Genomic DNA, 131,225 nt, shown 5'->3' with positions numbered 1-131,225 from the left:
ACTAGGACTCTTACAGCCGAACTAACTAAAGGGCGATTACTTTGCAATATGGCATATTGGTATTAAAGTGGAAAATGTGAATTAATGCTAACTATTTCATCTAAACTGGAAGCGAATTGCAAATAATACCCTGGTTACAAATGTCTAACGACATGGTTAGCTAGCAAGGCTAGCCATCTTAGCTGGCCTGTGATGACTGCATCTGTAATTATCAGTAGAGATTACAATATGGGTAAGTAGGCAAATACTCCTTTCATTGCAAAAGTCCGAACATGTCTGACTACGAAAAGTAGTCAATTAAATTAGGCAACAGCTAGCTAAACGAACGCTAGTTACTAGACAAGTTAGCTTGCAAGCTATCTTAGCTATCTCGTATTCAAGCTCTCGCGGTGTCAGCGCCGCTGTCAGTGTCGCATAGGGAGCCTGCGCTCCGAAATATGCTCCTGTAATAATATAGCAAAGATCCTATGCACAATATAGAATTTCATGATCAACTAGGCAGATCAGTCCTGTAAAATATGCTACATGGTATAAGCTGGCCAAGTGACTGCACAATCGAAAAGCTATGGCAGGGTCCAAGAAAAAAAGAAGCCACAATGAATAGGAAACGAGGATAACGCTCGGACCAGCTTCCTAGGAAGCTGCTGTACATTCAGAAAGGATATGACTAACGCTTGTATATAAAATCAACTACAGCATATGCGTAATAACTATATCTTTGAAAATATTAGTTTGGTGATGACATCTAGCTTTACTAAAACAACGTCAAATGATTGAATACTGCACTGATTTACCTGTAGGCGCGCTCTCCTCGCACTGTATTTTTTCTGTAAGGAATGATGTTGGTTCCATTGTCCTGAATGATGTCGTTATTATTCTCTCCATTTGGGGACAGTGCTTGAGTGGGACCTGGCATTGGGTCTATAAAATGCTGAACAGATTTTCCTGTTCGCTGCAGATGAGAAAATGAAAAACGCAACTCGCTGTGCCGCACCTCGACTTGCTCTTGGACTGCTTATTCTAGGCGAGTCTCTCTCAAGCTCTACGGCGACGTCACAGCGCGGCCAGCAGATACTACAGTCACGTGACTATGGGAGTGGCGATTTCAATCTGGCTCCCCAAAAATCTAAATAAATAAATAAAAGATCCCTCTAAACGCCTAGTAAATGGCTATTCTGACCATATTATTTTCGATTACAGGACTCAAACTTCACTGTACCTCTTAGCTCAGACAATCAAGTCTTTCTTATTACAGGCTTATGGGAGCGCTAGGTGTAAATTTATTTAACCTTTCTTTGGGCCCTCTTGTATCCTGGGAATAAGATTCAAACTCTTCTTCCAGATCATCCAGGCCTGACAGGTATTTCTGACAGACACACAGTGATGTCACCTTATTTTGGTAAACCTTATTTTGGTATCCAGGTAATCATGATGTCCATCAAAGGGACCAGATATTCATACTGTGACCTATTTTTTTCCACTCTCAATGAACATTTACATTATTCATGTTATTTAGGAGGCAACATATATCCAGTATTATTAAGTCAAGTGACTGGAATAGACTTTGTGCCTTTACCTTTCTGTTAACAGTAGCTTCCTCACTTGAATCAGACTGTAGCCCACCTTCTTGTGTCCCAGATACCTTCATCATTATTTAATTCAGCTTCACGATGATCAAATGCATGTATAGGATTTTTGGGTAAAATTCTATTGGCCTGCCATCATTTTGCTACTTTTGTTTCTTGACAAAATCACTCTTGTGTTTTTTCATCAAGCACTGCCAGCCACAGTGCTTTCCACAGTGCAGGTGGAGCTACAGAAATTCTGTATAGTACTTCTCAAACAAACAAAAGGCATGTACCATTTCCCCTCACAAAATGTAGTTTGTTATTTGCATTTGCAGTCAGTTTAAATGAGAAAGCAGAGCAATAAAGGGCAAATGTGCTTTCTCCAGCTATATATACAGTACCGCTCGCTTGGTATACAGTAACACTTTTTTAGGCTATCATTACTCCCCAGATATTGCATGGTTTGACGAATTAAGCATCTTTATGCAAAAACTAACCTAGGAAGAGGTCTGTAAGAATCCTAACATTATTCATAACATTATTTCAGTGATAATGTCGTCACTGAAATAAGATTTGGATGATGCTCATCTAAAAAGACACACCAATAACAGTAACTTTATACTGGAAATATTGGGCCTAAATAATTAGGCTTTATTTCATGTCTGGTATAATAATCTCTTTACTACAGCATGTGACACCAAAAAAAATTACATTTGCCATTGTACCCCTTTACAAGCCCAATACTGCAAAAATGAACCCCGCAGCTTCAATGACAATTAATATTCAGTACTGCTAGATGTACACACAGATGTAGAACTAAGAATCTTAAATAGTAATGTCAATACAATACTAGGGAAAATTAAACAATACTGCATTATAGATGTTACTAGGGCAGCAGTGCATAACTCCAGTCCTGGAGTACCATCACAGTAAAGTTTTGCACAGAATGAAGAAACTTCATTCAGACATGTCAAGTATGCAAATTTTGGTATTTGTTAACTGTTATTACACAATATCCAAAATAGAATTGAATTTTAAACAATATCCAAAATGAGACAATTATTGCATTTTATCATTGTATTTTAACCGTTTACAAAGACAAATCAAAATACCAAGTATCAGCTATTACAGGATGGTCAAAACACATGCTATCAGTTATTGTATAGTGAACTGCAGCTTGTAGGTTGAATTATAGCTCTTCTAGAGTGTGGTATGATTATACCATGCTGATCTTCACACACTGAATTTGGTCTCCTGTTTTAGCTCTAATACTCAAGCATCATTAGCTTCCAGTTTCTATAATGCAATAAACAGCAAGGAAGTCAACTTAATATAAATATTTAGCTAAGAGTGCAATTAATTATATAAATGATGGAAGAGTTGATTTTGTCAAATTCAAAAGCTAATAGCTATTTACTCAACATTTTTATTACCAGTTTATTTATGGTTAAGGGAAGGACAAGCCACTAGTTGGTACACAATAGACCTTTTCAAAGTCTGTTAACAGAGATTATGCCGTGTGTGTGTTTGCAAAGGATGTGCCATTGATCCACAGTGTTGATCCCAATTCTTTAACAGCTAATTCAGTTAACAAAAGATATAATTCATATATATTCAATAATATTGTATGTATGTGCCTCAAAACATTATATTTTTATCCTTGCAGAATGATGATGCAGGCATTTGGACTTAACATTTTTCAAAAATAAAAGTCTTGAAATAATTTTGGAATCTACTCTAGCTATGTTCCTATCACAGACTGTGTATACAGTCCTGGGTCCCTATGCAAATCAATTTACTCATGTTACAACAGCCATCTTATACCATCTGTTCCCCAGTGTCTAGTTATTGATCAGGCACATTAGTGAACATCTTATTTGGAGACCTGACTATTTTGACCTTGTCCTAAACCGGGTGTAGTCAGTACCCTTTTCATCTTTTGGGTTGTGTGCATGCACCTAGAGTAGATTTATCCAAGATATAACTCAAATTTAAATTACAGTATACTAGGACGACAGTTGATGTTTCCTTAGTTTGGAGTTAACTTTATAGTTGGCATATTTCCATTAGCATCTAACTGTAAACATTAGCCTTGACTATACTTTGTGTAAGGTTAATGAACAATGTTACCCATAGGTATTTAGCAGTTAAGCTCTTAGTATATGTGCTAAGATGTGTACCAATGCTTATTTAGAGCCACACGAGTGACCTTTAGGCACATAGTTTCCATTTAGTGTGTTATGTTTCTCAGTCTAGGTTTCACAATCAAATGAGTATCTTGACCACTGAACTAATGGCAATTTCGACAAATAGTCCTCCCAGTCTGCTATTTTGCAGGTATCTGGAAGATTTTCTTCATATAACTAATAAGATCCGGATTATTAAACTGATTAATGTAGGAACATAAGAGTAGATTCCGCCATTATTGCGAGACCTTTATTTTGAAGGACCTTATTACGTCTAAATCCCTGCGTATATACATCATAATTGTGTAAGGATAAACGTGTAATACTGCTTTGACATACATACATAAAATACATTATTATATTTTATTAAATGATTAATTGAAATGGGATCACCACTGCGGATCAATGGCACAAATGTCCACTTCCGTTACCAAAATGCGTGCGCATCTTCTCGGTGACGGTGATCCTTAAATCGTTTACATAAATAGCACTGAAAAGTAGCGACATTTAAGTGATCAGCGGGTTGTACTGAAAAGATTGACCACGTGTTGATTTGTATAAGTGTTATGGAAGTCCCTTTTCTACTATTACATACAGTGTTACAAAGTTCCTATTACGTAGCCTAATGTTGACCTTTTTTGAACAACGGCGCTATCAGTAACGTTTATGACAATTCGGTTAATCTGTAACGTTTTCCCTGCTCTGCATTTTGTAGTTAAACAGCATTAAATGTCCTTATTCATACCCTGGAGCCACCCACATTCAACATTAATCTGTATCATGTTGCCTACAAATACGATATAATAGTACCCCAATAAGATAATCGTACCACGTCAATGATTTCAGAATTAGACGCAAACACTGCCCATTAGCTAGCTAAGAAAGCTAACTAGCCAGCCAACTCACTATAAAATCCAACTGACAAGGGGTAATCAAAATCAGTACGTTAGAGTTACTTGGAGAATAACGCCAGACAAAACCGTCGACAGTAAATGATGCAAGACATTCTTTTATTGGCAAATGGACATAACGTGGTGACATTTTAATCTCGCTAATGCAGTTAAGCAGTTAGTGCTTCCCTAGCATAGCCAACAAGCTAGCTTTCTCTGCACAGATTTCCGAGCTTTAAAACCAAACATCGATGACTTTTCAAACAGCCCAACTCCGTGGGGTAGCTACAACGGGCTCCGCCACGCAGAAACCACATCGCCATGCCAGTTAGTTACATACACCTTGATAACACCTCGACTCACCCGTAAACTCAACTCCGAACTCGACTGCTCGAATGTGCTTTCACTTACTCACTCCCTCTCATTGTGTCGGAGATGACGCCCAATGACACGGTTCCTTTGAGTGCAGTTGATTTGAGAAGAATCAACAATGTTACAGCGGATCGGTTTGGACATGATGTACGAATTCATTGTAACAAGTGCGCTTTATTTTAAGAATAAATTTGAAAAATTGTAATTTCGATAAATTATGATAAATTCAAACACCACTTGACAATTTAACCTAAATTATGATAGCACTCAATGTTTTTTATGGACCACGCCTTAAAATTAATTAACATTTTATTGGATGTAATAGCCTAATACACTATTGCCGCGAATAAAATAATTACGTCCAGCTGCAGTACTAGCATTCCCCGCAAGTAATACACTTTACTGACAAAAGTATTCGCTCGTCTGCATTCACACACATATGAACTTGAGTGATATCCCAGTCTTAATCCATAGGGTTTAATATGATGTCGGCCCGCCCTTTGCAGCTATAACAGTTTCAACTCTTCTGGGAAGACTTTCCACAAGGTTTAGGAGTGTGTTTATGGGAATTTTTGAAATTCTTCCAGAAGCGTATTTGTGAGGGCAGACACTGATGTTGGACGAGAAGGCCTGGCTCGTAGTCTCCGCTCTAATTAATCCCAAAGGTGTTCTGTCGGGTTGAGGTCAGGACTCTGTGCAGGCCAGTCAAGTTCTTCCACATCAAACTCGCTCATCCATGTCTTTATGGACCTTGAGTTGTGCACTGGTGCGCAGTCATGTTTGAACAGTAAGGAGCCATCCCCATACTGTTCCCACAAAGTTGGGATCATGAAATTGTCCAAAATCACTTATGCTGAAGCATTAACAGTTCCTTTCACTCGAATTAAGGGGCTGAGCCCAACTCCTGAAAGACAACCATACATCATAATCCCCCTTCACCAAACTTTACACTTAGGTCAGTGCAGTCAGACATTGTCCCGTTCTCCTAGCAACCACCAAACTCAGACTTGTCCATCAGATTGCCAGACAAAGAAGCGTGATTTATCACTCCAGAGAACACGTCTCCACTGCTCTAGAGTCCAGTGCCGGCGTGCTTTACACCAATGCATCCGACGCTTTGCTTGGTCATATAAGGCTTGGATGCAGCCACTCAGCCATGGAAACCCTTTCCATGAAGCTCTCTAGGCACTGTTCTTGAGCTAATCTGAAGGCCACATGAAGTTTGGAGGTCTGTAGCAATTGACTCTGCAGAAAGTTTGTGACCTCTGCGCACTATGCGCCTCAGCATCCACTGATCCCACTCTGTCATTTTACATGGCTCTGTCACTGTCGTTTCCAATCGCTTCCACTTTGTTATAATACCACTGACAGTTGACTGTGGAATATTTAGTGGCGAGGAAATTTCATGACTGGACTTACTGCACAGGCAGCATCCTATCACAGTACCGTGCTGGAATTCACTGAGCTCCTGAGAGCAACACATTCCTTCACAAATGTTTAGCAGTCTGCATACCTAGGTGCTTGGTTTTATACACCTGTGGCCATGGAAGTGATTGGAACAGCTGAATTCAATGATTTGGATGGGTGAGTGAATACCTTTGGCAATATAGTGTACTTTAAAACATGTAGGTCATAAATTTGAAAGGGAACAAAATATATTTTTTTCTATTTGCTGTATCAGCTGTATGTGTAGATCAGCCGCTGGCATGTCAATAGTTGCTTAGTAGCCCATTTCACTGTTTTTCAGTGGTTGTGAGAATTTGGGTAAGGAAATCCATTATCATATCTGAAGCCCCAGCCTGGGATGGTTGCCATATAGCTACCAGTGTTCTTGCCTTCTGCTTTGTGTAGAGTTTCTGTCACCTAACACAACTGAAAAACTGTGTTTGCTAACAACTGATTTAAAAAAACAAAAAACAAACAAAAAAAACAACACAAGATAAATATTGAACCTTTTTTAGGTGCATTCTGGTTATTGTAAAGCTACTCATGTTGATGTACTGCTCTGTTTTTTGGTCCTACATTTTAACTAAAAGCTCTGCTCTACCTATTGCCTTATCATAAAGTTTATGGTTGGGGTTGAGGTCAGCATTACACTTATGTAATGTGAGATTAAGTGAGATTCTACAGAAACTTTACAAGGGCTACATATCCAATTTGCTTGACTAGAGCTGTCATGTAAAGAAATCTGCAGTCCAGCTGTTCAGCTCCAAAAAGGCATTTAAGTGTGAATCTGCATTACCCGTTTTGTAAATGAACACAGGCTGATTGTTTGGCTGGATTTATGGACACAACCATTGCTGCATGCAGCAGGTTCATAATACAATTATTTTATTTTATTTTATTTTTTGATGGGGTGGGCACAGCTTAGCACTGAACATGAGAACACTGATGGTAAGAAGCAGGACCTTGCTGCTCTGCTTTCTTGTGGCTTGGCAGTAATGAGGCTTCTGACAGTATAATCTCACACTAATTAGCATTGTAAAGAAGAATACATGAAGCAGGTGAACCACCTTGGTTCCACTTTAGAAATACCAATTTAATTGAACTTGAATCATCAGAAATTGCATCAGGGAGAAAAGCCAGTAGCCTAACAATAAAATGCCTGCTCCACACATGCACGGTTATCAACGAGCTCACTCTGCTCTGGTGCCAGGCAACACCAGCAACAAATGCATGATAATAGATATTGGCAACCCAAATTCCAAGGTATAAAGGAAAAGCACCACTTTCAGCTTGCAAGGGTTTAATTGTAGCCTTCAACCACTTAGCCTCCATTATGCAGCTCTATGTTTACTGCTAATAATCCATGATCTGAAACATGGCTCCACTGGCCTCATTACTCAAGTGGTGAGAGGAAATGCTTATAACTGAGTGGCTAAGACAAGGGAAATAAAGGAGTCCATTTCTCTGGCCACCCAGTGACAAGGTGCTTCGCATGACCTGTAAAGAACTTTCAGTAAAACTTTGTTGACTGAAAGTGGATGGAGGGATGGCTAGAGAAATAAGTGTTGACTAAGAAAGCAACCTTGCTAACATAGCTGCAAAGTTTATCTTAGACAATGTATAGTATAATGTATGGTTTATTGTTCAGGGAATGGCTGGGAAAGGTGTAAAGGAACGCTGAAGTTTAGGTTCAAGATTCTAAGGCAGTAAACTATGTAGATGGGCGAGGCCCAAAGGCTAGAGGTGCCCTTGCTCACCATCAACAATGGAATGAACTATTGAACTTTGAACTTTTTTTTTTACATCGAAAGCCAACAAGATAAAGCACATAAATCACCAAATATGGCCAGTCACAGAATTAAATGTAAAGGTTTCCTAAACTGGGCAAGTGTACCACCTGCATCTTGCTTTTTCAGCTAAAGAATTCAATATCCGCTTATGTGCAGTTCATGGTTTGACAAGAGGAAGATTTTTCAGATAAGCTTTTAAAATAGCATGCTGTAATAGGGGAGATGTAACTTTGGGAAAGTACAAGGAGTGGGTGACGAAGATATTGCAATGTCACCAAACATTCTTTTGAGTGTCGTAACTACATCATGCCTGCATCATCAGTACATACAGAACAATTTGGAGATGAACACACTTAAGACTGTAGATGATGGTGGACATTAGGAGACACCCCATGACACTGCTCCCCCTCACAATATCCAACAGCCCTATGTCAACTGTGGAGTCCTTCAAGTTTCTGGGAACTAATATCGCCTAAGACCTGAAGTGGGAGACCAACATCAACTCCATCCTCAATAAGGCACAGCAGAGGATGTACTTCCTACGACAACTGAGGAAGTATGGTCTACCACAGGAGCTAGTGGGCCAGTTCTACACCACAGACATTGAATCAGTCCTGTACAAATCCATGGTCTGGTTCAGAGCAGCTACTAAACAGGAAAGGAACAGACTGCATTGAACAGTAAGGACAGGACAGTAACAGACTGCAGTGAACAGTAAGAACCGCAAAGAAAAAGATCTGTGCTCCCTTGCTCTACCTCCAGAACTTGTACTCTGCTAGAACCAGGAAACAGTCAGGGAAAATCATTGCAGGTGCCTCACACACATGACCTCTTTCAACTCCACTGCTCCAGAAAGAGCACCCTGTATACTAAAACTTCTAGACAAAGGAGCAGTTTCTTCCCTCATGCTACCATCCTCATAAATAGCTGACTGGTTCCATCTGCTGTGCCATAGCTCCTCTTGTTTTCTCTGACAGCCATAACATGTTGCTTCAGAACTACAATAATGTATTGTATAATAAACTCAATTCTGAACAATGACTCAGTGCATGTTTCATAAATTAAAAAAAAAAATTATATTGCCCTTCAGAAGTATAGCATAAACAGGCTTGAACAGAATACATTCTTAAACATATATTATTCTTATTCATATGCTTTAATAGTATATAAACATTGAACAATGTACTAGTATTTTTAAAGTTGTGTGTTCTGTGAATTTTAGTTATGAGCTCTTGAGCCATGCATATGCTTACAAATTTGACATTTGACAAAACAAAATCTGTAATCACTGTATTTTTTTGTTTATTTTAATTACAAAGTGATCTGTTGCTAGTGCATTGTGTCTTCTCTAACTTAACAACCCTCAGAAAAACTAAATATCATAATAGAAATGATGTATTGTAAAATGACTATATATATAACATCATTGTTATATATATATATATATATATATATATATATATATATATATATATATATATATATATATATATATATATATATATATATATATATAAAATCACCTATATATATATATATATATACCTATCCCTAAAAGCAGGCTTGTGAATTTCAGTAAGATTTATGTAAGGAACACAAACATAAAAAGCTAACTAGCAAAACATTCCTTGAAGTCATAACACCAATACAAAGTAATCACTTTAATTTGATTTACACCATGCAAAATGGTACAAACCACTTCAAAATGTTTGATCTACCATGTTTCACAAAAGTGTGAATATTCCACTGGATTTCCAAGGAGTGGAATACGATATTAACAAGTGCTGCACCATAAAAGTGCTATCTGTCAGTAGCATCTGTAGTGAGGCACCCAAACCATCTTATTCTATTTGGTGACATTGCCATAATATTTCTACTGCTTACACAAATGGCATTTTGGTGAACAAATCCCTCCTCTGAGCACAAATACAGAAAACAAAAAATGTATAAAACAAACTTATTCATTAAGTAAGATTTGCACACAGATGTAACTGCAAAAATAACAGAAATTCTTGAGTTAATCTTGTACAAATTCTATGAAAACAGACCTTTCTTAACAGTAAAGTTAACCAAGCTATTACTGTACCAGTGGAATCTGAATAGTCTCACATATTATCTTAATTGTGTTAGCATCCAGTGTCTGAGAGGGAAATGCCATATGGTTCCCACTGTTGCACACAAATCATTAAGTGACTCCTCATGTCCTGTGTATATGGGGTATTGTTATGCTATAGGTCCCTTTCAGATGATAGAAATGCAGAGAATATATAGATTTTTATAACTGACACTAATAAATGTGTTAAGTTATTGCACATGTTTAAAAGCATCTGCTTTCATATCATTTACATGCCTTTTACTCAAATATTTGTAGTCTCTATATTTTAATACTTTTGTTTTCTCTTTTTAATTTAGTAGAAAATAGCTTCAGCAAATGGCAATGTGGTGCTGAAATCCCAAAACATTTTAAATTAAGCGAGTAAAATAATTACACACAAACTTGTGTTCCAGTGTAAAATGGCATGGCAAACCAGTGTTTCAAAGATGTAAAGTACACCATCCCATAATTATGTGCAACATTATTTTAAATTAGAAAATCAATACAATTTTTGAATGATAACCTGATTAAATAAGGCAGTGTAGTTTTGGGGATTTCCATGTCAAATACTACAATAAAATCTCAAACCAAAGTCAAACAGCTTGACATTTTCAACGTTCAATAAAGGCTGGTGAATAAGTTTGGCCTTAATTGAGGAGTGACATATTACTTATTTGTATAGACAGCAGCTTTGTTTGACCTTATTTGCCCATCTCTGGATATTTTGGATATAAAGTACTTTTAGTAGTGCACACATTCACAAAAAGTAAAGAAAATAATGCTCAAATCTTTTTGGATTTTATGGCACTGGTGGTGTTTTAGATTCTTCATACTCTCAGTCCATTCACAGTATCAAAAATGGATGTGACTATATTTACAGAAGTGTTGTCATTGTTTGTGTGCAGACATGTGAAGCGTCATCCCGTTGGGTATGCTGGGTAAAACTTCATTTCCCCTGCCTGCAGGAGAGAAACAACCTCTCTTAAAATCATATTTTAGTTTCCTAGGCTGCACTCTGCCAAAAACCAGGAGAAACATCATAATCTTAATTTTTTCTTATCAAAAATCAATGTGAATATCCACGATAAATCGCCCATTTAGTTTTGTGTCACTGACCATGATGATAGAGCTATTGTTGTGAAGTCACCTGGACAAAAGGAACAAGAATCATAATCAGCAATTTGTTAAGTCATCATAAAGTATCACAGAGTATGTTGATTTCTATGCCATAATTCCATAAAAATAAAGCCACCTGCTTTATTAGAGAAACCAACTCTGCATCTATGTTCACTGGTCACTTTATTAGGTATTCCAATCTTATAGGTGCATATTATATATATATATGAGAAAGGGTAGATGTACATTTACAAAGCATATATTACAGATGGTAGCACATACATAGCTATGCACAGTTTGCATCCCTTTACTCTGTTCATTATTGGTCAATGTCTGATCACTACTCCATTACTGACTGGTTAGCATACACAAACAGTTCATAACAATGTATGCTCTAGGGGTGTAATGGCACACAGAGGTCACAGTTTGGTTCAAGCCACAGTTTGGACATCACGGTTTAGTAAAAACTGGGAATAAAACCCCCAAAATACATAAGTCTAGGGAGCCTGTAGCGTATTAAGCAGTAAAATGTAATGCCAACCTGATGAAATGCCAACTGCTCACTTATGTTTTTGGCCCTGTCTGCTTCTTGCATGTAGATGCAAGAGATAAGGAGTTGAAACTTTTGGGCAAGATTCCTAACACTACATTTATCTGCTACCTCTATGTAGCATGATCAAAATTGTAAATTGCTCTGGATAAGAACATCTGCCAAATGTGCAATTGTAAATTACTGGCACATTTGGGTGAGGCCATTGAATATGGGTTAGCATGTTCAGGTGTTCCTGCACACATACCCTACAACGCTGACATACCATGCTCGTCCACTACTCAGTTCTCAGGGAACCTGAAAGTTTTCCCACATAGCTGATTTGAATAAGTAAGCAGGTTTTCTAGTTCCTGTGTGTCACAATGTTACTGATTCTGTCAGTCACCAATGAACTTGAACAAAGCTTAGTATAGCATGTTGCTAAGTTACATCTTAAAGATTACATGTATCGTTACACCCCTAGTATGCTCAATTTGTACACCTACAAGATACAAGATTGTATCAAGATTGTAAATAAACATTTCTAATAAATTCAATGATGTGTATATGTTAAACTGCAAACTTTATGATATCACCTTTTCTTTTTCAATTATTTACTTGAGCAAAAATAAACAGAAGAAAATAGTAGTGGAAAAAGCTAGAGCATCACTGATTCTGATTTGCATCTGTTGTACCAGAACATGAAGGCCCACCTATGCACTATTCTAAAACCTCCTCTGAACATCCAGGAAACTCCTGGCACAGGTGAGCAGTAACACATTCTGATTTCAGAGTCCCTCAGACAGAAATCAACAGTAAGGAAGGACTGAAAAGAAAGGCCCTAGACCTCTACCAGTGTATGTTCCAATATATTTACCAGTGCATGTTAATACAAGAACTAATAAAATAAGTTATCCCACTCACTGACTGAAAAGTGCCCAAGGAAATTCTATGAATTTTATGTTAATCCTACAGAAGCTTGAGGTCTCTGAACCAGTTTGTAAAAGACTCTAAAACAAAGCTATTTTTATCTGACCACTTTTTTGTGAAGGGGGCAATACCAAGTGTTAAAGGCCAGAAAATTATATTTCTGTTTGAGTGAAATAAGGCAGAGATATCCACATGCCCAAATGTCTTAAAATATAAAAGTTATCAAAAATAATTACATACGTTCACATTCCTCTGGTAAAAGTTGCTTGCAGGCAAATATCAAGAATCTCTCTCTCACACACACACACACACACACACACACACACACACACACACACACACACACACACACACACACACACACACACACACACAAGACCCAATCACCTCCAAATCACAAATCAAGCACCCTAACCACTGAGCCACCACTGCCCTCATATCATCACTGCATTTGAGTCAGTTCAACTGATGAAGCTCACCCTGTACATTTCCCTAATGTTTATTTGAAATATTGACTTTGATCTACATGGTATAATTCACTGAATGAATTCTGCTGTGGCAGTTCCAAAAGATAGGGGTATTCAATACAATGTAATGCAGGGAAAACATACTGTATTTCTGTGTATGACAGTAAAGACTCTTACCACCATATGGACTGCCTCCTAACTGTGTGTGTGTACATGCACCTTGTGCAACTGTTCCACACAGTTGTTTTTTTCTTCTCTTAATACAAGTGTGCATGAGTGTTTTGTGAATTTTTGTATGTGTGTGTGTTTGGTATTTACCATGGAGACCTTCTGCTGTTGCTGTTTGCTCCTCCATCCTCAGCTCTCTCTCCAGCTGCTGTTCCAGCTCACTCTCATAGCTTCTCTCTCCTTCAGCTTGCATATCAACCAGCCTGCCACCCATGGTTCCCCAAGCAAAGTTTCATGTTAAATACGACAATAACCAAATCACCTCATTTAGATTTTCAAGGTGTAAACCACTGTTTTATCAATTTGGGAAATTGAAGATTTGTTACTAAATTAATACATTCAAATAATTTATTTCCATCTAATCACTTGTGTGTTTTCTGTGTTTAAAATTTGTTTTACTAATCAGAATCTCCCCATAACATGTGATTCCTAACACAATTCTAGTTGTACACTGTTAGGGAATTTGTTGACACCTACTGGTGTTAGCCTGCTAATGCTATTGCAGTTGTTCTCCATTCCAGTCTTGGGGACCCAGCACTCATCTGATTCAGTTTATGACATTCTCAACTGAAGAGCTCAATCAAGTGTCTTAGAGAAAACACACAAATTTATAGAGTGGGAGACCCATGACTATTACTGACTATGGGACCCATGATTATGGGATTAGAACCCCTGGTTTTAATACCAATTTAATACTAGCTATTCTAGTAGAAGCTCTCCCTGTCTGGAATTCAGAAACGTGCACTGGACAGACAAAATCAGATAACTTCAGAATTGGCAGAGCATACCTTTCATAATGCCTATTTCCCCAAGACCTAAGACTAAAGTTTTTCAAACCAAATATTATTGATAATAATTCTGCTGATGAGGTGCAGGTATCTCAGAAATGCATGCAAAATGCAGCAAAGTGGATAATATTGTAGGACTATGCTGGTTACAATAAGTCTGATTTTAAACTAAGCAATTCCTTTTTGAAATAAAAGATGAATTTAGATGTACATTATGGAACTCAAGGTCTGATACTACTGCTCCTTTGCTCTGCATTGCTGCGCCTTCTAAATGCCAAACATATGCAGCAGACATTCTTAACCCAGTGTTCAGGGACTCATACATCCCAGGAGTTTGATCTATTTAATCTCCAACACACCCCAGCGAGGGAAGCAGTGACTGCACAGCTCCTGAACATCTCATGCTTGTGTGAGTCTGTTTACCGTGGCTGAGAGTTGCTGAGCTGGGCAGATAAGCTTCCCGCAGGGGTTGATGGGATGAATTCGTCTTCTGCATCAGTATTGCTGTCACTGTCACTTCCTGCTTCTGGAAAGAAGACGTGAAAACCAGATGCCAAATTCAGTTCAGAAATGTTCACAAACACCATCATTATATGTTCTTTCTCTACAGATCACTGGAGAAATATGAAGTGAAACGCAATCAGAGTAGGTGGTTTTGTGTTTTGTAATTCACTTAGTATTGCCATTAAAGTGTAATTCAAACCCTAATCAGATATTGCTTATTTAACAACAGCTGCAAATACCTTGCTGTGTGTGTAGGATGTGTAGATTTCTTCTCATCATTGCAGTTCCCAGAGACCCCTGAGCAATTTAAAAGACATTTTACCTGTCTGGAGCTCTCTGACCAGCAAGGACATGGTGTTAGTAATGGAGTCTGCAGCCACGAGCAAGTCGTTCCTCAAGTTCCGTCTGGAGCCTAAAACACAAGGACAGAATCAAACATTTCATGACAGCTGCATGTCTACAGTTGTTACTTAAGTGACACTCTCACTAATCTCATGATGTGATGTTCCCCTGGTACAGTTTCTCCAGTAGAATTTAGATGGGTCATATAGACTTCATAGAGATCCAGGACTTTATTTAACCAACAAGTAGCTGTTGAACCATTGAGTAAAACCAGTGTTGGAGAATTAACAATTCACATGTAGCATGATATCGTATCTGTTTTCAGTATCTTTATTAAAGTACTTATATTTTAGCTCTACTATATTTTAAAGTAAAATAAACATCCCACTCTACTCAGCCTTACTTTAACAATAATTTATAGATGTGTGCTACTTTTCTGAAAGGGAATTCTCTGTGAAAAACCCTGTGGCAGAGTGCAGTGCCAGTTACTCTGGGTGAAGGCCTTCTGCACGTCTCCTCCCAGGTCCATCAGTGAGTCCTGAGGCATCTTACTGGCTGTGGTGTTGCCGGCTGTTGATTGAACAGGGAGGGGGGTGGAGCTGCTCACTGAGTTACTTGGGTAGGAGTTAGGGGAGGGACCAGGGCCCTGGTTCTGCAAATACATCAAACATGTGAAGAAGAAGAAGAAGAAGAAGAAGAAGAAGAAGAAGAAAAAGAATATATATATATATATATATATATATAAATCCATGATGCTTAGCCCTTGTATATCCTGCTCAGCAAGCATAACATAGTAAACCAACAAAACTCCTGATTCAATCATGAATATGGCTGAGTCAATCAGCTAAGTAAACATTTCCTCAACAATAATACAATCAACGTTCTCATTTCAGTGATTAACATACTCTGATCACGTAACAGAATATCTGCTGCTAGTGAAATGTGAAAGCCCTCAGTCTAATCAAGAAGGAGGGGATGCTATACCTTACTGTTCGCTGAACAATCAAGCAATTTATCAATCCTGCTAGTTTAAATGATTTACAATGTCACAGACTGCTCCTCCCCCCATAGTCATGTGGTACGGCCCGCCGCATGCAGGGGGATTCACAAATTTACTGTGTCTGTTTTTGTAACCACGCCCCCCGGGATTGCACACACACATGTAGAGGGTTTCATATTAATGTCTTGTGTGTCTATTTAACCCCCTGTCCGTGTGTGCTCCCTTTGTTGGTTATTGTCGCTACCAAGGTCTCTATTTGAGTCTCTAATGTGAACTGTAGCTGTAGCCTGTAATGTCTATTTGTTTTCACCATTTCATGTTTATGTGTAGATTGTCAATGTTAAATGTTAATAATGTTCACCTTTGTAATTGTATGTGAGTGCCACTTGTGTTGTCTGTGTTATATGTCAATAAATGTCATGCATGAACGAGGAAGTCTGTACGTCCTGCCCTGTGCCCTGCGGCAATCGGGCCACAAATGTTACACAAACTCTCTAAGGGTCAGTGCCATTATGACTCACAGATCCCTGTGATATAAAACTAAATCAGAGACAGAGAACACATTTATCAGGAGGCCTTTTCAGAGACAAGACTGTATAGAGCCTTATATATAACTGTATATAAAATTAAACATAGTTTGTGGTTTCATGTCATTAAACAACTGTAACCCCACAAAGGAAACCACAAATATGAAGCATTAATGTGAAAAGGTGCAAATAGTCCATGTATTCACACTGACGTTTAACGTATTCCAGGATCTCAGTAATTTTTCAGTGCAATTCTTAGGGGACATTTATTAAACAGTAAATGCAGAACAGAAATAGTTTCGCAATCAGCAGAGGCATCATAAACCTTCCCCCTTCAGCTCTTCCTCCTGTGAACCAGATTAGACTATTATGGTTGTTGGTATATCCAAAGCATACCTTTCACCAATTACACTCTGGGAAATACCCAGAATGCTTCCTTCTTAAACATATAGGACATTTATAAGGACACATTTAGAGTTTATTTAGTTTTAGGTGATGGACTCATGTCTGCCAGTGCAAAAATGAGCAACTGAAGTACTTGATTTCAACTGCATGAATTTACTGAAGTAAAGAAATATTTACCAAAATGACACTAGTTTATCATGGCTTATATTTGAGTGTGTGCGCGTGAAGGTGTCTTTACCTTTAAAAGTAGCATGAGCTGCTCCAACTGCACCATCAGTTCTCTGCGACTCCCCTGAAGAGCCGACATCCTCTGTTCTAACTCTTCTTTTCTTTGTCTAAGGAGTGGGTTGGGTTAGCGGGTGGTTAGAGACTCAGAATGATGAAAGTGATCACAGAAGAATCAGACCACTGTAAGACCTTGCATAAAGCACATATTCTTAAAGGGAAATAAAGAATAGAGCATTTGACAACTTGTGTGTGCTGCCTCTCCATATAGTGACCAGTAAGTTTAGGAGGAGCAATAATGTAATTAGAAACGAAAGTGAGGGGCTGTGTCCAGAACCATATTAGGGTCCAAATGTGTGATTCCAGGCTCTAATGGACCAATTCAGGCTATTTCTATTCTAGGGACGACATTTCTAGGGACGACATTCTCACTGGTTTATGACTGTCCCTGTCATTGTTACTAGCAAAATTCTTTATTCACACAGCCCTGTAGGCTATAACTGAACATTATTGATGATTTTATAAACAGAAGGTTTGAAGGATTAGCGTCTAATCTATAGTGAATTAGCAGATTGATTTGCTTGTGTCATTATAGCCTGTGAGTATGAAGGAAAGCCTGTGAACCAAGCACACAGTTCCAAGTTGTAAATATTATTTACAAACTAGTAAGTGAACTAGTTGTGTTGAGCAGGGTTGCCTATGTGTATGAGACCTGTGTTGAGTGGGGCTGCCTGTGTGTATGTAAGATGTGTTAAGCAGGGCTGCCTGTGTGCATCTGAGATGTGCTGAGCTTGTCTGCTCATGTATGTCTGAACTGTGTTGAGCAGGGCTGCCTGTGTGTACCTGAGATGTCGGAGCTCTGCAAGTAGAGTGGGGTTTTGATGCACTTTGTCATTTGGAGGCTGACACGCTTCATCATGCTGCTGTCTCAAGCGCTGAATCTCTTTTAGGATCTCTCTGTGAACAAAAAACACAAGCACAGCACTGAGCACAGTGTCCAGCTTCTGTGAACACAGCACACATACATACCACAACAAACATAGTGCCCATCAATCTACATAAACCATATAACCATAAAAACATATATGTCTTGACATATGGAGTTAACAGCAATAGATGAAGTTTTGACCTCATAGGTCAAGTGACCTCTTTAAATGTTACAAGATGTTGTCATCCTTTTACTTACTTGTTCCTGTTTTCCAGTTCAGCAATCAATTGCCTATGTTGTTTGTTCGTGTCCAGGCAGAGAGACAGGTCACCTGACATTCTGGCTTGCTGCACCAGAGGCAAATTTAAGAAACTGAGTATTGATATTAGCAGTTTTGTTCACATTTCAGATATGCAAAGTATACATGTTAATAAACCAAAAGATTTATTATTCAGGAAACCGAAGGTGCAGTCAAAAGGAAACCTTTGATGACTACTTCCTAGGGCTTTTCTTTTTCTTTCCACTATGAACATTAGAACATTTCCACCAGGAACATTAGGTAATGTGTTCATCTTTGTAAGCATGAATATGATTGACTGTCTTACCGCCGATGCTCCATCAGCAGCCAATCGGGAAGCATAGCGAGTGATAAGAGTGTGTTCTTCATCCTGGTTATGGCTGCTGCTTTCCAGCCAACTGCTAATCAAGAGGGAGAGAGGAAGTTCATCTTCACCAGATTTTTTCAATAAGTTCTCCAAAAATCATTAGGCATCTTACTTTGTAATCAGCATTTCATAAGATGTGCAGAATTATGATTAAAAGCAAACAGTGCATAAAGGATATATACGTATACATTAGGCTCATGATATTTAAAAAAATGATATTAATACATTATAAAATTGCATTAGCGTAAGAAATAAAATTGTCAGCACCAGCTCAGAGCTTTCTGTTATAATTATCACTACTGAAGCAGCTATGAGTGTAATTTCTACTTCAGCATCTCAGGTTTAACTTTCAGTTCATAAATAACAATTATTATATGACACACATGTTATACTTGCATTAAAATCTAAAACTGCAATATAATTAAATAAAACTGCACTTAATTGGTATTAGTTTCTTAAATTTTTTCAAACACACCACATTTGCAGGTTTACACAGAAATCTTTTGAAAAGCAGCTTATTTAATGATAAATTTAACATCAAGAAGAACCTTAGAATTCTAACAACTATTGCTAGTTGCTATTGCTATTATTATTACTTGGTGTTATTATTAACATCAATCACTACAAAAGCACACAGAAAATTCCAAACTCTAAGTACAAAATGACACTGCCCTGTCTGTAAGAAACTGAACTGTTTAGCTTTGTAATCCCTCACATTACATTTAAAATGAAAATGTCCAATATACAATGTCCATGTTAATTTTAAATTTCAGAAGGCCATAAACAATTGCAAAACTGGCCACTTGTTCCATGGCAAGCTGTATGTAGTTGCATCATTAATTAATGCACATGGCTAGAGTTGATCTTAGAGTTCGACTCTGTTACTATCGCCTGAACATGAGGATCACATGTCACCATCCAATTCATTACAGACAGAGGTATCTATGATATTTTCCCAATACTGCAAGGTAAAAGCTTTGCTTGTGTGCTGTGTTCATTCATCATTGCTTATTTATGTTTAAAACATGAAAGGAATTTCTAGTACTACACTATCAGGGACATAAAAAATGCATTTGGCTGTGCTAAATATTTCCAACACATAGAAATGTAATAAAACCTAAAATGGATAACACCAGACCAGAAACATTATGGGGATAATACATGTAACATCGGTTATTACAACAACATCCAAAAACTAGTTATGCAGTCAAAACAATATGAATTAACAGCTATGGTATATTTCATAAGTATTTTAAATGAGTTTTCTATTTGCAACTCCTGAAGGCATACGGCACAATAACATTATATTTCTAGCCGTCAGCTGGAAACAGATGCATCACAGAAACAGATACATAACAGATGAAGGCCAGTAATGTTTTGACCATCTTGCAGTGACAGTGGCAGTTACTTTTTTTTGTTACTTAATTTTTGGATTATTTTAGTTGTCAAGTGCGTTAGTGGAAACTATGTCTTAGATTTTCCCAGATTTCAGCAATTTTATAATTCCCTTATGATTCTAGTATTCTTAGTGAATGCTTTTATGACACATATTTAGGATTCATAAATTAAACAATGAATACATTTATGGTGTGTGATATGTGTGTGAGGGCATTCTGTACAACTTATTTACTGTATGAGCCAACACAAGAGCTGCATGTGTCAGCCCATAAGTTATTGAAGCTTCATACACTATAGCGCCATTCATTTCTCCATCATGATTTCTCTTTACCTTTTCACTGGGGTTACATATCAGTGATCATGACAGCTAAAATGATCAAGTCACTTGACAATTTATGTAGTCTTTTTTGGTAGAGTATGAATGGATGTCCTAAGCTTCAGTTTTCTCTCTGAATAGACTGTGCAGTCACAGCTTGTAGCTACCACGTCACTCACATATATTGCAAAGGACAACTCTGGAGTTTCTTCTTTATCAATCAGGTAGAAGCTAGAAACTGCATAAAAGTTTCTCCTTTCTCAATCAACAAGAAGTTAAGACAGCAATTCTCTTCCTTAAGATTATATTTATAAAATAACAGCAGGTGGTCAGTGTTGCTATACTTATTATTAGACACATGGCCAGTTTTAAATAATAGTAGAAACAACATTTAAATTATGAACGTAATTAAGTTCAAGATTAAATGCTCATGACCAAATCAGTACTGGTAACTGAACCCCCAGGTACCAAACGTTAGGTTCATTTATTTGAGTACGAAAGCTACACCCATGATACGATCAAATTAATGCCCAGTTTAGGAAATCAGATTATTCTTTGAAAACAAAGAAAACACATTCTCAAAAGTTTTACCAAAACATCAATTTGTACCATCTCTGAATCAAGGATGTCAAACTAGCTATATATGAAGTCATGAAGCTGATGTTTGTTCTCATTCTAGGTCACATCTCCTGCAACAAATCCTGATAATTGATACTTCAAATTATTGAAGAAGAGTCAACATTTGCTACTTCAAATAATTGCTAGTTATTATATTAGTGCCAATATCTGATGCTCCATGCTAATTGATAAAGCTGATCTGAAGACACATAGGTTTACCAAAGGCAAGCTTATAAAATATAGTAAAGAATGAATGAGTTCAAATTCCAGTGTTAATGTTAGCTGAAAGATCAATATATCCAGGTAAGAGTATACTAAAACAAGATTCAGTTAAGATCAATATTAGTCAAAATACCAGAGAAGGAAGCAATGAATGTAGTTAATATTATTTATGCAGTTAATATAATTAGGGCAAACTATAAAGTCTGAGTGAAGTCTTCTGACTCTATTAAAATGCAAACTTTGCCTATAAGGAAGATGCAAAACCCATTAATAAACTGGCTAAAATAGTCACCATTCCACATCCAATATTTTTATTTATTTATTTTTTACTTAAAACTGGTAAATTTCAGTGTTCCATACAAATATGAATAGAAACATGTCAGCAAAATGTCTGAAATTTTCAAACATCTTTTGGGATTTGTGTTTACAACAGCGGCCATTTGACTTAAAAGATTTAATGTTTAGATGGTGAGATGGTGACTACAGATGTCTACGATAGTAAAAAGAGTAAAAACCACCAGTGCAACTGCATCATTGCATGTCACACTAACCAGGACCACTTCTGTTGGAGGAGATTCACATAGAGCCCAATAAGAACATGTTCATCTGCAAGCCTGTCCGCAATATCGAGACTGTACTGAACCCTGAAAACAGTGGTTCACAAACATCCGTTACACATAATCAAACACACAATACATCACACACATTCACAAACACACAAGTCACACACAAACATGGCATGCATATTCACAAACACAAATTACAACACAGACACAATCACAAACATGCATTAAATCACAAACATATTTCAGTTTCACTAAAATAAGTCACTGAAAAATAAACATTGATAAAGTACTTGAAATATCCAAAACTTCTATTCAAATATCCAAAAACTATTACACAATGTACTCATCCAAATGTATTTTTAGTATAATTTTGCTATTGTTAAATAACAAGTAGCAGTGCAGCATCTGTTACTCACAGTAAACAATGAGAATTATTGTTATAGAGAATAGTTGAGAATAGTTTTAGCATAGGACACAGCTGCAATCAGCACATAGGGATGACACCACACAGACCTTTAAATCCTTAAATGGAGTGATTCTCTACAGGACAACAAACAGAGATGTTCTTCGTTGCCTCTTGGCTGCTTACTTCATGCATGCTTTTTGAGATTCATGGAAACAGACCGACTTACCCTTTTCCTTTCAAAAGGTCTGGGGCAGTCCTAGCCAGGGGTTTTCTGCGATTAATATTGTCGTTTGCATCTCTGTTTACACCAGTGAAAGAGTGGAATCAAAACGGAGTCCAAGAATCTCACCCACATCCTCACTCACTCAGTTAAGGACTTTGAAGTTCTGGTACAGCTTATGTAACTATCTATGGTAGCTAAAAGCTTTGATTCAATTCTGGGGCAGCTAACCTAATGCTATTTTCTAACTAGGGAAAGGAATGATATTAAGTTTTATTAGCATTATTTTATTATTTATTGAGGTAATGCAGACCAGTGCTTCTATCCTGCCCCTGGACTTTCCTATAAAGCTCCAATGCATTGGAATAACTTTCCTGTCAGTGTTTGAGACTTAGACACAATCTCTACATTTAAGGCTAATCTGAAAACCTATTTGCATAGTCAGGCATTTTATTTAAAACCTCATCACAGGTAAAGGTTCAGATCTAGGGGTCGATGATTATTGAGAAATATGGTATACTGGGATATTACATGCAGTCAGGTCACCTCTTTTTTGACACTTAAGTTTGTTTACTGAGAGCAGCACAGTGCTGATGTTCCAGGGAGCCCTCATGTCTGTGGTTCCTTCTGGCTCTATCCTTTTAGCTGTGTTGTCATAGCTGGATCTGCAGGACATTAGAATTCCTTGCACATTATAGATCCCAAATGTACACTATTTGAACAAGCCTAAAAACTTATTCTCTCTTTCTGCATGAGGTACATTTATTCCTGGTGTCATATTGTTGCTGAGCCTCAACCCGTCTCAGTTGCTGTGGCTCCTCCCACCGCCCCCTGATGTCCCCTGCTATGGCTTACCCTACCTTAGGCCACTTCTCTATGGCCCTGGGCATACATTTCCTTTGCTAGATGGTTTTCAGACACACCTACACTCATTTCCAGTGCTTATTTGTTTTCATTACTTATTTTGTTCTTTATTGTTTATATTGTGGTGTCTGGGTGACTACTGGTTTGTCTACTCATTTTGTATTTGTCCTGTCTTATATTTATTATTGTTTATTTAATGTTTATTTAATGACATTTTTGCACTATATTGGACTGTTTGCACTTGTGTAGCATGTTGTCTGTTGCACTGTTGTTTTGTGTTGCACCATGGTACATTGGAACATTGTCTCGTTTTTGTTGTGTACTTGTATATAGCTGAAATGACAATAAAACGTCTTTGAACCTTTGACAGAGGAAGGTGAACTCTCATTTTAGCTTGCACAAACATCCCCATTTTAACCTTATGAAGGGCTTGTTAATTAGCTGATGAGTTGAGTCATGAGGGTTGAGAGCAGAAAGAACTGAATCACGATAGCAGGGAAGTCCAGGAGCAGGAGTAGGAACCACCCATTAAAAAAAGCTGGAAAATCCAGGGTAAGTTTACTGAACCTTCATTGTAACGTGTTAGAAGTGGCTCTTTAATCAGTGTGTGCTGGAGAAGGCTACACTCACACTCTGCTGGAAGAAGGGATGCTGGGTATGGGCATGGAGTGTGACAGCACATACTCATTCCCACTAGTCACTGGCCTTGGGGGCCTGCAGGAGCAACACGTCATACTGTTAGAGCATCTACAATGAAGTCACAAAAAAGGAGGTGTGTTGTGCATGTGTGTTTTAGCATACATCAGTATATGCAGGAGAAGCAGAACAAGTGTGTTAGTGGGAGAAGAAACAGGTCTGAACCGGATATTCTCTGTATGTATATAGGGGAAATGGGTCTGAACTGTGTGTTCTCTGAATGTATATCAGCTTTCAAGAAGTTGCAGCTGAAATGTCACAGCTTTATGTAAATTAAAGCTGTTAATATGATAACATATGGTCAACTTACCAGGTGTCCCTATTTTGAAGCAAAAAGACAAAGCAACAAAATATTAGCAATGCATGCAAATGTCATACTATAGACTAGACTTTCCCTTTAGGAAACGTTGTTACTGTTGCATCAAAATCTTTGCATGAATAAATTTAACTTCAGCCCCCCCCAAAATTCCATAACCACTATATCCCCAAAATCTTGAAATGCACAATATATCATCAGAGAGCAATAATTTTATTATAATTTAAACATAATAGTGAAAGAAAAAAAATGGATGATAGTCCATGTATCATAGGTGAGGTAGTAAACAGGAATGTGCCATGACACTGGTGAGGTTTAAACACAATGATTTAAACACACACAGATAAAGAGATGGGTTATCTTTGACATATAGGCAAAGGTGTGGGGTTGACTTACACTACATGAGCAAGATTTAGAGGTTTCTCTGGAACATCAGGGAACATATGGTGGAGTGGCTCGTGGCTTGAAGCACAGCTCAGAGACTTACTCAGGGCATTTGACAACTTCTTAGCAGGAGATTTCTGAAGAACGAAAACATGATCGATGCAAATGATACAGATGGTTTATCTTGAAAGGTGATTTATGATTTATCTCTAGTGCTGCATATCTGTTGCTAGCTGCTGATTTGTCTTGAAAATGGCACCAAATCTGGTGCTGAAAGCATAAAAAATAAACAAAGATAAAGCAAGGTGCTGACATTTTGAGGTCTTATTAAGTAATTTAATTATAAAATTAAGGCCATTGCCACTATCCCGCATGCCTTAGTCCTACAGTGCTATGCCTCAACAGAACAATTCTTAAAGGACCTCTTCATTGTCCTTAAAATCTATATTGCTGTACAATAGGTAATAATTATTATAAATAATAATTCAAAATTAATTTGAGTGATCATCATTTGTTAAATCGACTCATTTTTAAAGCCATTATAAATAAAGCATATAAGCAGGTTGTGCTTTACTCTATAGCCACTGGGGGGGGTATTCTATAGCCACAGCTCACCCCCCCCTCACACACACACACAGACAATCAAAACCACACTCTTACCCATGATGTGTATTCCTTCATCTGGTGTTGGTTGCTATGGGAGCCAGATGCATGGCCCTTCCAAAAGCAGTCCTGACAGAGTTGGTAATTATGACATTGTTGGCAGCGGTAACGAAATCCCATCATGCTTTGGCTGTGGCACCACGAGCACTCAACTGGGTGGAAGACTAAAAGACAGAAAACATTAGGGACCCACCATTTATATGGCTCTATGCTTTTTTAACCAGTCCATTTGTGTAAATTTGTTTCCCAGTCCTTGTGTCTTTCCTAGTCACAATACAACACCATGGATCTAGGATGGTACATTTCTTTTCTATGACATACAAGGAGAATTTCAGAAGATGGATTGTCAGTGACCCCTACCATTATCTCCCTGCCGCTTGTGAGTATGACCAAGCACCATATCACACATGGCACCTTTAGGAACTGATTTGAGATGCAGCGAATCTCTCAACTTTTTAGCAATGTCATGAGGAGCCAGTCAAAAAAAAGAGGTGGAGAATTCAGTATACTAATACTAATACTATAGTAATACATTATATTATCAGCCTATGACAACCTGAATCTTTTCAGGTTTTCGATATTGTACTGAACGGTAGTCAAAAATACACCTTACCATTTTCCACATTAGCCAGGCGATGCAGGAGTGTCAACCAGACGAGACACTGTGGGGGTGGATCGGACATGAGCACATCCAGGAAGACGTTTAGGTAAACCTGCTTCTGGAAAATAGCCAGCAATACAACAGTCACAGCCAGACATATGCACGAGTGGTCTTCATTTCTATGCTCACAAATACAAACATGCTGATAATCACATTTCTAGTAAGATGTTTGGCATTTGTGACAGTGTGTTTGGTAAAACCAAGCTCAAACTGTGGTGTAGCTGCATCTTTCCCCAACTAGTCATGTTTATTTTAAAGCTCAGGAAGTTATTTACTTTTAGCACACACACAAAACTGGATAATGAAGATTGTTGATTCTCTGTCCTTGTGCTAGACTACCACTGCTGTTAATGGCTTGACTATGAGCATGTTCACTAAACCAGGGGTGTTACAAGTAGGGGAAACACACCATGCATTGCACAGATACTCCAGGACTGGGAAGCAGAGTTGTATATAACACTAAGTGTAAATAATTTGATTCTGATAACAAAATAATAGAAGAGCATTCATTATTCTCTGAATCTATTCTTGACAGTGAAGTACAGCCTGCAGCAAAGCCCTAGAAATCTGTCAATTGCAATAAAATTCCATTACTGAAATGACACAGAGCTGGTTAAATATAGAAAGTAAAACTGTACCTACTTGTTGTGCAAAGCAAGTCCTGGCAGTCTGTTCAGTGTAGCCAAAAGATGGTCCTTCAAAAACAGTGGCTGGTAATTTGAGGACCTCCTTCAAAAACTGGTCAAACTGTGAATAAATCATCAGGCCTGTAGGGTCGGCAATCTGAGAAAAAATATCTGAACAACAACAACAACAACAACAAAAGAATGTAAATGTAATGAGTCCTGTTTTGCAAAATCATCACGTTAAATGAGAGAGAGTGCGTGTTCTGTGTAATACTCGCTCTACCATTTATAGCTGATCTGATCTTATGAAGATTTAGGAAACTCTGAAATGTACTTAGAAAGAATGCACAAAAGCATGTGTTAAAACTAATGGACCATTGGTTTATTGTCAATATTCTGACTTTATAGTACAGAATGCAAATTGATTTTATGCCCAACATCTTTATGAAGTTAGCCTGAACACATCTTGTATAAGAAAAAAACTGCTTAAAATTTCAGACCTAGGTTTACATGAGACTCATTTTAACAATAAAATTTTGTTATTGTTACGTTGCATATTTGTAGACAGAGGAGCAGCAATTTGAGTTCATTTAAACAACCAAAAAAAAAGAAAAAGAAAAAAAAAATGTACTGTAGCTGTAGCTTTATCACATTCAGTGCTTAGCATTCTGATAAAATTATATGGCCATTTGATAATGTGATGACTAACTTGTTTTCCAAAACACACATAGGACACAATTATAGTATCACCTAAATGTAGTATTTTTTGCACCCTCCCAATATAAAATCACTAGTCTTCCACTCCTATATTTTAAACAGGCTGCAGAACAGAGTAAGGGATCTGAGGTACTTCTTCCATGTGGCATATCTACAGATTCCTTCAGTACTTGGTCCCAGCTATAGCACTTTCCATTTCAGCTCCTCCCCCCCCCCCCCCACACGTTTTAAGCATTCCCCAGAGCCATAGTTATGTTGATGCTATCTATAATAGGAAAATATAGGCTAATATAAGAAACAACATGCTGATATAGTAGTACAATGTTATGTTGATTTTGCAACTAGTGGCACAAATAGTAGCACGCTAGAAGGAAAGCCATTGCAGAAACTGAGGACTTTTGACATCAGTGGGATTCAAACCCACACCGTCGAATATACTAGAGCCTTATAGCAGAAACTTACAGCATTCAGCAGTAATGAGTGATAGGGTAATGTGCTAAGGTGTTAGCTAATGGTGCTATGCAGCCTACAACACATATTACAAAAAACAAAGCTATGTGCCTTAATATTTAACATTTTTTTTATAGCAGATAAAGTATGAAGTTTACACAATTAATACCAAGCCAATATGGAAAACTGTACTAGCCAGTACTCACCATAGACCTATAGAACTTAAGACAGTATCAGTGTGGGAACTGTGTCACAAAAAAGAGAAAAATCCATGCAACTGCATGTGGAGTATCGCAGAGGCTCAAGCCTACATCAAAGTAGGACTAATCTCTTTCCTGCATGACCATCTCTCTCTTTATTCCACACACAGTCAGATACACCACTTCTTCAGCTGTTGGAAACTATGGACCTGATATATAGTTACTCATGGTCTTTTGCTTTAATTTCATTTGTTCATTCTGTCATTTGTGCATTATGCTCGTCATGTTTGCTATAAATTTCATTTATACAAATTGAAAAGACGAGTCCATGGATGACCTTTTAAATACGAAAGGGTAAATTAAATGGAAAAAATCCCAAACCACATTCCTATGAAACCCTCTCTTAATAAAGAATGTTTGGTAACACTTTTAGCAAAAGGTCCTAGTAAATATAAATACAAATCATTATCTAAATGTTTGGTAATGATTGTAAAGAATTATAAAATTGTCATTAATAAATTATATTTGTATTATTAAAACATTTACAGTAAATTGTCTGGCACAAAATAGAGCTCATATAGCAAAGCTATTGATACAAGTGGTGCAGTATGATTTTCTTACATGTTAACAGAAACTAAAATAAAGCTAAAGCACGAAGCTTAATTAGAAAGCAATTTTAAAGCAAATATGTAAATAAGAAGTATAAATGTTCCAATTCAAACTACAGTATTTATTAAATCATACAAATCAATTATATAATTATTACAATTAATTAACAAATTATTAGATAATGATTAAATAGCTATTTATTAGGCCCTGTTTTTTAAAGTAGTGTTCACCTGGTTGGGAACAAGGACATTTTTTTATCATCACTGCTGAGCATGGCAATAATTGTGAAGAGCAATGTAATGTTCTGATGATGAAACGTATTTTTGCAAAATTGTGCATCAGCAAACCAACACAGGTGCTAGAGATATAAGAATACTAAGTTATAAAAGAGAGTCACAAAGTTAAAATACCAGCTATGACTCCAGTAAGCCACTATACAAGGTCAAGGTCCTGTTTATTTAATAACTTAAAATGACTTTCATGAAAATGATTCTGTGACCTTGTCAAATTATGATAAAAAGAACACATTTAGCAACTTAACTTATCATCAATCAAGATTACAATGGCTCAGTCCAAAGGTAAAATTCAAGGTGGAGCTTACATCTTAATTTGTCCAAAATCTTTCCCCCACATATTGTAGCAAGGGCCATCTTCATGACAAATACTGAAATGTTCCCTAGACCCTCCCTGAAAGAAAAAGTACATTTAAGATTTTGCACTAACAAACATGCACTTTCAGAGAAGCTTTAGGTACAGGTGACACATTTAGTCCTTTATTCAATATCCACTAGTTCTGGGGTACCTTTGAGGCTGAGAGTCTAATTTTAGCACAGCTCCTAAACATTGTGCAGAACTGAATCAGAAATCTGAGAGAGAGACACCCACCCTCTCTCGGTTGGCCCCCTAATCCCTATACTCCCCACCACTCCACATGCATTTACACATTCCTGCAAAGCCAGCAGACTGCAGGAGTGTTGCTAGAGGAGCAGCGGGGGTATGGAGAAGCCCTGCTGCTGAATCAGCATGGCCACATGTCTGTCATACTCCACTGCCACTTTAGCATCACACAGTCCTTTCAATCATGACAAAAAGAACATCAAAAATGGGATTGAAATGGCATACCATTTCTAAAAGCCAAAGTTAAACTGGTAGACTACAGATCACGTGTTGAGACCTATGGATGCATATAAATGTTACATTTTATTGGGTATTGGTGTTTGGTTTAGCATGTTCATGTAACTAATGATTAACAAGTTGGTGGTGTCAACACTTTTCTGCTGACAGCCATCCCAGTGCCATTATACTACTTTCCTTTTCATCATAATGAGGAGCTGGCAGTAATGACAATCCACCCTTTGTTTGGGGAAAGGAAGTGGAACCTAATGCCAAATGACCCTTGCAGCAAAGTTGGAATTGGAAAAGGAGCAGCTTGGCTAAGCCGTCCCTATCCATAAGTCAGAAGAAGCTCTCACGGGTCATATGCAGCCAGCAGGAAGTTGAGCAGCAGCAAGACAGACTGTTCCACGTCGACCTGGTGCGTGGTGGGCATGCGCTTGTTCAGCTGGTGGAAGATGGTGGACAATATTGTTTCAAGTCGTGACACTGTGGGCTCAGTGTTGAGCTCCATGGTGTTGAGTCCATTTTCACGAAATGCTTCGATGATATTCCAAATATCCACCAAGTGCACTATGATCAGAAAACATGGGACAGTTCTTACAATGATTATGTAAAGGAAGCAAATATCAGAACTGGTAGTTATTAAGAGGTGGGCAGTATGGCAAAAACATAAAAATATAATGATACATGAAACTTTCACAATTCATGATGTGTATTGCATTATTTAAGGCAGTGGTAGCTCAGTGATTAAGGTACTTGGCTAGTTATCAGAAGGTTTCCAGTTCCACCATTGCCTAGAGGCCACTGTTGGGCCCCTATGCAAGGCCCTTAACCCTCAGTTGCTCAAGATGTATTCGCTCATAAATTCGGTCACTTTGGATAAAAGAGTCAGGTAAATGTAATGTAAATTTAGCTTTTCTAGATTTGATAATTAACTGGACACCCACAAAACAGGAGTACAGTAGATCATAAAAAAGACCGTGAGTGCAATGTTTAGATCTATTTTTACAAAATAAGCCATTTATAAAATAAATAGATATAAATATATAAAATAAATATATCCATATATATCCAAGCAGTTACTATGCATAGTTACTATGCAGTTTTAATTGTGTCACCACTCTTGATAATTTCTTTTATGAAACAAGCTGTTGGTGTTAGAAGTACTAGAAGTATCAAACACTAGAATTATTGATGTATTTTCATAATGACATTATCATATTGCTCACCCCTAGAAGTTCTCATATGTACTTCAAATTATAGTTATCCTGTGTTCAGGGTCAGATGAATCTAGGCTTTCTTTCTGCTAGAGTGATTGGCAAATACCAATTTTTGGGCAGGGGACTACAGGGGACTATCTATGTGAAACTGTTGACTATCAAGGATAGCCTTACAAAAACAAGTGTGATAAACTATTTGTGTTTCTAAAAATGGGAATTGGTCTTTCTTGTAAGGCTTAACCCTTGAGAAATTTTCTTTTATCTTTTTGGGTTTCTTTTTTATACCTACTTAAGTTGACATGGTACCTGACAATTTGTTTAGCTTTCAAATGTATCTCTTTAGCAGGATTTAAGGGTGTAAGAGTATACTTCTATATCAGTTTATTCCTTAGGCTATGCAGTTTTTGTCAAGTAATTCATTTCACACCTTTTTCTGCAGCATTTGTCCATAATTGTCATTTGCATCAGCTCGTATGCTTTGCATCAGCTCGAGTTTATTGTTATATAACCATGGAGCTAAACCCTTTTCCCTTACAGTTTTTAAGTTTATGTTTACATGCTCATGTTTTGTGAGACGCAAGCAGCACTTAGCAGTGGAAATTTAAAACCCATTGCAATGGTGGTAGCAATAGGAGTTTCACTTATGTATTTATTTATTTATTTACTTATTTTATTTTAAATCAGTTGCTTGTCAAAACAGCAAACATCACAGCCTGTCTTTTAATTTTATCTGAAGACCTGGCCAGTCATGCTCTAATAGGAACAGAAAACATTGATCTAGTTTGGCTGTCTTATTAAATCACCAGATGGATGGATATTGTTTTGTTTTCCATGAACAAGAAACTGGGCACACATATTTCCATCACACACTGGCTCTCAGTGTCAGGCAAAATTTTAATCTTCCATCTTTCGCAAACTTGCTGGTACTGATTAGTAGTTGATTGGCTGATCCATCTGTCATTGTGTTAGTTTCAGCCAATCAAAAAGTATTAAATACAAATGATGTTTTCCTTGTTAAAAATAATATTAGTTAATTTAGCTGTCAGCCAAAAGATGTAAACATGACAACATACACAATATACTGGATAGTGTATAATACAATATTAAAATTATCATTCAGCATATTGGCACTGGATTATAACAGAAGTGGAAGTGTTTGCTACTAGTTAGCAAACTGACAGCTGAAAATTGCACCTCAATTATGAAGCTTGTGTTGACAAAACACAGGTCGTATCACTGCACTGTCTTGATCAGTCTTGTAATCATATCTGGGTTTGTGCTACTCTTACTCACGATTGCACCTCTTCTGAATGAATCTGAGCTTGCAAGCTGTTCTGTAGGTGGACAACCTGATAGAATCCAACTCCAGGTTGCCTATGGATCAAAATGACATGTTCTTACTGTGTCGTATACCACGAATCTCTCTATTAAACTTTACATTTGCTGACAACTATCAAAACCTAAAAAATTAATTTTGCCAGCATTAATAATAGATGTCTTCTAAGTATCATTACCATGCTGCTTTTAGAATCAGTGGAAATATTGATGGTAACAGATTCACACTGAGACACTTACGCATCTCTACAAACAGTTGTCTTTTGTCCACCATAGTGCTGTTGCCTGGGTCTTCAATCATTCTGCCAAAAAGACAAAAGAATACATTAACTCAGACAAGAGACATTGTGCTACCCTGTGGCCTTGAGTGAGAGAAACTGACACAAAGAATTTAAGAATTTGTCTTTAACATCACTTCAGATGCTCTTTATAAGCACCAGCACACCAGTTAATCCAGTGGTCAAAACATGTTAAATATCTTTTTCCCCATAAGCCTTAATTGCACATCAGAAAAGGCTAAGACACTTCTGAATTACAGAATAGTGCTACACATTGAGAGCAAGATCAATAAAAAAGCAGGATAAATAAAATAAATAACCATTATTAAGAATAGTTAATGCATGGGAACTAGTGCATTACTTTTAAATACACACTCATAGGGACAATATTCGCCACTGGGAAGCACGAGAGAGACTGCCACATGCACAAGGCTGATCACCATGGTATGCTTAAGCCACGGCTGACTGCACACTGTCCCATGCAATCTAACACTGCCCACCTGATCATGTGATCCACTGCTATGGCAACAGAGAACCCAACCATCCCTGTCCCAAAAGGAGGAGCAATAGCTCTTCCCCCTTTGAGGTTCTTTGAGAAGAAGAGGGAAGGTCACTGTATCTTGTGTGCCATTTGAGTGTGCTGTGTAGTCTGTTTTGATGTGGTGCACACAACCATTTTCTTTTATTATGTTTTCACACACCCCCATTTCAGCTGCAGCATGTAACAATATAATCACTATACGATGTGCTCATATCATACAACTCTAGACTCTAGTGGAACTCCAGGGTCATGTTGCCAAGTGTATGAGGTGTGTCAGAACTTCATTTAGAGAACACAGAAGTATGCTAAAAATAGCCCTGACTTAAAGCTGTCCTACCAGCCTAAAAGAACACATAAAATATAGAAGTCATTATTATTCTAAAACACAACAGCTTTCACTCAGTACACACATATCTGACTGGAAATAATATATTGATTCCAGTGTGATTCCAGTGAGAACTTTACTAGTACAGCCCATTTTTGCTGTCGTCACTTGTCATTGTTATGGCAGGATCAGAGATCAGAGGTCTCTTTCACAGCAGTAAGGTAAACATTTCTCCCTGTTTTATTAGCATTTATATTTGATGGAGATATTTGGAAATTCAGCTACTTGACTTCAATCTGGATATATTTACATAATCTTTAAGGCATTGCTACACTGATCCCATTTACGGTTTCAGAAAGTTTGCCAACTTTTTACTGCACAGCATGGCTTAACATGGCAATCAGCTAATTTACCAAGGCATAGTACCCACAAACAATGGATGAACCATAAGATAAACTTGCAGTTGAGTTGAACAAACCTTTTATGCTGAAAAAAGTTAGTTTAAGTGTAAAACCTGGAGTTAAGTGTTACAAACAAACTCCAGCACAAATAAAAAAGCATTCAGCTTTATGGAAAAATAATGGCAAGTTTGAATTCTCTGATTCATAACTGAGGCAGTCTGTTCCAAATGTTGCCATCACCTGCCAGTACATGGATTAAATGATCAGAAGAAAACAGCGCTTTGATCTAGCAATCTCAGACTGAACTCTTCCAAACCCATTCATCACATCAGTGCTCAGCCTGAAACGCACAATTTAGAGACTGTGCTGCTCCGAATTCAAGAGCACAGCAACACTAGCCAACAACTGATATCCCCATAAACCACATATTGACCAGAAAAGGACCCAATAAAATATTCTACATTACTGAATGTAAATAAGACTGAATATCTAAACTCAAAGCACACAAGTCACTGAACTAAATAAATGAAAGAAGTTAATAGACAAACTGAAGAGTCATGATAGACACAACAGGTATGCAACTGCTGTTCTCAAGTGCACAAATGCTGTAGGCATTTGTGACATTAAGACATACCTGTTGGAGAGCACCATGGTCCAAATCTCTCTCTCTGACCACATATACCATGTGTCACCACCATACCATGTAATGTTGCTCCTGCTGAAGACACCCTCTTGCTCCTCAATAGGCTCAAGAGGGCAACAGTGATTGTGTGGGCGGCTCACTGAAATTAGAAACGGTCTGCAATGCCTCTATCTTTAACTTCACATCAGCGAGACTCACATTCTTGTTCACCTCAGACCAAGCTCGCTTAGCTCCAGCTGTAGTCACTACGTTCCATGGAGCCTCTCTCTTTAGACAAGCATAATATATGAAGCTAATGAAATAACGAGGTTACAGTGGCATGCCTGGCTAAGGATCATTGTAATTTATGGCCTGTAATGTTACATTGCTAAGGCATAGTAATTACCCATATTGCACGTAGTTGCTCTCTCTTCAGAGATTTTCCCACTCTAAACCATGATCTGGTTTAGAAAGAGTAAGACACACAGGTAATGACTTCCATTATTAAAATCCTTACACCATTTAGAACAGCACTTAATGCAGTGTCCAACAGCAATTTATGCAGTATATATTATAGGTCTAATATATGCGTTATTTGGCTCATGGTGGGATTCTAAGAAGACGACTCCTTTGCAAACCACAGTTATTCATGACATCCATATAAAGTAATTACCACAGAGCTACCTGTCCGATCAGTTCAACAAACCAAGTCAAACATCTTATCTTTGTTGCTGGCTAGTGGTCTTTGCATTTAGATTTCAATAGAGAACTATGGAGTGAAGCATCGTCCAACCACACTCTTTAGCTTTTTAGAAAATACAAAATACATAAAAAAAATAAAATCATAAATGGAATGCAAAAATCACTTTTAGATTTTTTAGTTAACATCAAATACCTTTCAGTCTGTATAGCACTTTTGCTTAAGCAGTCCATATAGTACCTGCATTATTCAGTCTGTTTAGGACCTGAGCTTGTTCAGTCTGTGTAGCACCTGCTACGATGCAGAAGTGTTTTGGTGCGTTACATTTCTGTTATAATGGTGCCAGAATTTTATGAAATTCTACAATATAAGTGTACCTTAATCCATGTTTGCTCAACCAGACAGGTCAGCTGTTGTTAGTGTTGTTCAATTTGCAATAAAATTTAAATTTATCAGAACAGAACTCTGATTTAATTAATCCAGTTGGTTCCTCAGCATGAATCACGTTTTTACTAATGATTGTGTCTTGTATGCAGTAACCAATAAAAAGTAGGAATCAGGCCGATTTTAAAAACATTATTTAATTAAGTTCACGCAAATGGTTATGATAACTGCTTGATTCACTTTGCAAACTATCTGATGAGTTGACTGATGACTACATGTTAAGGACTAATCAAATGAGTCTTGGCGACGTTTTTTCATATACTATTTCAGTACATTTAAATAATTGGTTTTTACTCTCTACGCATGGTTAATTGCAATTGACAATTGCCGAAGATGCATTTCCCGCTGTGAAATGTACGGCGAGATCAACTACGCCAATTAAGCACGTTTCAGTGAAAACCACAGCAGTAATGGAGGGCATGTAACAACCACAAAACATGTTTACATACAAAACAATGTAATACAAATTAAATTGACAACAAAATCTGACTAGCACAACAGATTCTAAAGCCCTGATTTGTTATCTTCTGTCAACCTCAGAGGGTATTTTAAGCATCTTTTGTCACACGGACATGGCAGTAATCCCCTATGTAAAAGTAAAGCTGTAAAATGTTGTACAGGCATTTCGGTGAAGGAGAGTTTGCTGTGAGCTAGCACAGTCCTAGCACAACTATAATCCAGTTTGCAGTGCACTTGCTACTCACCATGCTTCCTTCCAAGGTATCGCGGAAACTGTTTTATAGCCAAATACGTTAGTGACACCAAAAGCCCATAATCAAAATGACCATGCATATCATTAATGCTAAACTAAGGTATCATGATTCCCAGCATTTTGCAGCTGCAGTGTGAACTGGGACCGAATTCAGTTTCCAGACGGGTTTTCCTTTGCGCGCTCGCGCGCGCTCTCTCTCTCTCTCTCTCTCTCTCTCTCTCTCTCTCTCTCTCTCTCTCTCTCTCTCTCTCTCTCTCGCTCTCTCTCAATGACGTAATGCGGAATCTCTCTCTAGTAGGCTATGCCCTAACGTTGCTTATATAAAAAAAAACCCGCATTTAGGCGATATTTCATACGTGATTTATTAATCGTCCACAATGTTTTCTAAAATATTAATAATTACTACGGAGCTATTATGTGTTTTCTAAAAGTCGGCAACTGGCCATTTCACAAGTACTTAAACTGTTCTGCGCAACATTCTAGCACCTTTATTCAAAGATAAAATTGTGCAGACTACCTGAATAATATTTTCTTTATATAAAGCACCCATATAAAAGTTAGGTGGGAGAGTTTTGTTCCACTTTTCCGCACTTCCTGTATTGTAGCTACAGAAAGCAGATCTCCAGCAGTGAACGTTGGTTTGCATGCTTGTTGCTTAGGAACCGTTTTAGGGTAGACACAAAAATGATATGATGCGCGATAAGCATCTGTCAGATATAGCTGGACAGTTAATGGTAGCTTGCAACGTTAATTGTTAGTCATCTGCTGCTTTGGCCTTGGACATAACCAGGTAAGTTAGCTAAATAGCCAGGTCGCTAATGCTAGTGTAGCTATGCGTCGTCATTCAAACTTAAGTTACGTTCTGATAAGTTGCAATTTATCAGAATATTAATTAATTACAGTTAACTAGCTAGCTTCCTACCGATCAGCCACAGCATTAACAACCACTGACAGGAGAAGTGAATAACATCGATTATCTCGTTACAATGACACCTGTCAAGTGGTGGGATATATTATATATAGGCAGCAAATGACCAGTTAGTTCTTGAAGTGTTGGAAGAAGGAAAATGGGAAAGTGTAAGATCTGAGTAGCTCTGGCAAGGAGTAAATTGGGATGGCTAAATGACTGGATCAGAGTATCTACAAAATTACTTGTGGAGTGTTCACAGTTACCAGGGGTTAGCTAGTACCTTTCAAAAGTGGTCCAAGGAACTGGTGGCAGCGTCATGGGCACCCAAGGCTCACTGATGCATGTAAGGAGTGAAGGCTAGCCAGTCTGTCTACTACAGTGCCTACAAAGGGCATGTGAGCATCACTGGACCGTGGAGTAATGGAAGAAGGTGGTCTGGACTGATGAATCACATTTTCTTTTACATGAATGGGCGGGGTCCATGTGCATCACTTACCTGGGGAACAGATGGCACCAGGATGCTCTATGTGAATGAGGCAAGGCAGTGTGATTGCTCTGGCAGTGTTCTGGGAAACCTTGGGTCCTGGAATTAATTTGCAGGATATGTGTCACCTTCCTAAACATTACATACAAATACATACTCTTACTGAGTAATGATTCTGAGGTAAACTGATGTCACTTTTAACAGCATGATGTAATTTGTATCTGTTATATGTTAATTATGCTGAATATTTACAAGAAGAATACTAACTCTTACTACTAACACTAAGTAGGTCTATTTTCAAAAATGTGTTGTTTGTCATCTTTTCCAAGGTACTACAGAAAAAAAACCTGTGAAAACCTAACCCAACTAAAGTTTCTTATTTTCCCAGATTCATCTTGTTCAATGCCTGACATTGAGCTACTACAAAGTCCCTCCAGGGAAGTTGGAGACAGTTTACAAGGTGCGCAGTATTTCATAAAAAGGCAGTGGTGTTATAGTTTTGTAAATATTGGACTACTATTCAAATTAGTAAAGGTGTCCCCACTCTCAAGTTAAGACTTTGTATTACTGCTGTCCAGGTCTGCACAGTATAGTTGTACTGAAAATTCTTTGGTTTGCTGTTCAGACCAGCGAGAGCTACAGAGAGTCTACGTCAGTCACAGCTTTGAACTGGAAAACACTCCAGTGCCATGTGTGAAGAAAGCAAAGAGCCATATTCAAGAGCTAAAGAACAAACTGGGGAGCTGGTGCCAGCAGGTAGTTGAGAATAAACACCTAGAGACTAGACAGAAAGATGACAAGTTAATATTAGAGCCAGTAGAAGTAGTACCATATTAGAGCTACATACATATCAATGGTCGAGAGTCCCAGTATTTCCACATTTCTGTATATTACAAAATATGATTCTAAATCATAACATGAATACTTTATACAGTATAGCCCAGACAATCGTTTAGAGTGACAGCATGTAAAATATATACTTTTATAAGCATTACACTTCTGGAGTTTTGAAGATCCATTTTTAAACACTGCTCCCTTTAGAACATAATTTTCAAGAGATTGCTCATCAAAAAATATGCTGTACATAATGACAACCTTACACCAAATGTAGTAGATGAGCAAAGATATTTGCTGCCCAAATTTTTTAAACTTTAAAAGGCCTTATATTATTGTTTCTGATTTTGTCTGTCATACTCTTATTTAATATGAACAAAAGGACAGACAAAATTCCAGATTTTTAATGATTGGTGCTGATGTGTTTAGGTATGCAGCATACTTTTGTCCCAAATTTAAGAATATTCCATGCTGGAAAAAGTTATATATGTATTATATATGTATGTGTTAACTGACTCCTTGAGGGTGGTTTGGTGTGAGTTGTCTGACTTTCCGATAGGGGGATCTGACAACTTAGCTCTTTGTAGCACAAGTTTGAAAGATTTCTAAAAACAAAAACAAAACAAAAAAAAAAACAATATTTTGATTCTGAATGATAGATGTCTGTGCAAATTTCACATTGGCCCAGTCTGACTAGTCCAAGAGAAGGCAGACAGAATGACAGAAGCCTGAGTGTTTTTAGCACCACAAAAATGAGTGACGGTATCAAGATATTTTAGACTTGAATTAGCATGACTTAACTCAGCATTTGGAGATGGACAGAATCATGACCTAAAATATATTCAGTGTCTCTTAGCTGAACACTTTTGATGGAAAATGAGGTGCTTCTGTTTTAGGGAATTGATAATCAGGAAGATCATTCTGGGGGGGGAAATCAAAATGGTGTCATCTGGCGGTAAGAATCATACTCATGCTATCATAACTTAAATTACATCAGTATGGTACAGTAATTATTTATTTGTACTGTTTATTGGTTTAATTTATGATTATTCCCTAGATTTGATTCCACCAACTATACAGTCCCTGTAACATCTACTGAATTGTGTATTGAAGGCAGGGGTCTTTGTCTTCTGCGTAATTATGGTATGTTTTTTGTTTTCTTTGATAAATACTCTCAAAATACAAACAAATCCCAAATATCTAGACATGTTATTCTGTCCCTTTCTCTATAGAAAACGAGACACTGGACCTTTTCTGGAAAGGTATAGCTGGCATGGATGGAGTCCTCCTGGAGGTGCTGTCTCTTGTTGAACGGCTGGAGTCAGGGAGGCAGGAGGCCAGGGAGGTTCTGCGAGATGAATGGCAAAGGGCCCAGAGGCTGAGGATGAAACAGGATTCTCTCTCTCTATGGAAACAACAGCAGTTCCCAGCAGCAGTGCAGCTAGGTCAGTGAGAGTGGTGCTGAATACTATATTATTCCTAATGCAGATGTTTGTTAGGCAGTTCTGTAACCTAAAAGCATCATTAGGGGTACAGAAATTTGCTTTTTAATTATAGTCTATGCACATGAGTGAAATTATTGGCTTTACCATAAATAATATCTGTCAACTTGACTATTATGATGCAAAGGGGAATAGACGTTTGCTGATTATTAAGTCTTACTGTAGTGTTCGCACCAGCCTAAGTTGTGGCTCTTCCCCAGAATATGAGGTCTGCACTGGGGACATTGCCGAGCTCAAGTGGCATCTTAAACTGTGCCAAGAAAAAAGGCAACGAGCGAGAAGCAGCCTAAACCACGTGGAGGTGCAAAACCGCCAGCTGGATGATGATATTGATTTCCTGCAGAAACATGGGCCGCTCATGAAGGAGAAGCTACAGCTAGAGAGTGAAGTCATGAAACAGATCAAATCGGCCCAAGCCCAGGTGAGAACAGCCATGCTTTGTTCGGGCCTTTTATGCTTATCATTTACTTTAAAAGACTGGGGGGGGGGTAACTGTTATTTTAGAAACAAATTGTGCTATATAGAACCATTTCTGATGATTGCAGAGCCCACCTTGGAAAAGGGTTTCAAACACATCTTTAAAAAATTACCAAATTAAATTTTAAATGTTAATGTGCTATATGGTTCCCTGAAGGATTCCACCTGATCTCTGTGGAACCTTTTTCTGTTCCATTCCCACAGATCACATATGGTTCTTTGTTTTATTACAGAAAGATCTGTATTTTTTAATATTGTTTTTCCTCAGTATTTTGGAAAGAGAGTCAGTAATGGTCATATGTGTTAAGACTAGACAGAAATCCTTAGAAGCTCTGTTTAAAGAGTTGTGGTGTATACCCCCCCCCCCCCACCATCAACAATGCTAACGAAGCGCTCTAGATGGATTGTCTGTGTTCCCTAAATTCCATCAGCATGTAGACTTTGCAACAAGAGGGGTGAACATGGATATTGTTTGCACAAACATCCACAAGGCATTCTGAGTAGAGCCCTGCCCCCACCTTGGACACTCAGACCACAACTCTGTTATACTAATACCAGCATACAGACTGCCTATCTGAAACAGGTGAAAAGCTGGCCAGCAGGAGCCATCCATGCTCTTCAGGACTGTTTTGAGCACACCGCCTTGGGCATATTTAGGGAAGCTGCAAATGACAGCGATTCCATAAACTCGGAGGTGTATACAGCATCAGTGAGTGTCTACATCAGCAAGTACAATGATAATGTTACTGTCTCTAAAACCATTGCCACACCCCCTAACCAGAAGCTGTGTATGACTGCTGAGGCGGATATGCTGCTGAAGACATGATAAAGCCTTCAGAGCAGGTGACAAAGTGGCCCTGAGAACAGCAAGGGACAAATTATCCCAGGCTGTCAGGAATGCGAAGTGCACACATGCTCAGAGAATCTATGGACACTTCCAAGACTCATAAGGCACATGAAGCATGCGGCAGGGCATTCAGCCCATCACCAATTACAGGGCACCTGTGCCAAAGAAGTCTTCAGGGTCCTCCCTCAATGAGTACCGTCTTGTCACGCTCACACCCATCATCATGACGTGCTTCACACCTATCATCATGTGCTTGTCATGAGGCATTTCACGATGCAGCTGTCCCCCTCAATGTAGCCCCTTCTTATAGTGCCCCAAGCGTTTAACACATGATGCAATTGCCCCCCGCCCTTCTTCTGGCCCTGGTCCATTTGGACCAAAAGGACTGCTGTTCATAGACTTCAGTTCAGCATTTAACACAATTCAGCATCTGATTGAAAAGCTAAGACCACTGAGCCTGAACACCTCCCTCTGTAACTGGATCCTGAACTTTCTGTTGCATCACTTCCTGGTTTGGGAACTGCTCTGACTCGGACCACAAGACCCTGCAGAGAATATTGATGGCAGCCAAGTACATCATTGGGGTCTCTCTACACACCATCATCATGTACATTTACAACATACACTGCATCTGAGCCCACACACCCCTTATGCAAGCTCTTCTCTCTCCTACTTTCATGGAAGAGGTACTGAAGCATTCAGACCTTTATAGGCAGACTCTGTAGTAGTTTCTTCCCCCATGCCATCAGACTCCTCAACTCCCAGAAACTGACAACAAATATTTAACAAATACTGTATTCCTTTGTGTTCTTAAATTAGAGTACTAGCTGTTACCTCAATGACTGCTGTAAGCATTAAAATATCACAGTGTGGTGATCCATTGCACATCCACCCAACTGGTGTCATGCACTGGTCAGTGTTACAGATATGTTATCTGTATTTCACAATTATTGTTTACACCTATGCTACATTTATAGTGTTTAACTTACAATTATGACTAAATACAACTTGAACAACTGAGGGTTAAGGGCCTTGCTCAGTAGCAACCTGTTGGTGGTGGGGCTTGAACTGACATCCTTCTAATTACTTGTCAAGTACCATAACCATTGAACTACCACTGCCCCTATGTTTTCCATTTCTGTTGAACCATGGCCCTGGTGGAATATTATTTCGCTTCAGTTTACCTGTCTATAGCTGAAATGACAATAAAAGCTTCTTAACTCTAACAAAATAGCTTACTATTTTAAAAACAAATGAATGTTGTTAGAAACAAAACCAGGTTTAATTTAGCCTATGATCAAATAATGTCATTAAGTCATCAGGGCACAGGGAAGGAAATGGATAGAAAATTATTATACTGTACATTATTTCTGTAAAAGATAATAATAATAATAATAATAATAATAATAATAATAATAATAATAATAAAATGTTATGATAATAGAAATTTAATAAAAGTTAAAGTTAATAATAGAAATTCTGGAATCCTGCCTGTAGTCCCCATAAAGCATTCTCTTTATACTTGCAGGCATGACTTCTATGACCTGTAGGCCATACAAATTGAATTGTATGTTTTGATTGATTTCATTTAGGTCAATGACACTTTCTCCAATCTGTCCCATGATCTGAGAAAATCCCAGGAGGAATTGGAAAATGAGGAATTGAAGGCAAATAAAGAAAGAGAAGTGATGTCTGTGGAGCTCAAAGATGTCCAAAATCATCTTAAAGATCGACTGTAAGTCAGTAACAACCAATATTGTTTGAGGATTTTTACAGATGTGCCATTTTCTAAATGTCCCCTAAGTTTTCTTCCCTTACTTAAAGCCTTTACGCAATGTTAAGAAACAAGAAAACAGAAAAGTATAGAACTAATCACAGATCTGTGCAAAGATGACAACCTTTGCAGTGATGTTATATAACACCAGTATATCATCAGATTTCACTTTGAACATACAGTACTTCTTGTATTGCATCAGTTGAGGCAGTGGGGGTCACTAAAATGCCAGACTCTAAATACAATCCCAAATCCCAGCTCTGTCCTCAGTCTCACTGAAACTTGCACAAATTTCCCTCGGGATGAATAGAGTATTTCTTATTATTCTTATTCTTAACACCACCAAGATATCCTATACTTGTGCAGTTAGTTTTCATCAGCTTTTAATAAAGTTATAGCTAACACTGGCAATGTCGAAAAAGACATTGGGCCTATTCTTAAGTAGTTCCTTAAGTAGTTCCCCTATTCTTAAGTAGTTCCTAGTACTATAGGTCAGCAAATGATCATTCTTTGGTGAACTATGAGTAGTGATTACAAACTATGTCAGATAAAGTATGTAGGCTTACAGCCTTTTTTGTTGGTAGTGTGAAATCATTCTTATTATTCAGTCATAAGTACATAAAAAAAAATATTTGAAAAAATATTTGAAAAATCATCTCCACAGTATTACACAGGGACACAGCATCAAAACCATTTTCTTTTCATGGCTTCAGTCACAGAAGTACAATATACAGCATAGAAAAATGTTTTTCTTTTCACCCGTCATAGCTATTGTATGTGCACTTGCCAGCTCGCCACAAAGAAACAATAGGAAACCTTTAGTCTCATTTGAATAAATGAATACAATTGGCATTTAATTATACAGATTTGCTTATATAAATTTCATAATAGGTCATTTCCAGGTAAAGGTGGGACACACAAGATATAATTGGTTTACTGTTTAACAGTTTAGTTTTACAGGTAGGCAGGCTAGTTTCTTCGACTATTTCCACTGTTTACTGTCTCAAATATACATGAAAGCAGCCTCTAACAGTATTACCATGGCTGGGACTGATTGTCAGATTGCTAATTCGGAGAATACTTTATGATGAAAGCTTATTACTGAATGAAACACACACACAAAAATATGATTAGTGAAATTTCTCTGACTTATCAAAAAGAATGTAAAATGTTATAAATACATTAACAATGCCAATGACTACCTGAGTTTCTCTGAAAATCATTTTGTTACTCTTACATAAATATCATAAATATAATCATGATCACATTAGTAATATGATAATACATTTAAAGTGCCTTTCCTGTGATTTCAGTACAGAATTCCAGCATCTGAAGTCTTACTGGGATTTTTGCTGTTTCGAAGTGCGTAAGACAGAGGAGAATATTGCATTAAAAGATACACAACTTAACACCATGATCCAGCAGATTCAGCTTCTAGAAACACAGGAGATCAAAATAAACACCACTGTGAGTTACTCTGAACATGGTGACAAGTTTACTGGTGAGCGGTGACAACGAGGCCTGACTGAATATTTTTATTAATAATAACATATTAATTATTAACAATAATGTATTATTAATATTTCTCAAAAGATTGCTTCTCGGGTGTTTGATTCTCTCTCCTACTTCCTTAATATAAAACAGTGAAATTCTATAAAGAAATTATATTCCCATTGTCTTCCTGGTACTGCTGATAAGTCTGTTTCCTTAAAGGTTGTGGAACTAAGGGCAAAGCTAGATGATCAGGAGAAAAAATTGAGGGAGAAACATGATGAAATTACAAGCCTTCAAAAACAGATCCAAGCAACTGTAAGTACTTATATTTAACATAAATTGCTAAAATTATTATTGCTTATTGGTGATTTTTTATAATAATTTCATTGTGCTGAAAAAGCATGTTAAGAGTGTCATTCCACATGTCCTCTGGAGGGCAGGAAAGGTCCATGATTTCCTTTGGTCACTGTGCCATAGTGTTCAAAAAACACCACCACCATTTTGTTCTAACAGTAGTCTCATGCGTAAAAACTTTGTATGGGAGTGCACATTACACAGAGCATTGAAATATCCAAGTAGTGTTCAAACTGGAATGAAATGGTACTCCTCCATAAATAACTTCTGTGTGAACAGTAGAAAGAAAAATAAGATGGTCTTTGCTAGATTGAGGTGTAGAATTGGAACATCATGGCAATAACAGCCAAAAACATCTTAAAAATATATTTTCTATTATGCAGATATCATCTCATCACCTTATGATTCTGGGTGAAATTAGCTCTTTTTTTCTGTTCAATATTTCTATAAAACGTGTTTATTTCTGGAAGATTGTGGCTTGGTATCCATTTATGGACAAATAATCTACATTGTAATTAATCAATTATGAAAAATGTGAAAACAACTCAATTTAATGTCTAAACATTAAATTCATCAGTCTAAAAATACACTCCTATTAATTGTGAGCATGAACTTAATTTATAAATCAAAGTCTGGAATGAAATGCTGCAAATACAATACATAAACTAGCTAAAAAAGAAAGAAAGGAAGGAAGGAGGGAAAAATAAAGAAAGATTCTGTTTCTGAAAGCTGGTGCTTGTAAGTTTTCTAACATTGTATTTATGAATAGCTTAAGAAGGAAGAGAATGACCAAGCATCAGTAGTCCTAAATCATTTGAACCTATAGAGGCATTGCTTCATTATACTGCTGCTTGTTACCCTGCTTTGTTTATAATTGTGCATACATTATAACAAATCTGTCACTATTACACAATGACAAATGCATGTACAAAACTGTAAATGCCTGATGTGTCACTTTCTCAGAGAGGCAAAAGAGAAGCGAAGGTTTTAGAGTATGAGGATATCTGCCGTGGAAAGCGGCAGGAGCTTCAGCATCTGCATGGTCAAAACAAAGACCATGGGATGGACATTGAGGCCTACAATAAAAAGATCAGCCAAAGGTTTGAACGCTTACATCTGATATGTTGCAACCCAAAGCACTGTTGTACCCATTACTTAATTATGGATGTTGTCTCACTGCATTATGCTTATGTGTTTTGGGAGTCATGTCCAGAGTCCAGGTGGGCTGGTTTTACCACAAGTGTAAAACACATTCACAAAGATGTGTTTATTATGTTAAATATTTTTTGCCATCTCTCTTTCTGATGGGAATTGTCAGCTGATTTGCTAAAATCCTAAATGCTTCATAAGAGAAATCATGCCAAACTAAAACTGATCACCCCTACAACTTGAGCAACTGAGGGTTAAGTCAATGGCAGCATTTCTTTGTAGTAAATACATTGGAAGTAGAAAAACAATCTGTCGGTCCTAATGTAAAGACTTCTTATTGTCAAGCAACGAAACATTTGTAGGCTGTAGTTATGATGCAAAAACTACAGAGCAGTGTTGCCACTCTTCAAAAGTGAGGGTGCCAGCAGCTTTCTGCTGGAATTGTGATAGCTTTTTGAGAAGGCTACTTTTTACAGTCAGTTTACATTGATTATATTGCATTAACCTTGGACAATGAAAAATTCTCCAGACATTATTTTGATTTGCAATACCTCAAAATTTTAACTTAGGTTTTTACATTTAAACAAAAAATGATGACATTTGACAGTGTTCATGGGACTATTTGCCTTGTTTCACTCTTTGTAGCAAGCAGGCAGTAAAGCAGCTGCAGGGAGAGCATAAGCAGATCTTAGAAAAGATCAGTCAAAATGAGGAGCAGAGAGACCAGGCCGAGAGAGAGCTCACCCTGCAGGCTGCCCTGTGTGCCACTACCAGGGCCAGTCTGGAGGACCTGGAGCATCAATCCTTCATGCAGGAGCAGAGAATGAGGGTGAGAAAAACCTCATTCTAGATGCCTTATCATGCTATTTTACTGTAGGCCAGTGTCCCTTAAAAGCTGTAGATGGAAAAGACATTGTAGACTACTACTCTTTGTGAGAAGCCACGTGCACTCAGTTAAAAGCCAATCAATGAGACTGCATAATCCTAGGAATTAAGCTAGGAATCTCACCAACAAATTTCTGTCATTTCTGGTTCCCAGGAGCTATTGAAGCTAGTTGAATTGTCCTTGTTTTCCACTATTATTAAAGCTGAATGATTACATATCTAAATGGGAGCATTTCCTATCCCAGGAACAAGAAGTTGACAGACAACATTAAAACAACTTTTAACACATTCTTTGTTTGCAAATATTAGTTATTGCTTTGAGAGCATATCAAATGAAAGAGAATGAAGTCTTTCACCATCTATGTGATGAAGAGGGCTTGTCAAAGACAACAATTACATGCAAGATAACAACAGCTTATTAATTGTTATGTTATGGATATGTATAGTTATTAGACAGCAATTTACATGTATTGGCAGATTAAATGAAATACAGGAAAATGTGAATTTCTGGGAAATGGTGGTTAAATAGCTTTATGAGTGACAGAAAGGCCTTGCCTTTTGGCTGCTTGTGTCAAGGGTTCCTTGGTCTCTGACCAGTATGTTTATGGGGCCAGATGAGCACCAATTTTGCCAACCGAGAAGCTTAATTATTTAAAATTTTTATGGTGGAAAAAATGTGGAACAGGAGAAATTTTGGCACTGGCACCAGCATCATTTTGTTGGAAAAGTGCTATAATTTTTTATGACCACATCACAGAAAGCTTTTGTCTGTATTTTTGTAGTTATTCAAGGTATATAGAAGAAAACCCAAAGCTGTGCTAGAAGGATTCTTCTTTGTGTTATTCTGTAATAAGCATTTTTTTGTTTGGCACAAACAAGATGCCCCAACCAACAATTAAAAAAGCTAAGTAAAAGTCTGGCTGTTAACTGTTGGGATTTTTGGTATAGAAATAAGGTAAATAGTGTAGGTAGTTGCTTAACTGGTGGCAGACATAGACCCCACTTTGAATTAGTAGGTGAATTTCTTATTCAGTTTTTCTATGTCTTCAAGCAATAATTATTGGCCAATTGAAGAGCAGCCCTCTTGTGCTATGTGACTATAGTTTAAGAGTAATGACTAAATGAAAAACTTTGTCTTGAACATAAAGCTACCAGCTGGTTTTAATAATCAGATCATTTTTGTTTGCTTGTCAGAAAGAGACAGAAAAACTGAAGATGGAGCTAATGAATGAGATGAAAGTGGTGTTAGTGCTCGAGGTAAGATCTCAAAAATATCACAGTATGATGGTACAGATGCTTGTCTTTTGAATGTCAAGTCTTAGTTAAGGTTAAATCAGTGATCTACCAATATGCAGTCCAATAATCTATAATAATATAACCTAGAAATACAACTTTCCCTTCAAGCACATTGTAACGTGTGGTGGCCCGAGTGCCATAGGGCAAGGGGCAGGACGCACAGACTCCACCGACTGGGACGAACATTTATTAAAATAAACGACAGTGGCACTCACGCATTACCAATGATACACATGAACATGAAACGATTGACGCTAAACAAACACGATACACAGGAATACATTTAACATAAACACGTTACATTCAGACATTACACCGACAATGACCAACAACGCCGCACACCCTGACTTGAGTTTAAATACACACAGACAAAACGAAGTACAGGTGTGTCTAGGCGTGGCCACAAATGAAAGTCCTCCCACTGCATGTGGCTGGCCAAACCATGTGCCTTGCAGGAGGCGAGCGTTCCGTGACACTCATGCTTTAAGATCTATTCAATTCTTATAGTGTTTTTGATTTTTTAATCTTATTAATAGACAGTTTCATATTAATCATATTAATAGACAATTTAATATCTGTCAAACATTGTACAATACTGTTAAAAAGAAATTAATAAATGATGGCATACCTAGCACACAAGTTGCAGATTTTTGCAAATGAGTCAATGTAGTTAATGAACTTTTAAATCTGAATAACCCTGTATGTCTCATTAGGCGATTTGTGATTACGCTTGGTGCATGCCAGGAGTAACAGGGCCTAAAAATTCGAGATGTCCCTTTCTGCAGTATCTAAAGTGTTCTCCTCAACATATGAGGTTTTCATCAATTCTTTAAAGCCTAGGTTCTCAGATGACAGATGATGCCAGTCCATGTGAAAGCTCATCAAAGCTTATCTGTACATGTATTATAGTAGCTATAGTTTTGTAATGCTGTCTATTTTTGTGATTTACACAAAGTAATATTTATACATATTCAACAACACCACTACAATAAACAAACAAACAAATAATAGCACTTAAAACACATGTCTTGCAAACCAAAAATGAATGCTTATATTTTTATTTTAAAATATAATTTTTATAATTAAAAATGTCCTCTCTAACAACCATATTTGTGGTAATTTGGTTATTTTGATTTCACAAAGAGGAATATTTGCTGTTAGCTGCAGTTAATTTTCTGTGACAAAAGCAGAAAGTTTTTTCTAACCCTTTTACTAGAGAACATTTGCTTTTAATTACATGTTTTCTGTGATATACTTTTATTATTTACATCTAATCTTCACCTAAAATTCAGGGTAATATAGCCTCAATAACGGAAGAATTCAATCTGGCAAAGGCTGACTGTGAGAGAGTAGAAAATGAGCTCGTAAAAGAATATGAGGATACCTGTTCTACAGCTGGCCGGCTGGAGATAGAGATGGTTGAACTAAGAGAAATACACACAGCAAAATATAAGGTAAGCATTTCCCTGGAATAGTATTTAAGCTCTGCAGTTTTTTGTTCCTATTTTACTACTTTAAGGAAAATCATTACATCCGGTATAAATGAACAAGGCCATCTATTGAAAAGGAAAAGGTGAAGATATTAGTTTATAGATGTATGTATAGCAGGTCACTGTACATACTGGGAACATAAATGTTGAAACAATATTGGGCCAATACTGTGTCTCAGGCCACCCAAAGTTTTATAAGCTATTTATTTGGCCAGTACCTGAATATTTAAATGTGAAAACCTCTCTAGCAAATTAATTCTACTCAAGACCAATTGAATAGTTCAGCCAAATACTTTGATTACAAGGTGCACCATTGAGGCAGCCTTCACATATGGAATGTTCCAGCTAGACTGACTGATCATATTCATGCTCATCTGTAACAGTAGCACAGAAATGTGCCTCCCCTCCATAACAGAGTTCAGATGGAGTTAGCAATCTCCTGAAGGGATAGGATTAGCACTAACTTGGCAAAACAGGAGCTTCGTTGAAGGCACAAAAATAAACTTGAAGAAAATATGAACCCCTAATTTAATAGTATTCTTAAGGATTATACATTAAAAACTTTTTTTTCTCAGTTGCACAATATAAATACAAATTAATAAAATAAAACATTATTTCAGACAAAGTAAAATACAAATTGCGTGATAGGTAGACTTTTTTGTCTTCTCAAGCACCAAAATGTATTCTATGTGTGTAGGTCTATAAAATATTAGTTACAGATGATCACAGATTGGATTACATTGGTTTACGTTGGATTATATTGGATCAATAAATAATCACAATCTATAAATAATATAATTACCTGGCAAAGGAAGGTGTTTTTCACTGTGGACATGCACTAATTTACATGTGCACATGTGAAATCTTATACAGAGGCATTAGTGACTTATGACTAAATCACAGTAAGGCTCGTCAGTCTAATAGTCTTTCAGAACCTTCTCAACCTCCAAGCCTGCATTGCATTTTATGCAGGTAAGCTCAGTTGCCTCATTATTCATGGAACAAATGTTACAACCAATAGAGTATCTCATAAGCCCCTCACCATGACAAGGTACAGTGATATCACACTAGTTATGTAGTCACTGGGTCATTATTTGAATCAGAAGAACCAGGCCCCTATGAGGGCACACTGAAAGTGTAGGGTATTCAGGTAACTACTGCACATATAGCATATATGATCAGTATGGCTCCAGTGCAGCCACAGCCCAGACTGAATGGCCTTTTAGTGACTGGTCAAAGATGCCTTTCAAGAAAAGTAGATAACCATTGAATGAAGGAATGCAGTTAGGGAGTCTTTGTTTTGGAGGCGGCTTGTTTATGGCTTCTGACTCATACTGCTACACAGTTTCAGTGATAAAGTGTAAGACTGTCAATATGTTGATGGAAAAGGCCATGTCTGTGTCAGTCCTGGAGTAAAAAAAAACATAGTATTAGATGAACTGTTCTTAACTCCACTGGATTGTTATATTGATATGGAAGCCTCAAACCACTGTCTTCCTGCACCAAATGGCAGCCTGCCAGGCATGCATGCATTCCCCCCATTTCCCTGCATGAGGGCACAAAGCCCAGTAGAGTGGCAGATGTTAGAAAGGCCCAATGCCTCCTAGGGTGCAACACTGCTGCACCCCTGTGGGTAGTTGACACAAGTGTGAGCTTGTGGTGAGAGGCGCAGTTGCTGTGTTCAAAATGATGCCATCTGAAGTCCTTTGAAGAGTAATGATGGTATAAATCCAATATCCTAAATTTTCAATGCTATAGTGGAGTCAAAAAGGCATTTTATCAGTGGTTGGATCCTAGACGTTCTATAGCAGCCCAGCTATAGAACTTCATTTGGATCATCCATGGCTTTGGTTTGCTCAAATGGTATAATTAACATTTTGCAGACACATAACATATTGTTCTCTTAGAGCTTTACAGAGATTACCCACAGATTTAAAGGTAATTATACACATCCCTAGTGCTGTTGAGTATCTCCCAATCTGACATCTTGTAATATTTACATTCTTAGACAGACAATTGTTAGACAGTCTTATCCAGCGCAGTCATTCACATTTATCAGTATGGCAGAATGTGTGCTCCATGTGAAACAGTCCCATGATGTTGTTGTTACTAGCACCTTGCTCTACAAGCTACAGGAGAAAAAAAAGACTTGGTGTAAGTGCTGGAGATTGAACCCAGGACCACATACATGCAAACAATGCACTCTACTGTGCTACATTCCCTCCCTTTAACCACACTAATATAGTTGTTTAACAGTTAACCATTAACACAAAATGTACATGGTGACTACTTTCAGACTTTCAAAATACCCAAACTCAACAGTTATACATTTATTTATATATGTTTTCCTGCTAAAATCCAAACCTTCCCAGCTCTCACTACTTCAGTGCTGCCTGATCCTGCTGTGGCTCCTCCTTTATATACCTGCTTGAGCTACAGTCACATTACAAGCCATGTTGTTCAAATTCTTTGCTCAGATCAGATTTGCCTATCTTGACGGTTCACATTTATGATTACGACCTGTGACCTAAAAGTGACGCATGCACACATTGATGTGTTTTTGTCTCCTGCATCAAAAAAAACAAAAAATTGCATATTTGTGAAATGACTTATGGTATTAAAATGGGCAAAATGAACACACTAGTAGCTAATGTAGCCTGTGTAACATTTTCTCCAGAGGATAGCAAACAGTTCATAAGATGTACATCATCAGATCTAATCTAAGCTGGAAAAGAGTCTGTATTGAAATCAATGTTTCGTTGATGCCACAAGAGCAAACTGATTTATGTATCTCAGCCTATTCAGCCTACAGCAATTTAGCCCAGCCTACTTACGTTGCAGTTCTCAGGCATGCTTCAGCTCTGAGTGCTTTTTGAATGAGGCACAATACAGGGCAACCAATCAGAACAGTGCTCATTTGTCTTATATCCATCTTAAAGGTGCAGTAACAAACAGCCTTTTTAATTCTAAACAGGATAAAAAGAGATTGAAAAATGGTTGTGTAAAAATGAACTATGTTTTTGAAACATAAAGCCACACAAGTGTTGTAAGTGGAAAATATAAAAGAAAAATCTAGGATATGGACTCTTTTAATGAAACTCTAACATCACATTCCTGTGGAATGTCTGTCATGATTTGTAAACAGCCTTGTGAATGGGCAGTCGCCACACGAATGACTAACCTGTCCTGTGCTCATACTGTTCTTCTTACCTGCCATGTTCGCAAATGTTCTCTCTAGTGCCCCTAATAATACACATTTTACACTTATTTTTTAATGCTTTTTTCTCTGTCTGGTCCAAGTCCTTCTGTTTTAGTTCCACTTGTAGGGGATTCAAATACAGGAGGTGTAACGTCTGTGACGTTGGCGGCTCAGAGGAAGCGAGAGGAGGGGTTGCGAAAAGTGCTCTTTATTCTCCATCAGGCTTTCGGCGGTGGACGCACTTAACAAAATACGAAACAGAAACAATAATCTTCTTTTAATGGAAACGCAGAGATTCCTCTTGACTGAAGTGTCGTAGGACCAGTAATGTGCAGCCCCGTCTCCTGGGATCTGTGGGTTTAAATAAAGGCAGAAGTAATTGGGGAACAGGTGAACGTAATCAGTATTCCAGAGATTATGAGTGGGGCAGGTTAGAGGTTTGGTCCTTAGCAGGAATGGGCATGTCCCTCCTGCTAGCTCGCCGACCAACCGTAACAGGAGTTCAAGAGTTCAAGTTCAAGAGTTCAAGAGGTTTTTATTGTCATTTCAGCTATATACATGTACACAACAAAAACGAGACAATGTTTTTATGTTGCACCATGGTGCAACATAAAACAACAGTGCAACAGACAACATGCTACACAAGTGCAAAAGGATGGGTTTTGTAGTGTAGTTTAAAATTCTAAAGGAGTGTTACTAATAATCATGTTAAGAAAGTATATTAGGTGAACCAGTAGATATACTAGTAACAAGCAAATAAATAAGCAACTAGTGGAACAATGAACATATAAACTAGAATAAGCCCACCAAACTGGTCAGGAAAGCTATCCTAACTGTGACCCTGACAGACAGGGATATTATAGCATCACATTTCTGCTAATATATAGGATATATGACCTCTCTTGTCAATTGTGTGATCCCTAGAAATGTCCTTATGGTATCAGGGAAAAGAGCATACAGGAACATTGTTGCAGTTGTTGTCATTTTAGCTTTAGAAACTTTTTTTTTTAGGTGTGTCTTTTTGAGTGTTCCTATTTGTGTTTGTTGACAACACTGATTTATGTATTTAGAGAGAGAGAGAGCGAGAGAGAGAGAGATTATCATAACATGCACACACACGCATATATATATATATATATATATATATATATATATATATATATATATATATATATATATATGTATGTATATATAATTATAAGTGTACATCTTAGTTGTATATGCAGACCTTTTTAAACAATACTTGAGATTGTTATTGTTGTAGATTGTTATGCTTTTAAATGCTTATCCTTCTATTTATTTTATTTATACTTTTTTAGACAACTGAGAACTTGAAATGGAAATTGAATGACATACTAAATAAACACAAAAGGCTGTCTGATGAACTTAAGCAGCAGAAGAGTGTCTGTCTCGACCATCTGGATTCAGCTAATGTATTTATATAACTCTTTCTTTAAGTGTTTTAACTTTTGATATTGTTTCACCTCGAAATACATATTTGCTTGATCTTAATGAAGGACTTTGTCTGCAGAAAGCCCATAGTGCAGTCTCAGTGAGGTATGACCAGGTAACCAGCAGGATCGAGGAGCTTATTCGGAAGTCTGAAGAGTACCGGAAAGTATCAGTGACCATGGAGCACATCGTTGCCACCATGCCACGTGTTATTGAAGAACTACAGTAAGTCAAGCCATTTTGAAAGAGCCACAGTACAACACAGAAAGAAAAACAGGGTTGTTTCTACACCATCTGGAGGCGGCTGCTTTGTCTGAGTATCATTGTGAAATTAATTGTTACCCTTGTGCAAGCTATAAAAGATGTTGAAAGAGCTACTATGTAGAGACTATGTAAAAAAACAAACAAACAAAAAAAAAACCTGTAGTATGACTAAGCAGTATTTGAATACAATAGGAAACTATTCAGTGGAAGAAAAAAGGGCCCTATCTCCATTGTTTAATATGAAGACTTCACAAATGGTGAAACTAAGTGTTGAAAGTTTAAATAAAAGCAAAGTGGAAGAGCACAGGACCAAATAATTAGACATTAATTTATGGAATACTTAGCAAATTTGTTTACTGTGTGTTCCATATTGTTGTTGTAAATGAGAATGTGTTCTAATTAATTAATTTGGTTTAATGAAGATAATGAATGAATATAGTATTACGATATACAGTATCTCCATAAATAACATAAGCAAATTATGATCTCATCTGTCTTTCTTGCTGGTGGAACAAACACTTTTGTAGATTTCAGCTCTGTGATTAGATACAGTGGCACAGTAGATGGAGGATTAACACCTGAACGATTAAAGGTTCCTCACATAGAGTTCACAGAATCAATTTTGAGTTGACTACAGAGTAGACAAGATTTTTGTTGAAGATGATCTGTTGATATTATATAATATATAGGTTGTTGATGTGACTTCACACAGTTTGCCACAGGCTATTGCGTGCTGTACATTTCTACTAGACTGGGTGTGCATGTGTCATGGTCATATGTCAGAAACTCAATTACTAAGTGATCAGCTAAAATAGTTTTTCTGAGGAATTTTTCTGTTTGACTGTTCTGAGATCTGTAAACGTTAAACGTTTTAACATGGTCCGTCTGTATTAACCAATCAGAAAATGGGAGATGTCTCTAGAAAGAGGTTATCCTGTCAGTTACATGACATTCTAAGTATCCATGTCTTTGTACTGAGAGGCTTTAGAGAAAGTTTTGGAAGGAGATGAGATTGAAGAAAGTTTCAAAGGCTTAAAAAATCCATTTATAGCCGACGTGAAAATGAGTATCATAAAACTGGAAGATCTCACCTTCTTTATTAAAACATATGATGGGAGCAATTACTTTAACAATATTATCTTCCCATTACACTGACTGACAGGAAAGTTTTGGTTTTGTTATCCTCTGGTGTAGGGAAGGGGCATGCGTAACACTGGGGGTGGGGTGAGGAGGATGTTCTTGAGTTGAGGGGAGGGGATAACAGGTTTGAAAATAATACAAAAAAAAAAAAAATGACCTCCACTTGGCCTCTTGCAATGAGTACCCAGAAATCTGCGCTGCACCACAAAATTATTTCACTCCCTTTCTTGGATCTGTGAGTGTGCTGGAAGCTATGTGTACAGCTACTCACAATAATATCCTAGTTTTTACAGTCCCCAGATTCTATAAACTAGGATATATTCTTATATAGTACTGTTACACTGAGAGGCTTAATACATCACACTAAATGTTTAAATATTAAATATCACACTTGTGTATGGAGAGCTGGCAAATAACCCTTGTTTTGTGAAAATTGTTGTCAGTTAAACATCAAAGAAAAGCTTTAGATATGTCAAAGAATAGAGTAGAACTGCAAATTGCTCTTTACAAAATAGAGAGAAAGAGGGGAAGTGTACATTTATTGCACATGCCATGACATTGTGGCCATGTAAAATTCAAAATTAAACTAGAAAAATACAGAGTAAAACACAAGTGCTGCACACAGAGGTTCTTTTGAATTGATGTGAGATGTTATTTACCTATCTTTAACTGGCTTAACTTAGCTAAAGTGAGAAAGCTAACCCTGTTTTCTAATGGTGGTTGTACCATACACCCATGGGTATTTTTCAGAAACGTGTGTGACGTGGTAGAATATAAGCACAGTGCAGCTGGCTTAGTCATGGGCAGCCTGCAGAGGGAAATGGTGGCCTGCAGGACCAGGACAGTTCATGCAAAGGAGTCTCACTCTACATTCCTCTCCCAGCGGGACACTACCATGCAGGATCTGCAGGTTAGAAAACATACTCCTCTCTCAGCGGGACGCTATCATGCAGTACTTGCAGGTTAGAAGACACTCTCCTCTCCCAATGGTATACTACCGTGCAGGACCTGCAGTTTAGAAAATTACATTTTCTCTACCTTCCTGCTTCATTGTAAAGGAGACAACACGCAGAACCTGCTGTACCCTGTAACTGACAGACTGAAAGAAGCCACGTTAGCACAGTGGTTTTCTGTGAAGTCTCCACTAGCATTCAGGGGTTCGCCACCTTAGCACCTTTTTTTGTGTGTGTGTGTGAGGTGTGTTATGCCATGTAGCACTTTACTTTGTAAATATTAATGCATGAGGCCAGTCATGGATGAAGCCTAATTTTGGGTTAAATTGAAGTACCAGTTATGGGTTATGAATGAAAATCTTTTAGTCTAGGCATGTTTTCTGACCAGGAAACTGTTCTTTACAGGTTTTAGCTTCTTTTTTTTTAAGTACCAGTGGTAAAGCTTAGGTTTTATCTGGGGTCTTTTGACAAGTTCAAAGGACATGGTGAACAGGTGTTTGTTAGTTAGATTTTAACTTGTATTTATTAAAAAACATCTTACAGGGATTTAGTCAGAAAATATACAGAATAACCAGATTATTGGGTATATATATTAGGTATCTCTACTCTGCAACTAAACATTTAGCCAATCAATACTTTTTCAGTTAGTTCTATGTACCCAAAATGTAACGGTAACTTATCTTATTCTGTGCATAAATGTGTTTTCAGTGGCCACCTTCATAAATGATCTGTTTTAAAATGATGTCTGCATGTTGTGTGTATGTGTATAGAAATGCATATATATATATTGTTTTCATAATTGGTGTATTTCTGTGTAAATGTATATCATGTATATCAAAAGCATACAAGTAACACTTTCCTTTTGGTCAAAACCAGGATTTGTAGGTTTGGTAAAATCCATCAACTGGTGTCTGAGTATGATGGTGGTGCAGGGGTTTTGGATTACAACTTAGTTTAGTCAACTAAACTGACTGTAAAATGCATGGCAGCCTACTAGGAACAGCTATAGAGGAGGAGTATTGCATAAGAAATTTGGGCTTTACAAAATTGTTCCATAAAATATGCTTGATAATGAAAAAAGTCATCAGGAGCAGAGATTTAGGGTGGCCTCAAGCAAGTGCCTTGTATTCTGCAGCCATAAGAGTTTTGTCAGATATTTGTTGTTTATATTTCTAGAGGCACAAGGCTCTTTTCTCTCCAAGATGAATGGTTAGGCATCCTGGTATATGTCTGCCACCTCTATGATGGAGTAGAATGTTTAAGGGACTGGGTATTGTAACATCAGCAGGCTTGAAGGCCTGGTGTCCAGTCTGGCTTTGGTCTGGACATGCATTGCTTGTTTTTACATTCTCAGCCCAGTCTGCTCTGATTCACTGAGTGTTGCAAATCTTCTGTTCCTGTTCTTCACAGCTGTACTGTCATACAGTGTCGCACTGCTAATACATGTTTGTTCTAGTAATGTGACGCAGCCTCATATAATTTTCTGTAAGAAATAATATGTTATGCGTTGCATGAAAGCCATGAATTATCACTTCATTTTCCTTGGAAAAAGCCATTTATTGGGAGAGTTGAGAGTCAGGATTATGGCCCCAGTCAGAGCCCTGCGCCTGATGAGAGTCTCACATGGCTTATCTAATGTGAAATCGCCATGTGGTATATAGTTTCATTAAACGGTGATCAAGAATGCATTAGTTCAAAACAAGAAAAGGCAATGGAGCTTAATCCGCCATGCGCGCATGGGTGCAGCAAACTCCAAACAAGTTGTTGGTGCGAGACAGGCGCAGAATTAAAAGTCTTCCCTCATAGAGCCAGCCTCCCATTAGCTGGCTGTAGGGCAGCCAAGCAGAGCGTGTGTTCAGGCCCCGCGCTGGAAACAATCAAAGCGCAGCACCCACACTCCTTTTTACTGCTTACCAAAAGAAATCTGCAGGAATTCCACTGCAAGGAGTTTTGTGTTGTCAACATGAGCACGGTGTGCCATGTACAACTGGCCACTGGTCTGTGACAGTGGCTGAAGTTCAAGCTTTTGAACATGCTATGATGCAAATGAGAGGATGAAGGCATAGAAGAGGTTTTTTTTTCCTGAGTGTAGCTGCCTCGGTGTTCGATTAATCTTCTCTTAATCTTAAGTGAATTTACCTAATGACTCAGAAGAACAGCAGTCATAAACCATAGGGCAGCCGTTAAAGAGGCGTGTGACATGGAACACTTTTTTCATGGTGTGACTTTTGCATGCTTTAAAAACAATGACTGAAGAGCCCATGGGCCTCTCAGTGTTGTAGTAGCTTGTTTTGGCTGGTGTACCAGTGCAGCTGGGGTTTGGTTGTAGCATGATTGCTGCTGCTGCTACTGCCCACTAGGTGAGAGAACATGGCATTTGCTCTGAATCTACAGTATCATGATAATTTGTATGAAACAAATGAACAAATTAATTAAATTAATTTAAACAGAAACCATATGGTGGTCATATTTTGGCTCTATAAGCATGTACTAACAAATAATAATGTTGGATTTGAAATTGTGCTCAGCTATGACATGACGGTTTTATTTTGCCCTTTTTTTCTACAAGTAGTTTGTTTGTTTACTTGATCAAGACCAATTCTCGTCAAGGGGAAGAGAAGTAAAGAGGATGCAAAGTGCCGACACCATCAGTTTCTTACAGCCAACAAAGCGTAATTTGTTCCATTTACACTTTGTGGGCGCATCAGGCAGGCTTTGTCAGTGCCGCATGCAGTAATTAAGCTTTAAATCAATAGGCTGCATTTGTCATGTTTTACGGCCAGTCCCAGTGCTGGGTTCCAGTCATCAGTTACTGCTACTGTTTTACTGCCCAAATCTACTGTTATTTGCCCAGGTAGGACGGAGATGCATTCGGTCTTTGTCTCAGCCATAGCTGCCAGCCGGGCCTGGAGATGAGATGGGATGAGACAGGCAAACCAGGCCGTTATTTATTGTAATTTGTTTACATGCTTCTGTAAGTGCTGTCAAATTATAAGGTTTTGGACATGTTGTAATGAAGGGTACTGGAGATTGTGTGTGGTTATATGCAGAAGCTCGTACATGGTGTGGTTAGGTATGGTGTACAGTACTGGGACAATGAAGTCTATTTTGCAAACTGTTATTTGCTGGAAGTGTTAGGGCTACTGATGAAATTATGTCAAATATCAAGTGCCTTTTATATCTTTTCCTATACTCTCATATAAGTTTTTATTTCAAATGTTTAAAAATCAATTTTAAAAATGATTTTAGATGTTTTAAATATACAGTATTTCCCAAAGCGTATGTTGTGAACTGGTGATTTATTGTGACTTTTTTGGGGGTTTTGTCGTGTGTGTGTGTGTGTGTGTGTGTGTGTGTGTGTGTGTGTGTGTGTGTGTGTGTGTGTGTGTGTGTGTGTGTGTGTGTGACATTTTGTCACATTTGCGAATGTTGCTGAATGCACAGGCTAATTTGAAGAAAGCTTTAAAGAAGAATGCACTTTTGGCACAGGAGTACAGAGAACTGCAGAAAGCTCTGATGATGGCCAAGCGAGAAGCTCTGTATGTGTTCACTGAGAAGAACAGAGCGGAGGCCTCCTTTCATGATCACAAACAGGTAAAAGAAAGAGACACTCATTCTGTCTTGCACCCACTCTCTGCCAAGCATGCACACACTCATGCAGACACACACACACACACACACACACACACACACACAAAGGGATATGAATGCAGCACATATTCTCTATGCACGTTGCAATGTGCAGTGTGCATCCTTGGCTGAGCTGGTAATAGGAGAGCTAGCAGAGACCTGGCCTAGACAGGCTGGCCTACACGCTCACTCTGCACACAGGCCTCTAGACACTCACACTCCACACAGGCATCTAGACGACGTTCACGCTGCACACAGCCGTCTAGATGCTCACTCTGCACATAGGCATCTAGACGCTTAGGCTGCACACAGGCTGGCCTAGACGCTCACATAGCACACAGACTGCTAGACACACATGCTGCACACAGACTGGCCTAGACACACATGCTGCACACAGGCTGGCAGTGCTGGCTGGGTTTAAGTCTGGCAGCCAGTAGGAAAGCCACTGCAGTAATCTGATCATGATGAGAGAAGCCTTGTGGAGGAGTGTGACAGCCACACTCGAGTGTGTGCGCGCACATAGATGCCTGTGTTTTTATTCCTCACATGGGGGAGTGTGGAATCAAGAGTACAATGGCTGCGATCACTGAAAAAGTGAGTTTATCTCACCAAAACATTCTGCAAATGTTAATATGACATCCAGCAGCAGAGGGCTAGAACTTTAGCTGACATTTGTCATAGTTACTTTGTTGAAGTTATTGCCTTGTGTATGGCATACATGCACCATTCATCAACAGAATATTATTTCTGGATGTGTTTTGCAGGTAATGTTAACCTAATAAAATATGAGTATATTTCTACAAATGAGACATGACAATATATGGCTATTTACAAGCAGTACTATATTCTGCAACAGATGTCATATTGTTCCTGCTCATGTGCATTAAAGCTACAGACAGTATGATTTACAATGAAATTCCATGTAGATAACTGATCCAGTGTTACCTCAGTAGGCAAATATTACTAAATAGCCTAAACAGCTCAGAAAGGAATGTGTCCACATCTATTAAATTGTAACTTTATACAGAGCAGCAGTTTTAGCATGGCTTTGAACAATCATGGTTGATGACTCTTTTTCACAATATTTGTAGGCTCTTTGTAGGAAATTGTTGATCACTCTAACACTCATAATAGTGCCCAACACAATCAAACTCCCATAACATCATGCAGAAATTATATTAGACAACAGTGCTCTTTTTCTGTTGGACTTGTGCAATGTGTCTTCTTGTGTTTTTCATATGTCATTAATCTATATGTGAGCCTATAATGTTATAAATTAGCTGTATATTGTAATAATTCTGTAGTGTTATCGATGTGGTTTTGCAAAAAGCAAGAGACAGTATAACTGTAGTGTCTAGAAAAACAGTGTTTGTCCCCCAAAGGGCTAATACTTCTCCAACTCCTCATCTAACTACATGAATGTTATCAAGTGAGAAATGCATGCAAAAGTCAAATCCGGTGGATGGGATTCTCCACGCTCATGATCAAAGCCTGATTTTCTTTTACTCAGTGTTCAGTCTTTTAACAGTGTGTTGTTTATTTTCAAACTAAAGATTCAGGTTTTTGCCACTTTCATAGTAAATGTATTTGGTACCCATAAAGAGGACATAAAGCACACAGCACACAGCTGTATGGAGAGCAGGTGCAATCAGAACCTGCTGTTCACTCAGATGCTTGCATGCAGATAAGTAGCAGTCTCAATGTTTAGGTCATAGCATTAAGAGATTAATATTAATGCTGCGCATTACCACGTAGTGCATTTATGTGTGGTAGATTATAGAGTCACTTTGTCTAGGTGACATTTGCCTTAAAAAGAAACAAAAAAAAAGAATATACAAAGGTAAAGGTTTTTTCTATATAGTTTTGCACTGAGCAGAATACAGGGGTCAAAGTTCAGGGTCAGGCATGCTGCAGTGGCTATAGAGTTCAAGGACACTAAGCAAGGTGGCTTATTTATCAGTGGCATTATCCGTGCCAGAGATGTGAGTATGGGTATACCACTATTACATTCCAAGGCCGCTAATTCAAAAAGCCAATTCCCAGCCCACCCCAGTGCAGGATTCTAGACAACTGATGCCAGTGACCTCTGTTAGCTCATGTTACAAAAAATGAAAATACTGACAAATACATTAACCATTATTAACCAACTGGCCATCACATTATGACAATCCATATTTCTCCAAGTGTCAAGCCAATGCAATCCGTTAAATCACCACCACAAATCTCTGAAGCGTCCTCCACAGATGCCACAGTCTATTCGGGCAGTACTTTTTACAACTGAGGAATATGCACATCTTTTTAAGTATTGTGATGTATTACATTGAGAGAAGTGTACACATTTTAACATACTGTTCCATGAGGAATAAAATCCATTTTTTGTCCTCCTTCAGCAGTTGATGGTTGAGCTAATTCTCGTTAGTTCTTTCATGCTCTGAGGAACACATTGCCAAGCAATGATAAGCTTAAAGGAAGGGAGAAGAGATGGGGCGAAGCAAGCCTGAGCATCCTGCAGAATTGAACCCCCACCCTCTTCTCCACTGGAAAACTATGCTGAACAGAGAGCAGCATGTGCTCTCTCTTTTCTCTCTTTTTTTTCTCTCTCTCTCTCTCTCTCTGTTCTGTCTGTCTTTGTCTCTCTCTCACTCCATTTTATTGTCTTCTTCCAGTGGACTCAGAATAATTTCTAATTGCGGTGGGGGGTTCATGACTCTTTGTGTATGTGTAAAATATGTCTAGAGGGGATTGGTATAAAGTTAAAGTGGGTGAAGTCGAAATATTTTGCTCATCAGCTTTGCAGTCACAGAGTTTGCCTCAGCTAGAACAAAACCACTGAAGCATTTAGAGAAAATTAACCCCCCATCCTGGCAGCCAGATGTGACTGGATTCCACCCAGTGCACATGAGTGGGCAGGAAGAGCAGGAGACTGTGAAATTCCTGTCAGGCCCGTGTACTGCAGAATGGGCTATTGACTGCTTTCTCTATTTCCCTCCATCATTCTTCTTGAACACTGCCATTAATTTCCTTTTCTGCCTTACCAATACTCTCTCTGTCTGTCTGTCTCTGACTCTGTCTGTCTCTCCATTGCTCGCTTTCCCTCCCTCTCTTCCTCCCTCTCTCTCTCCCTCTCTCTGTCCCTCTCCTTTCTCTTCTTCCAAGCTTTCATTGTTGCAGAGGAAGATGCACAAAGCTATGCTGAAATACTTCAAACACCGCAGCGTGTACAGCCAGGCGGAGCTGGCCCACTTCCAGGCCCTCTCCAACCAGAACAACCAGAAAATGAAAGCCCTCCAGGTATGGGCTGTTTAGCACGTGCACAGACACATACACACATAACATGGAGCTATTTGTGTTAAAGCGATGACAATATCAGTGGCACTTAACTGGGCAGAATTAAGTGTGATGTAGTGTAAGAGATCCTATTAGTGTCATATGATAAATGGATTGAGAGGCTCGTTTGACCATGGTAGGAAGAGGTTTCTGTCTGGCCACCACTTGTGTGCAGTGGCACCTGAAACTGACCAATCTCACTTGCACTCTCCGTGTCAGGAAGACCGGAGTGACATTGCAGAAATATTTAGAACATGTGTTGCCATAGGCTGCTTGTCTTAGGCTTTACCTTTGTACTTTAATGCACTCTATTGCTGCTGAATAGAACGCAGGTCATATCAAAGCAGCATTTTCAGGAAGCAAAAATGGTTGACTTTAAGATTTCAGTGAGCTACATCGAAACGTAATTTTGAAATGCTAAAAATTAGCAGTGGTATTAGGATTTTTCAGAATGTCTGTGAAACCGAACAACGATGTGTTGTAATAGGCAGAATGTGGGATCTCAGCAGTGAGTGTGGGGGCTGTAATGAGGTGAGCCCTGGTGTGTTTGCGGCCCAGTCAGGGGAAGCGGTCTCAGGAAGTCGGCCTGGGGACTGAAGCATGAAGGCAAGGAGTTCTTAGGAATCCCCCAAGTGTGAAGGACAAAGGAGCAGCCGTACTCAACTCTGTCACAGCTTAGCATAGATCTCCTCCCCCAGCCTCACTCTCACACACACAGCTCACTTATTTAATGCTGCAGTACCTATGTGCCTGCCATAAAGGTGGAAAAAGACCTGGTGTTGAGAAGGTGCACTATACGCACATGCTCGGCACTGAAAAGTGATCTGTTTAGTACCACCATAGATAAGCGTCGTACATCCTTTAATTACCACATGGCATAGATGAGGTTGGTGCAGCGCAGGACAATGCATTATATTCTGCATGCCTGCTTAACTCATGTAGCTGAAAAATGCCATAGAGTAGCATTACTCCATATTGTGTGGTGCTGGGACAGCTCAGTGCAGGGGTAGAAATGCATACAGGTTGACCTCAATTTATTAAGACCTCTTCAGCATTAGATTTAAAGAAGTCCTCTTCAGTGCTAAAGCTGGAAAAAGACTTCAGCACTAAGAAAACCACATTTAATACTCAAAAGTGCTGTATCTTGCTTATGTACTTAGTTCATAAGCTCTCCACACTATTCAGCAGTTGGAACTCTGTGAAAACCACTGCATAAGGAAGATGATCCTAACACTTGGAAAAAAAGCATGCACCTTTATTCCCAATAATAAACACTGCACTGATTTAATACTGCAGGAGTGTTACTTCATACTAAAGCATAAGATAACAGTGCAGCCCTGAGAATAACCATGTTACACAAAAGAGTGTAGAGCATCCTTATATAACCTACTTTGCCTGCCACATCCCACCTCCTTCATAACTCTGCATAGCTCAGCACAGTCATGGCATTCCATCGAACTGACTCGCTCGTTGCTGTTTTGTGCACATGCAGAGCTTCCACAAACAAATATTAAACAGTGTAGTTTTATATAGCATTACTCAGCTGATCCAACCTAGCAATGATTCAGGTACATTATTACTGCAGCAGTCAGGGCTGTGAGTTTTCCCACCTCAAGGGTTTAAAGCAGGTAAGGCTACATTGCAGTATCAACCACCTAACATAAGGTTGTACAGTATCATTCAGTTGCTGTAGTGATATAGAATAACACGGCTCTGCTTTTACACTTCACAGGTGTTCTCTCAATATAGAGTAGCAGAGTATAGAATATTGCCTTAGCGCAGCTTGTCACAGATGTGACATTCAGAATCAGACTGCATTATTTTGTCCAAGATTATTTACATTTGATTATGTGAAAGCCACAACTCATTAAAATCAGATAAAACACTCATCTGGAACATCTGAGATTGGTCAGCATGCTCATAGTGCAATAAAACAATGACATTTGTGTACATTGCATACAAATTCAACACCTTCCTATGAATTGTAGCCTTCCTTGATATCAACATTACAAATTTCAATAATGAGATAACATTTAAAATATGATATGTTGTGGAGCCCTAAATAGTATCCTAGCAACAGTTATGTGCAAATACAGATAGAAAAAGACATGGTGAGCAATAAAAATCCAAATAAATAATAAAATAATAAAAAAAAAATGTAAAGATGAAAAAATGAAAGTAATGATGTTCAAGTTAAATTGGAAAAATGAAAAGGGGTATTTTTTAACTGGTAATGGTCTAAAAGTATTTTTAGGTAATCCAGCAAAAAGTACATCACTGTAGTCACTGTGATTACTGCTGAGGAAAAGACGAATACCTCAAGCAGCTTGCAAGATTACCTTACACAGATCAGTTCTAACACATACCATTCTTGAAATTATTTAAATAATTTGAGCTTTAAATGTTAATTCAGAGTCAAGGATAACAGCAGCATTTCTGACTTCAACCTCTGTCTTGGCATGTTCATTTCAGTGCCCACTGGTTCACAGCATATAAAGCGAAGCAATGGAGGCTGCCATCTTGGCATCAGAGCTTGGTGCCAGTATTGTAATTTGAAGCGACCAGTTATCTGAGCCTGGTGTTCCACATGCCTGAACACAGGGCAATGATATGACCGTCAACTCGGATTGCAGCGTCTGCCTTGAGCCGTAAATCACTAGACCGACAAAGAAATGCTTGTTTCTGTTTTTGAGAGATACAATAAACAGATTCCTGGAGAAAGGAGCATGGGTTAAGTGTGCTGTTTAATTGATACTTTTAAAGAAGAAATAAAGTTAATAAAGAAATAAAGGAATAGCCTACCAGAATGACTCAATCACCACATCTGTGCATATTGGTTAGCATAGAGAAACCCAGCTATCATGCCACAAAACAGCATAGAGTGACTCTACTCTAGTGAAGCTTGGTACAGTAGTCCTCACAGTAAGTCACTGTATAGAGCAGCTGTCATAGTACAATGCTTTACATTATTGGGTTCTATAATCTCTCCTACATTTTGCACAGTATCATTAGTGTAGTCTTTAAAAATTGATTTAATGAGGAGAAACTTTTAAAAAGAAAAATGTAGGCCTTTTACATGTTAAACAATGTTTTGCTTATATGAACTTTTAATATGGTGTGTCTGTTGTTGTTCAACTAATTGTTTGGTGACTATGAGAATGGGGGGTTGGGGGTTAGACCATTTGTATGATGTTAAATTACTCCCTGCTTCAGCAGCATTTGAAACTCCACACTGACATCACCAAATGACGCAAGGCTGGAGTTCCTGTAATAAGGTGTAGTTTAACACATGGCTCAAGCAGGGTGGCATATAGTAGCTTACTCAGGCAGCAACACTTCCATCACCCCACACTTATTTCAGCCTCCAGATTCTTCATAGTGTTGCACAGAAAAAAGCTGTCCACACGTCCACTGGACATGAACGCCCATCACAAAACTAGTGCGAATGATTAGTCACTGTGTCTTCCTGAGGCACAAATGACCGCCTGCTCTTAGCTCAAACAGAGTGGAGGAATGCAGTGCAGAGAACAGGAGAGAGAGCAAGAGGCTGTCATCTCATAACACTATCGCCAAATCGGGCACTCAGTTCCGGGTTATGCAAGTTTACACCAGGGATAGCATAACTGACAATTGCTAACAACAGAGAGCAGGGTGGAGAGTTTTGAATGGCCGGTAATAATTGGAGCAGACGCCCACTGTGCTACCCTCTGGAGACCATAATCCAAGATCTTGTTTCTGATATAATTGTTAGTCAGAGAATTTCTGCATGGCTAGGCCAGCTCAGATTCCCAAGCTGGTTGACAGTGCAAGGCAGTTTAATAGAAAAACTGGTCGCTGAGGTTTTTTAAAACAGATGTGCACTGAACCCGCATGCACAGTTCACCAGGACTGCTGCGTACTATCTCGTTCTCATTCTTTCCGACTTTCTTTTTTGTCTCCTTTCCTTCCTTCTCTTTGCTTTTCTCAAAGAAATGGAGCCCGAAGCTGCTCTCAGTCGGCAGTAGACGGTGGCTGGCAGGGCCAGGGCTTGTTCTTCTGTAGCTCTTTCCTGTCTTCTAAAGCTCTGCAGCTCTTTCCTGTCTTCGAACTTCGCCTCACTGTCTCTGTCACTCTTTTTGTTTTATTGGTCAGCTCTTATTGATTCCGTTCATTTGCCTATTTAAACAGGAGGAGTTGTCAAGAGCAATCCTGTGCATCCCTGCCTTTCTCCACTCCCTGACAGATGACTCATCTACCAGCCGTGATGCCGCTACAGCGATGGCGGACACACAGAGGTGCCTGGACAGCGATGGATTGAATGGGGCGATGCATACAGTTCAGATAGCAGAGTAATTGGACACTCACCTGTGTACCAGACAACTCACTTATATCCCCCCCCCCCCACCCCAGCATGCTTCAGTTTCTCCACCTTCTCTGCTCCTTGCAGCCCAATCCATAACAATGAAACAGGTGACTTTCATGCTGCTGTCAGGAATGATCTAATTTTAGCTGGGTGAATGATTGCAATTGGCTTTGCCTCATCAGATAATTAATCTATGTCACCATTAATTGGAAAAGAGAATAATTACAGGGCCATGTTGACAGAAATTCTACGCTTCTCCAGATTCCAGGATCTAATTACACCTACTAAACCCCTCCTGACCTTATCCTGTGGTTAGTATACCTGTGCTGCCTTACCTACACTTGGACTGTGCTAGACTCTCTCCCCTCACTCTTTATCTGTATTTTTTCCCCTCTTTTTTGTTTATTCCCTGTTTCTCCTGTCTTCTCAGAGAGCTGTCTCTCTCAATCACTTTTCAATATTCAATCTTAATTTTGTGGAAGTTTAGCATTTTCAATGAGCTGGAGATGAATGATTAATGAATAAATTTAAATGCTTCATTTTGTCCATGGATCATTAGTCAAGTCCTTTGTGGGAAGGACCTGCAAAAAAAGAAGGGAAAATTATTGAGACATTAGCCTCAAGCAGTCCAGGGGTAAATAGTAGACACTATGCACAGAAGAGTGTAGTTTGAGTACTACCCACTGGCACTCCACAGAACCCCCAGAAACCACTCACACTCCTGATTTCTCTCATCACATGACTAATGCGCAGTAGTGACAAGGAATCATTTTGGAATGAGTTTTTCATTTTGTTTCTGTTTACCTCATTTTGGAAACCAAATTCAGGTGCGCATAAAAATAGCAGTGTATAAAGAAATGCAGTTAATGTTAGGTACAAAGGTAGGTCACTGTTTCCTGGGCATGTAGGGCATTTTTAAAAAGTTTTTTAAAAAACATATAGCTAGTGTGTTTGGTCAGTTTTGGCATACTTAATATTTGTTCAAAAGCTTTGTAGGCATGCTAATTCATAGCCAAAATAAAAGTACACAAAATTAGCTCTGTACTGTTATCTTTTGTCAGTATTCTATCTTTTTTATTTTAGAACTGAGAAATGCATTTGAATCTGATGGCACTCTACATGACATGTTCTGATACAAGAATTGTGCATGTATTGTACAAGTCAGTTGAACTGCATAGTCTTCTTTTTTAAGAATTTGACTTGTCAGTTGTATCGCGTTGACTTTCTTAAAGATACATATCATGTCTCATTTTACATATATGATATGGATCCAAACTCATAAGCAGTGCTGTAATAGCATAATTGACTTACCGCGTGAGCAGAGCTGAACTGAGTTCCTGACAGCCTTACTAGAGGGCTGTATGAAAGTTTGTGTGTGTGATGCTCTGCTGCCTCGCAGGCTGTCAGAGTGGGTGCAGCCCCTCAGCCAGACTCTGCTTCTGTCTAATGGCAGGCAGTATCCACTCTGAAATTTCACTCCAGAGAGTTATTAATGGAATGGGCCCTAACTACTGCTACCCCAGTCACCTCATGCAAGCACACTGCATTGCTGAGAAATCCCGAACCTTTGCGAACAAATCATGTCTCAGGTGTGAGCACACATGTTCACAAATGTTCAAAATATGCCATCAATCCTAGGTAAGATTTTCGCTATATGTTTGTGATATGCAGAATTGCTACTTTAAACTCTATTCTTGTCCAGTGCTTTTGAGTAGCCCTTGATGTAAACATGCCCCTTAGTTGCAATACAAGCTGTTGTTCCTCAATGCTCCAGATTCCATGGACATGTTTTGAAGGATGAAATGTCTTTCTGCTATCTGCTCCAGTTTGGGAAGCCATATTTTAAATTAGTAGACTTCCCAAACACATTTATCTGGTTCCCCTCTTCTTCCAATCAATCCTGTAAAATAAATGACACCAAACCTGTAACGCTACTGTCATTAATTTCACCAGAAACATGCATCAAACCATCGCTGTGAGGCACTCCCCAGATGCCTGCGATGTTCATAGACATGTTTCTGCACACACATGCACCCTATCTGAAATAAAGCCAGATATTGCTTCCCCTCACTATTTAAATAAAGGTTATACGGGTATATAGGGAAGGTTTTGTGGATAAGGCTACAATGTAATTTATGTAGGTCAGATGCTTAATTCTAGATGTTACGTTTTAGTATATTGGCTTCATTTTTGGACACAAGGAACATGGTCAGTATCATGTTCCATGTGTGGAAGGGGTAAATGACGAAAGGCTTTCGAATGTAGGAGAGTTAAGTTCTGGGACAAAGAACTGGAGGTTTTTCCTATATATACACATAACTATAGCTAATCAAAATGTGCATTAAATTAAGAAGTAAATTCAAAGGGTTACAAAGAATAAACACAATCAACCTGTAAACAAAAGGTAATTAAATTCCATAACAAATGCACTCAGAGCAATCATCTATTTGTTCAAAAGTTGAAAGTGTACATGGTTTTCTCTGATGGGCTTAACCTGGTTAATGAGACTGACTAGATTTTCACCACCAGGACCAGTGTCAGAGGTGGTTGTTGTTTTAGACTCAGATTTGAAATTATATAATATTTAGAGGACACCTTGTGTTTTAATGCTTGTGTTTACCCCTGTGAGTTTGCTACAGTATGTTCCAGTCACAATGGCTTGAGCTGTGTGAAGGATGCTGATGAGATTGGGTGCTCATTTAAGGGAAAATATCTGGAAAAAAATGACAAAAGGAGGGGGAAGTGGCAAACAAATTCATCAGAAAAATAATGTATGTTCCTTTTGTCTCCACACTCCCCTGCTCTCCCACACATTCATCTTAACAGAATAATAATTTGTGAAAGTCTCTGACATTTGTGGCTAGCTAGCATGGTAATAAACCCGTGGCTCGGAACGTTTTTTACTTAATTAGAGTCAATCAATCCAAACTTTTGCTCACTTACCGGTGTGAAACAGCGATATAATGAGCAGAAATCAGCACGGTGATTGGAAATACAAATTACAGCTGTTTAAAAGAAACCACACACTCTACTACGTGGCCAGCGATGCACGATCCTGCTGGGGACATCTTGAAGGGTTTGGTGCCAAATCATCGGCTACTGTAGCACAGGGAGAAGGAGGGAAAGAAAGTGATTCTCAAAGCAGTGCAGGCTTGAGGGATAGAAGAAAACAAAGACTTTCAATTTAGACCACTTAACCACGTCGTTACCATTTCAAAATAGCATATTATGCTGGAATGTGTAATGGGCTGTTAGTCCCCGTCTGTAGTTTTAGCATTGCTACTCACTAAATCTAATACGCTGTTGCATGGTAAATGTTTGGAAATATTACCATGATAATAATCCTAGATCCCATGAGTTTTTTAGGTGAACCAGTGCTCCAGTGCTACAGGCTGAGCTTGGGGACCCGACCTTCTTTTTCCCACAGTGCATTAGGTAGGGCCTATTTCGACCATTTCATCTCTAAGTAAAAGTTCATTTCTAAAGTGAAACTGCATGAGCTGAGCTTGGCAGCCACGGCTTGATGTTGTGTTACAGTTATTATTGTCAGACTATCCAAGGAGTGCAGATAATGCAAAATGCTCTGCTTGGTCCCTGTTTGTTTCACTGCTGACTGGAGGGAGTAATTGGGTGGTGCTGACCATATTAGACACAGAGAACATTTAAAATGGGTAAAGCTGATGTCACACAAAAGAAGGGAAGTGAAATTAAAGGCTTAATGTCTGTGAACGTTAGCTTTTTGTATGAAATGAATGCTTGTAAATGAGTCCCAAAACAGAGGGGCTGAGCCAAATGAAGCAATGCCACTACTGTTGTGTGTGTGTGCGTGCGTGCGCGCGCGTGCGTGCGTGTGTGTGTGTGTGTGTGTGTGTGTGTGTGTGTGTGTGTATGTGTGTGTATGCCTAACTAAGGAATCTTAGCAAAATTTCATATGACAACAAAAAATTATGAAGGACATAACTTAAATCTGAAATTATTACCTAATCATATCCTAGAACTGTTGGGTATGCATTTAAGGAACATTTTGGAATGTCGTACTTTGGAAACCCACACGGCTGGTTTTGTTTCTATGGTGTGTCCCTGTGAGCAGCGTTTGGGTGCCAGTTTGACTAATAAAATCTCCCAGTTCTCCCCAGAAATAAGCATCAGCTCTGCTCCGCCGCCTTTACCTTCCCCAGGTGATCGCGCCACTGAGCTCGCGGCCGCTCCGTCGCACACGGCTCCGCCGCCGCTTCCAGCCCTGAGGGTGGCTACCCGCTAGCAACGCACACACTCCCACACATACGTGCACGTACGCACACAGGCACACAGACATGCCATTGTCCCTCCAGTGCCCATCATGTCTCTGCCCTGGCTGCCCAGCTCCTCTCTCAGGTACACCTCACTACCTCACCACTTCTCTCCCTCTTACTCTCTCTCTCTCTCTCTCTCTCTCTCTCTCTCTCTCTCTCTCTCTCTCTCTCTCTCTCTCTCTCTGCTGTGTTTTCTTTGTCATGAATGATCATCTCCTGGTCTCCAAACGCCTGGGCCCACCTGGTCGAGAACTCGCCCATTAGAACCCCATATGTGGGTGAGAAGCAGCCCATCAATGTTTCTACACCAAATCTACACCCCAGTGGCCAGTATGTTCTCAGGGTGTTCATCACAGTGTCTGATACCCCTTGCACTCACACACATCCCAAACTACACACAGTAAGAGAACACTGTTATGTAAGTAAAAGCATGTGGAAAAATAAAAGTATAAGAGGAGCCCTACTAACAGGCATGTTTCACATAACTGTAACTGGTTAAAACCCTGTAGATAATAAGCCTTTTATATGTAAACTAGAATTGCTTCATACAGTCCTGCATGTTACTGTGTACATAGAAGTCAGTGATGTATAAAATTTCAAATACAGTGTTAAACACTGACTATTCTCATTGAATACATGTAGCCTGTACACTAAAAGAGGAATTTTACAGTCAAAAGAACAGGGGCCACCCTTAAACAATAATTGCAGTTCCACAGTAATAGGAAGGTATGTATATGAGAAGTTGCAGAAAGAGACATAAAGGAGTTTGATTTCAAAGAGTTTCAGTTCATTGAATCCTTTTATGTTCGAAGGCATAGAAGGACATATGCTCAAGCACCTACAATTAACCAAAATACCATAAACATGTAATATAGGTTAATTTTGGTATTGATGGAAAAAAAGCACACTTTTACCAATTGCTATATCTACCCTAAAATGCCTACTTTCTAGGTTGCCTTCCCACCACCCTTAGTTAACAAAAATATTTTTACAAACAAGATGATATCACAGCACTCCATGATATTAATATGATATGTCCCCTGATCTGTAAAGCAGCTGGTTATCTTGCTTGCCGGCGATAAGAAAAAGTGCTGCGGATTTCCAGTTTGTGAGCACATTTGGGCTGAATCTTTCACACGTCACAAATTGCAGATGGGAAGCGGTGATCTTGAACAGCCGATCACCCCAGCGTGACCATCTGACACCTTCCATTTAGGAAAATAATACTTTCTATCTTAGCATACTCTCCCCTTTGCAGCCAGCCAAAGGAAATGTACCTGGAGGAGTTTCTGCTAGTAACTTTCACTACTTGTATGTGCCTCTCTCTCTCTCTCTCTCTCTCTCTCTCTCTCTCTGCTCTTCCTCGACTGCTTGTTTTATTTTTTGTTTTATGCATCTCTTTTTCTTGAAATTCTTTACAGCAAACATATAAATGTTATCAAAGGTGTAGAAGAAATATAGTTTCATATGTGTGAATAGAAAGGAGTCAGATTGCATAGAAATATGTATTACTATATAAAAAGCTTAGTAATGTTAATGTTCTTTACCTATGTGGATTGGTACAAAACCAGTTGATTTGTACTAAAGGTCATTTCTTATGTTCTGTCATGAAGCAGGATTTAAAGAAAAAATTCACAGCATTCACATATCAGGTATGAGGCATTTAAGCTTATTTACTGTTCACGCCAACCAAAAGTGGTCATGCTTTCAAATCTTGCTGGGTAATTTCATTGTTGGGTAAAGGTCAGAGGTCTACCTGATTGGACATGTTTGTCTGATTGCTTGAAATTCACACCTGCGAACACACACACACACACACACACACACAGGATGCAAGAACCACAGGTGTAATTCACTGACATGTGGCCAGTAGTCCACTCACGAGCAGCACATATTTAATGTGAGCGATAAATAGGAGGTGGTTTAACAGTTGGGCAGAGAGAGTTGTAAATGCTCTCCGTGATTCGCGGTCTCTGAGGGTCTAATTAAGTCCACAGACTTGGCTTTACCATGCTAAGGCTCGCTGTACGCCCCTCTGTAACACGGCACGCCCAGAATGCCCTACCATCTCAAGCCACAGGCCTCAGGAGAACAGAGACGCTAGATAGGGCTTAAAGAGTCTGAGACGGCCATCTTGCGCATTCTAACAAGTCAACGGAGAATTGGCTGATATCATATCAATTTAGCCTGGTGATTTCCTTTAGTAAAGAGTTCAGATACTATACTAAGGGTGGGAGGGAATTGGTATTTAATACTTTACAAGGTATTTTATACATCTTAAGTAAAGTTTTAAATGTATTTTATGTTTTTATGTTAAACTAATTATTATCTCCCTTTCTAATTATTTGGAAATTTCTGTTTATATTTATAGATATAGTTTAGATTTAAAAGTGTTGGAGATTGCTAAATAATTTCACTTATAGCCCAGTAAAAATTGAAGAAATTGTTTGTATTATTGTTATTATTATCATTAAAGTAAAACTTATTGGATGTTTATATGGGAAATACCAATTAACACTTAGCCAAATGTTAATTCAAACATGCTATATATTATAAAAATGATTCCTGGTTTGTCTGTTAAATTTTTCTTATAATAGTTATAAACTATTATATCAGCTGATGCTTTAGTAATTAAAGCTATTTCTTATACTGATTATTTTAAATCATGTGTAAAATGCATATGTGAATATGTCTAAGCATGTGTCATATATAAACTACTCATATGTTATGGATACTGTTCAAATGGAAACTTTAATGTGAATAATTCTAGAGGAATTTAGACTATGTTCCAGACATGTCATATCTGTACTAGTATCAGTGGTCAATGATCATGTGACTTTGTAACTTGGAATAAGGAAATGGATTCTTTCCCTTTTATTTATTAAAACAACAATAACAATACACTTAAATTGTATATAGGGGCAGCATGCACATACTTATCCTAAGGTCATGTATCTATCTATCTATCTATCTATCTATCTATCTATCTATCTATCTATCTATCTATCTATCTATCTATCTATCTATCTATCTATCTATCTATCTATCTATCTATCTATCTATCTATCTATCTATCTATCTATCTATCTATCTGTTGCCTTTCCACAGAGTGTATTGGTCATATTTTTTTTGCATTCTACAATCCTTCTATCTTTATGACCTGTGAAAGTTTTACCTGGCTTGTTCATGTTCATTTGATTCAATATCTTATCGTAATTATATGGCTATAAGATATTTATTAGGCTTTTTCATAATATGATACATTTATTTAGGGCAATAGTTACAATACCATACCCCTATGGATTTATTAATAACTTCTGTTTACAAAATACACTGATCTATGGATATAAGCTGTATCATTAGTATGTGTAATAACATAGTAACGATAGTAGTAGTAACGATAATCCGTTTATATGGAGTTTATAGTAATTTGTGGGTGGAAAGTAACATTTTTTCAAAACGTTGATTAGTGCTCATGGATGCTAGCTAGATTTGAAATAAATCATGTTGCAAGTTTCCAACTATGCATAAAACATGACAGATACAGATTGCAATAATTTTGACTATTTCAATAAAGATTTCTTTGGTTTTTGTATTTTATTTTTTCTTTGATGCTGATGTAGGACTAAAGTTTGCTTAAAGTATCTTCTTTGAAGGACTAACAAAAAGAGAATAAGATGGGGGTTATTTTGGCGATGGAGATTAAGGCAGGGGCTTTTTGTCATTTGTGCGAGACAAGCCATTCATCCATCCCGTTCTCAGCCAAAAAAAGGCTGGTCCCAGAAATTAGCAGTTTCAGCTCAGCAGCGAAGTCGTCGGGCTGTGAAGGCACAGAGAAATTGACTAATTAGCAATGCGCACTAAAACTTGACGGTTCTCTCTATAACAGCAAGGGAAAGATTCGCTTTTCTCTCCCTTTTTTTCTTTTCTTTTTTCCATAGATGTTTGAAATCGCAGTCATTTACGCTCGACAGTTTTTACAATAGCCTTGAGCCATAATTTTGCCAGTCTCTCCAGCATCCATACCCCTGCATGGTCTCTCTCCACCGGCCATGCACGACCGTTTCTCTCCCCAACCGTGGATTTCCTATTACTCTCGTTACGACTCACTGAGCCCCAGGCCCAAGGATAATGATGTGTTGTTTCTTGGTAGCATAATTTGTCACACGTATATTTCTTCTTCTTCTTCTCTTGCAGAAAGCACAGCTCCCTCTCAGACTCACACACTTCTTGTTAATTCAGAAGAACAAATGATCAGCGACAACAAATAACGTGAAATAGACTATATGAGTTGGAATCAATGATTATTTTCGAGCATCGACTATAGACTTTAAAAAGGAAAGGATTATTTAAAGGGGAACAAAGGAAAGTCCGGTGAGAATATTAAGGACCCGAAGCTACTTTCTTTTTTCTTAAGTCAGGTAAGTTTGGCTTGTGTTCTCAAGCTGCTACTAACATCATTTAGCTCTGACAGGCGCTTGGGAGAATGTGGCGACAGCGAAAGTGGTAGAAGGTAGGCTATACCAAGCTGGTGTCAAGTTTACCGATAGATCGTCGATTGTGTGATATGTTTGTCCTCGCACAAACATATCGACACGACAGCGTTCCGGTGTGCGTTGAATAGCGGGATTACATTACTGCTTATTTTCTTGAAACTCAGCTTGCCGACGGAGAGGCGCAACCGCGCATTTATGATGGTTGCCGGATACAAACTAATTGCTTTTGTATCAGTCTGCGTACATATCTTGAATGTGTAAATGCCTCTGTTGTGGGATGTGTGTCAAGATAAGAACACGGCGTGCTCGGATAGCTACCTGAATGTTATTACTAGCCGATTTCGTGAGCTTGCTTCCCTTAGTGCCAACTTAAGTTGTGTTATCGAGCCAACCGCTGCAGTAGGTTAAGCTATATCGTTAGTTTGTTTTGATAATGCGCTTCAGTCCGCAGCATCCATTTGAGATGGTCTAGTCACGAATGACTGAATAAAAGAACAAAACGGATAGCACATAACTGGACTTTAATGTTGTTTTATCCTTCAAGTGCACGTTATCGCAGCCACCTAATATGCTATTTACCAAACCCCAGTCTCATTGTAATGGAATATAGCGCTGCATGGGCTACTGTAAGCATTGCAGTCATTAAAACTAAAGTCCAGCAACAGCTTAACAAAAGAGAAGCAACGCTGTTATTTTTATTCAGAAACTGAGACTTGGAGAATATAGTGGATCAATGGCTCCGGCATTGTTTACTTGTAGGAGGTGTAAGCAGCTTCAAAGTCATGTCCAGATCGGGTGACCGAACCTCCACGTTTGACCCGACACACAGCGATACGCTGCTGCATGGGCTGAACCTACTGTGGAGGAAGCAGCTGTTCTGCGATGTGACTCTCACTGCTCAGGGACAGCAGTTCCACTGCCACAAAGCAGTGCTTGCTTCCTGCTCGCAGTACTTCAGGTCTCTCTTCTCCACACACATGCTGAGCAACGAGGGGCTTGTTGGGAAGGACCAAGGCAGCAGCGGCACCCCCTCCTCGTCCCCGGATGACAAGCTCCTGCCCAGCCCGCGATCCATTAACAACCTAGTATTGCAGGGCTGCTCCTCCATCGGGCTGCGGCTGGTGCTTGAGTATCTGTACACTGCCAATGTGACCCTTTCACTGGATACGGTGGAGGAGGTGCTCTCTGTCAGCAAGATCCTCAACATCCCACAGATCACCAAGCTCAGTGTGCAGTTCCTCAACGACCAGATTTCCGTGCAGAACTACAAGCAGATCTGCAAGATTGCTGCCCTGCATGGGCTGGACGAGACCAAGAAGCTCGCAAACAAGTACCTAGTGGAGGATGTACTTCTGCTCAACTTTGAGGAGATGTGCGCCATGCTAGACGCCCTGCCGCCTCCTGTAGAATCCGAGCTGGCGCTCTTCCAGATGTCTGTGCTGTGGCTGGAGCATGACCGGGAGACGCGCATGCACTATGCCCCGGATCTGATGAAACGCCTGCGCTTTGCCCTCATCCCTGCTCCAGAGCTAGTGGAGAGGGTGCAGTCAGTGGACTTCATGAGGAGTGACCCTGTGTGCCAGAAGCTCCTGCTGGATGCCATGAACTACCACCTGATGCCCTTTCGACAGCACTGCAGACAGACCATGGCCAGCAGGTAAGCACATGCCCATACTCATATCATATGTTTAATTTATAATCTGTATTTATTGATGCACTGTTGAGAATATGTTGTCTGAATTCTGTTGTCATAGTAGTAACCTCAGCAAAATATATCAAATATTTCAAGTATACATGTCTACCTCTGTACTATTTGTCAAATATACCATAGTGTCTACAAGTGCAGTAGAGTTTTTGTTCCATATATTATAAAAAAGAGGAACAGAGACTGCATTTACATTTTGTTGTTCTCTTGACATTGGTCTCCTCATGATGGTGCAATCATAAACTTAATTCTGTTTTTCAATAGCTCTGTCTTTATAATAAACGGCGTTCATATCTCATGAAAAAAAAAAACCTGACCCTATGATAAAGAAGTAAAATCACCTGTGTAAAACTGACATTAGTGATGTTACTCTGTGATACACTTTGTGATAGTGATTAGTGATTAGTGATGATACTTTGTGATATAGCATTTACATGACAACTGTATCTGAGGGTGGAGAGAATAGCCACATGGAGTTCTATGTTCTGTTAATTACTTGTGATGATGTTTTCCTTGAACCTTCTTACAAACACAAACTGTATTGCTTTGTTATGCTATGTCTCATTCCCCTGTCTGATGTATTTGTTATTTGATAAAAAGGGTGATTGTGTTGTCATTACATTTTGGTGCCAGAGAGAAGTATGAATATAATGATTCTTAGGAAATTATCACATACAGTTTAATATAGTATATTATACTTGTTCATACTAAATGAGTATTATACATATTATACTTGTTTAGAAGTACCTGCAGTAGTGTTATTCATGCATGCAAGGTATAGAGAAAACTGCAAGGAATTTCTCACCGAGAAAGAAAAAAGGACAGTTGACAGAACATGTGAAAGAATAATAGAAAGGCATGCAAAAATGCCCTATTTCCTTCTGCTTCATTCAGTTACTCTCAGAAACATATTTATTTTTACTATTTAACTATGAAAAATGTTTACTTTATTCATCAAAGACACATAGTAATTGTTTACACTAGCTTTTTCTAGTTTACTCAGCTTCTATGCAAACATTTACATGGACTGATAGTTTACTGTTGGCAGAAAAACTGACATTACATTCTTACATTCTTTTACAAACTAGTCTTAAACAAACTATTGTGTATCATGTTTCTTTTGCTCTGTAAATTACACAACCTATCTTGTTTTCTGTCATAAAGCCACACTTCTGTACATCCCACCATTGATTAGCTCCAGTCATCAGGCCACTGTGTGGGTCTGCAGTCTGGAGGAGTTGATAGAGATTTGAACTTCTGAGTTGTCAATTGTGTCTAGGCCTGGAGGCTGATGTTAATACCACTGATGTTAATACCACCAATTACACATACAGTTCACATTATGCAAGCAGAGTTGGAAGTGCTTTTTTAAGTTTAGTTAGAGTTTAGTTAGTTAGAGTAGTTAGAGTACTTCAAGACAAGCTGACAGAAGCAGACTCAGAACTCCCAACCTGTGCGTAGCACTTACAACCTATCTAATATGTTTTGTCTGATGAACAATGGTATGTCTGTATAATTTTTTATTATTTTAAATAGATTTTAGAAAAGACATTTAATATTGAAATTACTGATCAGTATTCTATATAGGATTTGTAAACATTATATATCTATTACAGAAAAATATGAAATTATTGAACAGATACATTGTTTTAACGTAGCTTTAAATGGATACATTATGTAGTTCATTGTCATTTAAAATCATAAGGTTAAGTCATTTCTATAATTAGTCATGGCAGTGTTTTTTTGGTTTGTATTTTTATTGCAGGCATGGGGATATGTTAAAGACATCACTAATAAATGGTGTACATGTGTACTTTCTAGTGAAATAATTTGATAAAATTAAATGTAGTAGGTTTATGATTAGAACCAGGAAGATGGTGTAGGTTAAGGTTGAGGGAAAATTAAAAAAAACTGTAAAATGTTGTAGATTTTTAACCCTCTATAAACCATTCTAACTCTGCTATTCTATCAGGTGTATTATAACCGGAAAACTGTAGCAGAATAGGTTCATGTTTGGTAGAGCTTGGAAAAGGAATTATTTTAACAAGTTCTTACATCCCATCTGCTTCTGTCTTCCAAAATTCCAGGATTCGTTCCAATAAAAAAATGCTTCTCCTGGTTGGAGGTCTGCCCCCAGGACCTGACCGCCTCCCCAGTAATCTAGTGCAGTACTACGACGATGAAAAGAAAACATGGAAGATCCTTACACGTGAGTGCCCTAATCTTCCACCATAAATGCAAGTGCTGTTCTTCTTCCAGAAGGATGTTGGCTACTTGCAGTTATGTCTTACCGCAGATGTATTCTGCAGTAAAAATTCTTGCTCCTTAGATGCTTGAGGTAATGATGTATCACTATCACTTTTAAGGTAACTTTTTAATCAGAGCATGACAGTCTTCTCACCATTGAGGAGCTCTAAGTCTTGAATCCCCCGCTTTTTTTCTTTTGCAGAAATCTGCTAGTAAGATTCATTTTAATATAAGAACACAATCAGATCTTATCATCAGATCATCACTCACAGATTAATCACATATTCTTATTGTAGTGTTTTATTAACCTTTGATATTTTGTTTTGTGAAACGCTGAAAGCAAGGAATTTATTGTTGTGGTTAGACCAAAACATACTTTATTTGTTTGATAGAAATGTAATTTATAATGTGCTTTTAAACAGAAAGCTGACATGCCAACAACTCTGTCAAAGGTAACATACTAAACTTTTAAAAGAATACATAGTGATCTTCATAATATAATTCTTGTTTCCAGTTCACAGATTCACATAATATATTTCCAGTTCACATAACAGCTACAATAGACTACATTCAACAGGCATACAAGTATTACATAGTCAGAATTGTTGTTGGTATTGTTATTTCAGATTGTTTCAGATGCTATTGCCAAGTCTTTCAAAACATATTTCACGGCATCACATTCAATGTGTGCATTAAAAATGACTCCTTAATAGTTTTGTTATAGTGATCTCTTGCTGACTCACTAGATACAGTTTGCTTATTGACTGCTATAATAATTGAAATTCACCTTTGTTCTTTGTGTTCTGTTGCACATCTATCTGGAAATCTAAACAAATGCATTGTTCAGGTAATTTTTTGTATAAGCTTTTTAGTTAGTAATTATCTGCTTTAAAGTATTCTTTAAACGAAGGGCAGAACGAAGGGCATCATAAATATATGTAACATTCATATATATATATATATATATATATATATATATATATATATATATATATATATATATATATATATATAAAAGTGTTACCCATGGGCAAAATTCACAACAGGGGGCATCAACTCATTGCTAGTATGTACAGACATTTATTATTGAATTACAGCTGCTTCAGTATAGGTTAGACTCAGGAGGTCACAGGGTCCTTTGTTTCATCTACGAGCTTTGAGTCTCAAATGGCCCATGGCTGATCGGAGTACCCAAACTATGCCATCATCCCCCTAACACATCAGCAGCTTGCTGAGGTCTTCTGGGTGTGTGGGATATTAACATTCAATCAGAACTTTTCAATGAGCCACAACCCAAAAGGGGGGACACGTTTGATTAAGATCTCCATCAGCACCATTTGCGACAAATGCGATGGCATCAAAATCTTTCTTTTACATAATGGAATGAGTGCCATCTAGTGTGCTCAAACTGCTGGCTACCACAAAAAGAACAGAGGTTACCTGAGCAGTCATTTCCACGTTGTGATGATTTTTGGTTTTCTGTTACAAATTAGCCATACTGTTCTAGGTAACTAATAGGTTACATATTTAGGGACTAGGATAAATGATGAGTATTAGCAATATATTTATTGTTAAAGCAAAATTGTCTTTGTTTTAAATGCAAAGGAAATCTCCTTTGCATTTAATACAAAGACAGCTTTGCTTTAGGTTTAATACATCAATTAAACCTAAAATCAGCCCAAAGGATAAAACTGGAAATGGCGTCTCATTCCTAATCTCATCAAGGATTGAACAGTTTTAGGAAACTAAATGCCATGACTCAATTGTTGGCACATAATTAAGGGTTTAAAAGTTATACACTGGCTACAGGTTTTTAAAGAATATATACTTGCTGCATCTAAACTTACTGTCAGACCCTGACTTGCTCACACATAACCTGGGATTGGAAGTTTACATATTTCCAAACAGCACAGGGATTCCTATCTAAAGCAGGGAACCTTTCGCTTGGCCGGATCTCACCTTCTCGAGCACTATTACAATATGCTCAGTAGCATGCTCAGTCATCCCATCTCATATTTCCAGTCTTACTCAAGAAGCTAGTGTGTTGAAGGCAGGAGTGTCTGTGTCACACTGAATCTGAGTGAGTGAAGCTCGCCATCTTGACCTCTAGAAGATGCAGTGGCATTATCCAGCACTCACAGGCTTTCCTTTGTAGCTGAGCTTTGACGTATCAGTCGCAGACTCACGTTCGATTTTGTGGAATTGGCCAATGGGAATGGAGTGAGATTCAAGGCTGTCTAATTTTACAGCAACTGTGATCCATCAGCCAGCAGAGGGGTGACACTGGAAATGACTGATAGAGACAGACAGGTGGTTCTTAACGTACGACTGATTTACACGGCAGAGGCATGGGCCAGAGATTTATTGAGTGAACATGATCGTGTTCATTATGACTGCTACCCCAAGACCATTTCTCTCTATTCCAACAGGGGGTCACTTTAGCAGCAGAAAGACAAAGTCAAAGAAGGTGGAGGTGGAATATGCAAATATACAGTAGAGTAGTACTGTAAATATATAGAATGTCAGGGATCTATCTATCTATCTATCTATCTATCTATCTATCTATCTATCTATCTATCTATCTATCTGTGTGTGGATATTTTAACTTTGATTTACTGTAACACAATCCTTGATGGTGGCTGTAACCTCATGACAGTTGAATACTTTTGTGCAGTGCATTGTATTGTGATACAGGAAAGTTCACAGTATTATTGTATTACAGTATCATCAGTGTATTAGGGCATTATTGGTGTACAGTATTAGAGTATTGTCCTAGTTTTGCAGTCATGTCTGTTTCTGTCTTCACTATGCATCTTTCTTAATCTTCTCCTTTATATTTTATAATTGAGTTTAAGACTTATTGCTTGTGCTGCTTCTACTATAGAAATTGGGTTACTACTCTATGTCAAGGGACTGCTAGTCATGTACTATTAGTATTATTCACACTTCCCTAGGTTTGCCTCTAATGTCTCTGGCAGATTCCCTTTACATCTGTTGGTGCAAATTCCTAAGCACTCTCTAAGGAGGTTTACCCAGAATCATCTTTGGCCTTCTCTTTAAGACAGACATGCACTCCCTTAAACTAACCACCATGCTCTCAGGCTTTAGAGCTGTGCAAAAAACAAAACAAAACAAAACTCCAAACACAGATTTGTGCTAGTTCCAAATCCACCACAGCTGCTATCCTCTCGTTAGCATCATGCATCTATCTGTGAAAAGTACGGATGAATGTTTTATCGTTAAATAAACTTCAAAGCAACTGCTAGGTTTCCCACATACTAATCCATTGAAAAACACCACAGAGCACACACATCCATCAGTTAGACTGACTGCCTGTTTCATCCCACATTAAACACAAACCTGTCACTACTTTCAAAAAATGTTGCATGCACTGTCACCGTCTTACCTCTCTTAACTTCTTAGACCTTTCATCACTGCATGTGAATGCACGTTCCCTGGCAGTGGACCATATGTGAGTCCTCAGGTTATCCTCTGTCGGGGCCACGTCATTCAGTGTAATGGACCCCAGATAATGGGCTGCAATGGCCTCCGATAGCATCTCCAGCATTGCTTTGTTCTGTACCTCTGCTCAGCTGAAAATATAGTGTGTTTTTGTTATTATAATTTTCTTAATAGTGCTGTTATGCACTTTAGTGTGGAAAGAACTCTACTACATAAATAAAACCTATACAACTTATTTGAATAATATTGTATGCTCTTAATTAGCCTGCTCTATCTTTACAAGTGTAATATATATATATATATATAAATAACAGGTTATATATTTTTGTTTTACAGTAATGCCTTATAACAGTGCACACCACTGTGTAGTAGAAGTGGAGAACTTCCTTCTGCTAATAGGTGGAGAGGACCAGTGGAATCCGAATGGTAAAATGATTACCAATTAACCAATCAAGTGTCATTTATTTAATGCATAAATTTGTGAATAGAGTTTATGATGCTTATTATTCTGGTTCATCCTGTGCAGGCAAACACAGCACTAATTTTGTCAGTCGCTATGACCCAAGATTCAACAGCTGGATACAACTGCCTCCAATGCAGGAGAGGTATGATGTTGTGCTAAAATGACCTGATTCAAATCAAATATCCTCTCCCAAAGCAAAACCATAAGACCTGTCCAACTGTTTCTTCTTCAGGAGGGCAAGTTTCTTTGCCTGTTGCCTAGACAAACACCTGTATGTGATAGGTGGGAGGAACGAGTCAGGCTACTTGTCCAGCGTGGAGGCCTATAACCTGGAGAGTAATGAGTGGAACTATGTCTCGTCTCTTCCCCAGCCACTGGCAGCACATGCTGGTGCTGTCCATAACGGAAAGATTTACATCTCAGGTGGGACCATCCTCTGCTGGCTCTTGCTGAATTCTTCCTAATGTTTTAGTTTACTTTTAAGTTGAATTTACATGATAAATATTTCCTGGTTAATTTATTAGTATATATTCTGTTTTACTAGAATAAGAGAAGCATGCCTAATTGATATAGTATGTGAATATTCAAATCCAAATGCGATTTTACAAAAAGCCAACAGGAACCATTCCAGAATTACTGATGTTATATTGTGTATGTAATGGAATAGGTGGAGTCCACAATGGAGAATATGTGTCCTGGCTATATTGCTATGACCCAGTGATGGACGTATGGGCCAGGAAACAAGACATGAACACTAAACGGGCCATACATGCCCTAGCTGTTATGAATGATCGCCTCTATGCTATTGGTGGAAATCACTTAAAAGGTAAAACTCTCAAAGTCATCTAAAGTCATTGTAGGCGACAGAAAAATGTACTTATCAGATTGCTCCATGTTGCCCAGGTCCAAAGCAAGTCTCTTGAAACCCTAATCTCACCTATGCAAAACAACAAGACTGTATTTAGGAGTTTCATAAAATCTTTCATTTGATCTTGTGATTCAAGGGGATTTATGGTCAACATATCCCTAAAATGTAATTCATGAATTTGTTTATATATATATATATATATATATATATATATATAAACACAAACTGTAACTATGTCTCGTCTCTCCCCCAGCCACTGGAAGTATATATATATATATATATATATATATATGTATGTATGTATGTATGTATGTATGTATGTATGTATGAATATATATATATATATATATATATATATATATATGTATATATGTATATATGTGTGTGTGTGTGTGTGTGTGTGTGTGTGTGTGTGTGTATGTATGTATGTATATATGTATGTATTTATATATTGTGTCCTCTTGGTAGGATTCTCACATCTGGATGTGATGTTGGTGGAGTGCTATGACCCTAAAGCAGATCAGTGGAACATTCTCCAGACACCCATCCTAGAGGGGCGCAGCGGACCTGGCTGTGCTGTTCTGGATGACAGCATTTTCCTCGTTGGAGGCTATAGTTGGAGCATGGTGAGTAACTCCCCTTCTCTTTCAAATAAAGGTTTTCAGAAAAATGCTTCGCTGTGTTTGTAGAACAGGTTATGAAATGAGTAAATTACTATAATAGCTTAATGTTCTAGTATACTGTTTTTAAATGGTTTTATGCCTGGTCAACTGACTGAAGCCTTTTTTGCAGGGTGCATATAAGTCATCCACTATCTGCTATAGCCCAGAGAAAGGCACATGGACTGAACTGGAGGGAGAGGTGGCAGAACCTTTAGCAGGACCTGCATGTGCTACAGTCATACTGCCTGCCTGCCTGCCATTTAACAAATGACAGAACATGGGGGAAAAATTCATAGATCAAAAAAGCCCTTAGGATGGATGAAAAATCCATCACTAAACAAAATGGTGCAGGAGACTGTCTATGAGGAATGCCCCTGGTCCGATAGGAGGTGTACAAATTATTTTTTTACAGGTCTGACAAGAGCACTTTCTTTCTTTAATACTTTTAAAGTTTTAAAAAGAACTACTATTCGATTTTATGTATTTGATGCTCATCTGTGTTGACATTCAAATGTTCACTTTGATCATTTTTTATTGTAAATGTTTTGGCTTAACTTGATATAGCACGCATACTCTTTAACTGAACTTATAGAGGTCCCATTTGTACTTTCCCATTTGTAATTTTGTGGAAAACATTATTCAGAGGTGATGCAATGTTTGATTGAAATGTGTTTATGTGCTGGAAAGAATCGACAAAGGATTGTGTTTAATTCAAAACAAAACCATGATTCTGTGTACACTGTAGAATAGAATACTGTTTACTACACTCCTGCTTGTTAAATATTGTAGCCATACAGTATATGGTACACCGTTTGTACAGAGGAGAGGGATGAAGCAGTCAAAATAAAGATCCTCCTAGTATCATACAAACAAGTTATGAGGATTAAATTGAATGAACAATCAAAATATTGTTTACTGAGCCATGTGATGTATATGCATGGCCTGAACAAAGACCCTTATGTTATTATTATATTTTATGGTGGGTACATTTGCTTTCTTTCTGATTACCTGTTAATGTTTAACAGTGCCTATTTCTAAGACCAATTTAATTTTCCTCATATATGTCAGAAAAATTGTGGTTAATAATTTGTTTACTAGCTAACATTAGTTAAAATTAAATTGATAAATTTAGTCTTTTGGTGAAATGTTAAATTTCAATTTGTAATAAGATTCCAATGCAGCACTGTTACTGGTTGTCCAATTTAATCAGGTAAAGTACACAATATATATTAATTGTCATTCTTGTAAATAATTGCTTTCAGTGGAATATTTTTGTGCCCATAGGATTTATTATCAAATCCTGTTATGTTATTTACATTTTAGACAACAAAAAATAAAAATTCTGGATTGTTATTGCCTCCTTAATAGCCAGTTCCATCTTTTCAACCTGAAGCAGAGGTCTGCATGTCTGATATATACATCTGATACATACAGTGAGGTCAGAACATCTGACATATACACCTGATATATACATTTGATTTATACAGTGAGGTCTGATGTATACATATGTAAAATATTGTGTGTGTGTGTGTGTGTGTGTGTGTGTGTGTGTGTATATATATATATATATATATATATATATATATATATATATATATAGAGAGAGAGAGAGAGAGAGAGAGAGAGAGAGAGAGAGAGAGAGAGAGAGAGAGAGAGAGAGAGACAGAGACAGAGACAGAGAGATACAGAGATATTCAAAATTGTAGTGAAGTACACATTTCCAGGGAAACAGGACATTTCAGACATCTCAGACATATATACTCCTCCCATATAAATTTGCAGGTGACCAGCTCATATTCCTGGAATAAGAATAAGTTCCTTATATGGTTATATATATGGTTCCTGCCACTTGGTCATATATACTGTAATTTATTTTATATATAGTATATATGTATATAGTATATATGTATATTCTCTAATTGTATAATACGCATCATTAGTATCCAGTCCAGCAGAGGGCAGTAGAAAGCCTTAGAGTGCTCTTAGCGCTTTAGTGCTTCACAGTAAAAGAACTTGGGCTAACAGTTTCGCAAAACATGTCTAGCTGGGTGTTTTGTTTGTTTTGTTTTTTGTTTTTTTTTCATTTTGAAATGACATTCCTTATAATTAATACTACCGGTGATGAAACACACTGGGAGGGCCGATGCTAATTTATGTATGGTCGAACATGCGTTTATCAGTGAGAGTGTTTGGGGGAAATTGTTTGCCTGTTGTCACATGCTATGTCAGACTTTAGACTTAAAACGCATTGGCTAACTACCTAACCTAAAAGTATTCATAGCTTGTGACCGTCTAGTTCTGTTGTAGTTTTGGTGTGACCATTCATCTCGCAGTATAAAAGTTCTTTAATTAATTACTTCCTCCGAGTCGATGCAATGCGGCCGCTGGAAAATTCCGCTCTGAAAAGGTAACATTAGATTCTAATTATGCCGATTCATCTGCCTGTAAATGCCTGCTAGCTGTGACACTACCCATGAAGGGATGCGAATAAACCATTATCATTTAAGCTGTTATCCTTTCTTTTGAATACATATGTGATACTTGAAAGTGTTCGACATACACATTCAGCTTTCATAGAACAGCAGATATTATATGTATGTAGCGTTAATAAAGATGTTCGCTGTGGTTTCCTCATTTGAATTTGAATTTATATAATTTCAGACCAAAGTTGGACTGGACGTTTCTGCAAAGACTCTACAAAATTCTCAAAATTCTTTTCCCAGATTGGTGCAGTCAGAATGTGCTAATGTTTGGAACCCTCCTTGGAGTCACTCTTTTAGGTAAAAAAAACAAACAAACTTTTTTCACCCTACAAATGTGATGTTTAAAAACTTATTTCTGAAGTTTATGGAGAGGTAGCATACACGTGAAAATCCAGTGTCACCTGAAAAAGTGTTCTCTTAAGTGATATTAAAATAGAACTGTATCAGAAATCCTTGCTTCATGTTATGTGGAGTTTTATTTTTATATGATCAGTCGCCATCTGGGTTTGTTGGTAATTTAGTATATTTTTATTTACTTGATGTATTTCTTTTTAGCAGCTATTTCACGTGAAATTGTAATGTCATATATTAAAACTTAGAAACTGAGGTACTGTCAGTTATTGTGTTTACAGCACCTCTTAATTGAAAATGTTAGTTCAGATGGTGATCTATCAAGTGGGGCTTATTCCAAGCCAGTTCTATGGTGTCCTGTCTGAGAAGAATCATAACAAGTTTCAAGAACTTATAGTGTTTGCTGTTCTGCTCATTCTGCTCAACTCTGCTGTGAGTTCATCTGCTTGTCACTCTATGGCTCTGTGTTTTTGAAATACAAATTCATGGGATTAGATGTTATTATATTACCATAATGTATTAAAAATATCTGAGTGAGATTTTTGTTGAATTGCATATCAGTGAGGACATTATATAATGTGTATTATTAGTAACTGAGATCAATCAACAACGCAATGGCTTTGAGTCAGTTGGTTGTTTCACTGCGCAATCACATTTCAGAAGAATTTCTGAGGAGCTGTCTCCTAAATGTCAAATAAATTAGTTTTTTCTAATATCTAGTCTGATACTTTTAATTTTTAACTTAACCTTTGTACTACTATTTGTATTATAGTATATCAACTCATGATAATACCATGGCAACTTTCACAATAGATGAAATGATAAATGATAAGGAAAGTTGATTTGAGCATTATAAGATTTCTGATAGATTCTTCCTTAATGATACATAGAGGCATCAAATAATGTAATGGTCCAAAATTAAGCTTAGTTTTACCCATGAAAATGTCATTGCAATTTTTTTTCCTGTTGTTGCAAAGCTAACCACAACACACCCAACCACACACACAGATGCTAAATTATAAATGTATATTTTCAGCTAAAAAGTGTGGAGCAGTATATCTGCAGTCTCCTGTATGTGAGCTGGAGGACATCTCTAACAGAGGACCTTCATAGAGACTATTTCTGGGGACGGGTCTACTATACTGTCAATGTGCTCCGGAAGGACATAGATAATCCGTAATGTGCCTTTGACACAGCCATGTAAGTCTATTAGGAGTCTGGTAGGTCTTTCTGCATTCAAACGTTTGTGTGTTTTTTGTGTGTCTGTGTGTGTACGCATGCACACACTTCTGTCACACAGAGACCAGCGGATCAGTCAGGATACAGAGAGACTGTGTAAGCAGTTGAGCACAATCACAAGTAGGATCATCATATCTCCCTTCACTGTCTCCTACTACACCTACCAGTGCTATAACAGGTGCCTTAATAGTTGCCTTAACACTACCTTCACAACGATGTCAGTCATTGCAAACTTGGTAATGAATATAATACCTTTATATCATGAATTTTCTAAAGATTCTCAGTCTTCTTGTCCATGACTTTCCATGGATGTTTAAAAACTGCTAAAAAAAAAAAAGAAGCTCACTGTACATTAGAAAAGGAGCTCCAGTTTCTTTACATTGGCATGTAGTTAGGGCAGTGGCTGAAAAGCAATAGGTTTTTTCAGAGCATAATGTGTGTTCTGTTCACTCTCTGGACCTCCAGCACGGGTTGGATTGGACTCCTCAGTATCTTTGGCTACTTTGTACTTGGCACCATTGTCAACAAGATCCTGATGGGGCCCATTGTGTCAACTCTCATTGAACAAGAAAAGCTGGAAGGAGACTTCAGGTAGTCATCACTTGTGTTCAAAGAATCTTTCAAGGAAAACCCAGTTTTTATATTACTTAAATATATTTTGGATTAGTTAGTACTATAATCTTGTTGCATTAGTAAAGTATTTAGAGCAAACTTCAATCCTCAGAGGCTGAATTCAGGCAAATCCATTCTCACATTCTTTGTCTCTTTAATTTCTAGTGCAAAAAACTTGATTGATATATATTCATTCATAAAGCATTGTCTGTGTTGAGGCATAATCAGTTTGTCCAGCAGGGGCAATAATGGATTTCTCTTGCTTTGTATGGTTTGTATGTCTGCAGATTCAAGCACATGCAGATTCGCATGAATGCAGAATCAGTAGCCTTCTACAGGTCAGTGTGTCCTGGTCCATCACAGGCCCTTGTGTTTTCTCTTTCTCTTTCTCTTTCTCTTTCTCTTTCTCTTTCTCTTTCTCTTTCTCTTTCTCTGTCTGTATTTATGTGTGTGTGTGTGTGTGTGTGTGTGTGTGTGTGTGTGTGTGTGTATGCAGGTTATTGAGACTGGAACATGTGGCTTGCCACATAAAAAATATCAACTGTATAGACTAAGTAATGTAAAGAGTTGTCAAATTGTATTATTCAATATATATGTTTTGTTTTTGTTTTTTTTCAACGTCAGATAGTAGTTAATAGCAGTTAGGTACAAAGCCTGTTTTTGATGTTTAGAGCAGGAAAGGTGGAACACATGCGGACAGATTGGAGACTGCACAACCTCTTACACACTCAGAAGAATCTGATGAACAGAGAGCTCTGGCTCTATAGTAAGTCCAGAGCTCTTAATATACATAGCTTTACTGCCATCTGTGTAACGCATGTATGTTTGGAGTGCTCGGCTTTGTGTATGTAATGCCTATGTGTTTGGATTATTCTGCTTTCTATATGTAATGACCCTGTGTTTGGATTGTGTTGCTTTCTGCATGTGTTCTCCATGTGTTGGAATACTCTGTTCTCTGTGTTTAACACCTGTATGTTAAGAGTGCTCTGTTTTCTTCATGTAATGCCATTGTGTTTGGAGTGCTGTTTTCTATGTGTAAGGCCGGTGTGTTGGACAATTCTGATTTCAATATGTAATGCCCATGTGATTGGAGTGCTATGCTTTTGGTTTGACTTTGGTCAGTTGGTGCAGTCATTCTGTGTGATGTCATGGGCATCTCCTCCACACTCCTTTTGAATTATGTCTACTGCAGTTCTCTGTCCCACACCACTGATTTTATCTCTTCTGAAATGTAACTGAGGTGAACACGTTTAACTACTCTAGCTATAATGCTTATGTTGCTATTATGCTATTAACTATGTAATAGCTTCAGTGCTTGCACACTGTATGCTTGGGTTTGCCCTCAGTGGTGTAAGTGTCTTACATTCAATCCTTTTTCCAAAGCTTTCTTGGTTAACTCTGCCTCTTTTGGCTTGCAGTGGGAGTGAACATTTTCGACTATCTGGGAAGCATCCTCAGCTATATTGTCATAGCCATCCCCATCTTTGTGGGCGTGTATGACGGGATGACCCCAGGCGAGCTCAGTGCTCTAGTCAGCAAGGTCAGAATAGTGTTGGAAGCACAAAAGCACAGTGCAAAAAAACATCCTTTCAGATAAGCCATTATTCAAGTGCTTTGATCTACTTGATTTCTATGGAATAGTTCAATAAACTACAGTCATCACCCACTTTTTATTAAATATTCATTTGTTTATTTATTAGAAACACTATGTTGGTCTACGAAGACCATAGTTGGAGGATGGCTAACATAATTTGTCAGTCAGTGTCACTGCTGTGTTGAGAATTGGTCTACCACTCAAGCAGTCAGCAGTGGTCTTGCTAAAAGATGCAATGTGTAATTTTACATCTATAAAATGCATCTGCCTGAAAGAAAAGAAAATAATGCAATCATTTAAAAATAGTTTTAAACCAAACTGATTGTCATTCAATTCTTTTACTTAAATGTTTATGCTTATTGCTTTGTTTGCCCCCCCCCAGAATGCCTTTGTCTGCATATACCTGATTAACTGTTTCACCCAACTCATAGACCTCTCCACCACCATCTCAGATATTGCAGGATACACACACAGGTAAGTAAGATGATGCAGTAATACTTTATTTCACAGTTCCCTTATAGCATAAGGAGCAATATAATTAACATTTACCAATTACAGAATAAAAAAAATGATATTATTCTAAATATTATACCACTTACATCACAAGTATGTAAAAACATCTGAATTCCACAACTTATTTGTAATAATTTTTTGTAATTAATCATTTGTGAAACATTTACAGTAACCATCACTTTAATATGACACAAATAATTTGACAGATATGACTTTGAGATGACAGTGTATGGTACACAGATGATTCCTCATCATCTGTGTACCATAGGTAAAATTTCTACACTGACTTTAAACTTTACTTTAGTAAAGAAAAAAAACCAAACACCCCAAACCATGTCCTCATCTTTAATATTAACCTCTGGTCATTTTTCAGTTTACTTGTAAGCATGTAGTTATACACACTTACATGTTTATAACAAAGTAACAATTTGTTCAATATTTCATTATGCATTAAGCTGTAATAAAGGGTGCTATAAAATAAGCTAAAGAACTGTTATGTGACTTTGTATGCTTCACATCCACCTTTTCATAGGTGGATATTGCTCCGATTCCATTTTGAATGTGAAGATGGCTAATGTAGCAATAGCTTTATAGGAGTTAATGTTGTTTAGTTGTTGCTGGTTATACTTAGCAAAAAAGAAGAATAACCATAGTCTTTGATGAATAGTTATCCACTTCAAGTGAAATATTTAATGTTTTGGTTTGTTACAGGATTGGAGAACTAAGGGAAGTGATGAATGATATTGGCAGGAAACAGTGTGATTATGACCTTATACTGAGGGATACAAGTGATTTTGACAGGTATGAAATAATCAGGTGTGTGTGTGTGTGTGTGTGTGTATAGGTGTTTCTGAGTGCATTTGTCTGCAGGGCCTGCAATATGCTACAATAGCGTTTGTCTCTAAAGACCCCATAAAGGCTTCCCCCTTCTTTGTAATAGCCACAGGGATATGGGGAGCAGTGACACTGCCTTTGTGCTGGATGGACTGTCCTTTAAGTCTCCAGTCTCAAATGAGCTGCTGGTCAAAGACCTGAGCCTCAGGATCTACCAGGGTACCCACCTGCTTCTGGTGGGCAACACCGGCACGGGGAAGACCTCACTCCTCAGGGTCCTCAACCACCTGTGGGAACCTTCAGGCGGTGAGAGAAAGGGACAAAAATCAGGCAGAGGGTGGAAGGAGAGTGCTATTAAAGAGCAAAGCTGTCCAGCTTGTATCCCTCAGTTATACTGTCCCCTTGAGACAATTTTATCTTGAAATAGATGTTCATCAGGTTTTGTGAATACCTGACGCAGGGTTTCCAAAAATATACCAAAAGGGTAATGAAGAATATTAGCCAAGGAGCATGTGGATACAGTTTATCTCACCAGCAGTGGTGATGCACTAGAAACTCAATATCAGGAAGATTTTATAGTACAGATTAATTAACACCAGGTTTATTTTATATTTCTTAATTTCCTGTATTGTTAAATCCATTGTGTCCACTTTGCCACAGATGAGAAAATTATGATCAATTCAAGTCAAGTCAAATTTATATAGTGCTTTTTACAACAGATGTCACAAAGCAGCTTTACAAATGTCAGAGTTCAAATCAGTTGTATCCTTAGAAGGTGAGGTATACTTAACTTCTCTGGAGGTGGAGAGCTTCAATACTTGTAGCGTTCCTCATTCTTGCCAAGCTGAGACTATTTTACAGCACGTTAGGCACCTAACTGCAACATGCAATCACAGAATTAAACATTATTAACATGTTATGTGAAACATTGTGATACATATCACAATTGTTATAATTTCACAATTTTCATAGTACAGACAACATAGTACACACTGCCTTATCACTGTAGGTTCTTTTGAGATGACCACGTGTTTCGGGCCGAGAGGCGTCCTCTTCCTACCCCAGAAGCCTTATCTAACTGATGGTTCCCTCCGTGAACAGGTTAGATGCTCCTCCCTAGTCACCAAAAAACATCCAACTTAGGATGCTATTCAAAACTCACTAAGAAGATTCCAACTTTTTGTATCCAACAAAGGAAGACTAAAGAGGAATTCCAGAAATAGTTAAATACATTAAATAATAAATATGAATTATGAGAATTAATACAGCTAGGCAATCAGTTGTTTATATAGGAGACCTTACTGATGCAACTGTTGGTGAATCTATAGGTGATCTACCCTTTGAAGGACATATATCCAGCAGCAGGTATTATGCAATTTTATTTGAATATTCTTTAATATGACTACCTAAACTGGAAGGTTTAGGCTAATGTTTGGTTGTTCCACAGGCTCTGTTGATGATGAGAGAATTCTGCAATACCTGGAACTGGCTGGCGTGGTAAGATCATTGGTCTTGATTTTCTGGAGTTTGATTTAAAAACAAATTTTTAATTTTTTGTGCTAGATTTACATTTGATTCTGTCTTTGTCATAAATATGCTGTTTCAATGTTTTTGCCATGGTTTTGCAGATATACAAAACTGTTGTGATGAGTTGAAGTTTGTTTTGCTCTGTTCCAGTCCAGTCTGCTAAAGAGAACAGGCGGGCTGGATGAGAAAGTGAACTGGAACTGGTGAGCTACAGTGGCCTGATCACTCTGTTAATTTATATTTTTAATGCAAATGTATTAATTACAAGTTTTGAAAGATTTCTTTCTCCTCTTATCACAGGTATGATGTTTTATCACCAGGAGAGATGCAGAGACTATGTTTTGCTAGGTTGTTCTACTTACAACCAAAATATGCAGGTCAGTAATACTCAGTACATGTAAAATTGACTTTTCCAATAAAACTAGTGTAATGTGGCCTTCAGAAATATGGAAACAAATCTTTCTGTGGCCTCTGTTGTCATGCCGATCACTGCTGTTGATTTCCATGGTGCTGGAGCCAGTGTTAGATGAAGTGAGCAGTGCTCTGAGTGAGGAAGCAGAGGACCAGCTGTACAGGGCATGTAAGCAGCTGGGCATGACCCTGATCAGCCTGGGCCATCGCAGCACTCTACACAAGGTAGCCAGCTCACTCTTTCCTCCACTCCTCAACTTGTGCACCCACTTTTTCATCACCATCTGCTTTTTAAGTGAAATGATTTTAAAGCGCCTAATGTTTTACAGAGGTAGTTGGTATTTAGTAGCTCTTGGCTTCCCATCCTTAACTATATATAGCAAACATGGGCAGTGATGTCTTAAGACATATTACTGAGAATATTACTGTTTTTTTTCTTTACTGTTTCAGAGTATACTGGCTTCATTTAATTATTACATTTACCTTGACCTAGAAATGTATATCACTGTCCTAATACAAAATGGTAACCATTAATCATTATAGTTTTGACTATATTAATATAGTAATATATTAATATTATTATTAATATAATATATTTATATATTTTGTTTGTTCTGTAATTCTACATTTATTCACCAAAAAGGTTTTTTTCTCAGGTATCTATGTTAAGACAAAGTATGAAGAATACATATTGCTATAATGTATTGCATGTTTGAATTATTGAATTGTTATTAATTACATGATTGTACATTTTTATAGTATCATGATGTCATGCTTCAACTGTGTGGAGATGGTCGTTGGGAACTCACCAAGTTAAAAATGGACTGAATATCCAGAATGACTCAGCCAGAATGAAGGATATTTCATCACGTTAGATGAAATGCTTTGTTGGAGCAGTCTGAAGCCTGATGTTTTCAGCATGTTATCTGCTAATATATTTTTACTTATGATTACTTGCAGTGTATCACTTTGCAAATCGATTTTTCTATTTAATAAAATCAAGACGACCCAAGTAAGGCTCATGTTTCCAAGTGTGCAAATAAAAATGTCATTGAAAACCTGGAGAAGACAGAAAAAAAAATTGTGTACTGTTTTGAACTAATCCTTATGAAACTTTCATAATTACTTTTAGGGACTACTCAGTAAACTAAATAGATAGGTGCATACATACATAGTTTTTAAGTAATAATAACAAATGCTTTGTTGGCTTAGCAAAAAAATCTTTAAAATCTTATGGACAATAAAAACTTGGGTGAGCTGTGCTCTGGGTGGACTGGATGTCAACAAAATAGGTTGGATATATACTGAGTATTCTGGCTAAATCTAATATTTTGAGAATTTTTACAGTTTATTTTATAATTTGCACCTTTTGTACCTTTTTTGTCTAATGCTCATTCTTATTTATCTACTGTAAATTCCTAGATTTCCCCAGGAAGAATAATAAAAAGCTATCATATCTTACTTGCATTCATTTTCTAAATGGCTTAAATCCAATTCATAGGCAGAGGGCAGAGCCTATCCCAGCAGCACAGGGTGCAAGGTACCAATCCATCACAGGCCCACACACCCAAGCCAATTTTGAGACATCAATCAACCACACCTACATTAATTCTCATGTTTGGATAGCAGGAGAAAACCCCTATAGGCACAGAGAATGCGCAAACTCCAGAGGCATCATTAGAATAACTTCAGGTATAGAACCTATTTGGCTTACAGGCTGGGTGAGGTTTACTAAATCAGTACATCTAGCTCATGGACCTTATGTGAGGCACCCATGAATTAGACCACTAATGAATTAAAAATAAATAGATAATAGAAGCATGCATTTTTTTCATATAATATGAGAACAATATATTGTATGCTTTTTTTTATTCCTTAGCTTGTCAGATGGGGGCAGCAATCTTGGGAATATGAAAAGAAAGTTTATCAGGCAGATGCTGAAAAGATTTATAGCTGCTGTGTTCTTGATTTAAAACATCAAAGTAACTCAGAATACACTTGCTAGGTTTATTGAATAAATGCAATGTCACAAAAGCAGTAAATTATTACCATAGACCATGATACACGCATTTTAGGAAACAGTGTGCTGGCATTTTTATGGTAAGACTATGAAATATTGAAATATGTAAATATCAGTATATGAAATATATGAAATATATACTAAAGTATTGTAACTGTAAATAAGATATTTTTAAATTCCAATCATAGGTTTACACATGGCATTTTTATAATTTTCTTAGTGAGGCCAAGTATTAGTGGATTAGTATTATTAGTTTATTTCACATTTGCTGATAAATTGGATGGATGGATGGATGTTGTATGACCCTTGTAAATTAGTTGTTAACTGATAAATCTTTACAAGTATCTGAAGTTTTTTCAATGTTCATATGGCTTCAGAGTAATTTATTATGGTCATCCAAACATGATCATCCAAGCAACTTGATGTGGCGCTTGCTGTAGAAAAAGTGTCAATTACTCCAACATTAGTTCAAAAAAATAAACTAAGTTGCAAATAAGGGCAGTTTTTAAACTCAGTTCAGTCACCTTGCCAACAGTAGAGGTCTAGAGCAAGAGCATCCCACTGCTTGAGTTTCGTGCTGTTTTAAATATGAACCAAACCAACCTGCTGCTGTCAATCAAATGGGTGACTGGAGCTGCAGCCCTAGCAAAGTCCCTCTTGCCTTATCCTGACAACACAGCCTGTAGCCTCTACAGTCCATTTAATTTCCATTGCCTTGTTTATACAGAAGGTATATTCAATATTTATTTAAAGTTGATATAAAGATGAAATGACGTGAATGAATGTATAATCAGTTTTTGTCTTTAATTTGATTTTAATTAACTTGAGGCATCTAAACTTTACAAGTTTGAACTTTAAAAAGGTTTTTTGTTTGTTTGTTTGTTTTCTCATTCCCTCAACATCATTGCAGGTCCAGAGTGTAGTTACTCGTGCCAACAGCAGTGCCCATTACCTTTAGTAGGCCTCTGATGCACTTTAGGCCCTTTTCCTAGTAGCTTATGTCTTTTCAGCAATGTTTAAATGTTTAGTAATGTTCAGTAAAACATAAGGTTATCTGAGGTGCTAGCAATATTTTGCATTCATCATTTGGTGTTGAACAGCTATAAACTGTGTGACATAACAGGTTTGCTGTCTGTGGTTTACCTTTTAAAAACTTTAAAAAAAAAGCAAAAAACATCTGCTTATAATTGAGGTCTTGTACACTTTCTAGTTTACCGCATATTGTCTAGCTTGCACCTTTTTCCTTTTTATGCTGTAACCGTTACAACTAACAACTAGCGACCTATGAAGGGACAGGTTTATTTTAGACAGGAGGCAGGACCGATGTGAGCACGTCAGCAATTTGTCATTCTGAAGGACCGCGGAGAAAAAAGAAAATTGTGTAAGCCGACTGAGCGGGAGACTGAGGGAGTCCTCGTCATTCGAAACGGAATTCTACGTTTCTTCACTGATGTTCAGATTTTTATTCAAAAGCGGATAAAAAAAATTAACCGTTTTTCTTTTGGATAGACAGAAACTGATAGAGCTTGCATCTCAAGTCTACGTGATATGAACTGAAATAAACCTGCGGAAAGGTAATAAAGTTTCCCTGCACAATCCCTGTGTCTAAAAATAAGTTCAGAAGAGTAATGTGACTTCAACTTCTGTGTTGTTTGGTATGAACTTAACTGTTAAATAGTATTTTAAAAGAAACTACCTATATAAATTAGATAATTAATAGCTCAATTAAGCTTATAGGCTGCGGGCCCCAACGACGTATAGACGACAAATGCACGTAAACGCTACATTTTAAAACTACATTTTATAAATTTTGGGAAATGCGCATTGTTCCAAGGTATGACCTATCAAGCAGCTGATCGCAGCCTGTTTCTACAAATGGCAATACACTGAGACGAGGCCCAACAGCTGAGGCTATTTTGAGACCACCATGTCTAGGCAGTGTGACGTTAAAGACGGCAAATGTCAAATATAAAACGGACTGAAAAATCGAATCAAAACTGTTGTTATTGTTATTCTTTTTTACACTTATATCTCAGTTAATAATGGTCTGCAACTCATTTGTATAATTCCTGGGGGATTTATTTGTTAGATATGCAGTTATTAGTAGATGAGTTGTTATTACTTTTTTAATTTACTGTTATAGGCCTGTATAGTTGCTACTCTTGTTCTTTAATATGGAAACTTCTGGGGATATTGCTCACTTGACATTTGTAGATGATGATTGGTTTGGTTTGGTTGATAGAAATGTTTGAAGGGGTGTGGTTGAATATATGATTTGCATCAAGTTTGAGGAAAACAGCAGATGAAAACAATGACTTGAAGCTACATGTTTGAGTATTCCAAATTTCCCTCAATATTCCTGCTTTTCCAAATTAGACTTGCTGCTTAAACAAATGAGTGAGTCATTTAGAAAACTTCATCACACATTATGATAAGCAATAACGAGGCTAAAACAAAAGTCTCATTTTCTGGCAACTCATTTATTAATAGGTGTATATAATGGTATTTATTGTAACTCATAGTAATTAATTGTACTTGCATTGTTGATCTTTAGTTCTCATTCAAGCACAATATTATTAACTAACTAAATCATATAGATGAATATGAAAATAATAAGTGTTATGGAATTGGACAGGTTTTATTGGTAGAGAATGTCATTAACAAAGGTTCTTGATGTGCCTAAATGTTTTATTCAGTCATTTTCATTTTATGTGTCTGTTCTACTGTCAAAACTGTGCAATTTTGAAAGTTGGTGTACATACAAAAGTGATATATACACTGAGGCATCATTGCCAACCTTTTAGTCACATTTAGTCTTAACCATCTCTCTTACATGTTCTGCCTTAAACTGGGTTGTTTACACATGGGTTTCTTTGTTTGAGATTCTCTAGTTGCAGCAGTGAGAAGGCTTTAGAAGACCTCATGGGTCAAACTACAGGATATAAAAGAGATTAGTTGAAAAGTTAGTAAATAAGTAGTTACTCTTAATGAAACACTGACACCAGTATGAAGTAACTTACTTAATAGTAGATAACCTCACAAACCTAATGTTCCTACAAAAAGGACACTGTAGATTTAGCTCACAAACTAGCTTATCTAGTGTTTAGTGCATTAAAATAATGCATTCAGGTAAGATAACTATTTTTAAATGGTTTTTAGAGTTCCTGAAGTTAAGTAGATGCATTAATCCATTGTTTTTTCCAGGTTCATAAAATTAGTCATCCTCATTAGCTAGTTTCTTCAGCATTTAGATTTTAGCTTATAGTTAGCTGTTTAGCTTCTAGAACTATAGAGTTGTAAATATAAATGTATAAAAGTATCTTTTCTTTAATGCCTGTGCCATGTTGTTTGTCTCTGCAGGAGCCAGAGATGGACCAGAATCTTTTTGGTGGGGCCCCTCGGTTCCTGACCCGACCCAAAGCCTTCTCCCTCAGCGTGGGTCGAGATGCTACCCTCAGCTGCACTGTTGTAGGAAACCCTGTTCCTGCTGTCACCTGGGAGAAAGAGAAGCTGAATATCTCCACAGGAGGGCGCTTCAAAACAGTGGAGGATGGGGATGTGTATCGGCTCACCATCTACGATCTGACACTGGAGGACAGCGGGCAGTATTTGTGCCGTGCCAGGAATAACGTGGGAGAGGCTTACGCAGCTGTAACGCTAAAGGTAGGCCTTCCGGCAAAGGTGGTTGATCGAGCCCCCATGTTCACGGCAAAGCCTATCTCCACCCGTGTTGGATTGGGGGGAGAAGTTACCTTCTTTTGTCGAGTGGCGGCCCACCCTGATCCCCACTTTGAGTGGGAGAAGGATGGCCGATATCTAGGTGAGACTAACCGAATCAAGATGACTGCAGACTGTGAGTCCAGCTCTCTGCACATTCAGAGTGTCAGGAATATGGATGCGGGAACCTACACCTGCCGTGTCCAGAACTCCATTGGTCGTGCTCAGGCTGCTGCTGCTCTGGCAGTGGATGTACAGGATACACGACTGCTCAATGTTGACAAGAGTACCTCCCTCCTCTCGCATATGCAGAAACGTAAGGAGGAGATGAGCAAGGACATCTCCTTCTACCGACTGGCAGACAGTTCTTCCATTACCTCCACATCTTTCTCTAAGACTGGGGAAGATTTCAACATTTTGGGGCTTGTCTCCAGTCAGGAACAGCATGTATCAGCATTTACTGGTAAGCTGCCCAAAGGCATCTTCACCAGAACATGCATGGTAACAGAGGGCAAGCATGCCAAGCTCAGTTGCTTTGTCACTGGCCACCCCAAACCCCAAATCATCTGGAGGAAGGATGGATTGAATATCATCGAAGGCCGCAGACATGTCATGTATGAGGACCAAGCAGAGAATTTCATTCTCAAAGTCCTCTACTGCAAACAGAGTGATAACGGCCTCTACACCTGCAATGCTTCCAACATGGCTGGGCAAACCTACAGTGCTGTGCTGGTAACTGTAAAAGGTAAGCCATTTAATTTGCAGTCTACATAAATATATATTTTTTTAGAAAATAATATGCCTATTGTATTGATATAGTCTGCATATCTAAAGTGTTGTCTTTGTAAATAGAAATGGTTTACCTACAGAGTTTTGCACTGGGCTGCTAACTGCTTGCAATCACTGACCAGAAAAGAACCATATTCTTTCACTGCACTCTTATGCATATAAAGGACATTGGATTGAGAGTCTGAGGTAGCCTTTAAGTTTTGGCAGAAGGAAGACTCACCAAGCTACATACTTAAGAAACTAGAGTTCATTAACCACCATTGTAACTTTGTTTGGAACCAAGTTAACATTTAATAAGACTTATAAAATAATAAAGAAATCACAATGTGGGTTTGGGTGAAAAAGGGGGTTATAAAAACAGAAAAGACCTGGATGCTCACACTGGTGTGGCAATGCGTATGTGATGCTGCAAAGCAAAACCTGTTAGGATGCATGGCATTATGAAAGAAAATCTGTATACTAATACCATATATAAAAAATTATTAAAAAATACAAATATAAAAAAATTAAGCTGATGAATAATCATCCTGCAACTATTCTGTGCAATACTGATGTTTAGAATCAACTCATGCAATTTAACTTTTTGTTGCAATGATATTGACAATGTCCAGAATGTTCTTAAAGTACATGACAGTACAGCATCACCTACTATAAAGGTTTTTCGCCTTTATTCTCTTTGACCTCCTGCAGTTTTAGTCCGGTACCCTGTTTTAGTAAGAGTAGCCCAGTAAGATATTTATGTCTTTTTATGCATTTATGTATGTTACTGTATGGATGTCAACAAATTAGTTTTTTTCTTATTTTCATTTTTTTGTCTGTGTCAGCTTTTAGTTCTAATAGTGTTTTAGAACTAATGTTCTCATAGTGTTGTCATCTGTTTTCACAGTGTTAGGTTTTGGTGTTATCTCTGAAAACAGGAACGTTGCTCTTTTTCCTCATAGATGGCGTTTTTATGAATGATATGATTTTATTTCTTGGAGCAGTGGTTCACTTTTGAAGCTCAATCAGAATGTTACTGGAATACTAAGATTTTTTGTTTTGTTTTGACATACTAAAAACCTTACAGTGTGTACATACTAGGTGTTATGTAGAGGTGTTAAGTGTTGAAATGACATTTAACTGACATTCGTATGCCTATATCAACTCCCCCCATAAACACATAATTAGATCAGGCACAAATCATTATAAGGGTTGGCACTAGGCCGAGGCCCTCTCCAGCCACCAGAGGGAGGCCGCGAGTCAGGCACACTACTAATCAGGCTTGATGACAAACAGCTTGGCTAGATCTATATAAGCCCAGTGACTCAGGCAGTCAGTGCTGTGTCTTTGCTAAAGTTTTGAGCCAAGCTCCTAGCCGGTAACGTTTGGGTATTGAGGTCTGTGAGCCCTTGTGCCACACCTCTCTTCTGCTCTGCGAGGGTGTCTGTGTTTTTTACACGTCCCCTCCCCTCTCCAGATTTCCCTCTCAAGTCTGTCTCTCTCTCCCAAGGCTCCCTTTAGCCATTAAAGTTCCTCCCTGTTTTCTGGTTTTGTTTGGGAAGTTTTAGTTTGGTTTTCCCCAGTGCATCGGGGCTCCCATTCTTCCCGTTGCGTCCTTTGTTCTCCCTTTTAGTTTTTCCTCTCGTTTTGTCGTCCTCCATCCTTTTAAGCGCGATATACGTGCAGGTCATTTTGATGGCCACCGCAGTCCAGCGGGAGTTTGTTTGCCTCGCAGCAAAGGGGCCGGGGTCCAACTCCCCACCTGTTGTTGTTGTTGTTGTTGTTGTCCCCCCCCCCCCCCAACTTCTTTGGTTTTACCTGTTCTTAAATCTAACTGTTTTGCACACGGGCCTACCATTATTAAAACGTGGTAGCTCACCCAGTAGGCTGTTGGTGCCTTCACCTATCTGACCTAGGTTTGAGCCCCATTACAATCATAGATTGAGGCTAACTAGTATAGATATAGGAATTATAACAAAAGTATTTCAAATTAATATATTTGCTGCCTGTTTTGACAGACATGCCTTATTTTCTTTTAGTTTTCTTCACAATAATGTCATTCAAAGATTTGATCCATGCTTTGACATAATCTGAACCCTTTGATTTTTAGATTGTCTTTCCATTTTTTTTTGTCTTTTTCAAGACTATGTACTCCAATCCCTATTAAACAGACCATAAACATTTTGCTGTTTACCTCATAAATGAATATATCTGTTTTGATTCCAAATGAACATTTTAAAGTGTTATTTGTTAGAAATAAAAAGCTGGTTTGGGGGCTCCAAGGCTTTGTCACTAGGAATTGGACCATAAACATTTAGCTGTTCATGTTTTAAAGCAAACTTTTAAGCACATATTCCAGCATAGTCACATCATAGTAGAATTCTGGCATTGCTCACATAGCAGCTGTTTTTGCAGGTGTTGAGTCACCCCCAGTAATTTAGAATAGGTAATAGCAACTCCAGTCAGGCCTCAGTGCTTGTAATTTTCCGAGTAAACATTGAAAAGTGTATCATAACAGTTCATGGTCAGACTAATATTTCAGTGACCGAGAAGTATCAGCAAGATCAACATATAGGCTCAAAAAAAGGTTTGACTGAAAATTATGTGCATTTGGTTATAGCTGTTCTAGCAGTTTCAGTTCCTTAACTTCAATTATGATGCAGTAAGCAAGTTGTGTAAAGGTCACAGAAACTCACTCCTCAAGCAAATGCCAGCCAGAAGTCCCAGCCACTGGGGGCCTGTGATGATTTACCAACATGGTGCTCATCACAACTGTTTCAAATGCTCTGTAAAGTTGTCAAATGAGTATAACCTTGATAAGTAGATCAAAGAATATTTTGTCATTTTAAATTTAAAGTTAAAATAATTTTAAATCCTGAGAAATTAGCTGACCAATAAGATCCAGAAAATCCTTATACAAAACTTTTTCCATAATCAATGTTTGGCATCCTAAATATAAACATGCAGTATTAAGGTATTTGTCACACATTTTGTGTATATAAAAGCACACTTTGAAACATTTGTTAAATATCACTGTGCAATTTTGCTGCGTTTTGTGCTCCAGAGCCAAAGGTGCCTTTTAAAAGGAAGCTGCAGGACGTGGAAGTGAAGGAGAAAGAGTCGGCCCTGCTGCACTGTGAGGTCCCTATGGCAGCTATGCAAACAAGCTGGTTCATGGAAGAGACGCGCCTGCGGCAGAACGCAAAGTACCGCATGGACGAGGAGGGCACACTGCGCCGCCTTACCATCCACAACGTCACGACCAACGACGATGCTGTCTACATCTGCGAGATGGAGGAGGGAAGCCGCACCGTGGCTGAGCTCACTGTTCTGGGTATAGTGATGGGAGGAGATTTGCTTTGATATATCCCTAAAAATCTGGCTCTATCATGGGCAGGTGGTTTTGTTTCTCTCTTTTGGGCTGCATTTGCCCATCAGCTAGTTCTGAGAGGTTATGACTGTAGTTCTTGTGGAATATCAGCCATCTGGTGCAGCACACCATTCATTAATTCAGTTGCTCTGTCACAGGGTAAAATTTTACAATGTAAAGTGTAATGTTTACAGTGTTTGTCTCCATTTTCAGGCAACATCACCAAGAAGCTACCAAGGAGGACAGTTGTGCCTGTGAGCGACACAGTGATCTTCTGTGTAGAGCTGGAGCAACCTGTGGATGATGCTTTTTGGACCAGGAATGGAGAGAAACTGAAGGAGGATTCCAGGATCACCACTGGCCGCACACTCAACCAGTACACCCTTACCATCCATGACTGCACCGCAGAGGACTCGGGCGAGGTGGCTTTTGTTGCTGGAGACTGTAAGACCTCCACTCGATTTACTGTTACTGGTGAGACAATATTAATGTCAGAAACATAATTTCCATTGACATTTCTTACAACCCATACAACATGAATTAGATTTATATTTGCACATTTAGTAGATGCGTTTTCCTGCTGAGAACTGAGAGTTACTGCTGTCCACAGTAACTATTGGTAATACTACTATATTATTGTATAATATATAGTATTATTATAGTAATAAAAATACTATACTAGTAAATATAAGTATTGTTGCTAACATCGAGATTTTCATTTGTGCATTTGTGGATTATTTAAGACATTTCAGAACATTATCAAACAATGAATTTCGGAGGCTTCTGTCCTGTAGAAAATGAATAGCATTCTAATTTCTGCATGCAGTTGTAAACGCAAAATATAGGGCGATACTATGGGCAGTATCCCTCTTACCAGTGTGCAGTCTCAGTGTATAGCTTTGGCCTGATCATGTAGGTCATGTTTTGTATCTCAGCACCAAGAAAGCATCCCCCAGACCCCCCAGTGAACCCAACAACATGTAACAAGACCGACACCTCCATCACACTACACTGGTCACGGCCGGATAGCGAGCGACCTGTGCCCATCAATGGTTATGTTGTGGAGAAGAGGAAGGTGGGCACTCCAACCTGGGTTAGAGCCACGGACACAGAAACCGTGTCTAACAGTGAATGTACCATCAACAATATCACCGAGGAAGGCAGCTACCAATTCCATATTTCAGCGGTCAACGACTTTGGTCAAAGTGCATATCTGGAGGTCCCTGGAACATTTTACCTTGGTGAGTGGACTGAATAGTACATGCATTATTCTTCCTACCATTATTGCAAAGGGCATTATGAACATGAAACGTAGATGTAAGATTCTGTTTGTAATGCATATGCTGTATCTCTTTGCTCAGAACCCACAGGATCAATAAAGAGAGGACTGTTAAACTGCAGTACCCTCTGTGGTGAGGAAGCCACTTTCTCTGTGGAGTTGTCTGCTGTGTGCTCTGGCATTTGGACCCTAAATGGCCAATTAATCCGGAGTGGGGCAGAGTACCTCATCACTCGTAGTAAGACCACCCACACACTTGTCATCCGAGAGGTCACCACCGCACTTGATGGCGCCCAGGTCAAATTTGTGGGTGGAGGATCAGAGAGCATCTGCAATCTCAGTGTAAAGCGTAAGAACATGTAACTCATTGTGGGGTGGGGCTTTGGCAGTCACATAGTGTCTTCTTTACAGGCCTAGCAGGCCTAAGGCTTTCTAGTGACTTTTCTCTTCACCTATCTAGAGAATCGAGAGTTGCTGTTCATTAAACAGTATTAAACAGTATTGATCTCTGTTCGGTAAACACCTAAACAGTACTGCTATCCAGAGTCTTACTGCTTGGCCATGGCTAATTAATTGTTGCTTCTGAACATGATTCTGTTCCTGTTGTTTTTCATGAAGTAATGCCCGCATATATTCCAGATTTAAATGTCATAGCATAACCAGATTAGCATCTTGAGAATTACTATTAAGTGCTAAATTGAAGGTCTATGTGTAAAGAGTCATTCTTTAGAAATTCTCTAAATATGTGCATATAATAAGCCTTTACACTTTCTTCATGATTTCATTGTTTTACCATTTTAGGTGCTCCTGCTCATTTTACCAAAAAATTTTCAAATACAGAGGTGTTTACATTCATTGCTCACTCATCTGCCCAGCTGCACACAGAAGTGTCAGATGCCAGCATCCAGGTGAGAATTTATGTTGCCTTTTGTTTATAAAAGACTATGTGCCTCAAAAGTGAGAAATCTGCAGCAATTTAATTGTCTAAATATACATTGCATCATTAATTTGGACATATGGGTCAAATCTAAGCTCCATGTCTTTTGTGCTGTCAGTTTCAAATTAGCATTTTTGTTCCAGAGCTGGAACACTGGGATAATAGAGTAATCTTATTGTAGGCAAATAAAATGGAGATTTTCTACTAACATTGCTGCAAGCATTATTTTTGGTTGGTTTTGACAGTTTTGCTGCCCTATAAAAATGTTCATACTAATCCTGTAGTGTGAATGTTAAAAGATTTAGTAATTGTTAAAAGAAATCCTGTTTGGTCAATCTTGGTCACAAACCCTACCTTGAATCTCATTTATAAATAGCTTTCCCAATCTCCAGTCTGTATTTTGTCATATTTATAAGAGTGCCATTAGCAGGCAATCACTTAACTGGTTAATCACATAAAACCAAAAAATAATTGCCACATTGTATTTATGACTACTTTAGTCATAACCATTACTTATTTACTAGACTCTGCACCCACAGCTTGTATAATAAGACTACATAAAACCAGACTTCCAGTAATGAAAATATGTACTCATAAATGTTTTGTTTTGCTATACTACTCCATTTATAATAAATTGAAATTAAACATTTTTCAATACAGAGATAAAAGTAACTAAATTTATTTTTTAATGATTTGTTATTGTTTGTTTATTATTATTATTATTATTATTATTTTTACACGATTTTAAACAAAAAGTGAACAAAAATATATCTGCTTCCAAATTGGACACCTAATGGAAGTTAGGTCATTTATGCCTGTGTTATTTAAGCCTAATTACTGGAAGTGGGAATAGAGGGCACAGTAAGTGATCCAGAAACTGCTCTTGAAATGCCACCTGGGGGTTGAAATTGTTGTTTTTTAAATAAATATATTTTAAAGTACAGAAAATGCCCAATTGTTTCCTGCAATTGCGTTGGGAAAATTTCAAATTACAAAACAAAAATGACAAAGTTTTAATTTCAGAACTTTTTAGAACTAACAAATTTATTGTGGGCCATAGGTCTCCTGGCTGAAGAATGGCAAGGAACTGAGGATGGGCAAGAAGTATGAGGCTTCAAGTGTGGATCGTAAACGCATCTTGACAATTCACAATGTGACCAGTGATGATGCAGGGATTTATGAATGTGTGTGTAATGGTGATAGGATGTCCATCCAGCTTGCTCTCAAAGGTAATTTAAGAATATATTATTAGTGGACACACAAGTTTCATGAAATCATTCAAGATTTACCTGCTCTGAAATCCTTATCTTCAGTGCATTCCCATACATGCCCAATTACACTCAAGCACATGCATGTTCAAATGGAATACTCACTTGTGAGACTTCATTCTGAGAAATGGACGCACTATTAGTTATGGGTTCATTTATATTTGATATTGTGATATATTTCATAAGTGTTTACACATTTCTACATTTCTTTTACATTTGATTAACTGATTTATTATCATTGCAAAACTTGTTGAAATGTTTGTAAATTATTTGGTTAAACACTTGTAATTACAGAGGATCATACTTTTTGTATAAGAAACATAGTTGAGCACTGTATGGCTTTTCTATGAAATATATAATAATAAGAATAAGAAGAAGAAAAGAAGTTTGATTTATGTAGTGCCTTTCTCAAACACAACATCCTATAAAACTCTTCTTTAAATCATCCCGTTTTTACCCCACACAACTCTTTTTTTAAATAATTTCATGGGAATCTAAAGGCAAATTTTCAGAATAGTTGTTTGTTAATGCCCCCTTTTTCCTTTTACAGATGAGCCAGCTAAGTTTGTGAACAAGTCGAGAACTCAGCCCCAAGAGGTTTCTCCTGTTATGGGTGATGTGTTGCTGAGCTGTGAGGTGGCATCCCCCAGAACTACTGTTGTGTGGAAGAAAGAGCACAAAGAGATTGCAGAGGACAAGCGAACGACCCTTGTGTCCCAAGGGACGCAGAGAAAGGTGGTTATCAAAGGAGCCAAGCAGAGCGATGAGGGACGCTATTCATGTGAGACGACAGTGGACAAGATCACATTCCAGGTCAAAATAAAAGGTAAAATTAGTGCTAATTAGTCTGATAATAAAAACACAAATGAAAAGAACTAATCTGATATGTCAAAAACACTGCAGACCCATATGTGGATTAATACTAAGGCTGACAAACTAACAATGAACACACAGTTAACAGTGCAAATAGGGTCATATAAGTGCAAAAAGAGCAGTTTTGCAGGGCATGGTGGTTTTTATATATTTTTTATCTTAAAGTGTCTAATTTTGTCTTAAACAGATTATTTCACATTTTCCAACACCAACAAAACACTCATATCCAAAACATGTGTCCTATGCTGTGTCTATGTATAACAGTTCAGAAACTTTGTGTCTTGTTTTTATTGCTTCACCCAGTGATAATTTTTTATTGCCTCACCCAATGTGCCCAGTGATCATTTGATAATTCTTCCTCCAGAAACTCAAGCAGCCTTCACCAACAAGAACTCCTATCAGAAGGAAGTGAGGGTATCTGTCTCTCAGAAAGCCACACTGAGCTGTGAAGTTTCTGACTCCAAGACTGAGGTGAAATGGTATAAAAATGGCAAGCAGCTGAGCTCTAGCAAGACTGTCCACATGGAGGCACAAGGCAAAAGTCGTCAATTGGTGTTGGACAGTGTGGAGAAGAAGGATGCTGGAGAATACACCTGTGAAGTGGGGAATGAGAAGATGGTCTATAAGATTCATGTGGCAGGTATGAAAAGTCTCTGCTGTAGTTTGTTTAAGTTCAACTTTATAGATGTTTTTTAATTAAATTTTATTACATTTTTAATGAAACCAGGAAAGGGCTATTCCCCTAATGCCATCAACATTTTTGACCCTGGTCAGAAGCCAACAACAGGTCATTAACTGCCTTAATTAGTGCTGTTTCCGTACTGTGATTAGGCCTAAACCCTGATTGAAAGACTTCATGTATCCGGTTCTGATTCAGATGAGTTTAGCTGTTGAGATACAGCTTTTTCTAGGATCTTGAAAATAAATGAAAGATTTGAGATTGTCAGTTTGACATCTGAACTTTAATTACATTTTAATCCCTTTACTCTTAAGAAAGATGATCCATTACCACTTTTTTTTTTTTTTTTTTTTTTTTTTTTTTAACCGATTTGTACCCTGAGCAACCTAGCTAGCGAGTAAAAGCTATCAAGAGAACAAAAGTCTGTCTTGGGGTAAAATATTCTATGTTAAATTTCTTTTTATGGATCACATGCTCTCAAACAAATCAGGTATCCCGATGACACCAAGATTACATCTTGTAGAATCATCAGTTAATTCCAGATATATCAAAATCGACATTATAACAGGCAACTGTGATAATAACAACAGGAGAACTTGAAGCTAGTAAGTGCTAGGCTTGTAAGTTATTTTACACTGATGTCTATAAAGTCTAGCTACAGAACATGTCATTGCTTATTAAGCCTATAGATTCTTCCTGATCCTGATTAGAATTATAAAAATGTATGCTTGTCTGGTGCTGGAACTTCAGAATTTTTTGCAATGGTAGCTTCATCGTTAAAGTTGCTACATGTACAATATCAGTACTTCGATTCACCTGGTGAGCAGTTAATCAGGCTTGCTCATTCAAATATTAGGACTACTTCCAAACTGTTTTCAGGATTGATAGGGTCCTGTACTAAGGAAACTTGTACTAAGGAAACTTTGTACTTGACTATTTTCACCACCAAGGCCAATTTTTAAGTAGCTCTCACTGTGCGGCAATATAAGATTTTCCAAAATTACCTATATTGAGAGACCTGATACTTGAAGTAGGTGGGTTTTAAATTCCCATGGCCAGTATCAAAATAGCTTTTTTAATTTGTACATTTTTCATGTCCAATAAGTTTAATAGAGACAAATCAGAAAGGGTCCCTAGCTCTGTTGATCATGGCAATTTTAGTCCGCTTTTCTTACTGTACTTACCTACACTCATCTCTAAGACTCTCATTTTTTCACAAATCCTTTGCACTAATTTTTTGCCTGTATTTGTTTAACTGTTATTTTCTTTGTCTGGCCCACATAATTTTAACCCCCAACAGTGACTATATCTATCCTTTAGCAGGCTACTAAGCAGGACATCACTTTTTTAACTCAGCCAAATAATTAACCAGATGATACCAAAGTGTTTTGTAGTGACTTTCATTTAAAGCTTGTACTTTTACAAAAATTAATCTGATCACCAGTGAGTTTATTTAGAAATAGTCTTGTGCTAATAGAACACTTTCATTGGTTCTGCAGGTTTTTCTTTTGTTATTGAAACAAACAAAAACATTTTTATTAAACAGGGGGTCAGACATTGCAAGCTTCATGTTGAAAATTGGTAGTTTAGAGCTTTGCAAAAGGTTTATGTATAAATGTCCACAATGCTCAATGTTCCCATTAGAAACTCAAGATGCTTTCTCCAACAAGGACTCCTATCAGAAGGAGGTGAGGGTATATGTCTCTCAGAAAGCCACACTGAGCTGTGAAGTTTCTGACTCCAAGACTGAGGTGAAATGGTATAAAAATGGCAAGCAGCTGAGCTCTAGCAAGACTGTCCACATGGAGGCACAAGGCAAAAGTCGTCAATTGGTGTTGGACAGTGTGGAGAAGAAGGATGCTGGAGAATACACCTGTGAAGTGGGGAATGAGAAGATGGTCTTTAAGATGTCTGTGGCAGGCAAGTTTACTGTTTGCATGTTTGTATTGTCCTAAATTGTTCATTAACTGGGAAACAGTAAATGCATCCTAATTGAACATTAGGCAGATGATGTCTTCCAGGTATGGAACAATTTCAAAAGTTGAATATTCTCTCTATCCACCACCCATTAGAAATAAACAAATGCCAGCTGCTGCCAGTCTAACAGTGCATGTATTTATCCCTGAAGCAACATTTGATATATTTGTGTTTATATATTTGTGTGTTATATTGTGTTTATCACTGTTATATGTTTGTGTTTATGCATTCTAATGAACTCTTATTTTGCTAAGACCTGTTAATCATTATTTTTAGAATTCTTCATTTGTTTAGAGCTTTTTCATAAAATTAGTTGTGGCTTAATTGTCTGTAATGTGCCCCCAACAGAAACACAACCTGCTTTCACCAGCAAGGACTCCTATCAGAGAGAGGTGAAAGTAACTGTCTCTCAGAAAGCCACACTGAGCTGTGAAGTTTCTGACTCCAAGACTGAGGTGAAATGGTATAAAAATGGCAAGCAGCTGAGCTCTAGCAAGACTGTCCACATGGAGGCACAAGGCAAAAGTCGTCAATTGGTGTTGGACAGTGTGGAGAAGAAGGATGCTGGAGAATACACCTGTGAAGTGGGGAATGAGAAGATGGTCTTTAAGATGTCTGTGGCAGGCAAGTTTACTGTTTGCATGTTTGTATTGTCCTAAATTGTTCATTAACTGGGAAACAGTAAATGCATCCTAATTGAACATTAGGCAGATGATGTCTTCCAGGTATGGAACAATTTCAAAAGTTGAATATTCTCTCTATCCACCACCCATTAGAAATAAACAAATGCCAGCTGCTGCCAGTCTAACAGTGCATGTATTTATCCCTGAAGCAACATTTGATATATTTGTGTTTATATATTTGTGTGTTATATTGTGTTTATCACTGTTATATGTTTGTGTTTATGCATTCTAATGAACTCTTATTTTGCTAAGACCTGTTAATCATTATTTTTAGAATTCTTCATTTGTTTAGAGCTTTTTCATAAAATTAGTTGTGGCTTAATTGTCTGTAATGTGCCCCCAACAGAAACACAACCTGCTTTCACCAGCAAGGACTCCTATCAGAGAGAGGTGAAAGTAACTGTCTCTCAGAAAGCCACACTGAGCTGTGAAGTTTCTGACTCCAAGACTGAGGTGAAATGGTATAAAAATGGCAAGCAGCTGAGCTCTAGCAAGACTGTCCACATGGAGGCACAAGGCAAAAGTCGTCAATTGGTGTTGGACAGTGTGGAGAAGAAGGATGCTGGAGAATACACCTGTGAAGTGGGGAATGAGAAGATGGTCTTTAAGATGTCTGTGGCAGGCAAGTTTACTGTTTGCATGTTTGTATTGTCCTAAATTGTTCATTAACTGGGAAACAGTAAATGCATCCTAATTGAACATTAGGCAGATGATGTCTTCCAGGTATGGAACAATTTCAAAAGTTGAATATTCTCTCTATCCACCACCCATTAGAAATAAACAAATGCCAGCTGCTGCCAGTCTAACAGTGCATGTATTTATCCCTGAAGCAACATTTGATATATTTGTGTTTATATATTTGTGTGTTATATTGTGTTTATCACTGTTATATGTTTGTGTTTATGCATTCTAATGAACTCTTATTTTGCTAAGACCTGTTAATTATTATTTTTAGAATTCTTCATTTGTTTAGAGCTTTTTCATAAAATTAGTTGTGGCTTAATTGTCTGTAATGTGCCCCCAACAGAAACACAGCCTGCTTTCACCAGCAAGGACTCCTATCAGAGAGAGGTGAAAGTAACTGTCTCTCAGAAAGCCACACTGAGCTGTGAAGTTTCTGACTCCAAGACTGAGCTGAAATGGTATAAAAATGGCAAGCAGCTGAGCTCTAGCAAGACTGTCCACATGGAGGCACAAGGCAAAAGTCGTCAATTGGTGTTGGACAGTGTGGAGAAGAAGGATGCTGGAGAATACACCTGTGAAGTGGGGAATGAGAAGATGGTCTTTAAGATGTCTGTGGCAGGCAAGTTTACTGTTTGCATGTTTGTATTGTCCTAAATTGTTCATTAACTGGGAAACAGTAAATGCATCCTAATTGAACATTAGGCAGATGATGTCTTCCAGGTATGGAACAATTTCAAAAGTTGAATATTCTCTCTATCCACCACCCATTAGAAATAAACAAATGCCAGCTGCTGCCAGTCTAACAGTGCATGTATTTATCCCTGAAGCAACATTTGATATATTTGTGTTTATATATTTGTGTGTTATATTGTGTTTATCACTGTTATATGTTTGTGTTTATGCATTCTAATGAACTCTTATTTTGCTAAGACCTGTTAATCATTATTTTTAGAATTCTTCATTTGTTTAGAGCTTTTTCATAAAATTAGTTGTGGCTTAATTGTCTGTAATGTGCCCCCAACAGAAACACAACCTGCTTTCACCAGCAAGGACTCCTATCAGAGAGAGGTGAAAGTAACTGTCTCTCAGAAAGCCACACTGAGCTGTGAAGTTTCTGACTCCAAGACTGAGGTGAAATGGTATAAAAATGGCAAGCAGCTGAGCTCTAGCAAGACTGTCCACATGGAGGCACAAGGCAAAAGTCGTCAATTGGTGTTGGACAGTGTGGAGAAGAAGGATGCTGGAGAATACACCTGTGAAGTGGGGAATGAGAAGATGGTCTTTAAGATGTCTGTGGCAGGCAAGTTTACTGTTTGCATGTTTGTATTGTCCTAAATTGTTCATTAACTGGGAAACAGTAAATGCATCCTAATTGAACATTAGGCAGATGATGTCTTCCAGGTATGGAACAATTTCAAAAGTTGAATATTCTCTCTATCCACCACCCATTAGAAATAAACAAATGCCAGCTGCTGCCAGTCTAACAGTGCATGTATTTATCCCTGAAGCAACATTTGATATATTTGTGTTTATATATTTGTGTGTTATATTGTGTTTATCACTGTTATATGTTTGTGTTTATGCATTCTAATGAACTCTTATTTTGCTAAGACCTGTTAATCATTATTTTTAGAATTCTCCATTTGTTTAGAGCTTTTTCATAAAATTAGTTGTGGCTTAATTGTCTGTAATGTGCCCCCAACAGAAACACAACCTGCTTTCACCAGCAAGGACTCCTATCAGAGAGAGGTGAACGTAACTGTCTCTCAGAAAGCCACACTGAGCTGTGAAGTTTCTGACTCCAAGACTGAGGTGAAATGGTATAAAAATGGCAAGCAGCTGAGCTCCAGCAAGACTGTACACATGGAGACAAAGGACAAAATTCGCCAACTACTGTTGGACAGTGTAGAGAAGAAAGATGCTGGAGAATACACCTGTTTATTGGGGAATGAGAAGATGGTCTTTAAGGTTCAGGTGGAAGGTCCTCCAGGTATAGACCCATTTCAAATGTCCATAGAATATTTTTGCTTTAAGAAGATCTCTCCTTGCTATTTTGTTAGTTTTAATAAATATTTGTTTTTCTTGTTTATTAACATAGCTATTTTGCATCATTGTTTTAAATGACACTTTTTAAAATTACTGACATTGACAAATTTGTGTTCATTTAAGTCAAATCAAAAGTACATATTCAGTATATATTCAGTAGACATGCTCGTGGTCAGCATGTAGCTCCAGCAAATTTACCTGTGGCATCATAACTAAAATAAAGGGCCAAAAGATGACCACAGTCCTGAGCTTCTCTGACACATTGAACTCTACACACATCATCACAAACCTGAGGGAACTAATGAAATGGCTGGATGACACCATCAGCACCTTAGGTTACCAGAAAACTCTATGACCAGGTTCCCCAGGATCTCTACCTTTATATATAGGAAGTTACCCACAAGATAAATAAGCAAGTCTTTAGAATGGATCTAAAAATTGAAAGTGTGTCTCAGTCCCAAATTAATATAGGCTTTAAAGCCAGAAGACTGTCCCATAACTGAGGGGCTTTATATGAGAAGGCTCATACAATGTAAAGGCTGAAATTCTAGGAACTATGAGAAACCCTGCATTTTGAGCAAACAATAGGGGAGGTGAGATATAGTATACAATGACTTCACTCTGGGGCCTGATGAGTTAGCGCTTTATAAATAAACATTTTAAAGTTAATGTGTAATTTAATTGGGAGCCAGTGCTGAAAGAACAGGACTCTTGTAAGGATTAGCCATGGAAGCTAATGCCATGTTTACGAGTAATTGTGTTTAACAGCAGCATATATAATGAGAATAATTAAGCACTAGTAATGAACCTTGTGGAACACTGTGTTTTGTAAGAAAAATTCATTCATTCAGAACATTCATTATGTCCAAGGACAAATTAATAACAATCTGTCAAATAAGACATAACCCAGGAGAGAACTCATACTTTAATATCCGCTAATTGTATTAAGCATAGGTTCTATACTAATTGTCAGTAGTTCTTTGAGTAAATGAGGTGGGAATGGATCTTGTATACATGTGAAGGATTTAGTAATTAGAATACACATGGAGTATTTAACAAAGATATTAGCATCTCAAGACAAGTTGTAGAAAAATTGGTCATTTGTGGTAACCAGGCAGCTGCCAAAATGTATTTGCACATTAAGAGACAGAGGATGTGCAATTAGTTTTATCTTCATATTTTAAATCTTGTCATTAAAAAATGTAATAAATTACCACATCACACCAGCAGGGGTTTAAATAAATATAGACAAACAACACTAAACCATGTGCAGGTCTATGCTAATAAGGAGGGTATGGCTACAAACAAGACAAAATACAATGACTTGCCACTGCATGTGGCGGGCCGAACCACGTGACTAGTGGGGAGAGGAGCAGTCCGTGACAGATGCATTTTCTTTTAAGGGTTTTCTCTTAAAAGTACAGACAACAACCAAATTTACAATTGTTAATAAATATGGAAGATAGGCAAAGTAAACAAGAGTGGTGTTTTTAAAAATAATTTATGATACAATTTGCATGTGATAAATCCATTTTATATTCACTAAAAAAAGGTCAGAAACCAACGTGTATACGCTAGACTGGGCCACTGGGCCATTTCCAACAAGTCAAAATCCTTAAGGTCTTCTATTTGTCTATCTCGAGGTTGTGAACTCATTTACTCTAGACAATAGCAATGTTGTCATAAGATTTAACAATTTTCTGACCCCTTTAGTGTCTTATTTTCAAAAAATCACTTAGCAACAAATCTAACAAGTTTTTTGGACAAACTTTAGCTACTTTGCATTGAGGAGAGTTGCCAGTACTGCACCATCAGTGAGAGACACACCTCTCTGTATCTACTCTGTTCAGTGAGTGGCAGAGAGGCGGAGCAGCACATTTAGTCTGTATGTCAGCTGACATGAATGAGCTGTGTATATATAATTTAATTTGATCATTTTGACCGTTATTACTCTGTGCGCTGTGTGAAAGGAAAAAAAAAAAGATAGTTTAACTTCTAATATTGTCTTAAAATTATGTGTATGGTGATTGTCTCATTATGCTGCAGTTCTAAAATTTTAATTTTAGCAGTGCAGTGCAGCAACTTGGAAATGACTCCTGGTTAACATGTAGTGTTAATGGGCCATGTTTCAGTCACTATTTCCTACTGGTTCGGAGTCTGAAACCCCCCCCCCCCCCCTCAAAAAAAACCCTTATTATGTCATGGTGTCATACAGTAGCATTTAGCAACTTTTCAAGCAGGCTTTAGTTACTTTCCTTTGAAAGTAGTTGGCAACACTGAAGCTAGCATTATTGTAATCCTTCAAACACATTACAAGTCATGTCAACTCATTTGTAGTCTAATCTGGCAAGGATAGGTAATGAGATTGAAGCAACAATATTAGATAAATTTGATAAATGATAAATTTGCAGGTTTTTTTTATCCAGAGAGACGTAGTTTACACATAATCAGTGCCAGTCTTGGCCTTCCCTTTGTCCTAAGTAAAACTTGACTTTGGGATATCTATGATATTAACAATTTATCTACAAGAAACTGATTACTGAAACACAAAATGCCATGTATTTTGTATATTGTGCACTACGTGGAGTGTAGTACCCAAAATGTCATGACCTACAAAGGTCGTGTTATCAGGCTACACTATATAGGGAGTACTGAGCCATTTCAGATGTACCTGATGATAGAAAGCTAGCTAGCATAATGCTGCTGTGGAAGGTTTACTGAAGCATTTTTACACTTTAATTAGAAAAGAGAATATACTGATGATTTACATTAGTCACACATGCCTCATGTTGTCTCATCTCACTCTCAGCACATTTTTGTATTAATTTTTCAGCTCCCAAAGAGTAATCGTAATTTGAAGCCACCTTGTCTGCTGCTGTGACATCTGTATCATGGCTAACGTTTACAGACAAAAAAACAGTAGCTCTTTGTTACACTTGATGACATGGCCAGCCACACTATTCCATGAACATCACAAATTATTGTGGTACTATGCTCTCCTTGGAAATGTACCTTAGGGTTATCTATAATAAAATATTACATCCTTACTGTCATTAGAGGAGCCCTTGTCAGGTGAGGGGACCCTATGCACTTTTTGAGGTTTGCCTATAGGAACAGTGTACTGTTGCTTTTGCCTACAAGTCAAAATGTCCTTATGTAACACACAGAGAAGCTGAATTATGATCTATGACAGAATTACATAGGATATAGAATTTCCACCAAAAATAAATTAAGCCTTGAAAAAACCTATCATTAGATTTGACAGAATCCTTAGTGCTAATAAAAAAAAGATTTAAGAGACAGGAAATGTGGTTGGTAATAAACTGATAATGATTCTATAGGCCTTCACTTAGAGTTCTGCATCGCAATGTTGGCCACGGTTTAAACCAGTGGGCAGTGGTTGGGGTGTTCAACTTGTAATTGGAAGGTTACCAATTCAAGCCCCATCACTGCCAAGGTGAGTTGAACCCCTGAGCAAGGCCCTTAACCCTCAACTGCTCAAATTGTCAGTATTTAGTAATTGTAAGTTGCTTTGGATAAAAGTTTCAGCTAAACGCCATAAAATGTAAACTGCAGCCATGGGCTCAAGTATCCCTTGAAAAAGGTGTGTCTTTAGACACATGTCAAAAATAACTTATGTAGTTATGCCAAGGTGAGGAGGAAGAATCAGGTTATTCTATTGACAAGCTCTGGAGTTCTCTAAAAACCTAAGAGTGATTAATAGTCTTAGCACTTAGCAAATATTCTTAAATTTTAAGAATGATTAAATCCTAAATATTGCATTTAATTAAGTTTTTATTCTACCATTTTATTGTATTTTATCTTGTTTTCTATTTGTATTTTTATATTGTTTTTTAATTTTGCCCTTTAAGTTTTGTTTTTAATTTAATTTCTTTTTAATATTATGATCTTGATTGTACTGAAATCTTTTATCATTCAGACACTTTTTAAACCTGTTATTGAATAAAACATATTATTAATTATTAATATTATTTTTAATTAAAGCACTATATATTATCTCCTTAGTAGATACACATATTCTATGGTGGTGAATAGTGTTTATTTACATGTTAATTCAATCCCTTCAGAAACTCAAGCAGCCTTCACCAACAAGGACTCCTTTCAGAAAGAAGTGAGGGTATCTGTCTCTCAAAAAGCCACACTTAGCTGTGAAGTGTCTGATTCCAAGACTGAGGTGAAATGGTATAAAGATGGCAAGCAGCTGAATTTCAGCAAGACTGTCCAAATAGAGGCAAAGGGTAAAAGTCGTCAACTGGTGCTGGACAGTGTGGAGAAGAAGGATGGTGGAGAATACACCTGTGTATTGGGCAATGAGAAGATGGTCTTTAAGGTTTCTGTGGCAGGTATATTTACTGTTTGTATTTTGTGTATTGTCTTTAATGTGATTGTTCATGAACTAGTTAATGCATCACATGAACTAGTTAATGCATCATGAACAAGTTAATGCATCACATGAAACATTGTACTACTGGAACAATGAAAATCTGGTGTTAATACTTACAGTATAGCTTAACACTGACATAAGAGATTTTAAATGTTAAGATTTATTTATGGGAGGTTGTACATTTTTCAGATACTTATTGTGTCTTAAGTATCGAGACAGTTGACAGAACAGTGGTTTTGGTTCCAGGTGCACTGATTGATGAATTATGATTGTTTATTTAGGATAATGCATCTTTGAAAAAATCTTTAAAAACTTGTGAAATTTAACTGTATCCTAAATCTTTCTGATTTCCCTTCTGTAGACGTTTCTGCTAAATTCCAGAGGAAACCTGGAGTGACGGAAACTGTAGTGGTGCAACAAAGTGAGAACATTAGTCTGAATACTGAGGTGACATCTGAAAATGCTAGTGTTAGCTGGTTCAGGGATGGAGTACAACTGAAAGAGGGTGATAGGTATGAAATGAAAACAGAAGGTCTCTCTCGTGCCCTCATCATTAAGTCTTGTGAAGCAAAGGAAAGTGGCACTTATATGTGTCAGATGGCTGGTGACAAGATGGAATTCAAAGTTCAAATAAAAGGTCAGACAGAAATGGCAAGTTTCATGCATCATGTGTCATTAGTATTTCTCAATTTAGTCAGCTGTTGTTACTCTTTTTCCTATATTCTTCCTCACAGAAGCTCCACTAAAGTTTGTGGTTGGGTTAGAGCCAACATCTGTAGCCCTGGAGGGCAATATCATTCTGTCTTGCCAACTGAACAGAGCTGTAGGTGATGTGGTCTGGAGACATAATGGCAAGGAAATTAAGCCTGGTGGAAGGTATACCATCCATGCTGATGGAGCTCGACGTTTGCTGAATGTGTCCTCTGTAGCACGGGAAGATGAAGGAGAGTACAGCTGTGAATGCAAAGATGATAAGACCATTGCCAAGATCACAACTAAGAGTGAGTTTTACTGCTCTTAAACAGAGTGGTTAAGCTACTGGGTTTTGTAAGCAAGTATGAAAGCCATCCATTTTTATCATTTTCAAAATTTTATCATTAAAAAGGTAATCAAGTAAGCCTTCCAACTTTTAGCCTGTTTCTCAGTATTAACTGAGGTAAATTTTGCTGTTACAGCTCCACGACTGGTAAAGTTCATTTCCAAGATGAGCAACATTGTTGCAAATGAAGGGAAGGATGCCATTTTTAAATGCTCCATCACCCCTGTTGATGTGAGTGTGAGGTGGCTGTGGAATGATGTGCCTGTAACCACTGGGTCGAAGTTCAAGATTGCTCATGGGGGCAACAGCCATTCTCTTACTATCACTGCAGTCACAGCAGAGGATGCAGGAGAGGTCAGCGTGGATGCAGAAGGGAAGGTGTCTAAAGCAACTCTACAAGTGCAACGTAAGACAACAATCTGCCTAAATTAATATTATAAGTAATGGATAATGTTAAAAGTAATAGAGTAACTTGTTTCAAACGTTTTTTATGTGAGTGGTCTTGGTCAAAAGTTTTGATATTACAGCAGCAATACTACATTCCCACTGAACTAAAACAATTAAAAGAAATCTGTGACCTGGTGACACTGGCCCCACCTTTAAGTCTCGGTTCCTCTCAAGGTTTATTCCTCCTGCTCTAGGGAGTTTTTCTTTGCTAATGTCATCCTTGGCTTGCTCACTGTGGGCTTGGACTCGGCCATGCGTAAAGCTACTTTGTGACACCGGCTGTTATAAAAAGCACTATATAAATAAATTTGACTTTGAATCTGACATAACACAATGTGTGCATTTTAATTCTGCAAAATGGGGGATTTGCTGCAGAGCTTCCTGTTACCTTCAAGAAGAAGTTGGAGAACATAACAGTTCAAGAGCTGGACACAGTGAAGCTGGAGGTAGAACTGAGCAGGCCATCCAGGGAGGTTAAGTGGATGAGGAATGGAGTGGTACTGCAGCCTGGGGGCAATCTAAAGATTCAGTTCGATGGCACCAATCACATTCTGATACTTCAGAGTGTGACCTATGCTGATCGAGGGCTCTACTCATGTGAAACTCTAGATGACAAGACTCAGGCCAAACTGACAGTAGAAAGTAAGCATTGTGCTGATCTATATATATTAAAGTGTATTACATTTTTACATGCAGTAAAATCCCTGGAACTATAATTATATGAAACTCTATAACTAGAACTCTCAATATGGTAAATATGCTCTTTAAGTCTTATCATTTTTATTTATTCATTATTTATTTAATTCAGGGCCATTAAAAACTCAAGGCCTCTCTAATTTGGCAGATTGACATTATGACACTACATTGTGTAATGTTGCAGTATCCCTAATGGGAATATGTTATATAACCTCCAGTCACTGACCCAAGATATTATTAAACCTGTAATCAGTAGCTTTAATCACTGTCTATTGTTTTTTGGGGGGTACTCAGTGAAGAAGATTGAGATAGTCAAGGGCTTAAAGGAGATAACAGTCCATGAACAGGAGACAGTGACTATGGAGGTTGAACTTACCCAGCCTGATGTAGAGGGTTCCTGGAGCAAGGATGGACAGAAACTGAGAGCAGGCCTCAAGATCCGTATTATGGCTCTGGGCAATAAGCACTCATTGACCATGTCCCAGCTAAAGATGGAGGATGCTGGCACCATCTCTTTTCAAGCTGAAGGTGTCCATACCTCTGGAAGACTCACAGTCACAGGTATTTGCACCTATCAAATGAAAACCACATGGGTAATTTTTGTTCACTTCTGAGGATAGGAACAGACTTTACATTAGAGCTGGCTTGTGTCTGTTTACAGAACCTGCTGCAAAGTTTATCAGACCACTAGAAGATGTCAAAGCTCCAGAAAAGGAAAAAGTCACATTTGAGTGTGAAGTGTCCAGAGTAAATGCTGACGTAAAGTGGTTCATGGTATTTATATTTAATTTATGTAAAAAAAAAATATCAAAAAATCAGTATACTGTGTAATATCAAATACCCTGCCGTATTCCTACCCAAAAACATGACTAGTCTTTGATTATGTGTTAAGTAGTCTGTATATGTAAGTATGAAATCTGTTTTACAGGATGAGGATGAGTTGAAACCAGGAAAGAAATATGCTATGCATTCCCATGGCCACAAGCGTAGCCTCCTTATACAGAAATGCACTTATGAAGACCAAGGCCAATATGTATGCAAAACACAGGACGACAACACCTCAGCGAAGCTCATGGTTCATGGTGAGACTAATAACTGGTTTATTTTTACTTTAAAAACAACTTAATTGTAACAAGTTGCTATTCCAAATAGCATAAGGTAAGAAAATGGGGAAACATTGGCTACTTGAATCATCAGGCACATCTACAATGTTGTTTTCAGAAACAGTTCAGAGGAAACCAATGTTCATGCTCAGCTTTCTACCAATGTGCTTCTTTTTTGTCTCCCACAGCCAGAGATATTAAGGTCATAAAGCATCTGCAGGACCTGGAGGTAACGGAGAAGGAGAGTGCAGTGTTTGTCTGTGAAGTGTCCCATGAGGAGGTTGTTGGCCAGTGGTATAAGGGTGATGTCAAACTCAATCCTGGTGACAAAATCAAGATGAGACAAGAAGGTCAGTCCAGTTCTCATCAACAACAAATCAATTTTTGAAAATTAAGCATCATTGATACTGTAACGTTGCCCGAGTACCGCAGGGCGAGGAGCAGGATGCACAGACTCTTGTGACGTGGACATACGTTTATTAACATAAAATGAAAACAACAATGGCACTTTCACATAACATAAACAGTGAACATGAGTACGACTACAACTAACATGAACACCATGAACAATGTGAACCTAAACAATGACCGACAATCTGCACACTTTGACAGGGGTTTAAATACACTGACAAAACAGTAACCCGGTGCAGGTGTGTGCAAGCGTGGTTACCAACAAACAAACAAACAAGACCCTCCCACTGCACGTGGCGGGCCAAACCACGTGACTTGTGAGAGGCGAGCGTTCCATGACAGATACTGTATACTCTATGAGGTTCTGGTTAAACAAACATGCAAGGGGATTGCTGTTTTTACCCTTCTGATTCTTTTTTGACACATCACATTATTTCACAGGAAGAGCATATGTTCTTCTCTTCAAATCTGTGAAGGCTGAAGATGCAGGTGAAATTAAGTTTAAGGCTGAGACAGCATCATCAACTGCTATGCTAAAGGTTAAAGGTTGGTTTAAAGTGTGCACAGTGTCGGACTGTTGCGTGAATTTCATATATACATGTTATAACTAATGGACTATATTACTGTCTAACAAGTAATTTGTGGTGTTAGATTTTCTAAGGCCTTTATAATTATTACAGAGCTACCAGTGAGATTTGTAAAGAAACTGAGAGACAAAATTGCCATGTACAGACACCGTGGACACTTAGAGTGTCAGGTGTCTCAAGCTAGTGCCAAGGTTACATGGTATAAGAACAAAAAGGAAATCAAGCCCAGCAAAAAACATGACATATCCAGTGAGGATGTCTACCGTAAACTCACCATCAATGACGTGGACTCTGATGATGAGGCTACATACACATGTGATGCCACTGATGACAAGACCTCATGTCAACTGCTTGTGGAGGGTAAATACAAGATATTTTTATAATTAATAGGGAAAAATTTTAACAGTAAGCCAGAGTTGGATGAAAATGTTATTTACCCATTTATAGTTGTTTTTGTCATATGTTACATTTGTCTTTCTGAATTAAATATTGTGAAGTTTTATGTGTTTTCATATATTAATATCAATTCTTCTATTTGAGAGTACATTTGAGAGTATGTAACTACTGCATCTGCTTAAGAGTAACAAATCCTGATTATATGAAAGTATACTGATCCTTTGTCCTTGAGATTATGTATGTAACACTTTTGACAAGTTTGGTGACTGTTAACATAGCACTGTATTGTCATGGTGACCTCCAGAGCAGGCCATCAGCATTGTGAAGGAGCTTAGTGCAGTGGAGGTGACAGAACCATTTGCAGCTCACTTTGAGGTGGAAATCAGTGTGGAAACAGTCAAGCCAGTGAAATGGAGCCTGAATGGAGAATATCTTAAGGAGAGCAGTGACATTGAAATGGAGAAGAAAGGAACAATGCATCGGCTTACGTTCAAGAAAACCAAGTCCTCCATGTCAGGCACTATGCAGTTCACTGCTGGAAAAAGCAAATCTACTGCACAGCTCACTGTGAAAGGTTGGGTAAGCTTCTCTGGTTACAGTAGCAAAACAAGCACTTTTGGGATAGGCATTTTAACAAGCCTAACTTGTTATGGATAATTTTTTAAATAATAACATCAGTGACATGGCTTCTTAACTTTGGGGATTTACATTTACTGTGCTCTGATTTGTCACTTACTGTTACTTAGCTCTTACAAAGTGTCTGACGGGATTGCTTTGAAATTGGACACAGAAGATACATTTGATACCTTTCTTGTTCATTTCAGTGACAAAGGTTACTGTATGATTAAAAACATTTTTTTAAATATTTTTGATATTTGCTTCTAATGTTGTATTCCTTAAAATCTAGCCACAGGGCACATCATCTATATCCATTTGTCATATGCAATTAATAATTTGTTCCTCAGAGCTAGAAAAAACAAATCTAATCCGGAGAAGAGCATCTGCTAAATGCCGTAATGTAAAACTCTTTATCAATTACTCCACAGAACGTCCCATCGAGGTGGTAGAACCTCTCAAAGATCTGACTGGCAAGGAGAAGGCCTCAGTGAGGCTGACATGTAAACTGTCAGCTATTCCTAAAGAAGTGTCTTGGTTTAAGGGTCAGACTGCCTTGAAAGGTTCTTGCAAGTACATCATGAAGCAAAACTCTTCTGAAGTGCAGCTGACAATTCAGGCATTGGATGCAGATGATGCTGGAGTGTATCGCTGCCAGGTCGGGAGCTGTGAAAGCAAGGCCAAGCTCACTATTGAAGGTACAGGTGATTTAGAATGTCTTAGAATGATTGACTAAGCCATGAAGATATTTGTAGGTGATATCTGTCAGTTTTAGGTAAGAGCAGAAGGTGCAAGATGTGGGTTTGGGGGTCGGTCAAAACTGGGTCAAAGTGGGTCAAAATGTGATGTTTCAGTCTTTGTGCAATTAGTTTTATGTTCCAAAGATTTGTTTCAACACAACAAATGATTTAATTTACTTTAACAAACTGATTTTTTAATGTTGTAGCAGACGTGCAGCATAAAGGTTGGTGAGGCAAGTCACAAGTGTGGTTTAACATCTTTATTAGCTAAAATGTAAACATCATCATCAGAATACAAAGCAGAGGGTGGCAAAGAGAAATAAGCAGTGAGAGGCATTTAATAACCATAATCAAATAATAGAATAGGAAAATAGACAGGAATTTTTAGACCTGACGAACTTGGAAATCACTACATGAACATGACACAGAAACAATGTTGCCAAGAGTGAAAGAAACACAAGGGGTGTAAATGCTAATGAGGGCTAAACAAGAAGTGAGAATCATTAGTGATATGGAGAACAGAACATGGAACAGGGCAAAGATACAGGAACTGCAGTGCTAAAGGGGGGAACTGGGACAGGATCACATGTTTGTACTTCGATCAGTTTCTATTTTTCACTTCCATGCTACTTTGCAGTGGTGCTAAGTAAAATAATAAAACATCTATATTGATCAATATTGATTTAATTGATACATCAGATGCTACATATTCTCTGAATTTTAATCCACAGTGCGTAAAGTTCAGATCACCAAACCCCTGGTAGACGTGGAGGTTGAGGAGGGTAGTGATGCAGCATTTACCTGTGAGGTGAACTATGCTGATGAGGAAGCTCAGTGGTTCCTCAATGCCAAGCCACTCTTCAGCAATGAAGTTAATGTCATCCAGCATGTGGGCAAGATATATTCTCTCACCTTGAAGAACTTGACACCACATGATGGAGGGATAATCACCTTCAGAGTTAGAGAAGAGAAGGAGACTGTCTGCCTGAAAGTGAAAGGTAGATGGCTTGAGATTCTATTAATCTGTAATAATAAAAGGAGACATTATTGGCTGACATTCCATCTTGCGCTTGTTTCATGTTTGTTTCATCTTTTAATTTTGATTGGCTGAAATGTAGAAAAGAAGGCTATTTTCCTTAAGATGCTGGATGATGTAATTGGAGAAGAAAAGGGCACAGTAACCCTGAATTGTGAAGCCTCAAAGCCCATGGTGTCTCCTATTTGGCGGAAAGATGGTACAGTCCTCTCTGTAGGCAAAAAGTATGAAGTCCTACATGATGGCAGAATTCTGGGTCTGACTATCCATGACATCACGAAGGCGGATGCAGGACAGTACAGCTGTGATCTTGGCACAGACCTTACAAAGTCTACAGTTACTGTAAGAGGTATGATGGAAGGAAGATAAAATATAATAAAATTATAAAATTAATATATAAAAATTCAAAGTACTTCATAACCAGATCACAAATACTCTATATTCCTTTAATTTTGGCTGACTGGACTGCTGGTAATATGAAATTGTATTTCATATTACATGCATTTGAAAATTACATTAGATTTGCCTACATATGTTGCTAAATGTTAGTCATTTTTTCATTTATATGACTAATAATAATTACTTTTTGTTATGCATGTCACTTTGTGTTGGAAAACACCAGGTGAATTGTTCATTTACATATATGCTATTTACTATTAAACACAGACATCAGCATTGGTATCACCAAGCGCCTGAAATCAGTGGAGGCTAAGGCAGGCGAGAGCTGCATGTTTGAGTGTATCCTGTCCCGAGAAAGTTCAGATGCATGTTCCTGGACCTTGAAAGGCCAACTTGTAACTAGTGGAGGACGTTTCCAGATCAGCAGCAAAGGCCGCAAGTATACTCTGACCATCAAAGGAGTTACTGCATCTGACTCTGGGGAGGTTGTCTTCATGTTGAAGGACTTGAAGTCTAGGGCAACACTGTCTGTTGAAGGTGAGATATTTGGATTAGCTACCTGAGGCATGCGTTCTGTGATGCAAACTCTTTCTACACTGCAGATTTAAAATCTACTGTCGTGACATGGCTAAGATCTCACAAAAATGTTCACATGAGACAGGTTACACTAAAAGTTATATACAACAAAGATCCATTTGGTATGCCATATTGACAGATATGAAGATATTATGATTATAATTTTTGACACACTCAAATTGTTTCCATTAACATTATATGGATGAGACATTACAAAGAATACCAAGGTGGAAATTAGGTGTGATTTTCTGGGCACTGATATACATATATATAACTTTTTTTAATGGAAATTATCATTATGTAATGAACTGTATATATGGCTTATTATCTCAGTATTGAAGCAATAGAAAGCACCAAACATTTTATTAATGATTTAATACTTAACTCATGAAATTTGCCAGTTCGATACGTGATTATTTCTCATCTACCAAATATTAGAATATCACTCTTGACTCAACGATGTAATAACTAAGGTATTTTAGTGAGTAATGGCAAAACAATTACATGACCACATGTGGCCAAACTTGCAATGGTGATAGCGAAAGGCTCCTACTCTTATGTTTTCATATAATTGTTTTGGAATTATGGGACATTTCTGAGAAATAGATATCCAAATTCAGCCTTTATGAAATGAATACATTAATTCATCTATAGGTAATATGATTTTAAAATGGATTTAAAAAGGTACAGTGAAATCTGTTCAAACTTACTCTGCTAATACTCAAGGTACACTACTTATGTGGTATTATGGGAAATTTCTGACAAATAGATAACTATACTGTCTCCAAGCCCCATTAACAACCTTAGGAATTTAATATGGATTTATGAAAAAATGGTACAGTGGAATCTGTTTGTCACAGTATGCTCACTTCCCACTGATCATGTAATAGAGCCCGCCACGTTCAGTTGGAGTATACTGTTGATGGTGTTCTATGTGACTGCCTTGTTTGCTGACATACCCCCTTGTGCACACACCTGCACCTTCTTCTTTGTTTCATCTATGGTTGCATGGTTGTAAAATGCTGTTGGTCATTGTTCAGGTTCATGTTCATGTTAGTTGTTAGCACATAATGTAAGTTCTTGTACCTGTTGTTGTTTATCATTCGTACCACGCCGTACTGCTTGTTATGAGTGCCATTTTGTTTATTGTTCTTGTCTTGCGTGAAAAAATGTCTGTCTACATCAAGAGAGGTCTGTGTGTCCTGCTACTTGCTCTGTGGCACTCGGGCCATCATACTGTCCAAACAGTGTGGTAGTGGAACCGTTTTGACATTATGGAAAATTTCTGAGGAATAGATTCAGCCTATACGAAATGCATACATATTTGCCTAAAGGTAGTACAAATTTAATATGGGTTTATAAAAAATTGTACAGTGAAATAAGCCCAGATTTACTCTGCTAATAGCCAAGGAATCCTACTCTTATGTGGTATGGAATTTTCTTGGCATTATGGGAAATTTCTGAGAAATAGATATCTAAATTCAGCCAAATTCAGTGAAATCTGTCCAAACTTACAAGCACAGGCTCCTACTCTAATGTGGTGGTGGAATTGTTTTGGCTGTATGGGAAATTTCTGAGAAACAGATATCCTAATTCAGTCTATACAATATTCATATTTGCCTAAAGATAGTCCGCCTTTAATATGGATTTATGAAGGTACAGTGAGATCTTTCCAAACCTACTGTGCTGATAGCCAAGGTACACTACTCTTATGTGGTAGTGAAACTTTAGCATTATGGGAATTTTCTGAGAAATAGATAACCATACTGTCTCCAAGCCCATTAAAGACATTACCATTTTAATATGGATTTATGAAAAAATGGTATAGTAGAAACTCAAAATTTGCACTGGTGATAGGCAAAGGTTATACATTTACTAAAACATTGTACTTCATTGTCTTAGAATGAAGTTTGTAAACCAAAGTATCAAACCCTTGGATGGGTGGAGCAATTGGATAATCAACTTAATTCTTTCCTATTTTCTAGAAGTTACAAGCTTACTGACCCTCTATATATACAATTTGTTTACAATATACATGAGATATGCAACATACAAATGAATTGATCAAGATGAATAATGCAAATTAGTAATGAAGAGGTAATGAGCAGAATAATGAAACAATGGACACTTATCAAATAATAGAAGCAAACATACAATTTGAAGATTATATTAAAATAGCCATGCGTTATTGGAGTTTTTTGTTTGAGGTATAAGTATAACCAAGTTGGTAAGAGCTTCCTGCATTCCAGTCAGTGGGTTTTATGACACCTAAGAAGAGGGGGAAG

At 37.9% G+C, this 131,225-nt stretch overlaps 6 protein-coding genes across 46 annotated transcripts in view; 4 read left to right on the top strand and 2 right to left on the bottom strand.

The window, feature by feature from the left end:
* The window catches only part of mapre2 (microtubule-associated protein, RP/EB family, member 2), a 14,186-nt gene extending 9,090 nt beyond the window's left edge, over nt 1–5,096 (bottom strand). Inside the window, exon 1 of one of the 2 annotated variants that reach the window (XM_035530864.1) lies at nt 5,008–5,096. Coding sequence is in view for 1 of the 2 variants with exons in the window: in XM_035530863.1 (XP_035386756.1) it covers nt 795–916 (122 nt within the window). In the remaining variant the exon portion in view is untranslated. Of the gene's footprint in view, nt 1–794; nt 962–5,007 lie in introns of those variants that run through there. The other variant, XM_035530863.1, reaches the window with a different exon arrangement.
* Nucleotides 5,097–9,880: 4,784 nt separating this feature from the next.
* On the bottom strand, nt 9,881–36,803 carry dtna (dystrobrevin, alpha). Of its 12 annotated transcripts, none has more exons than XM_035530656.1 (23): nt 36,620–36,803; nt 32,845–32,906; nt 32,563–32,643; nt 30,406–30,619; nt 29,535–29,620; nt 26,974–27,128; nt 26,284–26,389; nt 25,668–25,834; nt 25,020–25,144; nt 24,618–24,626; nt 24,242–24,325; nt 22,754–22,825; nt 22,107–22,199; nt 18,942–19,035; nt 18,595–18,683; nt 18,252–18,365; nt 17,422–17,518; nt 15,741–15,903; nt 15,232–15,321; nt 14,829–14,931; nt 13,708–13,820; nt 11,464–11,494; nt 9,881–11,306 (listed from the first exon to the last, which is right to left on the bottom strand). In XM_035530656.1, exons 2-23 carry the CDS (start codon nt 32,903–32,905, stop codon nt 11,294–11,296), a joined length of 2,160 nt encoding a protein of 719 aa, XP_035386549.1. In that variant the 5' UTR covers nt 32,906; nt 36,620–36,803; the 3' UTR covers nt 9,881–11,293. The 12 variants fall into 12 exon arrangements, with proteins under 12 accessions (XP_035386549.1, XP_035386556.1, XP_035386545.1 ...); XM_035530663.1 differs by lacking the exon at nt 36,620–36,803 and adding an exon at nt 34,784–34,919 and having other exon boundaries at nt 32,464–32,643; XM_035530652.1 differs by lacking the exon at nt 36,620–36,803 and adding an exon at nt 34,784–34,919.
* A 464-nt stretch (nt 36,804–37,267) lies between these two features.
* On the top strand, nt 37,268–69,844 carry LOC113581639 (coiled-coil domain-containing protein 178). 3 transcript variants are annotated; one of them, XM_035530487.1, is made up of 20 exons: nt 37,268–37,417; nt 38,410–38,481; nt 38,647–38,777; nt 39,752–39,810; nt 39,913–39,998; nt 40,088–40,300; nt 40,558–40,778; nt 43,274–43,416; nt 44,769–44,922; nt 45,169–45,264; nt 46,267–46,403; nt 47,098–47,281; nt 48,532–48,594; nt 49,926–50,087; nt 54,642–54,755; nt 54,854–54,999; nt 56,929–57,088; nt 60,576–60,725; nt 63,918–64,052; nt 68,256–69,844. In XM_035530487.1, exons 2-20 carry the CDS (start codon nt 38,424–38,426, stop codon nt 68,418–68,420), a joined length of 2,577 nt encoding a protein of 858 aa, XP_035386380.1. In that variant the 5' UTR covers nt 37,268–37,417; nt 38,410–38,423; the 3' UTR covers nt 68,421–69,844. The 3 variants fall into 3 exon arrangements, with proteins under 3 accessions (XP_035386380.1, XP_035386382.1, XP_035386381.1); XM_035530489.1 differs by lacking the exon at nt 68,256–69,844 and adding an exon at nt 66,561–66,737; XM_035530488.1 differs by lacking the exon at nt 37,268–37,417 and adding an exon at nt 38,123–38,201.
* A 6,939-nt stretch (nt 69,845–76,783) lies between these two features.
* On the top strand, nt 76,784–87,963 carry klhl14 (kelch-like family member 14). 2 transcript variants are annotated; one of them, XM_027016950.2, is made up of 9 exons: nt 76,784–77,143; nt 77,978–78,875; nt 81,011–81,132; nt 84,969–85,058; nt 85,159–85,237; nt 85,328–85,518; nt 85,763–85,921; nt 86,432–86,589; nt 86,756–87,963. In XM_027016950.2, the coding sequence occupies exons 2-9, from the start codon at nt 78,001–78,003 to the stop codon at nt 86,894–86,896; spliced, it is 1,815 nt and encodes a 604-aa protein (XP_026872751.1). In that variant the 5' UTR covers nt 76,784–77,143; nt 77,978–78,000; the 3' UTR covers nt 86,897–87,963. The 2 variants fall into 2 exon arrangements, with proteins under 2 accessions (XP_026872751.1, XP_026872752.1); XM_027016951.2 differs by lacking the exon at nt 76,784–77,143 and adding an exon at nt 77,209–77,235.
* A 672-nt stretch (nt 87,964–88,635) lies between these two features.
* Nucleotides 88,636–97,650, top strand: abcd4 (ATP-binding cassette, sub-family D (ALD), member 4). Of its 6 annotated transcripts, none has more exons than XM_027016955.2 (19): nt 88,636–89,032; nt 89,349–89,405; nt 89,764–89,891; nt 90,496–90,635; nt 90,760–90,876; nt 91,164–91,289; nt 91,598–91,648; nt 91,982–92,076; nt 92,729–92,850; nt 93,287–93,378; nt 94,129–94,218; nt 94,358–94,557; nt 95,261–95,352; nt 95,580–95,616; nt 95,699–95,748; nt 95,929–95,981; nt 96,079–96,155; nt 96,299–96,414; nt 96,949–97,650. In XM_027016955.2, exons 2-19 carry the CDS (start codon nt 89,372–89,374, stop codon nt 97,015–97,017), a joined length of 1,689 nt encoding a protein of 562 aa, XP_026872756.1. In that variant the 5' UTR covers nt 88,636–89,032; nt 89,349–89,371; the 3' UTR covers nt 97,018–97,650. The 6 variants fall into 6 exon arrangements, with proteins under 6 accessions (XP_026872756.1, XP_026872755.1, XP_026872757.1 ...); XM_027016954.2 differs by having other exon boundaries at nt 89,287–89,405; XM_027016956.2 differs by lacking the exon at nt 88,636–89,032 and having other exon boundaries at nt 89,353–89,405; nt 89,769–89,891.
* A 1,934-nt stretch (nt 97,651–99,584) lies between these two features.
* The window catches only part of obscnb (obscurin, cytoskeletal calmodulin and titin-interacting RhoGEF b), a 98,127-nt gene continuing 66,486 nt past the window's right edge, over nt 99,585–131,225 (top strand). For all 21 annotated transcript variants that reach the window (XM_035530575.1, XM_035530588.1, XM_035530573.1 and 18 more), the window contains exons 1-32: nt 99,585–99,783; nt 101,570–102,671; nt 105,759–106,028; nt 106,278–106,538; nt 107,000–107,305; nt 107,426–107,692; nt 108,145–108,251; nt 109,341–109,509; nt 110,099–110,374; nt 110,786–111,061; nt 112,745–113,020; nt 113,426–113,701; nt 114,107–114,382; nt 114,788–115,063; nt 115,469–115,744; nt 116,150–116,434; nt 120,579–120,854; nt 121,257–121,532; nt 121,630–121,896; nt 122,071–122,340; nt 122,757–123,023; nt 123,372–123,638; nt 123,739–123,851; nt 124,006–124,159; nt 124,369–124,530; nt 125,033–125,137; nt 125,272–125,538; nt 125,879–126,148; nt 126,621–126,887; nt 127,661–127,927; nt 128,048–128,314; nt 128,632–128,901. In XM_035530575.1, the coding sequence (XP_035386468.1) occupies nt 101,579–102,671; nt 105,759–106,028; nt 106,278–106,538; nt 107,000–107,305; nt 107,426–107,692; nt 108,145–108,251; nt 109,341–109,509; nt 110,099–110,374; nt 110,786–111,061; nt 112,745–113,020; nt 113,426–113,701; nt 114,107–114,382; nt 114,788–115,063; nt 115,469–115,744; nt 116,150–116,434; nt 120,579–120,854; nt 121,257–121,532; nt 121,630–121,896; nt 122,071–122,340; nt 122,757–123,023; nt 123,372–123,638; nt 123,739–123,851; nt 124,006–124,159; nt 124,369–124,530; nt 125,033–125,137; nt 125,272–125,538; nt 125,879–126,148; nt 126,621–126,887; nt 127,661–127,927; nt 128,048–128,314; nt 128,632–128,901 (8,455 nt within the window). In that variant the 5' untranslated portion in view covers nt 99,585–99,783; nt 101,570–101,578. The remainder of the gene's footprint in view (nt 99,784–101,569; nt 102,672–105,758; nt 106,029–106,277; nt 106,539–106,999; nt 107,306–107,425; nt 107,693–108,144; nt 108,252–109,340; nt 109,510–110,098; nt 110,375–110,785; nt 111,062–112,744; nt 113,021–113,425; nt 113,702–114,106; nt 114,383–114,787; nt 115,064–115,468; nt 115,745–116,149; nt 116,435–120,578; nt 120,855–121,256; nt 121,533–121,629; nt 121,897–122,070; nt 122,341–122,756; nt 123,024–123,371; nt 123,639–123,738; nt 123,852–124,005; nt 124,160–124,368; nt 124,531–125,032; nt 125,138–125,271; nt 125,539–125,878; nt 126,149–126,620; nt 126,888–127,660; nt 127,928–128,047; nt 128,315–128,631; nt 128,902–131,225) is intronic.

Source organism: Electrophorus electricus, chromosome 10, assembly GCF_013358815.1.
Source record: "Electrophorus electricus isolate fEleEle1 chromosome 10, fEleEle1.pri, whole genome shotgun sequence".
Lineage (NCBI taxonomy): Eukaryota > Metazoa > Chordata > Actinopteri > Gymnotiformes > Gymnotidae > Electrophorus > Electrophorus electricus.
The sequence above is the reverse complement of the archived record's forward strand: the minus strand, read 5'-3'. Positions and strand labels throughout refer to the sequence as shown.

What these genes read in the sequence shown, in the direction of transcription:
- dtna (XM_035530652.1), bottom strand. Translation starts at nt 34,827, where the DNA reads ATGTGGTCAGAGAGAGAGATTTGGACCATGGTGCTCTCCAACAG. An exon ending in CATTCAGAAGAGGTGCAATC is followed by an intron (nt 30,620 to 32,562) that starts GTGAGTAAGAGT and finishes TTCTGATCATAG; the next exon opens with TGCACTTGGTGGATATTTGG. An exon ending in CTGCTGGCTGCATATGACCC is followed by an intron (nt 29,621 to 30,405) that starts GTGAGAGCTTCT and finishes TTTTTCTTTCAG; the next exon opens with GGAGGGTCTAGGGAACATTT.
- LOC113581639 (XM_035530487.1), top strand. Translation starts at nt 38,424, where the DNA reads ATGCCTGACATTGAGCTACTACAAAGTCCCTCCAGGGAAGTTGGAGAC. An exon ending in AATCATCTTAAAGATCGACT is followed by an intron (nt 43,417 to 44,768) that starts GTAAGTCAGTAA and finishes CTGTGATTTCAG; the next exon opens with TACAGAATTCCAGCATCTGA. An exon ending in AATAAAAAGATCAGCCAAAG is followed by an intron (nt 46,404 to 47,097) that starts GTTTGAACGCTT and finishes CACTCTTTGTAG; the next exon opens with CAAGCAGGCAGTAAAGCAGC.
- klhl14 (XM_027016950.2), top strand. Translation starts at nt 78,001, where the DNA reads ATGTCCAGATCGGGTGACCGAACCTCCACGTTTGACCCGACACACAGC. An exon ending in AGACAGACCATGGCCAGCAG is followed by an intron (nt 78,876 to 81,010) that starts GTAAGCACATGC and finishes CCAAAATTCCAG; the next exon opens with GATTCGTTCCAATAAAAAAA. An exon ending in TGGTGGAAATCACTTAAAAG is followed by an intron (nt 85,922 to 86,431) that starts GTAAAACTCTCA and finishes TCCTCTTGGTAG; the next exon opens with GATTCTCACATCTGGATGTG.
- abcd4 (XM_027016954.2), top strand. Translation starts at nt 89,001, where the DNA reads ATGCGGCCGCTGGAAAATTCCGCTCTGAAAAG. An exon ending in CCTTGGAGTCACTCTTTTAG is followed by an intron (nt 89,406 to 89,763) that starts GTAAAAAAAACA and finishes TGAAAATGTTAG; the next exon opens with TTCAGATGGTGATCTATCAA. An exon ending in CTTACAACCAAAATATGCAG is followed by an intron (nt 96,156 to 96,298) that starts GTCAGTAATACT and finishes TGCTGGAGCCAG; the next exon opens with TGTTAGATGAAGTGAGCAGT.